At 51.0% G+C, this 117,956-nt stretch overlaps 1 protein-coding gene across 1 annotated transcript; it reads right to left on the bottom strand.

Annotated features, from left to right (window-relative positions):
* Positions 1 to 11,488: 11,488 nt before the first annotated feature.
* On the bottom strand, positions 11,489 to 72,305 carry LOC137318088 (cap-specific mRNA (nucleoside-2'-O-)-methyltransferase 1-like). The gene is made up of 5 exons (XM_067981057.1): positions 71,977 to 72,305; positions 70,301 to 70,473; positions 69,237 to 69,395; positions 11,702 to 11,794; positions 11,489 to 11,590 (listed from the first exon to the last, which is right to left on the bottom strand). Exons 1-5 carry the CDS (start codon positions 72,113 to 72,115, stop codon positions 11,489 to 11,491), a joined length of 666 nt encoding a protein of 221 aa, XP_067837158.1. The 5' UTR covers positions 72,116 to 72,305.
* Positions 72,306 to 117,956: the final 45,651 nt, after the last annotated feature.

The following is a 117,956-nucleotide window of genomic DNA, read 5'->3' as shown; positions in this document are numbered from 1 at the left end:
TCAGGAGAGAGGCCCGGGAACGGACCGGGAACAGGCCCGGGAACAGACCGGGAACAGGCCCGGGAACGGACCGGGAACAGGCCCGGGAACAGGCCCGGGAACGGGCCCGGGAACTGACCGGGAACGGACCGGGAACAGGCCCGGGAACAGGCCCGGGAACTGACCGGGAACAGGCCCGGGAACGGACCGGGAACAGGCCCGGGAACGGACCGGGAACAGGCCGGGAACGGGCCCGGGAACGACCGGACGGACCGGGAACGGACCGGGAACAGGCCCGGGAACAGGCCCGGGAACAGGCCGGGAACGGACCGGGAACAGGCCCGGGAAAGGACGGGAACAGGCCGGGAACGGGCCCGGGAACGGACCGGGAACGGACCGGGAACGGACGGGAACGGACCGGGAACAGGACCGGGAACGGACCGGGAACGGGACCGGGAACTGACCGGGAACGGGCCCGGGAACGGACCGGGAACAGGCCCTGGAACGGACCGGGAACGACCGGGAACAAGCCCGGGAACGGGCCCGGGAACGGGCCGGGAACAGGCCCGGGAACAGGCCGGGAACAGGCCCGGGAACGGACCGGGAACGGACCGGGAACAGGCCCGGGAACAGGCCCGGGAACAGGCCCGGGAACGGACCGGGAACAGGCCGGGAACAGGCCCGGGAACGGACCGGGAACAGGCCCGGGAACGGACCGGGAAACGGGCCGGGAACTGACCGGGAACGGACCGGGAACAGGCCCGGGAACGGACCGGGAACAGGCCCTGGAACGGACCGGGAACGGACCGGGAACAGGCCCGGGAACGGACCGGGAACGGACCGGGAACAGGCCCGGGAACGGACCGGAACAGGCCCTGGAACGGACCGGGAACGGACCGGGAACTGACGCGGAACTGACCGGGAACTGACCGGGAACGGGCCGGGAACAGACCGGGAACGGACCGGGAACTGACCGGGAACGGACCGGGAACGGCCCGGGAACGGCCCGGGAACAGGCCCGGGAACAGGCCCGGGAACAGGCCCGGGAACAGGCCGGGAACGGACCGGGAACAGGCCCGGGAACGGACCGGGAACGGACCGGGAACAGGCCCGGGAACGGACCGGGAACGGACCGGGAACAGGCCCGGGAACGGACCGGGAACTGACCGGGAACTGATCGGGAACAGACCGGGAACGGGCCGGGAACAGGCCGGGAACAGACCGGGAACAGACCGGGAACAGACCGGGAACAGGCCGGGAACAGGCCGGGAACTGACCGGGAACTGACCCGGGAACGGACCGGGAACGGACCGGGAACGGACCGGGAACACACCAGGATCGCCACACACTCGGCAACGAGCTCCACACCTCCAGACTCAAAATATGAACCCACTCCGTGTACACGATACTAACCTTACATCAGACCCACTCCGTGTACACGATACTAACCTTACATCAGACCACTCCGTGTACACGATACTAACCTTACATCAGACCCACTCAGTGTACACGATACTACACCGTACATCAGACCCACTCCGTGTACACGATACTAACCGTACATCAGACCCACTCCGTGTACACGATACTAACCGTACATCAGACCCACTCCGTGTACACGATACTAACCGTACATCAGACCCACTCCGTGTACACGATACTAACCGTACATCAGACCCACTCCGTGTACACGATACTAAACCGTACATCAGACCCACTCCGTGTACACGATACTAACCTTACATCAGACCCACTCCGTGTACACGATACTAACCGTACATCAGACCCACTCCGTGTACACAATACTAACCTTACATCAGACCCACTCCGTGTACACGATACTAACCGTACATCAGACCCACTCCGTGTACACGATACTAACCTTACATCAGACCCACTCCGTGTACACGATACTAACCTTACATCAGACCCACTCCGTGTACACAATACTAACCTTACATCAGACCCACTCCGTGTACACGATACTAACCGTACATCAGACCCACTCCGTGTACACGATACTAACCTTACATCAGACCCACTCCGTGTACACGATACCAACCGTACATCAGACCCACTCCGTGTACACATACTAACCGTACATCAGACCCACTCCGTGTACACGATACTAACCGTACATCAGACCCACTCCGTGTACACGATACTAACCGTACATCAGACCCACTCCGTGTACACGATACTAACCGTACATCAGACCCACTCCGTGTACACGATACTAACCTTACATCAGACCCACTCCGCGTACACAATACTAACCGTACATCAGACCCACTCCGTGTACACGATACTAACCGTACATCAGACCCACTCCGTGTACACGATACTAACCTGACATCAGACCCACTCCGTGTACACATACTAACCGTACATCAGACCCACTCCGTGTACACGATACTAACCGTACATCACACCCACTCCGTGTACAACGATACTAACCGTACATGAGACCCACTCCGTGTACACGATACTAACCGTACATCAGACCCACTCAGTGGACACGATACTAACCGTACATCAGACCCACTCCGTGTACACGATACTAACCGTACATCAGACCCACTCCGTGTACACAATACTAACCGTACATCAGACCCACTCCGTGTACACGATACTAACCGTACATCAGACCCACTCCGTGTACACGATACTAACCTTACATCAGACCCACTCCGTGTACACGATACTAACCGTACATCAGACCCACTCCGTGTACACGATACTAACCGTACATCAGACCCACTCCGTGTACACGATACTAACCGTACATCAGACCCACTCCGTGTACACGATACTAACCGTACATCAGACCCACTCCGTGTACACGATACTAACCGTACATCAGACCCACTCCGTGTACACGATACTAACCGTACATCAGACCCACTCCGTGTACACGATACTAACCGTACATCAGACCCACTCCGTGTACACGATACTAACCGTACATCAGACCCACTCCGTGTACACGATACTAACCGTACATCAGACCCACTCCGTGTACACGATACTAACCTTACATCAGACCCACTCCGTGTACACGATACTAACCGTACATCAGACCCACTCCGTGCACACGATACTAACCGTACATCAGACCCACTCCGTGTACACGATACTAACCGTACATCAGACCCACTCCGTGTACACGATACTAACCGTACATCAGACCCACTCCGTGTACACGATACTAACCGTACATCAGACCCACTCCGTGTACACGATACTAACCGTACATCAGACCCACTCCGTGTACACGATACTAACCTTACATCAGACCCACTCCGTGTACACGATACTAACCGTACATCAGACCCACTCCGTGTACACGATACTAACTTACATCAGACCCACTCCGTGTACACGATACTAACCGTACATCAGACCCACTCCGTGTACACGATACTAACCTTACATCAGACCCACTCCGTGTACACGATACTAACCGTACATCAGACCCACTCCGTGTACACGATACTAACCGTACATCAGACCCACTCCGTGTACACGATACTAACCGTACATCAGACCCACTCCGTGTACACGATACTAACCGTACATCAGACCCACTCCGTGTACACGATACTAACCGTACATCAGACCCACTCGTGTACACGATACTAACCGTACATCAGACCCACTCCGTGTACACGATACTAACCGTCCATCAGACCACTCCGTGTACACGATACTAACCTTACATCAGACCCACTCCGTGTACACGATACTAACCGTACATCAGACCCACTCCGTGTACACGATACTAACCTTACATCAGACCCACTCCGTGTACACGATACTAACCGTACATCAGACCCACTCCGTGTACACGATACTAACCGTACATCAGACCCACTCCGTGTACACGATACTAACCGTACATCAGACCCACTCCGTGTACACGATACTAACGCTACATCAGACCCACTCCGTGTACACGATACTAACCGTACATCAGACCCACTCCGTGTACACGATACTAACCGTACATCAGACCCACTCCGTGTACACGATACTAACCGTACATCAGACCCACTCCGTGTACACGATACTAACCGTACATCAGACCCACTCCGTGTACACGATACTAACCTTACATCAGACCCACTCCGTGTACACGATACTAACCGTACATCAGACCCACTCCGTGTACACGATACTAACCGTACATCAGACCCACTCCGTGTACACGATACTAACCGTACATCAGACCCACTCCGTGTACACGATACTAACCGTACATCAGACCCACTCCGTGTACACGATACTAACCGTACATCAGACCCACTCCGTGTACACGATACTAACCGTACATCAGACCCACTCCGTGTACACGATACTAACCGTACATCAGACCCACTCCGTGTACAACGTATAACCGTACGATCTAACCGTACATCAGACCACTCCGTGTACACGATACTAACCTTACATCAGACCCACTCCGTGTACACGATACTAACCGTACATCAGACCCACTCCGTGTACACGATACTAACCGTACATCAGACCCACTCCGTGTACACGATACTAACCTTACATCAGACCCACTCCGTGTACACGATACTAACCGTACATCAGACCCACTCCGTGTACACGATACTAACCGTACATCAGACCCACTCCGTGTACACGATACTAACCGTACATCAGACCCACTCCGTGTACACGATACTAACCGTACATCAGACCCACTCCGTGTACACGATACTAACCGTACATCAGACCCACTCCGTGTACACGATACTAACCGTACATCAGACCCACTCCGTGTACACGATACTAACCGTACATCAGACCCACTCCGTGTACACGATACTAACCGTACATCAGACCCACTCCGTGTACACGATACTAACCGTACATCAGACCCACTCCGTGTACACGATACTAACCGTACATCAGACCCACTCCGTGTACACGATACTAACCGTACATCAGACCCACTCCGTGTACACGATACTAACCGTACATCAGACCCACTCCGTGTACACGATACTAACCGTACATCAGACCCACTCCGTGTACACGATACTAACCGTACATCAGACCCACTCCGTGTACACGATACTAACCGTACATCAGACCCACTCCGTGTACACGATACTAACCGTACATCAGACCCACTCCGTGTACACGATACTAACCGTACATCAGACCCACTCCGTGTACACGATACTAACCGTACATCAGACCCACTCCGTGTACACGATACTAACCGTACATCAGACCCACTCCGTGTACACGATACTAACCGTACATCAGACCCACTCCGTGTACACGATACTAACCGTACATCAGACCCACTCCGTGTACACGATACTAACCTTACATCAGACCCACTCCGTGTACACGATACTAACCGTACATCAGACCCACTCCGTGTACACGATACTAACCGTACATCAGACCCACTCCGTGTACACGATACTAACCGTACATCAGACCCACTCCGTGTACACGATACTAACCGTACATCAGACCCACTCCGTGTACACGATACTAACCGTACATCAGACCCACTCCGTGTACACGATACTAACCGTACATCAGACCCACTCCGTGTACACGATACTAACCGTACATCAGACCCACTCCGTGTACACGATACTAACCGTACATCAGACCCACTCCGTGTACACGATACTAACCGTACATCAGACCCACTCCGTGTACACGATACTAACCGTACATCAGACCCACTCCGTGTACACGATACTAACCGTACATCAGACCCACTCCGTGTACACGATACTAACCGTACATCAGACCCACTCCGTGTACACGATACTAACCGTACATCAGACCCACTCCGTGTACACGATACTAACCGTACATCAGACCCACTCCGTGTACACGATACTAACCGTACATCAGACCCACTCCGTGTACACGATACTAACCGTACATCAGACCCACTCCGTGTACACGATACTAACCGTACATCAGACCCACTCCGTGTACACGATACTAACCGTACATCAGACCCACTCCGTGTACACGATACTAACCTTACATCAGACCCACTCCGTGTACACGATACTAACCGTACATCAGACCCACTCCGTGTACACGATACTAACCGTACATCAGACCCACTCCGTGTACACGATACTAACCGTACATCAGACCCACTCCGTGTACACGATACTAACCTTACATCAGACCCACTCCGTGTACACGATACTAACCGTACATCAGACCCACTCCGTGTACACGATACTAACCGTACATCAGACCCACTCCGTGTACACGATACTAACCGTACATCAGACCCACTCCGTGTACACGATACTAACCTTACATCAGACCCACTCCGTGTACACGATACTAACCGTACATCAGACCCACTCCGTGTACACGATACTAACCTTACATCAGACCCACTCCGTGTACACGATACTAACCGTACATCAGACCCACTCCGTGTACACGATACTAACCGTACATCAGACCCACTCCGTGTACACGATACTAACCGTACATCAGACCCACTCCGTGTACACGATACTAACCGTACATCAGACCCACTCCGTGTACACGATACTAACCGTACATCAGACCCACTCCGTGTACACGATACTAACCGTACATCAGACCCACTCCGTGTACACGATACTAACCGTACATCAGACCCACTCCGTGTACACGATACTAACCGTACATCAGACCCACTCCGTGTACACGATACTAACCGTACATCAGACCCACTCCGTGTACACGATACTAACCGTACATCAGACCCACTCCGTGTACACGATACTAACCGTACATCAGACCCACTCCGTGTACACGATACTAACCGTACATCAGACCCACTCCGTGTACACGATACTAACCGTACATCAGACCCACTCCGTGTACACGATACTAACCGTACATCAGACCCACTCCGTGTACACGATACTAACCGTACATCAGACCCACTCCGTGTACACGATACTAACCGTACATCAGACCCACTCCGTGTACACGATACTAACCGTACATCAGACCCACTCCGTGTACACGATACTAACCGTACATCAGACCCACTCCGTGTACACGATACTAACCGTACATCAGACCCACTCCGTGTACACGATACTAACCGTACATCAGACCCACTCCGTGTACACGATACTAACCTTACATCAGACCCACTCCGTGTACACGATACTAACCGTACATCAGACCCACTCCGTGTACACGATACTAACCTTACATCAGACCCACTCCGTGTACACGATACTAACCGTACATCAGACCCACTCCGTGTACACGATACTAACCGTACATCAGACCCACTCCGTGTACACTGATACTAACCGTACATCAGACCCACTCCGTGTACACGATACTAACCGTACATCAGACCCACTCCGTGTACACGATACTAACCGTACATCAGACCCACTCCGTGTACACGATACTAACCGTACATCAGACCCACTCCGTGTACACGATACTAACCGTACATCAGACCCACTCCGTGTACACGATACTAACCGTACATCAGACCCACTCCGTGTACACGATACTAACCGTACATCAGACCCACTCCGTGTACACGATACTAACCTTACATCAGACCCACTCCGTGTACACGATACTAACCGTACATCAGACCCACTCCGTGTACACGATACTAACCGTACATCAGACCCACTCCGTGTACACGATACTAACCGTACATCAGACCCACTCCGTGTACACGATACTAACCTTACATCAGACCCACTCCGTGTACACGATACTAACCGTACATCAGACCCACTCCGTGTACACGATACTAACCGTACATCAGACCCACTCCGTGTACACGATACTAACCGTACATCAGACCCACTCCGTGTACACGATACTAACCGTACATCAGACCCACTCCGTGTACACGATACTAACCGTACATCAGACCCACTCCGTGTACACGATACTAACCGTACATCAGACCCACTCCGTGTACACGATACTAACCTTACATCAGACCCACTCCGTGTACACGATACTAACCGTACATCAGACCCACTCAGTGTACACGATACTAACCGTACATCAGACCCACTCCGTGTACACGATACTAACCGTACATCAGACCCACTCCGTGTACACAGATACTAACCGTACATCAGACCCACTCCGTGTACACGATACTAACCGTACATCAGACCCACTCCGTGTACACGATACTAACCGTACATCAGACCCACTCCGTGTACACGATACTAACCGTACATCAGACCCACTCCGTGTACACGATACTAACCTTACATCAGACCCACTCCGTGTACACGATACTAACCGTACATCAGACCCACTCCGTGTACACGATACTAACCGTACATCAGACCCACTCCGTGTACACGATACTAACCTTACATCAGACCCACTCCGTGTACACGATACTAACCGTACATCAGACCCACTCCGTGTACACGATACTAACCGTACATCAGACCCACTCCGTGTACACGATACTAACCGTACATCAGACCCACTCCGTGTACACGATACTAACCGTACATCAGACCCACTCCGTGTACACGATACTAACCGTACATCAGACCCACTCCGTGTACACGATACTAACCTTACATCAGACCCACTCCGTGTACACAATACTAACCGTACATCAGACCCACTCCGTGTACACGATACTAACCTTACATCAGACCCACTCCGTGTACACGATACTAACCGTACATCAGACCCACTCCGTGTACACGATACTAACCGTACATCAGACCCACTCCGTGTACACGATACTAACCGTACATCAGACCCACTCCGTGTACACAATACTAACCGTACATCAGACCCACTCCGTGTACACGATACTAACCGTACATCAGACCCACTCCGTGTACACGATACTAACCGTACATCAGACCCACTCCGTGTACACGATACTAACCGTCCATCAGACCCACTCCGTGTACACGATACTAACCGTACATCAGACCCACTCCGTGTACACGATACTAACCGTACATCAGACCCACTCCGTGTACACGATACTAACCTTACATCAGACCCACTCCGTGTACACGATACTAACCGTACATCAGACCCACTCCGTGTACACGATACTAACCGTACATCAGACCCACTCCGTGTACACGATACTAACCGTACATCAGACCCACTCCGTGTACACGATACTAACCTTACATCAGACCCACTCCGTGTACACGATACTAACCGTACATCAGACCCACTCAGTGTACACGATACTAACCGTACATCAGACCCACTCCGTGTACACGATACTAACCGTACATCAGACCCACTCCGTGTACACGATACTAACCTTACATCAGACCCACTCCGTGTACACGATACTAACCGTACATCAGACCCACTCCGTGTACACGATACTAACCTTACATCAGACCCACTCCGTGTACACGATACTAACCGTACATCAGACCCACTCCGTGTACACGATACTAACCTTACATCAGACCCACTCCGTGTACACGATACTAACCGTACATCAGACCCACTCAGTGTACACGATACTAACCGTACATCAGACCCACTCCGTGTACACGATACTAACCGTACATCAGACCCACTCCGTGTACACGATACTAACCGTACATCAGACCCACTCCGTGTACACGATACTAACCGTACATCAGACCCACTCCGTGTACACGATACTAACCGTACATCAGACCCACTCCGTGTACACGATACTAACCGTACATCAGACCCACTCCGTGTACACGATACTAACCGTACATCAGACCCACTCCGTGTACACAATACTAACCTTACATCAGACCCACTCCGTGTACACAATACTAACCGTACATCAGACCCACTCCGTGTACACGATACTAACCTTACATCAGACCCACTCCGTGTACACGATACTAACCGTACATCAGACCCACTCCGTGTACACGATACTAACCGTACATCAGACCCACTCCGTGTACACGATACTAACCGTCCATCTGACCCACTCCGTGTACACGATACTAACCGTACATCAGACCCACTCCGTGTACACAATACTAACCGTACATCAGACCCACTCCGTGTACACGATACTAACCTTACATCAGACCCACTCCGTGTACACGATACTAACCGTACATCAGACCCACTCCGTGTACACGATACTAACCGTCCATCAGACCCACTCCGTGTACACGATACTAACCGTACATCAGACCCACTCCGTGTACACGATACTAACCGTACATCAGACCCACTCCGTGTACACGATACTAACCGTACATCAGACCCACTCCGTGTACACGATACTAACCGTACATCAGACCCACTCCGTGTACACGATACTAACCGTACATCAGACCCACTCCGTGTACACGATACTAACCGTACATCAGACCCACTCCGTGTACACGATACTAACCGTACATCAGACCCACTCCGTGTACACGATACTAACCGTACATCAGACCCACTCCGTGTACACGATACTAACCGTACATCAGACCCACTCCGTGTACACGATACTAACCGTACATCAGACCCACTCCGTGTACACTATACTAACCTTAGATCAGACCCACTCCGTGTACACGATACTAACCGTACATCAGACCCACTCCGTGTACACGATACTAACCGTACATCAGACCCACTCCGTGTACACGATACTAACCTTACATCAGACCCACTCCGTGTACACGATACTAACCGTACATCAGACCCACTCCGTGTACACGATACTAACCGTACATCAGACCCACTCCGTGTACACGATACTAACCGTACATCAGACCCACTCCGTGTACACGATACTAACCGTACATCAGACCCACTCCGTGTACACGATACTAACCGTACATCAGACCCACTCCGTGTACACGATACTAACCGTACATCAGACCCACTCCGTGTACACGATACTAACCGTACATCAGACCCACTCCGTGTACACGATACTAACCTTACATCAGACCCACTCCGTGTACACGATACTAACCGTACATCAGACCCACTCCGTGTACACGATACTAACCTTACATCAGACCCACTCCGTGTACACGATACTAACCGTACATCAGACCCACTCCGTGTACACGATACTAACCGTACATCAGACCCACTCCGTGTACACGATACTAACCGTCCATCAGACCCACTCCGTGTACACGATACTAACCGTACATCAGACCCACTCCGTGTACACAATACTAACCGTACATCAGACCCACTCCGTGTACACGATACTAACTGTACATCAGACCCACTCCGTGTACACGATACTAACCGTACATCAGACCCACTCCGTGTACACGATACTAACCGTACATCAGACCCACTCCGTGTACACGATACTAACCGTCCATCAGACCCACTCCGTGTACACGATACTAACCGTACATCAGACCCACTCCGTGTACACGATACTAACCGTACATCAGACCCACTCCGTGTACACGATACTAACCGTACATCAGACCCACTCCATGTACACAATACTAACCGTACATCAGACCCACTCCGTGTACACGATACTAACCGTACATCAGACCCACTCCGTGTACACGATACTAACCTTACATCGCAGCACTTTGCTTAACAGCTTCGCGTCACAGAACTCCGTCTCATCCTCGATCTCCATTTTCCGCTGGTGGTTGGGGGAAAACATCATGGTCAGATCCCCAGAGGGGCTTTTAAACTCCAACTCATCAATCAGTCTGCTCAGCCAGCAGCTGTTAATGTATTTCCATTTCTCTACCTGTCCGATGACCATCCATTCCCGCAGCTCCGCTGCATGTGGTACCTCCAAGGAACATTCCGGAAACCACTCGACTCTTTCATAAGCACCAGGCTGGAGAGAGACAGAAATCTTCATCAAGGGGAGACATCAATGGACCCATCCCATCCCCCAACAAAGTTCACCGCGTCCCCCGACCCCCGTCTCACCCCGACCCCCCGACCCCGCCTCACCCCGACCCCCGCCTCACCCCGACCCCGCCTCACCCCGACCCCCGCCTCACCCCGACCCCCGCCTCACCCCGACCCCGACCCACCCCGACCCCCGCCTCACCCCGACCCCCGACTCACCCCGTCCCCCGTCTCACCCCGTCCCCCGTCTCACCCCGACCCCCCGACCCCGCCTCACCCCGACCCCCGCCTCACCCCGACCCCCGCCTCACCCCGACCCCAACCCACCCGACCCCAACCCACCCCGACCCCCGCCTCACCCCGCCTCACCCCGCCTCACCCCGATCCCCGCCTCACCCCGACCCCCGCCTCACCCCGACACCCGCCTCACCCCGAACCCCGCCTCACCCCGACCCCCGTCCCACCCCGTCCCCCGACCCCCGCCTCACCCCGACACCCGCCTCACCCCGTCCCCCGCCTCACCCCGTCCCCCGCCTCACCCCGTCCCCCGCCTCACCCCGTCCCCCGCCCCCCGCCTCGCCCCGTCCCCCGACCACCACCTCACCCCGACCCCCGACCCCGCCTCACCCCGTCCCCCGACTCACCCCGACCCCTGCCTCACCCCGACCCCCAACCCCCGCCTCACCCCGACCCCCGCCTCACAACGACCCCCGCCTCACCCCGACACCCGCCTCACCCCGTCCCACGACTCACCCCGTCCCCCGTCCCCCGCCTCACCCCGACCCCCGCATCACCCCGACCCCCGCCTCACCCCGACCCCCGCCTCACCCCGACCCCCGCCTCACCCCGACCCCCGCCTCACCCCGACCCCCGCCTCACCCCGTCCCCAGACCCCCGCCTCATCCCGACACCCGCCTCACCCCGACACCCGCCTCACCCCAGACCCCCGCCTCACCCCGACCCCCGCCTCACCCCGACCCCCGCCTCACCCCGTCCCCAGACCCCCGCCTCATCCCGACACCCGCCTCACCCCGACCCCCGCCTCACCCCGACCCCCGCCTCACCCCGTCCCCAGACCCCCGCCTCATCCCGACACCCGCCTCACCCCGACCCCCGCCTCACCCCGACACCCGCCTCACCCCAGACCCCCGCCTCACCCCAGACCCCCGCCTCACCCCGACCCCCGCCTCACCCCGTCCCCAGACCCCCGCCTCACCCCGTCCCCCGCCTCACCCCGACCCCCGCCTCACCCCGTCCCCCGCCTCACCCCGTCCCCCGACCCCGCCTCACCCAGACCCCCGACCCCCGCCTCACCGCGTCCCCCGTCCCCCGTCTCACCCCGACACCCGCCTCACCCCAGACCCCCGCCTCACCCCAGACCCCCGCCTCACCCCGACCCCCGCCTCACCCCGACCCCCGCCTCACCCCGTCCCCCGCCTCACCCCGACCCCCGCCTCACCCCGACCCCCGCCTCACCCCGTCCCCCGACCCCCGCCTCACCGCGTCCCCCGTCTCACCCCGTCCCACCCCGTCCCCCGACTCACCCCGACCCCCGCCTCACCCCGTCCCCCGACACCCGCCTCACCCCGACCCCCGCCTCACCCCGACCCCGCCTCACCCCGACCCCCGTCCCACCCCGTCCCCGACCCCCGCCTCACCCCGACCCCCGCCTCACCCCGACCCCCGCCTCGCCCCGACACCCGCCTCGCCCCGTCCCCCGCCTCGCCCCGTCCCCCGCCTCGCCCCGTCCCCCGACCCCCGCCTCGCCCCGTCCCCCGACCACCACCTCACCCCGACCCCCGACCCCGCCTCACCCCGTCCCCCGACTCACCCCGTCCCCCGACTCACCCCGACCCCTGCCTCACCCCGACCCCCGCCTCACCCCGTCCCCCAACCCCCGCCTCACCCCGACCCTCGCCTCACCCCGACCCCCGCCTCACCCCGACCCCCGCCTCACCCCGACCCCCGCCTCACCCCGACCCCCGCCTCACCCCGACCCCCGCCTCACCCCAGACCCCCGCCTCACCCCAGACCCCCGCCTCACCCCGACCCCCGCCTCACCCCGTCCCCAGACCCCCGCCTCACCCCGTCCCCCGCCTCACCCCGACCCCCGCCTCACCCCGACCCCCGACCCCCGCCTCACCCAGACCCCCGACCCCCGCCTCACCGCGTCCCCCGTCTCACCCCGTCCCACCCCGTCCCCCGACTCACCCCGACACCCGCCTCACCCCGACACCCGCCTCACCCCGACCCCCGCCTCACCCCGACCCCCGCCTCACCCCGACCCCCGACTCACCCCGTCCCCCGCCTCACCCCGTCCCCCGACCCCCGCCTCACCCTGACCCCCGCCTCACCCCGACCCCCGCCTCACCCCGACCCCCGCCTCACCCCGACCCCCGACTCACCCCGTCCCCCGCCTCACCCCGTCCCCCGACCCCCGCCTCACCCCGACACCCGCCTCACCCCGACACCCGCCTCACCCCGACACCCGCCTCACCCCGACACCCGCCTCACCCCGACCCCCGCCTCACCCCGACCCCCGCCTCACCCCGACCCCCGCCTCACCCCGACCCCCGACTCACCCCGTCTCCCGCCTCACCCCGACCCCCGCCTCACCCCGTCCCCCGACCCCTGCCTCAACGCGTCCCCCGTCTCACCCCGTCCCACCCCGACACCCGCCTCACCCCGACCACCGACTCACCCCGTCCCCCGACCCCCGCCTCACCCCGACCCCCGCCTCACCCCGACCCCCGCCTCACCCCGTCCCCCGCCTCACCCCGTCCCCAGACCCCCGCCTCATCCCGACCCCCGCCTCACCCCGACCCCCGCCTCACCCCGTCCCCCGCCTCACCCCGTCCCCCGTCTCACCCCGACCCCCGCCTCACCCCGACCCCCGCCTCACCCCGACCCCCGTCTCACCACGTCCCCCGACCCCCGCCTCACCCCGTCCCCCGACTCACCCCGACCGCCGCCTCACCCCGACCCCCGCCTCACCCCGACCCCCGCCTCACCCCGTCCCCCGACCCCCGCCTCACCCCGACCCCCGCCTCACCCCGACCCCCGCCTCACCCCGTCCCCCGACCCCCGCCTCACCCCGACCCCCGCCTCACCCCGACCCCCGACCCCCGCCTCACCCCGACCCCCGCCTCACCCCGTCCCCCGACCCCCGCCTCACCGCGTCCCCCATCTCACCCCGTCCCACCCCGTCCCCCGACTCACCCCGACCCCCGACACCCGCCTCACCCCGACACCCGCCTCACCCCGACCCCCGCCTCACCCCGTCCCCCGACCCCCGCCTCACCCCGTCCCCCGACCCCCGCCTCACCGCGTCCCCCATCTCACCCCGTCCCACCCCGTCCCCCGACTCACCCCGACCCCCGACACCCGCCTCACCCCGACACCCGCCTCACCCCGACACCCGCCTCACCCCGACCCCCGCCTCACCCCTCCCCCGCCTCACCCCGACCCCCGACTCACCCCGACCCCCGCCTCACCCCGTCTCCCGCCTCACCCCGACCCCCGCCTCACCCCGTCCCCCGCCTCACCCCGTCCCCCGCCTCACCCCGTCCCCCGACCCCCGCCTCACCCTGACACCCGCCTCACCCCGACACCCGCCTCACCCCGACCCCCGCCTCACCCCTCCCCCGCCTCACCCCGACCCCCGACTCACCCCGACCCCCGCCTCACCCCGTCTCCCGCCTCACCCCGACCCCCGCCTCACCCCGACCCCCGACTCACCCCGTCCCCCGCCTCACCCCGTCCCCCGACCCCCGCCTCACCCCGACCCCCGCCTCACCCCGACCCCCGCCTCACCCCGACCCCCGCCTCACCCCGACCCCCGCCTCACCCCGACACCGCCTCACCCCGACCCCCGCCTCACCCCGACCCCCGCCTCACCCCGACCCCCGACCCCCGCCTCACCCCGACCCCCGTCCCACCCCGGCCCCCGACTCACCCCGACACCCGCCTCCGCCTCACCCCGTCCCCGACCCCCGCCTCACCCCGACCCCCGCCTCACCCCGCCTCACCCCGACCCCCGTCCCACCCCGTCCCCGACCCCCGCCTCACCCCGACCCCCGCCTCACCCCGACCCCCGCCTCACCCCGACACCCGCCTCGCCCCGTCCCCCGCCTCGCCCCGTCCCCCGCCTCGCCCCGTCCCCCGACCCCCGCCTCGCCCAGTCCCCCGACCACCACCTCACCCCGACCCCCGACCCCGCCTCACCCCGTCCCCCGACTCACCCCGTCCCCCGACTCACCCCGTCCCCCGACTCACCCCGACCCCTGCCTCACCCCGACCCCCGCCTCACCCCGTCCCCCGCCTCACCCCGACCCCCGCCTCACCCCGACCCCCGCCTCACAACGACCCCCGCCTCACCCCGACACCCGCCTCACCCCGTCCCACGACTCACCCCGTCCCACGACTCACCCCGTCCCCCGTCCCCCGCCTCACCCCGACCCCCGCCTCACCCCGACCCCCGCCTCACCCCGACCCCCGCCTCACCCCGACCCCCGCCTCACCCCAGACCCCCGCCTCACCCCGACCACCGCCTCACCCCGACCCCCGCCTCACCCCGTCCCCAGACCCCCGCCTCATCCCGACCCCCGCCTCACCCCGTCCCCCGCCTCACCCCGACCCCCGCCTCACCCCGACCCCCGCCTCACCCCGTCCCCCGCCTCACCCCGTCCCCCGCCTCACCCCGACCCCCGTCTCACCCCGACCCCCGCCTCACCCCGTCCCCCGACTCACCCCGACCGCCGCCTCACCCCGACCCCCGCCTCACCCCGACCCCCGCCTCACCCCGACCCCCGCCTCACCCCGTCCCCCGACCCCCGCCTCACCCCGACCCCCGCCTCACCCCGACCCCCGACCCCCGCCTCACCCAGACCCCCGACCCCCGCCTCACCCCGACCCCCGCCTCACCCCGTCCCCCGACCCCCGCCTCACCGCGTCCCCCGTCTCACCCCGTCCCACCCCGACCCCCGCCTCACCCCGACCCCCGCCTCACCCCGACCCCCGCCTCACCCCGACCCCCGCCTCACCCCGTCCCCCGACACCCGCCTCACCCCGACACCCGCCTCACCCCGACACCCGCCTCACCCCGACCCCCGCCTCACCCTGACCCCCGACTCACCCCGTCCCCCGCCTCACCCCGTCCCCCGACCCCCGCCTCACCCTGACCCCCGCCTCACCCCGACACCTGCCTCACCCCGACACCCGCCTCACCCCGACACCCGCCTCACCCCGACCCCCGCCTCACCCCGACCCCCGCCTCACCCAGACCCCCGCCTCACCCCGACCCCCGCCTCACCCCGACCCCCGCCTCACCCCGTCTCCCGCCTCACCCCGACCCCCGCCTCACCCCGACCCCCGCCTCACCCCGTCCCCCGACCCCTGCCTCAACGCGTCCCCCGTCTCACCCCGTCCCACCCCGACACCCGCCTCACCCCGACCACCGACTCACCCCGTCCCCCGACCCCCGCCTCACCCCGACCCCCGCCTCACCCCGTCCCCCGCCTCACCCCGTCCCCCGCCTCACCCCGACCCCCGCCTCACCCCGTCCCCCGCCTCACCCCGACGACCGCCTCACCCCGTCCCCCGACCCCCGCCTCACCCCGACCCCCGCCTCACCCCGTCCCCCGCCTCACCCCGACACCCGCCTCACCCCGTCCCCCGTCCCCCGCCTCACCCCGTCCCCCGCCTCACCCCGACACCCGCCTCACCCCGTCCCCCGCCTCACCCCGTCCCCCGCCCCACCCCGTCCCCCGCCTCACCCCGACCCCCGCCTCACCCCGTCCCCCGACCCCCGCCTCACCCCGACCCCCCGCCTCACCCCGTCCCCCCGACTCACCCCGACACCCGCCTCACCCCGACCCCCGCCTCACCCCGTCCCCCGCCTCACCCCGACACCCGCCTCACCCCGACCCCCGCCTCACCCCGACCCCCGCCTCACCCCGACCCCCGCCTCACCCCGTCCCCCGCCTCACCCCGACACCCGCCTCACCCCGACCCCCGCCTCACCCCGTCCCCCGCCTCACCCCGTCCCCCGTCCCCCAGCTCACCCCGTCCCCCGCCTCACCCCGACCCCCGCCTCACCCCGACACCCGCCTCACCCCGACACGCGCCTCACCCCGACCCCCGCCTCACCCCGTCCCCCGCCTCACCCCGTCCCCCGACCCCCGCCTCACCCCGTCCCCCGCCTCACCCCGACCCCCGCCTCACCCCGTCCCCCGCCTCACCCCGACCCCCGCCTCACCCCGTCCCCCACCTCACCCCGACCCCCGCCTCACCCCGTCCCCCGCCTCACCCCGACCCCCGCCTCACCCCGTCCCCCGCCTCACCCCGACCCCCGCCTCACCCCGACCCCCGCCTCACCCCGTCCCCCGACCCCCGCCTCACCCCGTCCCCCGCCTCACCCCGACCCCCGCCTCACCCCGTCCCCCGCCTCACCCCGACCCCCGCCTCACCCCGTCCCCCACCTCACCCCGTCCCCCGACCCCCGCCTCACCCCGTCCCCCGACCCCCGCCTCACCCCGTCCCCCGCCTCACCCCGACCCCCGCCTCACCCCGTCCCCCGCCTCACCCCGACCCCCGCCGTCCCCCGACCCCCGCCTTGCCCCGATCCCCCCATCGCCCCGACCCCCCCATCGCCCCGACCCCCCCATCGCCCCGTCCCCCGCCTCACCCCGATCCCCGCCTCACCCCGTCCCCCCGATCCCCCCATCGCCCCGACCCTCGCTTCACGCGTCCCCTAAACCACCGCCTCATCCCGACCCCCCAGCTCCCGCATCACGCTGTCCCCCAAACGTCTGTACAGTGCACTCACTAATCTCACCGTCTGTACCGACAGTGATAATCACAGTGCACTCACTAATCTCACCGTCTGTACCGACAGTGATAATCACAGTACACTCACTAATCTCACCGTCTGTACCGACAGTGATAATCACAGTACACTCACTAATCTCACCGTCTACACCGACAGTGATAATCACAGTACACTCACTAATCTCACCGTCTGTACCGACAGTGATAATCACAGTACACTCACTAATCTCACCGTCTGTACCGACAGTGATAATCACAGTACACTCACTAATCTCACCGTCTGTACCGACAGTGATAATCACAGCACACTCACTAATCTCACCGTCTGTACCGACAGTGATAATCACAGTACACTCACTAATCTCACCGTCTGTACCGACAGTGATAATCACAGTACACTCACTAATCTCACCGTCTGTACCGACAGTGATAATCACAGTACACTCACTAATCTCACCGTCTGTACCGACAGTGATAATCACAGTACACTCACTAATCTCACCGTCTGTACCAACAGTGATAATCACAGTGCACTCACTAATCTCACCGTCTGTACCAACAGTGATAATCACAGTACACTCACTAATCTCACCGTCTGTACCAACAGTGATAATCACAGTACACTCACTAATCTCACCGTCTGTACCGACAGTGATAATCACAGCACACTCACTAATCTCACCGTCGACACCGACAGTGATAATCACAGTACACTCACTAATCTCACCGTCTGCACCGACAGTGATAATCACAGTACACTCACTAATCTCACCGTCTGTACCGACAGTGATAATCACAGTACACTCACTAATCTCACCGTCTGTACCGACAGTGATAATCACAGTACACTCACTAATCTCACCGTCTGTACCGACAGTGATAATCACAGTACACTCACTAATCTCACCGTCTGTACCGACAGTGATAATCACAGTACACTCACTAATCTCACCGTCTGTACCGACAGTGATAATCACAGTACACTCACTAATCTCACCGTCTGTACCGACAGTGATAATCACAGTACACTCACTAATCTCACCGTCTACACCGACAGTGATAATCACAGTACACTCACTAATCTCACCGTCTGTACCGACAGTGATAATCACAGTACACTCACTAATCTCACCGTCTGCACCGACAGTGATAATCACAGGACACTCACTAATCTCACCGTCTGTACCGACAGTGATAATCACAGTACACTCACTAATCTCACCGTCTGTACCGACAGTGATAATCACAGTACACTCACTAATCTCACCGTCTGTACCGACAGTGATAATCACAGTACACTCACTAATCTCACCGTCTGTACCGACAGTGATAATCACAGTACACTCACTAATCTCACCGTCTACACCGACAGTGATAATCACAGTACACTCACTAATCTCACCGTCTGTACCGACAGTGATAATCACAGTACACTCACTAATCTCACCGTCTGTACCGACAGTGATAATCACAGTACACTCACTAATCTCACCGTCTGTACCGACAGTGATAATCACAGTACACTCACTAATCTCACCGTCTGTACCGACAGTGATAATCACAGTACACTCACTAATCTCACCGTCTACACCGACAGTGATAATCACAGTACACTCACTAATCTCACCGTCTGTACCGACAGTGATAATCACAGCACACTCACTAATCTCACCGTCTGTACCGACAGTGATAATCACAGTACACTCACTAATCTCACCGTCTGTACCGACAGTGATAATCACAGTACACTCACTAATCTCACCGTCTGTACCGACAGTGATAATCACAGTACACTCACTAATCTCACCGTCTGTACCGACAGTGATAATCACAGTACACTCACTAATCTCACCGTCTGTACCGACAGTGATAATCACAGTACACTCACTAATCTCACCGTCTACACCGACAGTGATAATCACAGTACACTCACTAATCTCACCGTCTGTACCGACAGTGATAATCACAGCACACTCACTAATCTCACCGTCTGTACCGACAGTGATAATCACAGTACACTCACTAATCTCACCGTCTGTACCGACAGTGATAATCACAGTACACTCACTAATCTCACCGTCTGTACCGACAGTGATAATCACAGTACACTCACTAATCTCACCGTCTGTACCGACAGTGATAATCACAGGACACTCACTAATCTCACCGTCTGTACCGACAGTGATAATCACAGTACACTCACTAATCTCACCGTCTGTACCGACAGTGATAATCACAGTACACTCACTAATCTCACCGTCTACACCGACAGTGATAATCACAGTACACTCACTAATCTCACCGTCTGTACCGACAGTGATAATCACAGTACACTCACTAATCTCACCGTCTGTACCGACAGTGATAATCACAGTACACTCACTAATCTCACCGTCTACACCGACAGTGATAATCACAGTACACTCACTAATCTCACCGTCTGTACCGACAGTGATAATCACAGTACACTCACTAATCTCACCGTCTACACCGACAGTGATAATCACAGTACACTCACTAATCTCACCGTCTGTACCGACAGTGATAATCACAGTACACTCACTAATCTCACCGTCTGTACCGACAGTGATAATCACAGTACACTCACTAATCTCACCGTCTGTACCGACAGTGATAATCACAGCACACTCACTAATCTCACCGTCTGTACCGACAGTGATAATCACAGTACACTCACTAATCTCACCGTCTGTACCGACAGTGATAATCACAGTACACTCACTAATCTCACCGTCTGTACCGACAGTGATAATCACAGTACACTCACTAATCTCACCGTCTGTACCGACAGTGATAATCACAGTACACTCACTAATCTCACCGTCTGTACCAACAGTGATAATCACAGTGCACTCACTAATCTCACCGTCTGTACCAACAGTGATAATCACAGTACACTCACTAATCTCACCGTCTGTACCAACAGTGATAATCACAGTACACTCACTAATCTCACCGTCTGTACCGACAGTGATAATCACAGCACACTCACTAATCTCACCGTCGACACCGACAGTGATAATCACAGTACACTCACTAATCTCACCGTCTGCACCGACAGTGATAATCACAGTACACTCACTAATCTCACCGTCTGTACCGACAGTGATAATCACAGTACACTCACTAATCTCACCGTCTGTACCGACAGTGATAATCACAGTACACTCACTAATCTCACCGTCTGTACCGACAGTGATAATCACAGTACACTCACTAATCTCACCGTCTGTACCGACAGTGATAATCACAGTACACTCACTAATCTCACCGTCTGTACCGACAGTGATAATCACAGTACACTCACTAATCTCACCGTCTGTACCGACAGTGATAATCACAGTACACTCACTAATCTCACCGTCTACACCGACAGTGATAATCACAGTACACTCACTAATCTCACCGTCTGTACCGACAGTGATAATCACAGTACACTCACTAATCTCACCGTCTGCACCGACAGTGATAATCACAGGACACTCACTAATCTCACCGTCTGTACCGACAGTGATAATCACAGTACACTCACTAATCTCACCGTCTGTACCGACAGTGATAATCACAGTACACTCACTAATCTCACCGTCTGTACCGACAGTGATAATCACAGTACACTCACTAATCTCACCGTCTGTACCGACAGTGATAATCACAGTACACTCACTAATCTCACCGTCTACACCGACAGTGATAATCACAGTACACTCACTAATCTCACCGTCTGTACCGACAGTGATAATCACAGTACACTCACTAATCTCACCGTCTGTACCGACAGTGATAATCACAGTACACTCACTAATCTCACCGTCTGTACCGACAGTGATAATCACAGTACACTCACTAATCTCACCGTCTGTACCGACAGTGATAATCACAGTACACTCACTAATCTCACCGTCTACACCGACAGTGATAATCACAGTACACTCACTAATCTCACCGTCTGTACCGACAGTGATAATCACAGCACACTCACTAATCTCACCGTCTGTACCGACAGTGATAATCACAGTACACTCACTAATCTCACCGTCTGTACCGACAGTGATAATCACAGTACACTCACTAATCTCACCGTCTGTACCGACAGTGATAATCACAGTACACTCACTAATCTCACCGTCTGTACCGACAGTGATAATCACAGTACACTCACTAATCTCACCGTCTGTACCGACAGTGATAATCACAGTACACTCACTAATCTCACCGTCTACACCGACAGTGATAATCACAGTACACTCACTAATCTCACCGTCTGTACCGACAGTGATAATCACAGCACACTCACTAATCTCACCGTCTGTACCGACAGTGATAATCACAGTACACTCACTAATCTCACCGTCTGTACCGACAGTGATAATCACAGTACACTCACTAATCTCACCGTCTGTACCGACAGTGATAATCACAGTACACTCACTAATCTCACCGTCTGTACCGACAGTGATAATCACAGGACACTCACTAATCTCACCGTCTGTACCGACAGTGATAATCACAGTACACTCACTAATCTCACCGTCTGTACCGACAGTGATAATCACAGTACACTCACTAATCTCACCGTCTACACCGACAGTGATAATCACAGTACACTCACTAATCTCACCGTCTGTACCGACAGTGATAATCACAGTACACTCACTAATCTCACCGTCTGTACCGACAGTGATAATCACAGTACACTCACTAATCTCACCGTCTACACCGACAGTGATAATCACAGTACACTCACTAATCTCACCGTCTGTACCGACAGTGATAATCACAGTACACTCACTAATCTCACCGTCTGTACCGACAGTGATAATCACAGTACACTCACTAATCTCACCGTCTGCACCGACAGTGATAATCACAGTACACTCACTAATCTCACCGTCTACACCGACAGTGATAATCACAGTACACTCACTAATCTCACCGTCTGTACCGACAGTGATAATCACAGTACACTCACTAATCTCACCGTCTGTACCGACAGTGATAATCACAGTACACTCACTAATCTCACCGTCTACACCGACAGTGATAATCACAGTGCACTCACTAATCTCACCGTCTACACCGACAGTGATAATCATAGTACACTCACTAATCTCACCGTCTGTACCGACAGTGATAATCACAGTACACTCACTAATCTCACCGTCTACACCGACAGTGATAATCACAGTACACTCACTAATCTCACCGTCTGTACCGACAGTGATAATCACAGTACACTCACTAATCTCACCGTCTGTACCGACAGTGATAATCACAGTACACTCACTAATCTCACCGTCTGTACCGACAGTGATAATCACAGTACACTCACTAATCTCACCGTCTACACCGACAGTGATAATCACAGTACACTCACTAATCTCACCGTCTACACCGACAGTGATAATCACAGTACACTCACTAATCTCACCGTCTACACCGACAGTGATAATCACAGTACACTCACTAATCTCACCGTCTACACCGACAGTGATAATCACAGTACACTCACTAATCTCACCGTCTGTACCGACAGTGATAATCACAGTACACTCACTAATCTCACCGTCTGTACCGACAGTGATAATCACAGTACACTCACTAATCTCACCGTCTGTACCGACAGTGATAATCACAGTACACTCACTAATCTCACCGTCTGTACCGACAGTGATAATCACAGTACACTCACTAATCTCACCGTCTGCACCGACAGTGATAATCACAGTACACTCACTAATCTCACCGTCTACACCGACAGTGATAATCACAGTACACTCACTAATCTCACCGTCTGTACCGACAGTGATAATCACAGTACACTCACTAATCTCACCGTCTGTACCGACAGTGATAATCACAGTACACTCACTAATCTCACCGTCTACACCGACAGTGATAATCACAGTACACTCACTAATCTCACCGTCTACACCGACAGTGATAATCACAGTACACTCACTAATCTCACCGTCTGTACCGACAGTGATAATCACAGTACACTCACTAATCTCACCGTCTACACCGACAGTGATAATCACAGTACACTCACTAATCTCACCGTCTGTACCGACAGTGATAATCACAGTACACTCACTAATCTCACCGTCTGTACCGACAGTGATAATCACAGTACACTCACTAATCTCACCGTCTGTACCGACAGTGATAATCACAGTACACTCACTAATCTCACCGTCTACACCGACAGTGATAATCACAGTACACTCACTAATCTCACCGTCTACACCGACAGTGATAATCACAGTACACTCACTAATCTCACCGTCTACACCGACAGTGATAATCACAGTACACTCACTAATCTCACCGTCTACACCGACAGTGATAATCACAGTACACTCACTAATCTCACCGTCTGTACCGACAGTGATAATCACAGTACACTCACTAATCTCACCGTCTGTACCGACAGTGATAATCACAGTACACTCACTAATCTCACCGTCTGTACCGACAGTGATAATCACAGTACACTCACTAATCTCACCGTCTGCACCGACAGTGATAATCACAGTACACTCACTAATCTCACCGTCTACACCGACAGTGATAATCACAGTACACTCACTAATCTCACCGTCTACACCGACAGTGATAATCACAGTACACTCACTAATCTCACCGTCTACACCGACAGTGATAATCACAGTACACTCACTAATCTCACCGTCTACACCGACAGTGATAATCACAGTACACTCACTAATCTCACCGTCTGTACCGACAGTGATAATCACAGTACACTCACTAATCTCACGGTCTGTACCGACAGTGATAATCACAGTACACTCACTAATCTCACCGTCTGTACCGACAGTGATAATCACAGTACACTCACTAATCTCACCGTCTGCACCGACAGTGATAATCACAGTACACTCACTAATCTCACCGTCTGCACCGACAGTGATAATCACAGTACACTCACTAATCTCACCGTCTACACCGACAGTGATAATCACAGTACACTCACTAATCTCACCGTCTACACCGACAGTGATAATCACAGTACACTCACTAATCTCACCGTCTGTACCGACAGTGATAATCACAGTACACTCACTAATCTCACCGTCTGTACCGACAGTGATAATCACAGTACACTCACGGATCTCACTGTCTACACCGACAATGATAATCACAGTACACTCACTAATCTCACCGTCTGTACCGACAGTGATAATCACAGTACACTCACTAATCTCACCGTCTGTACCGACAGTGATAATCACAGTACACTCACTAATCTCACCGTCTACACCGACAATGATAATCACAGTACACTCACGAATCTCACCGTCTGTACCGACAGTGATAATCACAGTACACTCACTAATCTCACCGTCTGTACCGACAGTGATAATCACAGTACACTCACTAATCTCACCGTCTGTCCCGACAGTGATAATCACAGTACACTCACTAATCTCACCGTCTGTACCGACAGTGATAATCACAGTACACTCACTAATCTCACCGTCTGCACCGACAGTGATAATCACAGTACACTCACTAATCTCACCGTCTGTACCGACAGTGATAATCACAGTACACTCACGAATCTCACCGTCTGTACCGACAGTGATAATCACAGCACACTCACTAATCTCACCGTCTGTACCGACAGTGATAATCACAGCACACTCACTAATTTCACCGTCGACACCGACAGTGATAATCACAGTACACTCACTAATCTCACCGTCTGTACCGACAGTGATAATCACAGTACACTCACTAATCTCACCGTCTGTACCGACAGTGATAATCACAGCACACTCACTAATCTCACCGTCTACACCGACAGTGATAATCACAGTACACTCACTAATCTCACCGTCTGTACCGACAGTGATAATCACAGTACACTCACTAATCTCACCGTCTGTACCGACAGTGATAATCACAGTACACTCACTAATCTCACCGTCTGTACCGACAGTGATAATCACAGTACACTCACTAATCTCACCGTCTGTACCGACAGTGATAATCACAGTACACTCACTAATCTCACCGTCTGTACCGACAGTGATAATCACAGTACACTCACTAATCTCACCGTCTGTACCGACAGTGATAATCACAGTACACTCACTAATCTCACCGTCTGTACCGACAGTGATAATCACAGTACACTCACTAATCTCACCGTCTGTACCGACAGTGATAATCACAGTACACTCACTAATCTCACCGTCTACACCGACAGTGATAATCACAGTACACTCACTAATCTCACCGTCTGTACCGACAGTGATAATCACAGTACACTCACTAATCTCACCGTCTGTACCGACAGTGATAATCACAGTACACTCACTAATCTCACCGTCTGTACCGACAGTGATAATCACAGCACTCTCACTAATCTCACCGTCTGTACCGACAGTGATAATCACAGTACACTCACTAATCTCACCGTCTGTACCGACAGTGATAATCACAGTACACTCACTAATCTCACCGTCTGTACCGACAGTGATAATCACAGTACACTCACTAATCTCACCGTCTACACCGACAGTGATAATCACAGTACACTCACTAATCTCACCGTCTGTACCGACAGTGATAATCACAGTACACTCACTAATCTCACCGTCTGTACCGACAGTGATAATCACAGTACACTTACTAATCTCACCGTCTGTACCGACAGTGATAATCACAGTACACTCACTAATCTCACCGTCTGTACCGACAGTGATAATCACAGTACACTCACTAATCTCACCGTCTGTACCGACAGTGATAATCACAGTACACTCACTAATCTCACCGTCTACACCGACAGTGATAATCACAGTACACTCACTAATCTCACCGTCTGTACCGACAGTGATAATCACAGCACACTCACTAATCTCACCGTCGACACCGACAGTGATAATCACAGGACACTCACTAATCTCACCGTCTGTACCGACAGTGATAATCACAGCACACTCACTAATCTCACCGTCTGCACCGACAGTGATAATCACAGTCCACTCACTAATCTCACCGTCTGTACCGACAGTGATAATCACAGTACACTCACTAATCTCACCGTCTGTACCGACAGTGATAATCACAGTACACTCACGAATCTCACCGTCTGTACCGACAGTGATAATCACAGTACACTCACTAATCTCACCGTCTGAACCGACAGTGATAATCACAGGACACTCACGAATCTCACCGTCTGTACCGACAGTGATAATCACAGCACACTCACTAATTTCACCGTCGACACCGACAGTGATAATCACAGTACACTCACTAATCTCACCGTCTGTACCGACAGTGATAATCACAGGACACTCACGAATCTCACCGTCTGTACCGACAGTGATAATCACAGCACACTCACTAATTTCACCATCGACACCGACAGTGATAATCACAGTACACTCACTAATCTCACCGTCTGTACCGACAGTGATAATCACAGTACACTCACTAATCTCACCGTCTACACCGACAGTGATAATCACATGACACTCACTAATCTCACCGTCTCCACCGACAGTGATAATCACAGTACGCTCACTAATCTCACCGTCTGTACCGACAGTGATAATCACAGTACGCTCACTAATCTCACCGTTTGTACCGACAGTGATAATCACAGTACACTCACTAATCTCACCGTCTGTACCGACAGTGATAATCACAGTACACTCACTAATCTCACCGTCTGTACCGACAGTGATAATCACAGTACACTCACTAATCTCACCGTCTGCACCGACAGTGATAATCACAGTACACTCACTAATCTCACCGTCTGTACCGACAGTGATAATCACAGTACACTCACTAATCTCACCGTCTGTACCGACAGTGATAATCACAGTACACTCACTAATCTCACCGTCTGTACCGACAGTGATAATCACAGTACACTCACTAATCTCACCGTCTGTACCGACAGTGATAATCACAGTACACTCACTAATCTCACCGTCTGTACCGACAGTGATAATCACAGTACACTCACGAATCTCACCGTCTGTACCGACAGTGATAATCACAGTACACTCACTAATCTCACCGTCTGTACCGACAGTGATAATCACAGTACACTCACTAATCTCACCGTCTACACCGACAGTGATAATCACAGTACACTCACTAATCTCACCGTCTGTACCGACAGTGATAATCACAGCACACTCACTAATCTCACCGTCGACACCGACAGTGATAATCACAGGACACTCACTAATCTCACCGTCTGCACCGACAGTGATAATCACAGCACACTCACTAATCTCACCGTCTGCACCGACAGTGATAATCACAGTCCACTCACTAATCTCACCGTCTGTACCGACAGTGATAATCACAGTACACTCACTAATCTCACCGTCTGTACCGACAGTGATAATCACAGTACACTCACGAATCTCACCGTCTGTACCGACAGTGATAATCACAGTACACTCACTAATCTCACCGTCTGAACCGACAGTGATAATCACAGGACACTCACGAATCTCACCGTCTGTACCGACAGTGATAATCACAGCACACTCACTAATTTCACCGTCGACACCGACAGTGATAATCACAGTACACTCACTAATCTCACCGTCTGTACCGACAGTGATAATCACAGGACACTCACGAATCTCACCGTCTGTACCGACAGTGATAATCACAGCACACTCACTAATTTCACCATCGACACCGACAGTGATAATCACAGTACACTCACTAATCTCACCGTCTGTACCGACAGTGATAATCACAGTACACTCACTAATCTCACCGTCTACACCGACAGTGATAATCACATGACACTCACTAATCTCACCGTCTCCACCGACAGTGATAATCACAGTACGCTCACTAATCTCACCGTCTGTACCGACAGTGATAATCACAGTACGCTCACTAATCTCACCGTTTGTACCGACAGTGATAATCACAGTACACTCACTAATCTCACCGTCTGTACCGACAGTGATAATCACAGTACACTCACTAATCTCACCGTCTGTACCGACAGTGATAATCACAGTACACTCACTAATCTCACCGTCTGCACCGACAGTGATAATCACAGTACACTCACTAATCTCACCGTCTGTACCGACAGTGATAATCACAGTACACTCACTAATCTCACCGTCTGTACCGACAGTGATAATCACAGTACACTCACTAATCTCACCGTCTGTACCGACAGTGATAATCACAGTACACTCACTAATCTCACCGTCTGTACCGACAGTGATAATCACAGTACACTCACTAATCTCACCGTCTGTACCGACAGTGATAATCACAGTACACTCACTAATCTCACCGTCTGTACCGACAGTGATAATCACAGTACACTCACGAATCTCACCGTCTGTACCGACAGTGATAATCACAGTACACTCACTAATCTCACCGTCTGTACCGACAGTGATAATCACAGTACACTCACTAATCTCACCGTCTACACCGACAGTGATAATCACAGTACACTCACTAATCTCACCGTCTGTACCGACAGTGATAATCACAGCACACTCACTAATCTCACCGTCGACACCGACAGTGATAATCACAGGACACTCACTAATCTCACCGTCTGTACCGACAGTGATAATCACAGCACACTCACTAATCTCACCGTCTGCACCGACAGTGATAATCACAGTCCACTCACTAATCTCACCGTCTGTACCGACAGTGATAATCACAGTACACTCACTAATCTCACCGTCTGTACCGACAGTGATAATCACAGTACACTCACGAATCTCACCGTCTGTACCGACAGTGATAATCACAGTACACTCACTAATCTCACCGTCTGAACCGACAGTGATAATCACAGGACACTCACGAATCTCACCGTCTGTACCGACAGTGATAATCACAGCACACTCACTAATTTCACCGTCGACACCGACAGTGATAATCACAGTACACTCACTAATCTCACCGTCTGTACCGACAGTGATAATCACAGGACACTCACGAATCTCACCGTCTGTACCGACAGTGATAATCACAGCACACTCACTAATTTCACCATCGACACCGACAGTGATAATCACAGTACACTCACTAATCTCACCGTCTGTACCGACAGTGATAATCACAGTACACTCACTAATCTCACCGTCTACACCGACAGTGATAATCACATGACACTCACTAATCTCACCGTCTCCACCGACAGTGATAATCACAGTACGCTCACTAATCTCACCGTCTGTACCGACAGTGATAATCACAGTACGCTCACTAATCTCACCGTTTGTACCGACAGTGATAATCACAGTACACTCACTAATCTCACCGTCTGTACCGACAGTGATAATCACAGTACACTCACTAATCTCACCGTCTGTACCGACAGTGATAATCACAGCACACTCACTAATCTCACCGTCTGTACCGACAGTGATAATCACAGTACACTCACTAATCTCACCGTCTGTACCGACAGTGATAATCACAGTACACTCACTAATCTCACCGTCTGTACCGACAGTGATAATCACAGTACACTCACTAATCTCACCGTCTGTACCGACAGTGATAATCACAGTACACTCACTAATCTCACCGTCTGTACCGACAGTGATAATCACAGTACACTCACTAATCTCACCGTCTGTACCGACAGTGATAATCACAGTACACTCACTAATCTCACCGTCTGTACCGACAGTGATAATCACAGTACACTCACTAATCTCACCGTCTGTACCGACAGTGATAATCACAGCACACTCACTAATCTCACCGTCTACACCGACAGTGATAATCACAGCACACTCACTAATCTCACCGTCTGTACCGACAGTGATAATCACAGTACACTCACTAATCTCACCGTCTGTACCGACAGTGATAATCACAGTACACTCACTAATCTCACCGTCTGTACCGACAGTGATAATCACAGTACACTCACTAAACTCACCGTCTGTACCGACAGTGATAATCACAGTACACTCACTAATCTCACCGTCTGTACCGACAGTGATAATCACAGTACACTCACTAATCTCACCGTTTGTACCGACAGTGATAATCACAGTACACTCACTCATCTCACCGTCGACACCGACAGTGATAATCACAGTACACTCACTAATCTCACCGTCTGTACCGACAGTGATAATCACAGTACACTCACTAATCTCACCGTCTGTACCGACAGTGATAATCACAGTACACTCACGAATCTCACCGTCTGTACCGACAGTGATAATCACAGTACACTCACTAATCTCACCGTCTGCACCGACAGTGATAATCACAGTACACTCACGAATCTCACCGTCTGTACCGACAGTGATAATCACAGTACACTCACTAATCTCACCGTCTGTACCGACAGTGATAATCACAGTACACTCACTAATCTCACCGTCTGCACCGACAGTGATAATCACAGTACACTCACGAATCTCACCGTCTGCACCGACAGTGATAATCACAGTACACTCACTAATCTCACCGTCTGTACCGACAGTGATAATCACAGTACACTCACTAATCTCACCGTCTGTACCGACAGTGATAATCACAGTACACTCACTAATCTCACCGTCTGTACCGACAGTGATAATCACAGTACACTCACTAATCTCACCGTCTGTACCGACAGTGATAATCACAGTACACTCACTAATCTCACCGTCTGTACCGACAGTGATAATCACAGTACACTCACTAATCTCACCGTCTGTACCGACAGTGACAATCACAGTACACTCACTAATCTCACCGTCTGCACCGACAGTGACAATCACAGTACACTCACTAATCTCACCGTCTGTACCGACAGTGATAATCACAGTACACTCACTAATCTCACCGTCGACACCGACAGTGATAATCACAGTACACTCACTAATCTCACCGTCTGTACCGACAGTGATAATCACAGTACACTCACTAATCTCACCGTCTGTACCGACAGTGATAATCACAGTACACTCACTAATCTCACCATCTGTACCGACAGTGATAATCACAGTACACTCACTAATCTCACCGTCTGTACCGACAGTGATAATCACAGCACACTCACTAATCTCACCGTCTGTACCGACAGTGATAATCACAGCGCACTCACTAATCTCACCGTCTGTACCGACAGTGATAATCACAGCGCACTCACTAATCTCACCGTCTGTACCGACAGTGATAATCACAGTACACTCACTAATCTCACCGTCTGTACCGACAGTGATAATCACAGTACACTCACTAATCTCACCGTCTGTACCGACAGTGATAATCACAGCACACTCACTAATCTCACCGTCTGTACCGACAGTGATAATCACAGCACACTCACTAATCTCACCGTCTGTACCGACAGTGACAATCACAGTACACTCACTAATCTCACCGTCTGCACCGACAGTGACAATCACAGTACACTCACTAATCTCACCGTTTGTACCGACAGTGATAATCACAGTACACTCACTAATCTCACCGTCTGTACCGACAGTGATAATCACAGCACACTCAATAATCTCACCGTCGACACCGACAGTGATAATCACAGTACACTCACTAATCTCACCGTCTGTACCGACAGTGATAATCACAGTCCACTCACTAATCTCACCGTCTACACCGACAGTGATAATCACATGACACTCACTAATCTCACCGTCTGTACCGACAGTGATAATCACAGTACACTCACTAATCTCACCGTCTGTACCGACAGTGATAATCACAGTACACTCACTAATCTCACCGTCTGTACCGACAGTGATAATCACAGTACACTCACTAATCTCACCGTCTGTACCGACAGTGATAATCACAGTGCACTCACTAATCTCACCGTCTGTACCGACAGTGATAATCACAGTACACTCACTAATCTCACCGTCTGTACCGACAGTGATAATCACAGTACACTCACTAATCTCACCGTCTGTACCGACAGTGATAATCACAGTACACTCACTAATCTCACCGTCTGTACCGACAGTGATAATCACAGTACACTCACTAATCTCACCGTCTGTACCGACAGTGATAATCACAGTACACTCACTAATCTCACCGTCTGTACCGACAGTGATAATCACAGTACACTCACTAATCTCACCGTCTGTACCGACAGTGATAATCACAGTACACTCACTAATCTCACCGTCTGTACCGACAGTGATAATCACAGTACACTCACTAATCTCACCGTCTGTACCGACAGTGATAATCACAGTACACTCACTAATCTCACCGTCTGTACCGACAGTGATAATCACAGTACACTCACTAATCTCACCGTCTGTACCGACAGTGATAATCACAGCACACTCACTAATCTCACCGTCTACACCGACAGTGATAATCACAGTACACTCACTAATCTCACCGTCTGTACCGACAGTGATAATCACAGTACACTCACTAATCTCACCGTCTACACCGACAGTGATAATCACAGTACACTCACTAATCTCACCGTCTGTACCGACAGTGATAATCACAGTACACTCACTAATCTCACCGTCTGTACCGACAGTGATAATCACAGTACACTCACTAATCTCACCGTCTGCACCGACAGTGATAATCACAGTACACTCACTAATCTCACCGTCTGTACCGACAGTGATAATCACAGTACACTCACTAATCTCACCGTCTGTACCGACAGTGATAATCACAGTACACTCACTAATCTCACCGTCTGTACCGACAGTGATAATCACAGTACACTCACTAATCTCACCGTCTGTACCGACAGTGATAATCACAGTACACTCACGAATCTCACCGTCTGTACCGACAGTGATAATCACAGTACACTCACTAATCTCACCGTCTGCACCGACAGTGATAATCACAGTACACTCACTAATCTCACCGTCTGTACCGACAGTGACAATCACAGTACACTCACTAATCTCACCGTCTGCACCGACAGTGATAATCACAGTACACTCACTAATCTCACCGTCTGTACCGACAGTGATAATCACAGTACACTCACTAATCTCACCGTCTGTACCGACAGTGATAATCACAGTACACTCACTAATCTCACCGTCTGTACCGACAGTGATAATCACAGTACACTCACTAATCTCACCGTAGACACCGACAGTGATAATCACAGTACACTCACGAATCTCACCGTCTGTACCGACAGTGATAATCACAGTACACTCACTAATCTCACCGTCTGTACCGACAGTGATAATCACAGTACACTCACTAATATCACCGTCTGTACCGACAGTGATAATCACAGTACACTCACTAATATCACCGTCTGTACCGACAGTGATAATCACAGTACACTCACTAATCTCACCGTCTACACCGACAGTGATAATCACAGTACACTCACTAATCTCACCGTCTACACCGACAGTGATAATCACAGTACACTCACTAATCTCACCGTCTGTACCGACAGTGATAATCACAGTACACTCACTAATCTCACCGTCTGTACCGACAGTGATAATCACAGTACACTCACGAATCTCACTGTCTACACCGACAATGATAATCACAGTACACTCACTAATCTCACCGTCTGTACCGACAGTGATAATCACAGTACACTCACTAATCTCACCGTCTGTACCGACAGTGATAATCACAGTACACTCACTAATCTCACCGTCTACACCGACAATGATAATCACAGTACACTCACGAATCTCACCGTCTGTACCGACAGTGATAATCACAGTACACTCACTAATCTCACCGTCTGTACCGACAGTGATAATCACAGTACACTCACTAATCTCACCGTCTGTCCCGACAGTGATAATCACAGTACACTCACTAATCTCACCGTCTGTACCGACAGTGATAATCACAGTACACTCACTAATCTCACCGTCTGCACCGACAGTGATAATCACAGTACACTCACTAATCTCACCGTCTGTACCGACAGTGATAATCACAGTACACTCACGAATCTCACCGTCTGTACCGACAGTGATAATCACAGTACACTCACTAATCTCACCGTCTGAACCGACAGTGATAATCACAGTACACTCACGAATCTCACCGTCTGTACCGACAGTGATAATCACAGCACACTCACTAATCTCACCGTCTGTACCGACAGTGATAATCACAGCACACTCACTAATTTCACCGTCGACACCGACAGTGATAATCACAGTACACTCACTAATCTCACCGTCTGTACCGACAGTGATAATCACAGTACACTCACTAATCTCACCGTCTGTACCGACAGTGATAATCACAGCACACTCACTAATCTCACCGTCTACACCGACAGTGATAATCACAGTACACTCACTAATCTCACCGTCTGTACCGACAGTGATAATCACAGTACACTCACTAATCTCACCGTCTGTACCGACAGTGATAATCACAGTACACTCACTAATCTCACCGTCTGTACCGACAGTGATAATCACAGTACACTCACTAATCTCACCGTCTGTACCGACAGTGATAATCACAGTACACTCACTAATCTCACCGTCTGTACCGACAGTGATAATCACAGTACACTCACTAATCTCACCGTCTGTACCGACAGTGATAATCACAGTACACTCACTAATCTCACCGTCTGTACCGACAGTGATAATCACAGTACACTCACTAATCTCACCGTCTGTACCGACAGTGATAATCACAGTACACTCACTAATCTCACCGTCTGTACCGACAGTGATAATCACAGTACACTCACTAATCTCACCGTCTGTACCGACAGTGATAATCACAGTACACTCACTAATCTCACCGTCTGTACCGACAGTGATAATCACAGCACACTCACTAATCTCACCGTCTACACCGACAGTGATAATCACAGTACACTCACTAATCTCACCGTCTACACCGACAGTGATAATCACAGTACACTCACTAATCTCACCGTCTGTACCGACAGTGATAATCACAGTACACTCACTAATCTCACCGTCTGTACCGACAGTGATAATCACAGTACACTCACTAATCTCACCGTCTGTACCGACAGTGATAATCACAGTACACTCACTAATCTCACCGTCTGTACCGACAGTGATAATCACAGCACTCACTAATCTCACCGTCTGTACCGACAGTGATAATCACAGCGCACTCACTAATCTCACCGTCTGTACCGACAGTGATAATCACAGCGCACTCACTAATCTCACCGTCTGTACCGACAGTGATAATCACAGTACACTCACTAATCTCACCGTCTGTACCGACAGTGATAATCACAGTACACTCACTAATCTCACCGTCTGTACCGACAGTGATAATCACAGCACACTCACTAATCTCACCGTCTGTACCGACAGTGATAATCACAGCACACTCACTAATCTCACCGTCTGTACCGACAGTGACAATCACAGTACACTCACTAATCTCACCGTCTGCACCGACAGTGACAATCACAGTACACTCACTAATCTCACCGTTTGTACCGACAGTGATAATCACAGTACACTCACTAATCTCACCGTCTGTACCGACAGTGATAATCACAGCACACTCAATAATCTCACCGTCGACACCGACAGTGATAATCACAGTACACTCACTAATCTCACCGTCTGTACCGACAGTGATAATCACAGTCCACTCACTAATCTCACCGTCTACACCGACAGTGATAATCACATGACACTCACTAATCTCACCGTCTGTACCGACAGTGATAATCACAGTACACTCACTAATCTCACCGTCTGTACCGACAGTGATAATCACAGTACACTCACTAATCTCACCGTCTGTACCGACAGTGATAATCACAGTACACTCACTAATCTCACCGTCTGTACCGACAGTGATAATCACAGTACACTCACTAATCTCACCGTCTGTACCGACAGTGATAATCACAGCGCACTCACTAATCTCACCGTCTGTACCGACAGTGATAATCACAGCACACTCACTAATCTCACCGTCTACACCGACAGTGATAATCACAGTACACTCACTAATCTCACCGTCTGTACCGACAGTGATAATCACAGTACACTCACTAATCTCACCGTCTGTACCGACAGTGATAATCACAGTACACTCACTAATCTCACCGTCTGTACCGACAGTGATAATCACAGTACACTCACTAATCTCACCGTCTGTACCGACAGTGATAATCACAGTACACTCACTAATCTCACCGTCTGTACCGACAGTGATAATCACAGTACACTCACTAATCTCACCGTCTGTACCGACAGTGATAATCACAGTACACTCACTAATCTCACCGTCTGTACCGACAGTGATAATCACAGTACACTCACTAATCTCACCGTCTGTACCGACAGTGATAATCACAGTACACTCACTAATCTCACCGTCTGTACCGACAGTGATAATCACAGTACACTCACTAATCTCACCGTCTGTACCGACAGTGATAATCACAGTACACTCACTAATCTCACCGTCTGTACCGACAGTGATAATCACAGCACACTCACTAATCTCACCGTCTACACCGACAGTGATAATCACAGTACACTCACTAATCTCACCGTCTGTACCGACAGTGATAATCACAGTACACTCACTAATCTCACCGTCTACACCGACAGTGATAATCACAGTACACTCACTAATCTCACCGTCTGTACCGACAGTGATAATCACAGTACACTCACTAATCTCACCGTCTGTACCGACAGTGATAATCACAGTACACTCACTAATCTCACCGTCTGCACCGACAGTGATAATCACAGTACACTCACTAATCTCACCGTCTGTACCGACAGTGATAATCACAGTACACTCACTAATCTCACCGTCTGTACCGACAGTGATAATCACAGTACACTCACTAATCTCACCGTCTGTACCGACAGTGATAATCACAGTACACTCACTAATCTCACCGTCTGTACCGACAGTGATAATCACAGTACACTCACGAATCTCACCGTCTGTACCGACAGTGATAATCACAGTACACTCACTAATCTCACCGTCTGTACCGACAGTGATAATCACAGTACACTCACTAATCTCACCGTCTGCACCAACAGTGATAATCACAGCACACTCACTAATCTCACCGTCTGTACCGACAGTGATAATCACAGTACACTCACTAATCTCACCGTCTGTACCGACAGTGATAATCACAGTACACTCACTAATCTCACCGTCTACACCGACAGTGATAATCACAGTACACTCACTAATCTCACCGTCTGCACCGACAGTGATAATCACAGTACACTCACTAATCTCACCGTCTGTACCGACAGTGACAATCACAGTACACTCACTAATCTCACCGTCTGCACCGACAGTGATAATCACAGTACACTCACTAATCTCACCGTCTGTACCGACAGTGATAATCACAGTACACTCACTAATCTCACCGTCTGTACCGACAGTGATAATCACAGTACACTCACTAATCTCACCGTCTGTACCGACAGTGATAATCACAGTACACTCACTAATCTCACCGTAGACACCGACAGTGATAATCACAGTACACTCACTAATCTCACCGTCTGTACCGACAGTGATAATCACAGTACACTCACTAATCTCACCGTCTGTACCGACAGTGATAATCACAGCACACTCACTAATCTCACCGTCGACACCGACAGTGATAATCACAGTACACTCACTAATCTCACCGTCTGTACCGACAGTGATAATCACAGTACACTCACTAATCTCACTGTCTACACCGACAATGATAATCACAGTACACTCACGAATCTCACCGTCTGTACCGACAGTGATAATCACAGTACACTCACTAATCTCACCGTCTGTACCGACAGTGATAATCACAGTACACTCACTAATATCACCGTCTGTACCGACAGTGATAATCACAGTACACTCACTAATATCACCGTCTGTACCGACAGTGATAATCACAGTACACTCACTAATCTCACCGTCTACACCGACAGTGATAATCACAGTACACTCACTAATCTCACCGTCTACACCGACAGTGATAATCACAGTACACTCACTAATCTCACCGTCTGTACCGACAGTGATAATCACAGTACACTCACTAATCTCACCGTCTGTACCGACAGTGATAATCACAGTACACTCACGAATCTCACTGTCTACACCGACAATGATAATCACAGTACACTCACTAATCTCACCGTCTGTACCGACAGTGATAATCACAGTACACTCACTAATCTCACCGTCTGTACCGACAGTGATAATCACAGTACACTCACTAATCTCACCGTCTACACCGACAATGATAATCACAGTACACTCACGAATCTCACCGTCTGTACCGACAGTGATAATCACAGTACACTCACTAATCTCACCGTCTGTACCGACAGTGATAATCACAGTACACTCACTAATCTCACCGTCTGTCCCGACAGTGATAATCACAGTACACTCACTAATCTCACCGTCTGTACCGACAGTGATAATCACAGTACACTCACTAATCTCACCGTCTGCACCGACAGTGATAATCACAGTACACTCACTAATCTCACCGTCTGTACCGACAGTGATAATCACAGTACACTCACGAATCTCACCGTCTGTACCGACAGTGATAATCACAGTACACTCACTAATCTCACCGTCTGAACCGACAGTGATAATCACAGTACACTCACGAATCTCACCGTCTGTACCGACAGTGATAATCACAGCACACTCACTAATCTCACCGTCTGTACCGACAGTGATAATCACAGCACACTCACTAATTTCACCGTCGACACCGACAGTGATAATCACAGTACACTCACTAATCTCACCGTCTGTACCGACAGTGATAATCACAGTACACTCACTAATCTCACCGTCTGTACCGACAGTGATAATCACAGCACACTCACTAATCTCACCGTCTGTACCGACAGTGATAATCACAGTACACTCACTAATCTCACCGTCTGTACCGACAGTGATAATCACAGTACACTCACTAATCTCACCGTCTGTACCGACAGTGATAATCACAGTACACTCACTAATCTCACCGTCTGTACCGACAGTGATAATCACAGTACACTCACTAATCTCACCGTCTGTACCGACAGTGATAATCACAGTACACTCACTAATCTCACCGTCTGTACCGACAGTGATAATCACAGTACACTCACTAATCTCACCGTCTGTACCGACAGTGATAATCACAGCACACTCACTAATCTCACCGTCTACACCGACAGTGATAATCACAGTACACTCACTAATCTCACCGTCTGTACCGACAGTGATAATCACAGTACACTCACTGATCTCACCGTCTGTACCGACAGTGATAATCACAGTACACTCACTAATCTCACCGTCTGTACCGACAGTGATAATCACAGTACACTCACTAATCTCACCGTAGACACCGACAGTGATAATCACAGTACACTCACTAATCTCACCGTCTGTACCGACAGTGATAATCACAGTACACTCACTAATCTCACCGTCTGTACCGACAGTGATAATCACAGGACACTCACTAATCTTACCGTCTGTACCGACAATGATAATCACAGTACACTCACTAATCTCACCGTCTGTACCGACAGTGATAATCACAGCACACTCACTAATCTCACCGTCTGTACCGACAGTGATAATCACAGCACACTCACTCATCTCACCGTCTGTACCGACAGTGATAATCACAGTACACTCACTAATCTCACCGTCTGTACCGACAGTGATAATCACAGTACACTCACTAATCTCACTGTCTGAACCGACAATGATAATCACATTACACTCACGAATCTCACCGTCTGTACCGACAGTGATAATCACAGTACACTCACCAATCTCACCGTCTGTACCAACAGTGATAATCACAGTACACTCACTAATCTCACCGTCTGTACCGACAGTGATAATCACAGTACACTCACTAATCTCACCGTCTGTACCGACAGTGATAATCACAGTGCACTCACTAATCTCACCGTCTGTACCGACAGTGATAATCACAGTACACTCACTAATCTCACCGTCTGTACCGACAGTGATAATCACAGTACACTCACTAATCTCACCGTCTGTACCGACAGTGATAATCACAGTACACTCACTAATCTCACCGTCTGTACCGACAGTGATAATCACAGTACACTCACTAATCTCACCGTCTGCACCGACAGTGATAATCACAGTACACTCACTTATCTCACCGTCTGTACCGACAGTGATAATCACAGTACACTCACTAATCTCACCGTCTGTACCGACAGTGATAATCACAGCACACTCACTAATCTCACCGTCCACACCGACAGTGATAATCACAGCACACTCACTAATCTCACCGTCTGTACCGACAGTGATAATCACAGCACACTCACTAATCTCACCGTCTGGACCGAAAGTGATAATCACAGTGCACTCACTCATCTCACCGTCTGTACCTGCAGTGATAATCACAGTACACTCACTAATCTCACCGTCTGCACCGACAGTGATAATCACAGTACACTCACTAATCTCACCGTCTGTACCGACAGTGATAATCACAGTACACTCACTAATCTCACCGTCTGCACCGACAGTGATAATCACAGTACACTCACTAATCTCACCGTCGGTACGGACAATGATAATCACAGTACACTCACTAATCTCACCGTCTGTACCGACAGTGATAATCACAGTACACTCACTAATCTCACCGTCTGTACCGACAGTGATAATCACAGTACACTCACTAATCTCACCGTCTGTACCGACAGTGATAATCACAGCACACTCACTCATCTCACCGTCTGTACCGACAGTAATAATCACAGCACACTCACGAATCTCACCGTCTGTACCGACAGTGATAATCACAGCGCACTCACTAATCTCACCGTCTACACCGACAGTGATAATCACAGTGCACTCACAAATCTCACCGTCTGTTCCGACAGTGATAATCACAGTACACTCACTCATCTCACCGTCTGTACCGACAGTGATAATCACAGTACACTCACTCATCTCACCGTCTGTACCGACAGTGATAATCACAGTACACTCACTCATCTCACCGTCTGTACCGACAGTGATAATCACAGTACACTCACTAATCTCACCGTCTGTACCGACAGTGATAATCACAGCACACTCACTAATCTCACCGTCTGTACCGACAGTGATAATCACAGTACACTCACTAATCTCACCGTCTGTACCGACAGTGATAATCACAGTACACTCACTAATCTCACCGTCTGCACCGACAGTGATAATCACAGTACACTCACTAATCTCACCGTCTGTACCGACAGTGATAATCACAGCACACTCACTAATCTCACCGTCTGTACCGACAGTGATAATCACAGCACACTCACTAATCTCACCGTCTGTAACGACAGTGATAATCACAGTACACTCACTAATCTCACCGTCGACACCGACAGTGATAATCACAGTACACTCACTAATCTCACCGTCTGCACCGACAGTGATAATCACAGTACACTCACTAATCTCACCGTCTGTACCGACAGTGATAATCACAGTGCACTCACTAATCTCACCGTCTGAACCGACAGTGATAATCACAGTACACTCACTAATCTCACCGTCTGTACCGACAGTGATAATCACAGTACACTCACTAATCTCACCGTCTGTACCGACAGTGATAATCACAGCACACTCACTAATCTCACCGTCGACACCGACAGTGATAATCACAGTACACTCACTAATCTCACCGTCTGTACCGACAGTGATAATCACAGTACACTCACTAATCTCACCGTCTGTACCGACAGTGATAATCACAGTACACTCACTAATCTCACCGTCTGTACCGACAGTGATAATCACAGCGCACTCACTAATCTCACCGTCTGTACCGACAGTGATAATCACAGTACACTCACTAATCTCACCGTCTACACCGACAGTGATAATCACAGTACACTCACTAATCTCACCGTCTGTACCGACAGTGATAATCACAGTACACTCACTAATCTCACCGTCTGTACCGACAGTGATAATCACAGTACACTCACTAATCTCACCGTCTGGACCGACAGTGATAATCACAGTACACTCACTAATCTCACCGTAGACACCGACAGTGATAATCACAGTACACTCACTAATCTCACCGTCTGTACCGACAGTGATAATCACAGTACACTCACTAATCTCACCGTCTGTACCGACAGTGATAATCACAGTACACTCACTAATCTCAACGTCTGTACCGACAGTGATAATCACAGTACACTCACTAATCTCACCGTCTGTACCGACAGTGATAATCACAGTACACTCACTAATCTCACCGTCTGTACCGACAGTGATAATCACAGTACACTCACTAATCTCACCGTCTGTACCGACAGTGATAATCACAGTACACTCACTAATCTCACCGTCTGTACCGACAGTGATAATCACAGCACACTCACTAATCTCACCGTCTACACCGACAGTGATAATCACAGTACACTCACTGATCTCACCGTCTGTACCGACAGTGATAATCACAGTACACTCACTAATCTCACCGTCTGTACCGACAGTGATAATCACAGTACACTCACTAATCTCACCGTCTACACCGACAGTGATAATCACAGTACACTCACTAATCTCACCGTCTGGACCGACAGCGATAATCACAGTACACTCACTAATCTCACCGTCTGTACCGACAGTGGTAATCACAGTACACTCACTAATCTCACCGTCTGTACCGACAGTGATAATCACAGTACACTCACTAATCTCACCGTCTACACCGACAGTGATAATCACAGTACACTCACTAATCTCACCGTCTGTACCGACAGTGATAATCACAGTACACTCACTAATCTCACCGTCTGTACCGACAGTGATAATCACAGTACACTCACTAATCTCACCGTCTGTACCGACAGTGATAATCACAGTACACTCACTAATCTCACCGTCTGTACAGACAGTGATAATCACAGTACACTCACTAATCTCACCGTCTGTACCGACAGTGATAATCACAGTACACTCACTAATCTCACCGTCTGTACCGACAGTGATAATCACAGTACACTCACTAATCTCACCGTCTGCACCGACAGTGATAATCACAGTACACTCACTAATCTCACCGTCTGCACCGACAGTGATAATCACAGCACATTCACTAATCTCACCGTCTGTACCGACAGTGATAATCACAGCGCACTCACTAATCTCACCGTCTGTACCGACAGTGATAATCACAGCGCACTCACTAATCTCACCGTCTGTACCGACAGTGATAATCACAGGACACTCACTAATCTCACCGTCTGTACCGACAGTGATAATCACAGTACACTCACTAATCTCACCGTCTGTACCGACAGTGATAATCACAGTACACTCACTAATCTCACCGTCTGTACCGACAGTGATAATCACAGTACACTCACTAATCTCACCGTCTGGACCGAAAGTGATAATCACAGTGCACTCACTCATCTCACCGTCTGTACCTGCAGTGATAATCACAGTACACTCACTAATCTCACCGTCTGCACCGACAGTGATAATCACAGTACACTCACTAATCTCACCGTCTGTACCGACAGTGATAATCACAGTACACTCACTAATCTCACCGTCTGCACCGACAGTGATAATCACAGTACACTCACTAATCTCACCGTCGGTACGGACAATGATAATCACAGTACACTCACTAATCTCACCGTCTGTACCGACAGTGATAATCACAGTACACTCACTAATCTCACCGTCTGTACCGACAGTGATAATCACAGTACACTCACTAATCTCACCGTCTGTACCGACAGTGATAATCACAGCACACTCACTCATCTCACCGTCTGTACCGACAGTAATAATCACAGCACACTCACGAATCTCACCGTCTGTACCGACAGTGATAATCACAGCACAATCACTAATCTCACCGTCTGTACCGACAGTGATAATCACAGCACACTCACTAATCTCACCGTCTGTACCGACAGTGATAATCACAGCACACTCACGAATCTCACCGTCTGTACCGACAGTGATAATCACAGCGCACTCACTAATCTCACCGTCTACACCGACAGTGATAATCACAGTGCACTCACAAATCTCACCGTCTGTTCCGACAGTGATAATCACAGTACACTCACTCATCTCACCGTCTGTACCGACAGTGATAATCACAGTACACTCACTCATCTCACCGTCTGTACCGACAGTGATAATCACAGTACACTCACTCATCTCACCGTCTGTACCGACAGTGATAATCACAGTACACTCACTAATCTCACCGTCTGTACCGACAGTGATAATCACAGCACACTCACTAATCTCACCGTCTGTACCGACAGTGATAATCACAGTACACTCACTAATCTCACCGTCTGTACCGACAGTGATAATCACAGTACACTCACTAATCTCACCGTCTGCACCGACAGTGATAATCACAGTACACTCACTAATCTCACCGTCTGTACCGACAGTGATAATCACAGCACACTCACTAATCTCACCGTCTGTACCGACAGTGATAATCACAGCACACTCACTAATCTCACCGTCTGTAACGACAGTGATAATCACAGTACACTCACTAATCTCACCGTCGACACCGACAGTGATAATCACAGTACACTCACTAATCTCACCGTCTGCACCGACAGTGATAATCACAGTACACTCACTAATCTCACCGTCTGTACCGACAGTGATAATCACAGTGCACTCACTAATCTCACCGTCTGAACCGACAGTGATAATCACAGTACACTCACTAATCTCACCGTCTGTACCGACAGTGATAATCACAGTACACTCACTAATCTCACCGTCTGTACCGACAGTGATAATCACAGCACACTCACTAATCTCACCGTCGACACCGACAGTGATAATCACAGTACACTCACTAATCTCACCGTCTGTACCGACAGTGATAATCACAGTACACTCACTAATCTCACCGTCTACACCGACAGTGATAATCACATGACACTCACTAATCTCACCGTCTGTACCGACAGTGATAATCACAGTACACTCACTAATCTCACCGTCTGTACCGACAGTGATAATCACAGTACACTCACTAATCTCACCGTCTGTACCGACAGTGATAATCACAGTACACTCACTAATCTCACCGTCTGTACCGACAGTGATAATCACAGTACACTCACTAATCTCACCGTCTGTACCGACAGTGATAATCACAGCGCACTCACTAATCTCACCGTCTGTACCGACAGTGATAATCACAGTACACTCACTAATCTCACAGTCTACACCGACAGTGATAATCACAGTACACTCACTAATCTCACCGTCTGTACCGACAGTGATAATCACAGTACACTCACTAATCTCACCGTCTGTACCGACAGTGATAATCACAGTACACTCACTAATCTCACCGTCTGTACCGACAGTGATAATCACAGTACACTCACTAATCTCACCGTCTGTACCGACAGTGATAATCACAGTACACTCACTAATCTCACCGTCTGTACCGACAGTGATAATCACAGTACACTCACTAATCTCACCGTCTGTACCGACAGTGATAATCACAGTACACTCACTAATCTCACCGTCTGTACCGACAGTGATAATCACAGTACACTCACTAATCTCACCGTCTGTACCGACAGTGATAATCACAGTACACTCACTAATCTCACCGTCTGTACCGACAGTGATAATCACAGTACACTCACTAATCTCACCGTCTGTACCGACAGTGATAATCACAGTACACTCACTAATCTCACCGTCTGTACCGACAGTGATAATCACAGCACACTCACTAATCTCACCGTCTACACCGACAGTGATAATCACAGTACACTCACTGATCTCACCGTCTGTACCGACAGTGATAATCACAGTACACTCACTAATCTCACCGTCTGTACCGACAGTGATAATCACAGTACACTCACTAATCTCACCGTCTACACCGACAGTGATAATCACAGTACACTCACTAATCTCACCGTCTGGACCGACAGCGATAATCACAGTACGCTCACTAATCTCACCGTCTGTACCGACAGTGGTAATCACAGTACACTCACTAATCTCACCGTCTGTACCGACAGTGATAATCACAGTACACTCACTAATCTCACCGTCTACACCGACAGTGATAATCACAGTACACTCACTAATCTCACCGTCTGTACCGACAGTGATAATCACAGTACACTCACTAATCTCACCGTCTGTACCGACAGTGATAATCACAGTACACTCACTAATCTCACCGTCTGTACCGACAGTGATAATCACAGTACACTCACTAATCTCACCGTCTGTACCGACAGTGATAATCACAGTACACTCACTAATCTCACCGTCTACACCGACAGTGATAATCACAGTACACTCACTAATCTCACCGTCTGTACCGACAGTGATAATCACAGTACACTCACTAATCTCACCGTCTGTACCGACAGTGATAATCACAGTACACTCACTAATCTCACCGTCTGTACCGACAGTGATAATCACAGTACACTCACTAATCTCACCGTCTGTACCGACAGTGATAATCACAGTACACTCACTAATCTCACCGTCTGTACCGACAGTGATAATCACAGTACACTCACTAATCTCACCGTCTGTACCGACAGTGATAATCACAGTACACTCACTAATCTCACCGTCTGCACCGACAGTGATAATCACAGTACACTCACTAATCTCACCGTCTGCACCGACAGTGATAATCACAGTACACTCACTAATCTCACCGTCTACACCGACAGTGATAATCACAGTACACTCACTAATCTCACCGTCTGTACCGACAGTGATAATCACAGTACACTCACTAATCTCACCGTCTGTACCGACAGTGATAATCACAGTACACTCACTAATCTCACTGTAGACACCGACAGTGATAATCACAGTACACTCACTAATCTCACCGTCTGTACCGACAGTGATAATCACAGTACACTCACTAATCTCACCGTCTGTACCGACAGTGATAATCACAGGACACTCACTAATCTTACCGTCTGTCCCGACAGTGATAATCACAGTACACTCACTAATCTCACCGTCTGTACCGACAGTGATAATCACAGTACACTCACTAATCTCACCGTCTGTACCGACAGTGATAATCACAGTACACTCACTAATCTCACCGTCTGTACCGACAGTGATAATCACAGTACACTCACTAATCTCACCGTCTGTACCGACAGTGATAAACACAGTACACTCACTAATCTCACCGTCTGCACCTACAGTGATAATCACAGTACACTCACTAATCTCACCGTCTGTACCGACAGTGATAATCACAGGACACTCACTAATCTTACCGTCTGTACCGACAATGATAATCACAGTACACTCACTAATCTCACCGTCTGTACCGACAGTGATAATCACAGTACACTCACTAATCTCACCGTCTGTACCGACAGTGATAATCACAGTACACTCACTAATCTCACCGTCTGTACCGACAGTGATAATCACAGCACACTCACTAATCTCACCGTCGACACCGACAGTGATAATCACAGTACACTCACTAATCTCACTGTCTACACCGACAATGATAATCACATTACACTCACGAATCTCACCGTCTGTACCGACAGTGATAATCACAGTACACTCACTAATCTCACCGTCTGTACCAACAGTGATAATCACAGTACACTCACTAATCTCACCGTCTGTACCGACAGTGATAATCACAGTACACTCACTAATCTCACCGTCTGTACCGACAGTGATAATCACAGTACACTCACTAATCTCACCGTCTGTACCGACAGTGATAATCACAGTACACTCACTAATCTCACCGTCTGTACCTACAGTGATAATCACAGTGCACTCACTAATCTCACCGTCTGTACCGACAGTGATAATCACAGTACACTCACTCATCTCACCGTCTGCACCGACAGTGATAATCACAGTACACTCACTAATCTCACCGTCTGTACCGACAGTGATAATCACAGTACACTCACTAATCTCACCGTCTACACCGACAGTGATAATCACAGTACACTCACTAATCTCACCGTCTGCACCGACAGTGATAATCACAGTACACTCACTAATCTCACCGTCTGTACCGACAGTGATAATCACAGTACACTCACTAATCTCACCGTCTGCACCGACAGTGATAATCACAGGACACTCACTAATCTCACCGTCTGTACCGACAGTGATAATCACAGTACACTCACTAATCTCACCGTCTGTACCGACAGTGATAATCACAGTACACTCACTAATCTCACCGTCTACACCGACAGTGATAATCACAGTACACTCACTAATCTCACCGTCTGTGCCGACAGTGATAATCACAGTACACTCACTAATCTCACCGTCTGTACCGACAGTGATAATCACAGTACACTCACTAATCTCACCGTCTGTACCGACAGTGATAATCACAGCACACTCACTAATCTCACCGTCGACACCGACAGTGATAATCACAGTACACTCACTAATCTCACCGTCTGTACCGACAGTGATAATCACAGTACACTCACTAATCTCACCGTCTACACCGACAGTGATAATCACAGTACACTCACTAATCTCACCGTCTGTACCGACAGTGATAATCACAGTACACTCACTAATCTCACCGTCTGTACCGACAGTGATAATCACAGTACACTCACTAATCTCACCGTCTGTACCGACAGTGATAATCACAGTACACTCACTAATCTCACCGTCTGTACCGACAGTGATAATCACAGTACACTCACTAATCTCACCGTCTACACCGACAGTGATAATCACAGTACACTCACTAATCTCACCGTCTGTACCGACAGTGATAATCACAGTACACTCACTAATCTCACCGTCTGTACCGACAGTGATAATCACAGTACACTCACTAATCTCACCGTCTGTACCGACAGTGATAATCACAGTACACTCACTAATCTCACCGTCTGTACCGACAGTGATAATCACAGTACACTCACTAATCTCACCGTCTGTACCGACAGTGATAATCACAGTACACTCACTAATCTCACCGTCTGTACCGACAGTGATAATCACAGTACACTCACTAATCTCACCGTCTGCACCGACAGTGATAATCACAGTACACTCACTAATCTCACCGTCTGCACCGACAGTGATAATCACAGTACACTCACTAATCTCACCGTCTACACCGACAGTGATAATCACAGTACACTCACTAATCTCACCGTCTGTACCGACAGTGATAATCACAGTACACTCACTAATCTCACCGTCTGTACCGACAGTGATAATCACAGTACACTCACTAATCTCACTGTAGACACCGACAGTGATAATCACAGTACACTCACTAATCTCACCGTCTGTACCGACAGTGATAATCACAGTACACTCACTAATCTCACCGTCTGTACCGACAGTGATAATCACAGGACACTCACTAATCTTACCGTCTGTCCCGACAGTGATAATCACAGTACACTCACTAATCTCACCGTCTGTACCGACAGTGATAATCACAGTACACTCACTAATCTCACCGTCTGTACCGACAGTGATAATCACAGTACACTCACTAATCTCACCGTCTGTACCGACAGTGATAATCACAGTACACTCACTAATCTCACCGTCTGTACCGACAGTGATAAACACAGTACACTCACTAATCTCACCGTCTGCACCTACAGTGATAATCACAGTACACTCACTAATCTCACCGTCTGTACCGACAGTGATAATCACAGGACACTCACTAATCTTACCGTCTGTACCGACAATGATAATCACAGTACACTCACTAATCTCACCGTCTGTACCGACAGTGATAATCACAGTACACTCACTAATCTCACCGTCTGTACCGACAGTGATAATCACAGTACACTCACTAATCTCACCGTCTGTACCGACAGTGATAATCACAGCACACTCACTAATCTCACCGTCGACACCGACAGTGATAATCACAGTACACTCACTAATCTCACTGTCTACACCGACAATGATAATCACATTACACTCACGAATCTCACCGTCTGTACCGACAGTGATAATCACAGTACACTCACTAATCTCACCGTCTGTACCAACAGTGATAATCACAGTACACTCACTAATCTCACCGTCTGTACCGACAGTGATAATCACAGTACACTCACTAATCTCACCGTCTGTACCGACAGTGATAATCACAGTACACTCACTAATCTCACCGTCTGTACCGACAGTGATAATCACAGTACACTCACTAATCTCACCGTCTGTACCTACAGTGATAATCACAGTGCACTCACTAATCTCACCGTCTGTACCGACAGTGATAATCACAGTACACTCACTCATCTCACCGTCTGCACCGACAGTGATAATCACAGTACACTCACTAATCTCACCGTCTGTACCGACAGTGATAATCACAGTACACTCACTAATCTCACCGTCTACACCGACAGTGATAATCACAGTACACTCACTAATCTCACCGTCTGCACCGACAGTGATAATCACAGTACACTCACTAATCTCACCGTCTGTACCGACAGTGATAATCACAGTACACTCACTAATCTCACCGTCTGCACCGACAGTGATAATCACAGGACACTCACTAATCTCACCGTCTGTACCGACAGTGATAATCACAGTACACTCACTAATCTCACCGTCTGTACCGACAGTGATAATCACAGTACACTCACTAATCTCACCGTCTACACCGACAGTGATAATCACAGTACACTCACTAATCTCACCGTCTGTGCCGACAGTGATAATCACAGTACACTCACTAATCTCACCGTCTACACCGACAGTGATAATCACAGTACACTCACTAATCTCACCGTCTACACCGACAGTGATAATCACAGTGCACTCACTAATCTCACCGTCTGTACCGACAGTGATAATCACAGTACACTCACTAATCTCACCGTCTGTACCGACAGTGATAATCACAGTACACTCACTAATCTCACCGTCTGTACCGACAGTGATAATCACAGCACACTCACTAATCTCACCGTCGACACCGACAGTGATAATCACAGTACACTCACTAATCTCACCGTCTGTACCGACAGTGATAATCACAGTACACTCACTAATCTCACCGTCTACACCGACAGTGATAATCACATGACACTCACTAATCTCACCGTCTGTACCGACAGTGATAATCACAGTACACTCACTAATCTCACCGTCTGTACCGACAGTGATAATCACAGTACACTCACTAATCTCACCGTCTGTACCGACAGTGATAATCACAGTACACTCACTAATCTCACCGTCTGTACCGACAGTGATAATCACAGTACACTCACTAATCTCACCGTCTGTACCGACAGTGATAATCATAGCGCACTCACTAATCTCACCGTCTGTACCGACAGTGATAATCACAGTACACTCACCAATCTCACCGTCGACACCGACAGTGATAATCACAGTACACTCACTAATCTCACCGTCTGTACCGACAGTGATAATCACAGTACACTCACTAATCTCACCGTCTGTACCGACAGTGATAATCACAGTACACTCACTAATCTCACCGTCTGTACCGACAGTGATAATCACAGTACACTCACTAATCTCACCGTCTGTACCGACAGTGATAATCACAGTACACTCACTAATCTCACCGTCTGTACCGACAGTGATAATCACAGTACACTCACTAATCTCACCGTCTGTACCGACAGTGATAATCACAGCACACTCACTAATCTCACCGTCTACACCGACAGTGATAATCACAGTACACTCACTGATCTCACCGTCTGTACCGACAGTGATAATCACAGTACACTCACTAATCTCACCGTCTGTACCGACAGTGATAATCACAGTACACTCACTAATCTCACCGTCTACACCGACAGTGATAATCACAGTACACTCACTAATCTCACCGTCTGGACCGACAGCGATAATCACAGTACACTCACTAATCTCACCGTCTGTGCCGACAGTGGTAATCACAGGACACTCACTAATCTCACCGTCTGTACCGACAGTGATAATCACAGTACACTCACTAATCTCACCGTCTACACCGACAGTGATAATCACAGTACACTCACTAATCTCACCGTCTGGACCGACAGTGATAATCACAGTACACTCACTAATCTCACCGTCTGTACCGACAGTGATAATCACAGTACACTCACTAATCTCACCGTCTGTACCGACAGTGATAATCACAGTACACTCACTAATCTCACCGTCTGTACCGACAGCGATAATCACAGTACACTCACTAATCTCACCGTCTGTACTGACAGTGGTAATCACAGTACACTCACTAATCTCACCGTCGACACCGACAGTGATAATCACAGTACACTCACTAATCTCACCGTCTGTACCGACAGTGATAATCACAGTACACTCACTAATCTCACCGTCTGTACCGACAGTGATAATCACAGTACACTCACTAATCTCACCGTCTGTACCGACAGTGATAATCACAGTACACTCACTAATCTCACCGTCTGTACCGACAGTGATAATCACAGTACACTCACTAATCTCACCGTCTGCACCGACAGTGATAATCACAGTACACTCACTAATCTCACCGTCTGCACCGACAGTGATAATCACAGTACACTCACTAATCTCACCGTCTGCACCGACAGTGATAATTACAGTACACTCACTAATCTCACCGTCTACACCGACAGTGATAATCACAGTACACTCACTAATCTCACCGTCTGTACCGACAGTGATAATCACAGTACACTCACGAATCTCACCGTCTGTACCGACAGTGATAATCACAGTACACTCACTAATCTCACCGTAGACACCGACAGTGATAATCACAGTACACTCACTAATCTCACCGTCTGTACCGACAGTGATAATCACAGTACACTCACTAATCTCACCGTCTGTACCGACAGTGATAATCACAGGACACTCACTAATCTTACCGTCTGTCCCGACAGTGATAATCACAGTACACTCACTAATCTCACCGTCTGTACCGACAGTGATAATCACAGTACACTCACTAATCTCACCGTCTGTACCGACAGTGATAATCACAGTACACTCACTAATCTCACCGTCTGTACCGACAGTGATAATCACAGTATACTCACTAATCTCACCGTAGACACCGACAGTGATAAACACAGTACACTCACTAATCTCACCGTCTGTACCGACAGTGATAATCACAGTACACTCACTAATCTCACCGTCTGTACCGACAGTGATAATCACAGGACACTCACTAATCTTACCGTCTGTACCGACAATGATAATCACAGTACACTCACTAATCTCACCGTCTGTACCGACAGTGATAATCACAGTACACTCACTAATCTCACCGTCTGTACCGACAGTGATAATCACAGCACACTCACTAATCTCACCGTCGACACCGACAGTGATAATCACAGTACACTCACTAATCTCACCGTCTGTACCGACAGTGATAATCACAGTACACTCAGTAATCTCACCGTCTGTACCGACAGTGATAATCACAGTACACTCACTAATCTCACCGTCTGTACCGACAGTGATAATCACAGGACACTCACTAATCTTACCGTCTGTCCCGACAGTGATAATCACAGTACACTCACGAATCTCACTGTCTACACCGACAATGATAATCACAGTACACTCACTAATCTCACCGTCTGTACCGACAGTGATAATCACAGTACACTCACTAATCTCACTGTCTAAACCGACAATGATAATCACATTACACTCACGAATCTCACCGTCTGTACCGACAGTGATAATCACAGTACACTCACTAATCTCACCGTCTGTACCAACAGTGATAATCACAGTACACTCACTAATCTCACCGTCTGTACCGACAGTGATAATCACAGTACACTCACTAATCTCACCGTCTGTACCGACAGTGATAATCACAGTACACTCACTAATCTCACCGTCTGTACCGACAGTGATAATCACAGTACACTCACTAATCTCACCGTCTGTACCGACAGTGATAATCACAGTACACTCACTAATCTCACCGTCTGTACCGACAGTGATAATCACAGTGCACTCACTAATCTCACCGTCTGTACCGACAGTGATAATCACAGTACACTCACTCATCTCACCGTCTGTACCGACAGTGATAATCACAGTACACTCACTAATCTCACCGTCTGTACCGACAGTGATAATCACAGTACACTCACTAATCTCACCGTCTGCACCGACAGTGATAATCACAGTACACTCACTAATCTCACCGTCTGCACCGACAGTGATAATCACAGTACACTCACTAATCTCACCGTCTGTACCGACAGTGATAATCACAGTACACTCACTAATCTCACCGTCTGTACCGACAGTGATAATCACAGGACACTCACTAATCTCACCGTCTGTACCGACAGTGATAATCACAGTACACTCACTAATCTCACCGTCTGCACCGACAGTGATAATCACAGTACACTCACTAATCTCACCGTCTGTACCGACAGTGATAATCACAGTACACTCACTAATCTCACCGTCTGTACCGACAGTGATAATCACAGTACACTCACTAATCTCACCGTCTACACCGACAGTGATAATCACAGTACACTCACTAATCTCACCGTCTGTACCAATAGTGATAATCACAGTACACTCACTAATCTCACCGTCTACACCGACAGTGATAATCACAGTACACTCACTAATCTCACCGTCTGTACCGACAGTGATAATCACAGTACACTCACTAATCTCACCGTCTGTACCGACAGTGATAATCACAGTACACTCACTAATCTCACCGTCTGTACCGACAGTGATAATCACAGTACACTCACTAATCTCACCGTCTGTACCGACAGTGATAATCACAGTACACTCACTAATCTCACCGTCTGTACCGACAGTGATAATCACAGTACACTCACTAATCTCACCGTCTGTACCGACAGTGATAATCACAGTACACTCACTAATCTCACCGTCTGTACCGACAGTGATAATCACAGTACACTCACTAATCCCACCGTCTGTACCGACAGTGATAATCACAGTACACTCACTAATCTCACAGTCTGTACCGACAGTGATAATCACAGTACAATAACTAATCACACCGTCGACACCGACAGTGATAATCACAGTACACTCACTAATCTCACCGTCTGTACCGACAGTGATAATCACAGTACACTCACTAATCTCACCGTCTGTACCGACAGTGATAATCACAGTACACTCACTAATCTCACCGTCTGTACCGACAGTGATAATCACAGTACACTCACTAATCTCACCGTCTACACCGACAGTGATAATCACAGTACACTCACTAATCTCACCGTCTGCACCGACAGTGATAATCACAGTACACTCACTAATCTCACCGTCTGTACCGACAGTGATAATCACAGCACACTCACTAATCTCACCGTCTGTACCGACAGTGATAATCACAGTACACTCACTAATCTCACCGTCTGTACCGACAGTGATAATCACAGTACACTCACTAATCTCACCGTCTGTACCGACAGTGATAATCACAGTACACTCACTAATCTCACCGTCTGTACCGACAGTGATAATCACAGTACACTCACTAATCTCACCGTCTGTACCGACAGTGATAATCACAGTACACTCACTAATCTCACCGTCTGTACCGACAGTGATAATCACAGTACACTCACTAATCTCACCGTCTGAACCGACAGTGATAATCACAGCACACTCACTAATCTCACCGTCTGTACCGACAGTGATAATCACAGTACACTCACTAATCTCACCGTCTGCACCGACAGTGATAATCACAGTACACTCACTAATCTTACCGTCTACACCGACAGTGATAATCACAGTACACTCACTAATCTCACCGTCTGGACCGACAGTGATAATCACAGTACACTCACTAATCTCACCGTCTGTACCGACAGTGATAATCACAGTACACTCACTAATCTCACCGTCTGTACCGACAGTGATAATCACAGTACACTCACTAATCTCACCGTCTGTACCGACAGTGATAATCACAGTACACTCACTAATCTCACCGTCTGTACCGACAGTGATAATCATAGTACACTCACTAATCTCACCGTCTGTAACGACAGTGATAATCACAGTACACTCACTAATCTCACCGTCTACACCGACAGTGATAATCACAGTACACTCACTAATCTCACCGTCTGTACCGACAGTGATATTCACAGTACACTCACTAATCTCACCGTCTGTACCGACAGTGATAATCACAGTACACTCACTAATCTCACCGTCTACACCGACAGTGATAATCACAGTACACTCACTAATCTCACCGTCTACACCGACAGTGATAATCACAGTACACTCACTAATCTCACCGTCTGTACCGACAGTGATAATCACAGTACACTCACTAATCTCACCGTCTGTACCGACAGTGATAATCACAGTACACTCACTAATCTCACCGTCTACACCGACAGTGATAATCACAGTGCAGTCACTAATCTCACCGTCTGTACCGACAGTGATAATCACAGTACACTCACTAATCTCACCGTCTGTACCGACAGTGATAATCACAGTGCAGTCACTAATCTCACCGTCTGTACCGACAGTGATAATCACAGTACACTCACTGATCTCACCGTCGACACCGACAGTAATAATCACAGCACACTCACTGATCTCACCGTCTACACCGACAGTGATAATCACAGTACACTCACTAATCTCACCGTCTGTCCCGACAGTGATAATCACAGTACACTCACTGATCTCACCGTCTGTCCCGACAGTGATAATCACAGTACACTCACTAATCTCACCGTCTGTACCGACAGTGATAATCACAGTACACTCACTAATCTCACCGTCTGTACCGACAGTGATAATCACAGTACACTCACTAATCTCACCGTCTGTACCGACAGTGATAATCACAGTACACTCACTAATCTCACCGTCTGTACCGACAGTGATAATCACAGTACACTCACTAATCTCACCGTCTGTACCGACAGTGATAATCACAGTACACTCACTAATCTCATCGTCTACACCGACAGTGATAATCACAGTACACTCACTAATCTCACCGTCTGTACCGACAGTGATAATCACAGTACACTCACTAATCTCACCGTCTGTACCGACAGTGATAATCACAGTACACTCACTAATCTCACCGTCTACACCGACAGTGATAATCACAGTACACTCACTAATCTCACCGTCTGTACCGACAGTGATAATCACAGTACACTCACTAATCTCACCGTCTGTACCGACAGTGATAATCACAGTACACTCACTAATCCCACCGTCTGTACCGACAGTGATAATCACAGTACACTCACTAATCTCACCGTCTGTACCGACAGTGATAATCACAGTACAATAACTAATCTCACCGTCGACACCGACAGTGATAATCACAGTACACTCACTAATCTCACCGTCTGTACCGACAGTGATAATCACAGTACACTCACTAATCTCACCGTCTGTACCGACAGTGATAATCACAGTACACTCACTAATCTCACCGTCTGTACCGACAGTGATAATCACAGTACACTCACTAATCTCACCGTCTGTACCGACAGTGATAATCACAGTACACTCACTAATCTCACCGTCTGTACCGACAGTGATAATCACAGTACACTCACTAATCTCACCGTCTGCACCGACAGTGATAATCACAGTGCAGTCACTAATCTCACCGTCTGTACCGACAGTGATAATCACAGTACAGTCACTAATCTCACCGTCTACACCGACAGTGATAATCACAGTACACTCACTGATCTCACCGTCTACACCGACAGTGATAATCACAGTACACTCACTAATCTCACCGTCTGTACCGACAGTGATAATCACAGTACACTCACTAATCTCACCGTCTGTACCGACAGTGATAATCACAGTACACTCACCAATCTGACCGTCTGTACCGACAGTGATAATCACAGTACACTCACTAATCTCACCGTCTGTACCGACAGTGATAATCACAGTGCACTCACTAATCTCACCATCTGCACCGACAGTGATAATCACAGTACACTCACTAATCTCACCGTCTGTACCGACAGTGATAATCACAGTACACTCACTAATCTCACCGTCTACACCGACAGTGATAATCACAGTACACTCACTAATCTCACCGTCTACACCGACAGTGATAATCACAGTACACTCACTAATCTCACCGTCTGTACCGACAGTGATAATCACAGTACACTCACTCATCTCACCGTCTGTACCGACAGTGATAATCACAGTACACTCACTAATCTCACCGTCTGTACCGACAGTGATAATCACAGCACACTCACTAATCTCACCGTCGACACCGACAGTGATAATCACAGTACACTCACTAATCTCACCGTCTACACCGACAGTGATAATCACAGTACACTCACTAATCTCACCGTCGGCACAGACAGTGATAATCACAGTACACTCACTAATCTCACCGTCTGTCCCGACAGTGATAATCACAGTACACTCACTAATCTCACCGTCTGTACCGACAGTGATAATCACAGTACACTCACTAATCTAACCGTCTGTACCGACAGTGATAATCACAGTACACTCACTAATCTCACCGTCTGTACCGACAGTGATAATCACAGTACACTCACTAATCTCACCGTCTGTACCGACAGTGATAATCACAGTACACTCACTAATCTCACCGTCTGTACCGACAGTGATAATCACAGTACACTCACTAATCTCACCGTCGACACCGACAGTGATAATCACAGTACACTCACTAATCTCACCGTCTGTACCGACAGTGATAATCACAGTACACTCACTAATCTCAACGTCTGCACCGACAGTGATAATCACAGTGCACTCACTAATCTCACCGTCTGTACCGACAGTGATAATCACAGTACACTCACTAATCTCACCGTCTGTACCAACAGTGATAATCACAGTACACTCACTAATCTCACCGTCTGTACCGACAGTGATAATCACAGCACACTCACTAATCTCACCGTCGACACCGACAGTGATAATCACAGTACACTCACTAATCTCACCGTCTGTACCGACAGTGATAATCACAGTACACTCACTAATCTCACCGTCTGTACCGACAGTGATAATCACAGTACACTCACTAATCTCACCGTCTGTACCGACAGTGATAATCACAGTACACTCACTAATCTCACCTTCTGTACCGACAGTGATAATCACAGTACACTCACTAATCTCACCGTCTGTACCGACAGTGATAATCACAGCACACTCACTAATCTCACCGTCGACACCGACAGTGATAATCACAGTACACTCACTAATCTCACCGTCTGTACCGACAGTGATAATCACAGTACACTCACTAATCTCACCGTCTGTACCGACAGTGATAATCACAGTACACTCACTAATCTCACCGTCTGTACCGACAGTGATAATCACAGTACACTCACTAATCTCACCGTCAACACCGACAGTGATAATCACAGTACACTCACTAATCTCACCGTCTACACCGACAGTGATAATCACATTACACTCACTAATCTCACCGTCTGTACCGACAGTGATAATCACAGTACACTCACTAATCTCACCGTCTGTACAGACAGTGATAATCACAGTACACTCACTAATCTCACCGTCTGTACCGACAGTGATAATCACAGTACACTCACTAATCTCACCGTCTGTACCGACAGTGATAATCACAGTACACTCACTAATCTCACCGTCTGTACCGACAGTGATAATCACAGTACACTCACTAATCTCACCGTCTGTACCGACAGTGATAATCACAGTACACTCACTAATCTCACCGTCTGTCCCGACAGTGATAATCACAGTACACTCACTAATCTCACCGTCTGTACCGACAGTGATAATCACAGTACACTCACTAATCTCACCGTCTACACCGACAGTGATAATCACAGTACACTCACTAATCTCACCGTCTGTACAGACAGTGATAATCACAGTACACTCACTAATCTCACCGTCTGTACCGACAGTGATAATCACAGTACACTCACTAATCTCACCGTCTGTACCGACAGTGATAATCACAGTACACTCACTAATCTCACCGTCTGTACCGACAGTGATAATCACAGTACACTCACTAATCTCACCGTCTGTACCGACAGTGATAATCACAGTACACTCACTAATCTCACCGTCTGTACCGACAGTGATAATCACAGTACACTCACTAATCTCACCGTCTGCACCGACAGTGATAATCACAGTACACTCACTAATCTCACCGTCTGTACCGACAGTGATAATCACAGTACACTCACTAATCTCACCGTCTGTACCGACAGTGATAATCACAGTACACTCACTAATCTCACCGTCTGTACCGACAGTGATAATCACAGTACACTCACTAATCTCACCGTCTGTACCGACAGTGATAATCACAGTACACTCACTAATCCCACCGTCTGTACCGACAGTGATAATCACAGTACACTCACTAATCTCACCGTCTGTACCGACAGTGATAATCACAGTACAATAACTAATCTCACCGTCGACACCGACAGTGATTATCACAGTACACTCACTAATCTCACCGTCTGTACCGACAGTGATAATCACAGTACACTCACTAATCTCACCGTCTGTACCGACAGTGATAATCACAGTACACTCACTAATCTCACCGTCTGTACCGACAGTGATAATCACAGTACACTCACTAATCTCACCGTCTACACCGACAGTGATAATCACAGTACACTCACTAATCTCACCGTCTGCACCGACAGTGATAATCACAGTACACTCACTAATCTCACCATCTGTACCGACAGTGATAATCACAGTACACTCACTAATCTCACCGTCTGTACCGACAGTGATAATCACAGTACACTCACTAATCTCACCGTCTGTACCGACAGTGATAATCACAGTACACTCACTAATCTCACCGTCTGTACCGACAGTGATAATCACAGTACACTCACTAATCTCACCGTCTGTACCGACAGTGATAATCATAGTACACTCACTAATCTCACCGTCTGTACCGACAGTGATAATCACAGTACACTCACTAATCTCACCGTCTACAACGACAGTGATAATCACAGCACACTCACTAATCTCACCGTCTGTACCGACAGTGATAATCACAGTACACTCACTAATCTCACCGTCTGTACCGACAGTGATAATCACAGTACACTCACTAATCTCACCGTCTGTACCGACAGTGATAATCACAGTGCACTCACTAATCTCACCGTCTGTACCGACAGTGATAATCACAGTACACTCACTGATCTCACCGTCTACACCGACAGTGATAATCACAGTACACTCACTAATCTCACCGTCTGTCCCGACAGTGATAATCACAGTACACTCACTCATCTCACCGTCTGTACCGACAGTGATAATCACAGTACACTCACTAATCTCACCGTCTGTACCGACAGTGATAATCACAGTACACTCACTAATCTCACCGTCAGTACCGACAGTGATAATCACAGTACACTCACTAATCTCACCGTCTGTACCGACAGTGATAATCACAGTACACTCACTAATCTCACCGTCTACACCGACAGTGATAATCACAGTACACTCACTAATCTCACCGTCTGTACCGACAGTGATAATCACAGTACACTCACTAATCTCGCCGTCTGTACCGACAGTGATAATCACAGCACACTCACTAATCTCACCGTCGACACCGACAGTGATAATCACAGTACACTCACTAATCTCACCGTCTGTACCGACAGTGATAATCACAGTACACTCACTAATCTCACCGTCTACACCGACAGTGATAATCACATTACACTCACTAATCTCACCGTCTGTACCAACAGTGATAATCACAGTACACTCACTAATCTCACCATCTGTACCGACAGTGATAATCACAGTACACTCACTAATCTCACCGTCTGTACCGACAGTGATAATCACAGTACACTCACTAATCTCACCGTCCGTACCGACAGTGATAATCACAGTACACTCACTAATCTCACCGTCTGTACCGACAGTGATAATCACAGTACACTCACTAATCTCACCGTCTGTACCGACAGTGATAATCACAGTACACTCACTAATCTCACCGTCTACACCGACAGTGATAATCACAGTACACTCACTAATCTCACCGTCTACACCGACAGTGATAATCACAGTACACTCACTAATCTCACCGTCTGTACCGACAGTGATAATCACAGTACACTCACTAATCTCACCGTCTGTACCGACAGTGATAATCACAGTGCACTCACTAATCTCACCGTCTGTACCGACAGTGATAATCACAGTACACTCACTAATCTCACCGTCTGTACCGACAGTGATAATCACAGTACACTCACTAATCTCACCGTCTACACCGACAGTGATAATGACAGGACACTCACTAATCTCACCGTCTGTACCGACAGTGATAATCACAGTACACTCACTAATCTCACCGTCTGTACCGACAGTGATAATCACAGTACACTCACTAATCTCACCGTCTGTACCGACAGTGATAATCACAGTACACTCACTAATCTCACCCTAGACACCGACAGTGATAAGCACAGTACACTCACTCATCTCACCGTCTGTACCGACAGTGATAATCACAGTACACTCACTAATCTCACCGTCTGTACCGACAGTGATAATCACAGTACACTCACTAATCTCACCGTCTGTACCGACAGTGATAATCACAGTACACTCACTAATCTCACCGTCTAGACCGACAGTGATAATCACAGTATACTCACTAATCTCACCGTCTGTACCGACAGTGATAATCACAGTACACTCACTAATCTCACCGTCTGTACCGACAGTGATAATCACAGCACACTCACTGATCTCACCGTCTGTACCGACAGTGATAATCACAGTACACTCACTAATCTCACCGTCTGTACCGACAGTGATAATCACAGTACACTCACTAATCTCACCGTCTGTACCGACAGTGATAATCACAGTACACTCACTAATCTCACCGTCTGTACCGACAGTGATAATCACAGTACACTCACTAATCTCACCGTCTACACCGACAGTGATAATCACAGCACACTCACTAATCTCACCGTCTGTGCCGACAGTGATAATCACAGTACACTCACTAATCTCACCGTCTGTACCGACAGTGATAATCACAGTACACTCACTAATCTCACCGTCTACACCGACAGTGATAATCACAGTACACTCACTAATCTCACCGTCTGTACCGACAGTGATAATCACAGCACACTCACTAATCTCACCGTCTGTACCGACAGTGATAATCACAGTACACTCACTCATCTCACCGTCTGTACCGACAGTGATAATCATAGTACACTCACTAATCTCACCGTCTACACCGACAGTGATAATCACAGTACACTCACTAATCTCACCGTCTGTACCGACAGTGATAATCACAGTACACTCACTAATCTCACCGTCTGTACCGACAGTGATAATCACAGTACACTCACTAATCTCACCGTCTGTACCGACAGTGATAATCACAGTACACTCACCAATCTCACCGTCTACACCGACAGTGATAATCACAGTACACTCACTAATCTCACCGTCTGTACCGACAGTGATAATCACAGTAGACTCACTAATCTCACCGTCTGTACCGACAGTGATAATCACAGTGCACTCACTAATCTCACCGTCTGTACCGACAGTGATAATCACAGTACACTCACTAATCTCACCGTCCACACCGACAGTGATAATCACAGTACACTCACTAATCTCACCGTCTGCACCAACAGTGATAATCACAGTACACTCACTAATCTCACCGTCTGTACCGACAGTGATAATCACAGTACACTCACTAATCTCACCGTCTACACCGACAGTGATAATCACAGCACACTCACTAATCTCACCGTCTGTACCGACAGTGATAATCACAGTACACTCACTAATCTCACCGTCTGTCCCGACAGTGATAATCACAGTACACTCACTAATCTCACCGTCTGTACCGACAGTGATAATCACAGTACACTCACTAATCTCACCGTCTGTACCGACAGTGATAATCACAGTACACTCACTAATCTCACCGTCTGTACCGACAGTGATAATCACAGTACACTCACTAATCTCACCGTCTGTACCGACAGTGATAATCACAGCACACTCACTAATCTCACAGTCTACACCGACAGTGATAATCACAGTACACTCACTAATCTCACCGTCTGTACCGACAGTGATAATCACAGTACACTCACTAATCTCACCGTCTACACCGACAGTGATAATCACAGTACACTCACTAATCTCACCGTCTGTACCGACAGTGATAATCACAGTACACTCACTAATCTCACCGTCTGTACCGACAGTGATAATCACAGCACACTCACTAATCTCACCGTCTGTACCGACAGTGATTATCACAGCACACTCATTAATCTCACCGTCTGTACCGACAGTGATAATCACAGTACACTCACTAATCTCACCGTCTGCACCGACAGTGATAATCACAGTACACTCACTAATCTCACCGTCTGTACCGACAGTGATAATCACAGCACACTCACTAATCTCACCGTCTGTACCGACAGTGATAATCACAGTACACTCACTCATCTCACCGTCTGTACCGACAGTGATAATCACAGTACACTCACTAATCTCACCGTCTGCACCGACAGTGATAATCACAGTACACTCACTAATCTCACCGTCTGTACCGACAGTGATAATCACAGTGCACTCACTAATCTCACCGTCTGTACCGACAGTGATAATCACAGTACACTCACTAATCTCACCGTCTACACCGACAGTGATAATCACAGTACACTCACGAATCTCACCGTCTGTACCGACAGTGATAATCACAGTACACTCACTAATCTCACCGTCTGTACCGACAGTGATAATCACAGTACACTCACTAATCTCACCGTCTGTACCGACAGTGATAATCACAGTACACTCACTAATCTCACCGTCTGTACCGACAGTGATACTCACAGTACACTCACGAATCTCACCGTCTGTACCGACAGTGATAATCACAGTACACTCACTAATCTCACCGTCTACACCGACAGTGATAATCACAGTACACTCACTAATCTCACCGTCTGTACCGACAGTGATAATCACAGCACACTCACTAATCTCACCGTCTGTACCGACAGTGATAATCACAGTACACTCACTCATCTCACCGTCTGTACCGACAGTGATAATCACAGTACACTCACTAATCTCACCGTCTGTACCGACAGTGATAATCACAGTACACTCACCAATCTCACCGTCTACATCGACAGTGATAATCACAGTACACTCACTAATCTCACCGTCTGTACCGACAGTGATAATCACAGTACACTCACTAATCTCACCGTCTGTACCGACAGTGATAATCACAGTGCACTCACTAATCTCACCGTCTGTCCCGACAGTGATAATCACAGTACACTCACTAATCTCACCGTCTACACCGACAGTGATAATCACAGTACACTCACGAATCTCACCGTCTGTACCGACAGTGATAATCACAGTACACTCACTAATCTCACCGTCTGTACCGACAGTGATAATCACAGTACACTCACTAATCTCACCGTCTGTCCCGACAGTGATAATCACAGTACACTCACTCATCTCACCCTCTGCACCGACAGTGATAATCACAGTACACTCACTAATCTCACCGTCTGTACCGACAGTGATAATCACAGTACACTCACTAATCTCACCGTCTGTACCGACAGTGATAATCACAGTACACTCACTAATCTCACCGTCTGTACCGACAGTGATAATCACAGCACACTCACTAATCTCACCGTCCACACCGACAGTGATAATCACAGTACACTCACTAATCTCACCGTCTGCACCGACAGTGATAATCACAGTACACTCACTAATCTCACCGTCTGTACCGACAGTGATAATCACAGTACACTCACTAATCTCACCGTCTACACCGACAGTGATAATCACAGCACACTCACTAATCTCACCGTCTGTACCGACAGTGATAATCACAGTACACTCACTAATCTCACCGTCTGTCCCGACAGTGATAATCACAGTTCACTCACTAATCTCACCGTCTGTACCGACAGTGATAATCACAGCACACTCACTAATCTCACCGTCTGTACCGACAGTGATAATCACAGTACACTCACTAATCTCACCGTATGTACCGACAGTGATAATCACAGTACACTCACTAATCTCACCGTCTGTACCGACAGTGATAATCACAGTACACTCACTAATCTCACCGTCTACACCGACAGTGATAATCACAGTACACTCACTAATCTCACCGTCTGTACCGACAGTGATAATCACAGTACACTCACTAATCTCACCGTCTACACCGACAGTGATAATCACAGTACACTCACTAATCTCACCGTCTGTACCGACAGTGATAATCACAGTACACTCACTAATCTCACCGTCTGTACCGACAGTGATAATCACAGTACACTCACTAATCTCACCGTCTGTACCGACAGTGATAATCACAGCACACTCACTAATCTCACCGTCTACACCGACAGCGATAATCACAGTACACTCACTAATCTCACCGTCTGTACCGACAGTGATAATCACAGTGCACTCACTAATCTCACCGTCTGTACCGACAGTGATAATCACAGTACACTCACTAATCTCACCGTCTACACCGACAGTGATAATCACAGTACACTCACTAATCTCACCGTCTGTACCGACAGTGATAATCATAGTACACTCACTAATCTCACCGTCTGTACCGACAGTGATAATCACAGTACACTCACTAATCTCACCGTCTGCACCGACAGTGATAATCACAGTACACTCACTAATCTCACCGTCTGTACCGACAGTGATAATCACAGTACACTCACTAATCTCACCGTCTGTACCGACAGTGATAATCACAGTACACTCACTAATCTCACCGTCTGTACCGACAGTGATAATCACAGTACACTCACTAATCTCACCGTCTGTACCGACAGTGATAATCACAGTACACTCACGAATCTCACCGTCTGTACCGACAGTGATAATCACAGTACACTCACTAATCTCACCGTCTGTACCGACAGTGATAATCACAGTACACTCACTAATCTCACCGTCTGCACCGACAGTGATAATCACAGTACACTCACTAATCTCACCGTCTGTACCGACAGTGATAATCACAGTACACTCACTAATCTCACCGTCTGTACCGACAGTGATAATCACAGTACACTCACTAATCTCACCGTCTGTACCGACAGTGATAATCACAGTACACTCACTAATCTCACCGTCTGGACCGACAGTGATAATCACAGCACACTCACTAATCTCACCGTCTGTACCGACAGTGATAATCACAGTACACTCACTAATCTCACCGTCTGTACCGACAGTGATAATCACAGTACACTCACGAATCTCACCGTCTACACCGACAGTGATAATCACAGTACACTCACTAATCTCACCGTCTGCACCGCCAGTTTCTTGAACGGTTATGGTGGGCCCTTGTTCCCCCTTCTCACCTCACTTTCATCCTGCCAGTCCTCATCCAGGTCTCCATCGAATCCTTTGAGCTTCAGCCCCAAACCTCGTCGGCCACGCTGCAAGGACGTCTCAACGATCTCCTTCCGACCCTGTCCAAACTTCCCCAGACCTTCCCCTTCACGGTAACCCATCTTCGCCTGGAAACAGAGGGCAAAAGGTTAGGCAGTGAGTGCAATCTCACAGAGCAGGGTCTGCAGCAAGACTGGGGCTGGGCAGGAGGTGTCACACACACAGTGTGCAGATACAGTCGAGAGACAAGGATCGCAAACACAGAGGACAAAAGATCACATCCCCCTTCCACCCCCAGTTTGTTCCGAATTCACCAATCCCAGCCAGGACAGCAGTGCAACCCCTCAGGTTCTCACCGTGTGGTGGGTAGAAGTCGGGGCCAGACACACAGGGCTTGAGTCTTTGATTTCAGTTTGAAGAATCTTTTCATAAAAAGCTGGAATCAGTGAAAGTGATTCTGAAGCTCTCGGATTGTCACACAAACTCGACTTGTTCACAGGAATATACAATGATACAACACAGATGGAGGCCATTCAGCCCATCGTGCCTGTGCCGGCTCTTTGAAAGAGCTATCCAATTCGTCCCATTCCCCTGCTCTTTCTCCATAGCCCTGTGAATTTTTTCCCTTTGAATATTTCTCCAATTCCCTTTTGAAAGTTATTATTGAATCTGCTTCCACCGCCCTTTCAGGCAGTGAATTCCAGATCAGAACAACTCGCTGCGTAAAAAAAAAAGTCATCTCCCCTGGGTTCTCTTGTCAATTAGGTTAAACCTGCCGTCCTTACCCGGTCTGGGCCTACATGTGACTCCAGACCCCACACCAACGGGATTGACTCTTAACTGCCCTCTGAAGGGGGCCCAGCAAGTCACTCAGTTATCTCAAACCTGGGCAGCGAGGGACGGGCAATAAATGCCAGCCTTGCCAATGTCGCCCACATCCCCAGAATGATTAAGAAACCACCTGAGTGAGAGAGTGGCCTGCAGCAAACAGAGTGGAGAGAGTCAGTCCATGGCCCTGGACAGGCCAGCTTACCATCAGCTTCTGAGAGACACTGTTGTACATGGAGTACTTGCTGGAGAGAGCGTCTTTCTGCAGCTGGTCCGTGGAATCACCCTGTAGTGATGGTCGCGATAAGCCCAGGACTCCACCGAACACTGGTCTGCTCCCCTCACTGTCAGTGTCTTCATCACCACTACTGGCCATCTCTGGGGAGGGAGGGAAGGGGAGAGGGGGGGGGGGCGGGAAGAGGGAGAGCGGGGGGGGGGGGGGGGGGGGGAAGAGCCAGATGGAGAGAGAGATTGGATATATTATTAATCTGTTCAGCTTGTTTTGCAGATTTAAAATTAAATATCAGTGCTCATCTCTGACTTGGCTCCGAGTGTTTCTGGTCAGATGGGCAGAAAAGTGGGAAATGGAATTCAATCCGGAGAAGTGTGAGGTAATGCATTTGGGGAGAGCAAACAAGGCAAGGGAATACACAATAAATGGGAGGATACTGAGAGGTGTAGAGGAAGTGAGGGACCTTGGAGTGCATGTTCACAGATCCCTGAAGGTCGCAGGACAGGTGGTTAAAAAGGCATATGGAATACTTTCCTTCATTAGCCCCTGTCACTCCCCCTCCCTCGCACCTCTCACACCCCTCCCGCTCTCCCCCCTCCCTCTCTCCCCCCCTCACCCTCTACCCCCTCCCTCCCCCCCTCACCCTCTACCCCCTCCCTCACCCCCTCTGTCTTTTAGACAGGCTGGGTGAGTGGGCGGAGATTTGGCAGATGCAATATAATATTGGAAAATGTGAGGTTATGCACTTTGGCAGGAAAAATCAGAGAGCAAGTTATTTTCTTAATGGCGAGAGACTGGAAAGTACTGCAGTACAAAGGGATCTGGGGGTCCGAGTGCAAGAAAATCAAAAAGTTGGTATGCAGGTGCAGCAGGTGATCAAGAAGGCCAACGGAATGTTGGCTTTTATTGCTAGGGGGATAGAATATAAAAACAGGGAGGTATTGCTGCAGTTATATAAGGTATTGGTGAGACCGCACCTGGAATACTGCATACAGTTTTGGTCCCCATACTTAAGAAAAGACATACTTGCTCTCGAGGCAGTACAAAGAAGGTTCACTCGGTTAATCCCGGGGATGAGGGGGCGGACATATGAGGAGAGGTTGAGCAGATTGGGACTCTACTCATTGGAGTTCAGAAGAATGAGAGGCGATCTTATTGAAACATATAAGATTGTGAAGGGTCTTGATCGGGTGGATGCGGTAAGGATGTTCCCAAGGATGGGTGAAACTAGAACTAGGGGGCATAATCTTAGAATAAGGGGCTGCTCTTTCAAAACTGAGATGAGGAGAAACTTCTTCACTCAGAGGGTGGTAGGTCTGTGGAATTTGCTGCCCCAGGAAGCTGTGGAAGCTACATCATTAAATAAATTTAAAACAGAAATAGACAGTTTCCTAGAAGTAAAGGGAATTAGGGGTTATGGGGAGCGGGCAGGAAATTGGACATGAATTTAGATTTGAGGTTAGGATCAGATCAGCCATGATCTTATTGAATGGCGGAGCAGGCTCGAGGGGCCGATTGGCCTACTCCTGCTCCAATTTCTTATGTTCTCCTCCCTCCTCCCCCTCACTCCCCCTCCCCCTCACACCCTCCCCTCACCCTCACTCCCTCACCGCCTCCCTCCCTCCTCTCTCTCTCTCTCTCTCCCTCACCCCGACTCCGACTCCGGGCCCGGGCCCCGCCACCCAGCGGCTCCTCGTCCGAGGTGGAGCTGAGATTGAGGCCCAGGTCCTCCATCTTCTGTTGTTTGTTGTCGGGCCGCGGCCCTGAGTCCGGGAGCCGGCGCTTCATGGTGTGAGAGGGAGGGCGGGGGCGGGTCTCTCTCTCTCTCCCCGGGCTCCGGCTCTGGGTCGGGGCTCCGGCCTCTCTCTCTCTCTCTCCCCGGGGGTAGGCCTGCAGCCTCGGGCCTCGATTTCTCTCCCGATCTTCGCGCCGACAAACCGCGCGCGCATGCGTCACAACCTCTGACAGGTCAGCGCGGGGTCCAATCACCGAGCAGGCCGGAGACCCCGCCCCTCAACCCGGAGACCCCGCCCCTCAACCCGGAGACCCCGCCCCTCAACCCGGAGACCCCGCCCCTCTCCACACACTCTCCCCACACTGGACAACCGGCCAATCACAGCCCAGAGACCCGGACCACAGGCCAATCACAGCCCAGAGACCCGGACCACCGGCCAATCACAGCCCAGAGACCCCGACCACCGGCCAATCACAGCCCAGAGACACGGACCACCGGCCAATCACAGCCCAGAGACCCCAGCCACCGGCCAATCACAGCCCAGAGACCCGGGCCACCGGCCAATCACAGCCTAGAGACCCCGACCACCGGCCAATCACAGCCTAGAGACCCCGACCACCGGCCAATCACAGCCCAGAGACCCGGACCACCGGCCAATCACAGCCCAGAGACCCCGACCACCGGCCAATCACAGCCCAGAGACACGGACCACCGGCCAATCACAGCCCAGAGACCCCAGCCACCGGCCAATCACAGCCCAGAGACCCGGGCCACCGGCCAATCACAGCCTAGAGACCCCGACCACCGGCCAATCACAGCCCAGAGACCCCGACCACCGGCCAATCACAGCCCAGAGACCCCAGCCACCGGCCAATCACAGCCCAGAGACCCGGGCCACCGGCCAATCACAGCCCAGAGACCCCGACCACCGGCCAATCACAGCCCAGTGACCCGGCCACCGGCCAATCACAGCCCAGAGATCCCAGCCACCGGCCAATCACAGCCCAGAGACCCGGGCCACCGGCCAATCACAGCCTAGAGACCCGGACCACCGGCCAATCACAGCCCAGAGACCCCTACCACCGGCCAATCACAGCCCAGAGACCCCAGCCACCGGCCAATCACAGCCCAGAGACCCGGACCACCGGCCAATCACAGCCCAGAGACCCCGACCACCGGCCAATCACAGCCCAGAGACCCGGACCACCGGCCAATCACAGCCCAGACACCCCAGCCACCGGCCAATCACAGCCCAGAGACCCGGACCACCGGCCAATCACAGCCCAGAGACCCCGACCACCGGCCAATCACAGCCCAGAGACCCGGACCACCGGCCAATCACAGCCCAGAGACCCGGACCACCGGCCAATCACGGCCCAGAGACCCGGACCACCGGCCAATCACAGCCCAGGGGCCCGGACCACCGGCCAATCACAGCCCAGAGACCGAGACCAACGGCCAATCACAGCCAAGGGACCCGGACCACCGGCCAATCCCAGCCCAGGGGCCCAGACCACCGGCCAATCACAGCCCAGGGGCCCGGACCACCGGCCAATCCCAGCCCAGGGGCCCAGACCACCGGCCAATCACAGCCCAGGGGCCCGGACCACCGGCCAATCACAGCCCAGGGGCCCCGACCACCGGCCAATCCCAGCCCAGGGGCCCGGACCACCGGCCAATCACAGCCCAGGGGCCCGGACCACCGGCCAATCCCAGCCCAGGGGCCCGGACCACCGGCCAATCACAGCCCAGGGGCCCAGACCACCGGCCAATCACAGCCCAGGGGCCCGGACCACCGGCCAATCACAGCCCAGGGGCCCGGACCACCGGCCAATCCCAGCCCAGGGGCCCGGACCACCGGCCAATCCCAGCCCAGGGGCCCGGACCACCGGCCAATCACAGCCCAGGGGCCCGGACCACCGGCCAATCCCAGCCCAGGGGCCCGGACCACCGGCCAATCCCAGCCCAGGGGCCCGGACCACCGGCCAATCACAGCCCAGGGGCCCGGACCACCGGCCAATCCCAGCCCAGGGGCCCGGATCACCGGCCAATCACAGCCCAGAGACACGGACCACCGGCCAATCCCAGCCCAGGGGCCTGGGAGGGCGGAGATCCCGCCTGTCGGAGTGGGAGAGAGTCGATGGAGGAGGAGCGGGGGGAGGGGAGAGGGCCCGGGGCCGGGGGAGAGGCCGGGGGGCCGGGGCCGGAGCCGGAGCCGGAGCCGGGGCCGCGGGATGGGACGCACCGAGCCGCCGTCTGGTATCTGCAGAGAGTCGGCGCGGAGCGGCGCGGAGAGCGGCTGGGCCTGAACCCCGGGACTGAGGTAATGGGAGACCCGGGGGGTGAGGGAGGGAGTGAGGGGCAGAGTGACAGACCTGTACCCCCCAGTACTGTACCCCAGTGTTATACAGTGACAGACCTGTACCCACCAGTACTGTACCCCAGTGTTATACAGTGACAGACCTGTACCCACCAGTACTGTACCCCAGTGTTATACAGAGACAGACCTGTACCCACCAGTACTGTACCCCAGTGTTATACAGTGACAGACCTGTACCCACCAGTACTGTACCCCAGTGTTATACAGTGACAGACCTGTACCCACCAGTACTGTACCCCAGTGTTATACAGGGACAGACCTGTACCCCCCAGTACTGTACCCCAGTGTTATACAGTGACAGACCTGTACCCACCAGTACTGTACCCCAGTGTTATACAGGGACAGACCTGTACCCACCAGTACTGTACCCCGGTGTTATACAGTGACAGACCTGTACCCACCAGTACTGTATCCCAGTGTTATACAGAGACAGACCTGTACCCACCAGTACTGTACCCCAGTGTTATACAGTGACAGACCTGTACCCCCCAGTACTGTACCCCAGTGTTATACAGTGACAGACCTGTACCCCCCAGTACTGTACCCCAGTGTTATACAGGGACAGACCTGTACCCCCCAGTACTGTACCCCAGTGTTATCCAGGGACAGACCTGTACCCATCAGTACTGTACCCCAGTGTTATACACTGACAGACCTGTCCCCACCAGTACTGTACCCCAGTGTTATACAGTGACAGACCTGTACCCACCAGTACTGTACCCCAGTGTTATACAGTGACAGACCTGTACCCCCCAGTACTGTACCCCAGTGTTATACAGTGACAGACCTGTACCCACCAGTCCTGTACCCCAGTGTTATACAGTGACAGACCTGTACCCCCCAGTACTGTACCCCAGTGTTATACAGTGACAGACCTGTACCCCACCAGTACTGTACCCCAGTGTTATACAGTGACAGACCTGTACCCACCAGTACTGTACCCCAGTGTTATACAGTGACAGACCTGTACCCCCCAGTACTGTACCCCAGTGTTATACAGGGACAGACCTGTACCCCCCAGTACTGTACCCCAGTGTTATACAGGGACAGACCTGTACCCACCAGTACTGTACCCCAGTGTTATACAGGGACAGACCTGTCCCCACCAGTACTGTACCCCAGTGTTATACAGTGACAGACCTGTACCCACCAGTACTGTACCCCAGTGTTATACAGGGACAGACCTGTCCCCACCAGTACTGTACCCCAGTGTTATACAGTGACAGACCTGTCCCCACCAGTACTGTACCCCAGTGTTATACACTGACAGACCTGTACCCCCCAGTACTGTACCCCAGTGTTATACAGTGACAGACCTGTACCCCCCAGTACTGTACCCCAGTGTTATACAGTGACAGACCTGTACCCCCCAGTACTGTACCCCAGTGTTATACAGTGACAGACCTGTACCCCCCAGTACTGTACCCCAGTGTTATACACTGACAGACCTGTACCCCCCAGTACTGTACCCCAGTGTTATACAGTGACAGACCTGTACCCCCCAGTACTGTACCCCAGTGTTATACAGTGACAGACCTGTACCCCCCAGTACTGTACCCCAGTGTTATACAGTGACAGACCTGTCCCCACCAGTACTGTACCCCAGTGTTATACAGAGACAGACCTGTCCCCACCAGTACTGTACCCCAGTGTTATACAGAGACAGACCTGTACCCACCAGTACTGTACCCCAGTGTTATACAGTGACAGACCTGTCCCCACCAGTACTGTACCCCAGTGTTATCCAGGGACAGACCTGTACCCCCCAGTACTGTACCCCAGTGTTATACACTGACAGACCTGTCCCCACCAGTACTGTACCCCAGTGTTATACAGTGACAGACCTGTACCCACCAGTACTGTACCCCAGTGTTATACAGTGACAGACCTGTACCCACCAGTACTGTACCCCAGTGTTATACAGTGACAGACCTGTACCCCCCAGTACTGTACCCCAGTGTTATACAGTGACAGACCTGTACCCACCAGTACTGTACCCCAGTGTTATACAGTGACAGACCTGTACCCACCAGTACTGTACCCCGGTGTTATACAGGGACAGACCTGTCCCCACCAGTACTGTACCCCAGTGTTATCCAGGGACAGACCTGTACCCCCCAGTACTGTACCCCAGTGTTATACAGTGACAGACCTGTACCCCCCAGTACTGTACCCCAGTGTTATACAGGGACAGACCTGTACCCACCAGTACTGTACCCCAGTGTTATACAGTGACAGACCTGTCCCCACCAGTACTGTACCCCAGTGTTATACAGTGACAGACCTGTACCCACCAGTACTGTACCCCAGTGTTATACAGTGACAGACCTGTACCCACCAGTACTGTACCCCAGTGTTATACAGTGACAGACCTGTACCCCCCAGTACTGTACCCCAGTGTTATACAGTGACAGACCTGTACCCACCAGTACTGTACCCCAGTGTTATACAGTGACAGACCTGTACCCACCAGTACTGTACCCCGGTGTTATACAGGGACAGACCTGTACCCACCAGTACTGTACCCCAGTGTTATACAGTGACAGACCTGTACCCCCCAGTACTGTACCCCAGTGTTATACAGTGACAGACCTGTACCCACCAGTACTGTACCCCAGTGTTATACAGTGACAGACCTGTACCCACCAGTACTGTACCCCAGTGTTATACAGTGACAGACCTGTACCCACCAGTACTGTACCCCAGTGTTATACAGTGACAGACCTGTCCCCACCAGTACTGTACCCCAGTGTTATACAGGGACAGACCTGTACCCACCAGTACTGTACCCCAGTGTTATACAGTGACAGACCTGTACCCCCCAGTACTGTACCCCAGTGTTATACAGGGACAGACCTGTACCCACCAGTACTGTACCCCAGTGTTATACAGTGACAGACCTGTCCCCACCAGTACTGTACCCCAGTGTTATACAGTGACAGACCTGTACCCACCAGTACTGTACCCCAGTGTTATACAGGGACAGACCTGTCCCCACCAGTACTGTACCCCAGTGTTATACAGTGACAGACCTGTACCCCCCAGTACTGTACCCCAGTGTTATACAGTGACAGACCTGTACCCCCCAGTACTGTACCCCAGTGTTATACAGGGACAGACCTGTCCCCACCAGTACTGTACCCCAGTGTTATACAGTGACAGACCTGTACCCACCAGTACTGTACCCCAGTGTTATACAGCGACAGACCTGTACCCACCAGTACTGTACCCCAGTGTTATACAGTGACAGACCTGTACCCCCCAGTACTGTACCCCAGTGTTATACAGTGACAGACCTGTACCCACCAGTACTGTACCCCAGTGTTATACAGTGACAGACCTGTACCCACCAGTACTGTACCCCAGTGTTATACAGTGACAGACCTGTACCCACCAGTACTGTACCCCAGTGTTATACAGTGACAGACCTGTACCCACCAGTACTGTACCCCAGTGTTATACAGTGACAGACCTGTACCCACCAGTACTGTACCCCAGTGTTATACACTGACAGACCTGTACCCCCCAGTACTGTACCCCAGTGTTATACAGTGACAGACCTGTACCCACCAGTACTGTACCCCAGTGTTATACAGGGACAGACCTGTACCCACCAGTACTGTACCCCAGTGTTATACAGGGACAGACCTGTCCCCACCAGTACTGTACCCCAGTGTTATACAGTGACAGACCTGTACCCCCCAGTACTGTACCCCAGTGTTATACAGTGACAGACCTGTACCCCCCAGTACTGTACCCCAGTGTTATACAGGGACAGACCTGTCCCCACCAGTACTGTACCCCAGTGTTATACAGTGACAGACCTGTACCCACCAGTACTGTACCCCAGTGTTATACAGCGACAGACCTGTACCCACCAGTACTGTACCCCAGTGTTATACAGTGACAGACCTGTACCCCCCAGTACTGTACCCCAGTGTTATACAGTGACAGACCTGTACCCACCAGTACTGTACCCCAGTGTTATACAGTGACAGACCTGTACCCACCAGTACTGTACCCCAGTGTTATACAGTGACAGACCTGTACCCACCAGTACTGTACCCCAGTGTTATACAGTGACAGACCTGTACCCACCAGTACTGTACCCCAGTGTTATACAGTGACAGACCTGTACCCACCAGTACTGTACCCCAGTGTTATACACTGACAGACCTGTACCCCCCAGTACTGTACCCCAGTGTTATACAGTGACAGACCTGTACCCACCAGTACTGTACCCCAGTGTTATACAGTGACAGACCTGTACCCACCAGTACTGTACCCCAGTGTTATACAGTGACAGACCTGTACCCACCAGTACTGTACCCCAGTGTTATACAGTGACAGACCTGTACCCACCAGTACTGTACCCCAGTGTTATACAGTGACAGACCTGTCCCCACCAGTACTGTACCCCAGTGTTATACAGTGACAGACCTGTACCCCCCAGTACTGTACCCCAGTGTTATACAGTGACAGACCTGTACCCACCAGTACTGTACCCCAGTGTTATACAGTGACAGACCTGTACCCCCCAGTACTGTACCCCAGTGTTATACAGTGACAGACCTGTACCCACCAGTACTGTACCCCAGTGTTATACAGTGACAGACCTGTACCCACCAGTACTGTACCCCAGTGTTATACAGGGACAGACCTGTACCCACCAGTACTGTACCCCAGTGTTATACAGTGACAGACCTGTACCCCCCAGTACTGTACCCCAGTGTTATACAGTGACAGACCTGTACCCCCCAGTACTGTACCCCAGTGTTATACAGAGACAGACCTGTCCCCCCAGTACTGTACCCCAGTGTTATACAGTGACAGACCTGTACCCCCCAGTACTGTACCCCAGTGTTATACAGTGACAGACCTGTACCCCCCAGTACTGTACCCCAGTGTTATACAGGGACAGACCTGTACCCACCAGTACTGTACCCCAGTGTTATACAGTGACAGACCTGTCCCCACCAGTACTGTACCCCAGTGTTATACAGTGACAGACCTGTACCCCCCAGTACTGTACCACAGTGTTATACAGTGACAGACCTGTACCCACCAGTACTGTACCCCAGTGTTATACAGTGACAGACCTGTACCCCCCAGTACTGTACCCCAGTGTTATACAGTGACAGACCTGTACCCCCCAGTACTGTACCCCAGTGTTATACAGGGACAGACCTGTACCCACCAGTACTGTACCCCAGTGTTATACAGGGACAGACCTGTACCCCCCAGTACTGTACCCCAGTGTTATACAGTGACAGACCTGTACCCACCAGTACTGTACCCCAGTGTTATACAGGGACAGACCTGTACCCACCAGTACTGTACCCCAGTGTTATACAGGGACAGACCTGTACCCCCCAGTACTGTACCCCAGTGTTATACAGTGACAGACCTGTACCCACCAGTACTGTACCCCAGTGTTATACAGGGACAGACCTGTACCCACCAGTACTGTACCCCAGTGTTATACAGTGACAGACCTGTACCCACCAGTACTGTACCCCAGTGTTATACAGTGACAGACCTGTACCCCCCAGTACTGTACCCCAGTGTTATACAGGGACAGACCTGTACCCACCAGTACTGTACCCCAGTGTTATACAGTGACAGACCTGTACCCACCAGTACTGTACCCCAGTGTTATACAGTGACAGACCTGTACCCACCAGTACTGTACCCCAGTGTTATACAGTGACAGACCTGTACCCACCAGTACTGTACCCCAGTGTTATACAGTGACAGACCTGTCCCCCCAGTACTGTACCCCAGTGTTATACAGTGACAGACCTGTACCCCCCAGTACTGTACCCCAGTGTTATACAGTGACAGACCTGTACCCACCAGTACTGTACCCCAGTGTTATACAGGGACAGACCTGTACCCACCAGTACTGTACCCCAGTGTTATACAGGGACAGACCTGTACCCCCCAGTACTGTACCCCAGTGTTATACAGTGACAGACCTGTACCCACCAGTACTGTACCCCAGTGTTATACAGGGACAGACCTGTACCCACCAGTACTGTACCCCAGTGTTATACAGTGACAGACCTGTACCCACCAGTACTGTACCCCAGTGTTATACAGTGACAGACCTGTACCCCCCAGTACTGTACCCCAGTGTTATACAGGGACAGACCTGTACCCACCAGTACTGTACCCCAGTGTTATACAGTGACAGACCTGTACCCCCCAGTACTGTACCCCAGTGTTATACAGTGACAGACCTGTACCCACCAGTACTGTACCCCAGTGTTATACAGTGACAGACCTGTACCCACCAGTACTGTACCCCAGTGTTATACAGGGACAGACCTGTACCCCCCAGTACTGTACCCCAGTGTTATACAGTGACAGACCTGTACCCACCAGTACTGTATCCCAGTGTTATACAGTGACAGACCTGTACCCACCAGTACTGTACCCCAGTGTTATACAGGGTCAGACCTGTACCCACCAGTACTGTACCCCAGTGTTATACAGTGACAGACCTGTACCCCCCAGTACTGTACCCCAGTGTTATACAGTGACAGACCTGTCCCCCCCAGTACTGTACCCCAGTGTTATACAGTGACAGACCTGTACCCACCAGTACTGTACCCCAGTGTTATACAGGGACAGACCTGTACCCCCCAGTACTGTACCCCAGTGTTATACAGGGACAGACCTGTCCCCACCAGTACTGTACCCCAGTGTTATACAGGGACAGACCTGTACCCACCAGTACTGTACCCCAGTGTTATACAGGGACAGACCTGTCCCCACCAGTACTGTACCCCAGTGTTATACAGGGACAGACCTGTACCCACCAGTACTGTACCCCAGTGTTATACAGGGACAGACCTGTCCCCACCAGTACTGTACCCCAGTGTTATACAGGGACAGACCTGTACCCACCAGTACTGTACCCCAGTGTTATACACTGACAGACCTGTCCCCCCCCAGTACTGTACCCCAGTGTTATACAGGGACAGACCTGTCCCCCCCAGTACTGTACCCCAGTGTTATACAGTGACAGACCTGTCCCCCCCAGTACTGTACCCCAGTGTTATACAGTGACAGACCTGTCCCCCCCAGTACTGTACCCCAGTGTTATACAGTGACAGACCTGTACCCCCCAGTACTGTACCCCAGTGTTATACAGTGACAGACCTGTACCCACCAGTACTGTACCCCAGTGTTATACAGTGACAGACCTGTACCCACCAGTACTGTACCCCAGTGTTATACAGTGACAGACCTGTCCCCCCAGTACTGTACCCCAGTGTTATACAGTGACAGACCTGTACCCCCCAGTACTGTACCCCAGTGTTATACAGTGACAGACCTGTACCCACCAGTACTGTACCCCAGTGTTATACAGTGACAGACCTGTACCCACCAGTACTGTACCCCAGTGTTATACAGTGACAGACCTGTACCCACCAGTACTGTACCCCAGTGTTATACAGGGACAGACCTGTACCCCCCAGTACTGTACCCCAGTGTTATACAGTGACAGACCTGTACCCACCAGTACTGTATCCCAGTGTTATACAGTGACAGACCTGTACCCACCAGTACTGTACCCCAGTGTTATACAGGGTCAGACCTGTACCCACCAGTACTGTACCCCAGTGTTATACAGTGACAGACCTGTACCCCCCAGTACTGTACCCCAGTGTTATACAGTGACAGACCTGTCCCCCCCAGTACTGTACCCCAGTGTTATACAGTGACAGACCTGTACCCACCAGTACTGTACCCCAGTGTTATACAGGGACAGACCTGTACCCCCCAGTACTGTACCCCAGTGTTATACAGGGACAGACCTGTCCCCACCAGTACTGTACCCCAGTGTTATACAGGGACAGACCTGTACCCACCAGTACTGTACCCCAGTGTTATACAGGGACAGACCTGTCCCCACCAGTACTGTACCCCAGTGTTATACAGGGACAGACCTGTACCCACCAGTACTGTACCCCAGTGTTATACAGGGACAGACCTGTCCCCACCAGTACTGTACCCCAGTGTTATACAGGGACAGACCTGTACCCACCAGTACTGTACCCCAGTGTTATACACTGACAGACCTGTCCCCCCCAGTACTGTACCCCAGTGTTATACAGGGACAGACCTGTCCCCCCCAGTACTGTACCCCAGTGTTATACAGTGACAGACCTGTCCCCCCCAGTACTGTACCCCAGTGTTATACAGGGACAGACCTGTACCCCCCAGTACTGTACCCCAGTGTTATACAGTGACAGACCTGTACCCCCCAGTACTGTACCCCAGTGTTATACAGTGACAGACCTGTACCCACCAGTACTGTACCCCATTGTTATACAGTGACAGACCTGTCCCCACCAGTACTGTACCCCAGTGTTATACAGTGACAGACCTGTACCCACCAGTACTGTACCCCAGTGTTATACAGGGACAGACCTGTACCCACCAGTACTGTACCCCAGTGTTATACAGGGACAGACCTGTACCCACCGGTACTGTACCCCAGTGTTATACAGTGACAGACCTGTACCCCCCAGTACTGTACCCCATTGTTATACAGTGACAGACCTGTCCCCACCAGTACTGTACCCCAGTGTTATACAGTGACAGACCTGTACCCACCAGTACTGTACCCCAGTGTTATACAGGGACAGACCTGTACCCACCAGTACTGTACCCCAGTGTTATACAGGGACAGACCTGTACCCACCAGTACTGTACCCCAGTGTTATACAGTGACAGACCTGTACCCCCCAGTACTGTACCCCAGTGTTATACAGTGACAGACCTGTACCCACCAGTACTGTACCCCAGTGTTATACAGAGACAGACCTGTGCCCACCAGTACTGTACCCCAGTGTTATACAGGGACAGACCTGTACCCACCAGTACTGTACCCCAGTGTTATACAGTGACAGACCTGTACCCCCCAGTACTGTACCCCAGTGTTATACAGAGACAGACCTGTCCCCACCAGTACTGTACCCCAGTGTTATACAGTGACAGACCTGTCCCCACCAGTACTGTACCCCAGTGTTATACAGTGACAGACCTGTACCCACCAGTACTGTACCCCAGTGTTATACAGTGACAGACCTGTCCCCACCAGTACTGTACCCCAGTGTTATACAGGGACAGACCTGTCCCCACCAGTACTGTACCCCAGTGTTATACAGTGACAGACCTGTACCCACCAGTACTGTACCCCAGTGTTATACAGGGGCAGACCTGTACCCACCAGTACTGTACCCCAGTGTTATACAGTGACAGACCTGTACCCCCCAGTACTGTACCCCAGTGTTATACAGTGACAGACCTGTACCCACCAGTACTGTACCCCCAGTGTTATACAGTGACAGACCTGTCCCCACCAGTACTGTACCCCAGTGTTATACAGTGACAGACTGTACCCCCCAGTACTGTACCCCAGTGTTATACAGTGACAGACCTGTACCCACCAGTACTGTACCCCAGTGTTATACAGTGACAGACCTGTACCCCCCAGTACTGTACCCCAGTGTTATACAGTGACAGACCTGTACCCACCAGTACTGTACCCCAGTGTTATACAGTGACAGACCTGTCCCCACCAGTACTGTACCCCAGTGTTATACAGTGACAGACCTGTACCCACCAGTACTGTACCCCAGTGTTATACACTGACAGACCTGTACCCACCAGTACTGTACCCCAGTGTTATACAGTGACAGACCTGTACCCACCAGTACTGTACCCCAGTGTTATACAGTGACAGACCTGTACCCCCCAGTACTGTACCCCAGTGTTATACAGTGACAGACCTGTCCCCACCAGTACTGTACCCCAGTGTTATACAGGGACAGACCTGTACCCCCCAGTACTGTACCCCAGTGTTATACAGTGACAGACCTGTACCCACCAGTACTGTACCCCAGTGTTATACAGTGACAGACCTGTACCCCCCAGTACTGTACCCCAGTGTTATACAGGGACAGACCTGTCCCCACCAGTACTGTACCCCAGTGTTATACAGAGACAGACCTGTACCCACCAGTACTGTACCCCAGTGTTATACAGGGACAGACCTGTCCCCACCAGTACTGTACCCCAGTGTTATACAGTGACAGACCTGTACCCACCAGTACTGTACCCCAGTGTTATACAGTGACAGACCTGTACCCACCAGTACTGTACCCCAGTGTTATACAGGGACAGACCTGTACCCCCCAGTACTGTACCCCAGTGTTATACAGTGACAGACCTGTACCCCCCAGTACTGTACCCCAGTGTTATACAGTGACAGACCTGTACCCCCCAGTACTGTACCCCAGTGTTATACAGTGACAGACCTGTACCCACCAGTACTGTACCCCAGTGTTATACAGTGACAGACCTGTACCCCCCAGTACTGTACCCCAGTGTTATACAGGGACAGACCTGTACCCCCCAGTACTGTACCCCGGTGTTATACAGTGACAGACCTGTACCCCCCAGTACTGTACCCCAGTGTTATACAGTGACAGACCTGTACCCCCCAGTACTGTACCCCGGTGTTATACAGTGACAGACCTGTACCCCCCAGTACTGTACCCCAGTGTTATACAGGGACAGACCTGTACCCCCCAGTACTGTACCCCGGTGTTATACAGTGACAGACCTGTACCCACCAGTACTGTACCCCTTTGTTATACAGGGACAGACCTGTCCCCACCAGTACTGTACCCCAGTGTTATACAGTGACAGACCTGTACCCACCAGTACTGTACCCCCGGTGTTATACAGTGACAGACCTGTACCCCCCAGTACTGTACCCCAGTGTTATACAGGGACAGACCTGTACCCCCCAGTACTGTACCCCGGTGTTATACAGTGACAGACCTGTACCCACCAGTACTGTACCCCTTTGTTATACAGGGACAGACCTGTCCCCACCAGTACTGTACCCCAGTGTTATACAGTGACAGACCTGTACCCACCAGTACTGTACCCCAGTGTTATACAGTGACAGACCTGTCCCCACCAGTACTGTACCCCAGTGTTATACAGTGACAGACCTGTACCCCCCAGTACTGTACCCAGTGTTATACAGGGACAGACCTGTACCCCCCAGTACTGTACCCCAGTGTTATACAGTGACAGACCTGTACCCCCCAGTACTGTACCCCAGTGTTATACAGTGACAGACCTGTACCCCCCAGTACTGTACCCCAGTGTTATACAGTGACAGACCTGTACCCCCCAGTACTGTACCCCAGTGTTATACAGTGACAGACCTGTACCCACCAGTACTGTACCCCAGTGTTATACAGTGACAGACCTGTACCCCCCAGTACTGTACCCCAGTGTTATACAGGGACAGACCTGTACCCCCCAGTACTGTACCCCGGTGTTATACAGTGACAGACCTGTCCCCACCAGTACTGTACCCCAGTGTTATACAGTGACAGACCTGTACCCACCAGTACTGTACCCCAGTGTTATACAGTGACAGACCTGTCCCCACCAGTACTGTACCCCAGTGTTATACAGTGACAGACCTGTACCCCCCAGTACTGTACCCCAGTGTTATACAGGGACAGACCTGTACCCCCCAGTACTGTACCCCAGTGTTATACAGTGACAGACCTGTACCCCCCAGTACTGTACCCCAGTGTTATACAGTGACAGACCTGTACCCCCCCAGTACTGTACCCCAGTGTTATACAGTGACAGACCTGTACCCCCCAGTACTGTACCCCAGTGTTATACAGTGACAGACCTGTACCCCCAGTACTGTACCCCAGTGTTATACAGGGACAGACCTGTACCCCCAGTACTGTACCCCAGTGTTATACAGGGACAGACCTGTACCCCCAGTACTGTACCCCAGTGTTATACAGTGACAGACCTGTACCCACCAGTACTGTACCCCAGTGTTATACAGGGACAGACCTGTACCCACCAGTACTGTACCCCAGTGTTATACAGGGACAGACCTGTCCCCCCCAGTACTGTACCCCAGTGTTATACAGTGACAGACCTGTACCCCCCAGTACTGTACCCCAGTGTTATACAGGGACAGACCTGTCCCCCCCAGTACTGTACCCCAGTGTTATACAGTGACAGACCTGTACCCCCCAGTACTGTACCCCAGTGTTATACAGTGACAGACCTGTCCCCCCCAGTACTGTACCCCAGTGTTATACAGTGACAGACCTGTACCCACCAGTACTGTACCCCAGTGTTATACAGTGACAGACCTGTACCCACCAGTACTGTACCCCAGTGTTATACAGGGACAGACCTGTACCCACCAGTACTGTACCCCAGTGTTATACAGGGACAGACCTGTACCCACCAGTACTGTACCCCAGTGTTATACAGGGACAGACCTGTACCCACCAGTACTGTACCCCAGTGTTATACAGTGACAGACCTGTACCCACCAGTACTGTACCCCAGTGTTATACAGGGACAGACCTGTACTCCCCAGTACTGTACCCCAGTGTTATACAGTGACAGACCTGTCCCCACCAGTACTGTACCCCAGTGTTATACAGGGACAGACCTGTACCCACCAGTACTGTACCCCAGTGTTATACAGGGACAGACCTGTCCCCCCCAGTACTGTACCCCAGTGTTATACAGGGACAGACCTGTCCCCCCCAGTACTGTACCCCAGTGTTATACAGTGACAGACCTGTACCCCCCAGTACTGTACCCCAGTGTTATACAGTGACAGACCTGTCCCCCCCAGTACTGTACCCCAGTGTTATACAGTGACAGACCTGTACCCACCAGTACTGTACCCCAGTGTTATACAGTGACAGACCTGTACCCACCAGTACTGTACCCCAGTGTTACACAGTGACAGACCTGTACCCACCAGTACTGTACCCCAGTGTTATACAGGGACAGACCTGTCCCCCCCAGTACTGTACCCCAGTGTTATACAGTGACAGACCTGTCCCCCCCAGTACTGTACCCCAGTGTTATACAGGGACAGACCTGTACCCACCAGTACTGTACCCCAGTGTTATACAGGGACAGACCTGTACCCACCAGTACTGTACCCCAGTGTTATACAGTGACAGACCTGTACCCACCAGTACTGTACCCCAGTGTTATACAGTGACAGACCTGTACCCCCCAGTACTGTACCCCAGTGTTATACAGTGACAGACCTGTACCCACCAGTACTGTACCCCAGTGTTATACAGTGACAGACCTGTACCCACCAGTACTGTACCCCAGTGTTATACAGGGACAGACCTGTACCCCCCAGTACTGTACCCCAGTGTTATACACTGACAGACCTGTACCCCCCAGTACTGTACCCCAGTGTTATACACTGACAGACCTGTACCCCCCAGTACTGTACCCCAGTGTTATACAGTGACAGACCTGTACCCACCAGTACTGTACCCCAGTGTTATACAGGGACAGACCTGTACCCCCCAGTACTGTACCCCAGTGTTATACAGGGACAGACCTGTACCCCCCAGTACTGTACCCCAGTGTTATACAGTGACAGACCTGTACCCCCCAGTACTGTACCCCAGTGTTATACAGTGACAGACCTGTACCCCCCAGTACTGTACCCCAGTGTTATACAGGGACAGACCTGTACCCACCAGTACTGTACCCCAGTGTTATACAGTGACAGACCTGTACCCACCAGTACTGTACCCCAGTGTTATACAGTGACAGACCTGTACCCACCAGTACTGTACCCCAGTGTTATACAGGGACAGACCTGTACCCACCAGTACTGTACCCCAGTGTTATACAGTGACAGACCTGTACCCACCAGTACTGTACCCCAGTGTTATACAGTGACAGACCTGTACCCCCCAGTACTGTACCCCAGTGTTATACAGTGACAGACCTGTACCCACCAGTACTGTATCCCAGTGTTATACAGTGACAGACCTGTACCCACCAGTACTGTACCCCAGTGTTATACAGGGACAGACCTGTACCCACCAGTACTGTACCCCAGTGTTATACAGTGACAGGTCTGTACCCCCCAGTACTGTACCCCAGTGTTATACTGTGACAGACCTGTACCCACCAGTACTGTACCCCAGTGTTATACAGTGACAGACCTGTACCCACCAGTACTGTACCCCAGTGTTATACAGGGACAGACCTGTCCCCACCAGTACTGTACCCCACTGTTATACAGTGACAGACCTGTACCCACCAGTACTGTACCCCAGTGTTATACAGGGACAGACCTGTCCCCACCAGTACTGTACCCCAGTGTTATACAGGGACAGACCTGTACCCCCCAGTACTGTACCCCAGTGTTATACAGTGACAGACCTGTACCCACCAGTACTGTACCCCAGTGTTATACAGGGACAGACCTGTACCCCCCAGTACTGTACCCCAGTGTTATACAGTGACAGACCTGTACCCACCAGTACTGTACCCCAGTGTTATACAGTGACAGACCTGTACCCCCCTGTACTGTACCCCAGTGTTATACAGTGACAGACCTGTACCCCCCAGTACTGTACCCCAGTGTTATACAGGGACAGACCTGTACCCACCAGTACTGTACCCCAGTGTTATTCAGTGACAGACCTGTACCCACCAGTACTGTACCACAGTGTTATACAGTGACAGACCTGTACCCCCAGTACTGTACCCCAGTGTTATACAGTGACAGACCTGTACCCACCAGTACTGTACCCCAGTGTTATACAGGGACAGACCTGTCCCCCCCAGTACTGTACCCCAGTGTTATACAGTGACAGACCTGTACCCCCCAGTACTGTACCCCAGTGTTATACTGTGACAGACCTGTCCCCACCAGTACTGTACCCCAGTGTTATACAGGGACAGACCTGTCCCCCCCAGTACTGTACCCCAGTGTTATACAGTGACAGACCTGTACCCCCCCAGTACTGTACCCCAGTGTTATACAGTGACAGACCTGTACCCCCCAGCACTGTACCCCAGTGTTATACAGTGACAGACCTGTACCCCCCAGTACTGTACCCCAGTGTTATACAGGGACAGACCTGTACCCACCAGTACTGTACCCCAGTGTTATACAGTGACAGACCTGTCCCCACCAGTACTGTACCCCAGTGTTATACAGGGACAGACCTGTACCCACCAGTACTGTACCCCAGTGTTATACAGTGACAGACCTGTACCCCCCAGTACTGTACCCCAGTGTTATACAGGGACAGACCTGTACCCCCCAGTACTGTACCCCAGTGTTATACAGGGACAGACCTGTCCCCACCAGTACTGTACCCCAGTGTTATACAGTGACAGACCTGTACCCACCAGTACTGTACCCCAGTGTTATACAGTGACAGACCTGTACCCACCAGTACTGTACCCCAGTGTTATACAGGGACAGACCTGTACCCACCAGTACTGTACCCCAGTGTTATACAGTGACAGACCTGTACCCACCAGTACTGTACCCCAGTGTTATACAGGGACAGACCTGTACCCACCAGTACTGTACCCCAGTGTTATACAGTGACAGACCTGTACCCACCAGTACTGTACCCCAGTGTTATACAGTGACAGACCTGTACCCCCCAGTACTGTACCCCAGTGTTATACAGTGACAGACCTGTACCCCTCAGTACTGTACCCCAGTGTTATACACTGACAGACCTGTACCCCTCAGTACTGTACCCCAGTGTTATACAGGGACAGACCTGTACCCCCCAGTACTGTACCCCAGTGTTATACAGGGACAGACCTGTACCCCCAGTACTGTACCCCAGTGTTATACAGTGACAGACCTGTACCCACCAGTACTGTACCCCAGTGTGACACAGTGACAGACCTGTACCCCCAGCACTGTACCCCAGTGTTATACAGGGACAGACCTGTACCCCCCAGTACTGTACCCCAGTGTTATACAGTGACAGACCTGTACCCCCCAGTACTGTACCCCAGTGTTATACAGTGACAGGTCTGTACCCCCCCAGTACTGTACCCCAGTGTTATACAGTGACAGACCTGTACCCACCAGTACTGTACCCCAGTGTTATACACTGACAGACCTGTACCCCCCAGTACTGTACCCCAGTGTTATACAGGGACAGACCTGTACCCACCAGTACTGTACCCCAGTGTTATACAGTGACAGACCTGTACCCCCCAGTACTGTACCCCAGTGTTATACAGGGACAGACCTGTACCCACCAGTACTGTACCCCAGTGTTATACAGTGACAGACCTGTACCCCCCAGTACTGTACCCCAGTGTTATACAGTGACAGACCTGTACCCACCAGTACTGTACCTCAGTGTTGTACAGGGACAGACCTGTCCCCCCCAGTACTGTACCCCAGTGTTATACAGGGACAGACCTGTACCCACCAGTACTGTACCCCAGTGTTATACAGTGACAGACCTGTACCCACCAGTACTGTACCCCAGTGTTATACAGTGACAGACCTGTACCCACCAGTACTGTACCCCAGTGTTATACAGGGACAGACCTGTACCCACCAGTACTGTACCCCAGTGTTATACAGTGACAGACCTGTACCCACCAGTACTGTACCCCAGTGTTATACAGTGATAGACCTGTACCCCCCAGTACTGTACCCCAGTGTTATACAGTGACAGACCTGTACCCACCAGTACTGTACCCCAGTGTTATACAGGGACAGACCTGTACCCCCCAGTACTGTACCCCAGTGTTATACAGTGACAGACCTGTACCCCTCAGTACTGTACCCCAGTGTTATACAGTGACAGACCTGTACCCACCAGTACTGTACCCCAGTGTTATACAGTGATAGACCTGTACCCCCCAGTACTGTACCCCAGTGTTATACAGAGACAGACCTGTACCCACCAGTACTGTACCCCAGTGTTATACACTGACAGACCTGTACCCACCAGTACTGTACCCCAGTGTTATACAGGGACAGACCTGTCCCCACCAGTACTGTACCCCAGTGTTATACAGTGACAGACCTGTACCCCCCAGTACTGTACCCCAGTGTTATACAGTGACAGACCTGTACCCCCCAGTACTGTACCCCAGTGTTATACACTGACAGACCTGTACCCACCAGTACTGTACCCCAGTGTTATACACTGACAGACCTGTACCCACCAGTACTGTACCCCAGTGTTATACAGGGACAGACCTGTCCCCACCAGTACTGTACCCCAGTGTTATACACTGACAGACCTGTACCCACCAGTACTGTACCCCAGTGTTATACAGGGACAGACCTGTCCCCACCAGTACTGTACCCCAGTGTTATACACTGACAGACCTGTACCCACCAGTACTGTACCCCAGTGTTATACACTGACAGACCTGTACCCACCAGTACTGTACCCCAGTGTTATACAGGGACAGACCTGTCCCCACCAGTACTGTACCCCAGTGTTATACACTGACAGACCTGTACCCCCCAGTACTGTACCCCAGTGTTATACAGTGACAGACCTGTCCCCACCAGTACTGTACCCCAGTGTTATACAGGGACAGACCTGTACCCCCCAGTACTGTACCCCAGTGTTATACAGTGACAGACCTGTACCCCCCAGTACTGTACCCCAGTGTTATACAGGGACAGACCTGTACCCACCAGTACTGTACCCCAGTGTTATACAGGGACAGACCTGTCCCCACCAGTACTGTACCCCAGTGTTATACAGTGACAGACCTGTACCCACCAGTACTGTACCCCAGTGTTATACAGTGACAGACCTGTCCCCACCAGTACTGTACCCCAGTGTTATACAGGGACAGACCTGTACCCACCAGTACTGTACCCCAGTGTTATACAGAGACAGACCTGTACCCACCAGTACTGTACCCCAGTGTTATACAGTGACAGACCTGTACCCACCAATACTGTACCCCAGTGTTATACAGGGACAGACCTGTACCCCCCGGTACTGTACCCCAGTGTTATACAGTGACAGACCTGTACCCACCAGTACTGTACCCCAGTGTTATACACTGACAGACCTGTACCCACCAGTACTGTACCCCAGTGTTATACAGTGACAGACCTGTACCCACCAGTACTGTACCCCAGTGTTATACACTGACAGACCTGTACCCACCAGTACTGTACCCCAGTGTTATACAGGGACAGACCTGTCCCCACCAGTACTGTACCCCAGTGTTATACAGTGACAGACCTGTACCCACCAGTACTGTACCCCAGTGTTATACAGTGACAGACCTGTCCCCACCAGTACTGTACCCCAGTGTTATACAGGGACAGACCTGTACCCACCAGTACTGTACCCCAGTGTTATACAGTGACAGACCTGTACCCCCCAGTACTGTACCCCAGTGTTATACAGAGACAGACCTGTACCCACCAGTACTGTACCCCAGTGTTATACAGTGACAGACCTGTACCCACCAGTACTGTACCCCAGTGTTATACAGAGACAGACCTGTACCCACCAGTACTGTACCCCAGTGTTATACAGTGACAGACCTGTACCCCCCAGTACTGTACCCCAGTGTTATACAGAGACAGACCTGTACCCACCAGTACTGTACCCCAGTGTTATACAGTGACAGACCTGTACCCACCAGTACTGTACCCCAGTGTTATACAGTGACAGACCTGTCCCCACCAGTACTGTACCCCAGTGTTATACAGGGACAGACCTGTACCCACCAGTACTGTACCCCAGTGTTATACAGTGACAGACCTGTACCCCCCAGTACTGTACCCCAGTGTTATACAGAGACAGACCTGTACCCACCAGTACTGTACCCCAGTGTTATACAGTGACAGACCTGTACCCACCAGTACTGTACCCCAGTGTTATACAGTGACAGACCTGTACCCACCAGTACTGTACCCCAGTGTTATACAGTGACAGACCTGTACCCACCAGTACTGTACCCCAGTGTTATACAGTGACAGACCTGTACCCACCAGTACTGTACCCCAGTGTTATACAGTGACAGACCTGTACCCACCAGTACTGTACCCCAGTGTTATACAGTGACAGACCTGTACCCCCCAGTACTGTACCCCAGTGTTATACAGTGACAGACCTGTACCCACCAGTACTGTACCCCAGTGTTATACAGGGACAGACCTGTACCCACCAGTACTGTACCCCAGTGTTATACAGTGACAGACCTGTACCCACCAGTACTGTACCCCAGTGTTATACAGGGACAGACCTGTACCCCCCAGTACTGTACCCCAGTGTTATACAGTGACAGACCTGTACCCACCAGTACTGTACCCCAGTGTTATACAGTGACAGACCTGTACCCACCAGTACTGTACCCCAGTGTTATACAGTGACAGACCTGTACCCCCCAGTACTGTACCCCAGTGTTATACAGTGACAGACCTGTCCCCACCAGTACTGTACCCCAGTGTTATACAGGGACAGACCTGTACCCACCAGTACTGTACCCCAGTGTTATACAGGGACAGACCTGTACCCACCAGTACTGTACCCCAGTGTTATACAGTGACAGACCTGTACCCACCAGTACTGTACCCCAGTGTTATACAGTGACAGACCTGTCCCCACCAGTACTGTACCCCAGTGTTATACAGGGACAGACCTGTACCCACCAGTACTGTACCCCAGTGTTATACAGTGACAGACCTGTACCCACCAGTACTGTACCCCAGTGTTATACAGTGACAGACCTGTCCCCACCAGTACTGTACCCCAGTGTTATACAGGGACAGACCTGTCCCCACCAGTACTGTACCCCAGTGTTATACAGTGACAGACCTGTCCCCACCAGTACTGTACCCCAGTGTTATACAGTGACAGACCTGTCCCCACCAGTACTGTACCCCAGTGTTATACAGTGACAGACCTGTACCCCCAGTACTGTACCCCAGTGTTATACAGTGACAGACCTGTACCCACCAGTACTGTACCCCAGTGTTATACAGGGACAGACCTGTACCCACCAGTACTGTACCCCAGTGTTATACAGTGACAGACCTGTACCCACCAGTACTGTACCCCAGTGTTATACAGTGACAGACCTGTACCCCCCAGTACTGTACCCCAGTGTTATACACTGACAGACCTGTACCCCCCAGTACTGTACCCCAGTGTTATACAGTGACAGACCTGTACCCCCCAGTACTGTACCCCAGTGTTATACAGTGACAGACCTGTACCCACCAGTACTGTACCCCAGTGTTATACAGTGACAGACCTGTACCCACCAGTACTGTACCCCAGTGTTTTCAGGGACAGACCTGTACCCACCAGTACTGTACCCCAGTGTTATACAGGGACAGACCTGTACCCCCCAGTACTGTACCCCAGTGTTATACAGTGACAGACCTGTACCCCCCAGTACTGTACCCCAGTGTTATACAGGGACAGACCTGTACCCACCAGTACTGTACCCCAGTGTTATACAGTGACAGACCTGTACCCACAGTACTGTACCCCAGTGTTATACAGTGACAGACCTGTACCCCCCAGTACTGTACCCCAGTGTTATACAGTGACAGACCTGTCCCCACCAGTACTGTGCCCCAGTGTTATACAGTGACAGACCTGTACCCCCCAGTACTGTACCCCAGTGTTATACAGTGACAGACCTGTCCCCACCAGTACTGTACCCCAGTGTTATACAGTGACAGACCTGTACCCCCCAGTACTGTACCCCAGTGTTATACAGTGACAGACCTGTACCCACCAGTACTGTACCCCAGTGTTATACAGTGACAGACCTGTCCCCACCAGTACTGTACCCCAGTGTTATACAGTGACAGACCTGTACCCACCAGTACTGTACCCCAGTGTTATACAGTGACAGACCTGTCCCCACCAGTACTGTACCCCAGTGTTATACAGGGACAGACCTGTACCCCCCAGTACTGTACCCCAGTGTTATACAGGGACAGACCTGTCCCCCCCAGTACTGTACCCCAGTGTTATACAGTGACAGACCTGTACCCACCAGTACTGTACCCCAGTGTTATACAGTGACAGACCTGTACCCACCAGTACTGTACCCCAGTGTTATACAGTGACAGACCTGTACCCCCCAGTACTGTACCCCAGTGTTATACAGTGACAGACCTGTACCCACCAGTACTGTACCCCAGTGTTATACAGGGACAGACCTGTACCCACCAGTACTGTACCCCAGTGTTATACAGTGACAGACCTGTACCCCCCAGTACTGTACCCCAGTGTTATACAGGGACAGACCTGTACCCACCAGTACTGTACCCCAGTGTTATACAGTGACAGACCTGTACCCCCCAGTACTGTACCCCAGTGTTATACAGGGACAGACCTGTACCCACCAGTACTGTACCCCAGTGTTATACAGTGACAGACCTGTCCCCACCAGTACTGTACCCCAGTGTTATACAGGGACAGACCTGTACCCCCCAGTACTGTACCCCAGTGTTATACAGGGACAGACCTGTCCCCACCAGTACTGTACCCCAGTGTTATACAGGGACAGACCTGTACCCACCAGTACTGTACCCCAGTGTTATACAGGGACAGACCTGTCCCCACCAGTACTGTACCCCAGTGTTATACAGGGACAGACCTGTACCCACCAGTACTGTACCCCAGTGTTATACAGTGACAGACCTGTACCCACCAGTACTGTACCCCAGTGTTATACAGTGACAGACCTGTACCCCCCCAGTACTGTACCCCAGTGTTATACAGGGACAGACCTGTCCCCACCAGTACTGTACCCCGGTGTTATACAGTGACAGACCTGTACCCCCCAGTACTGTACCCCAGTGTTATACAGTGTCAGACCTGTACCCACCAGTACTGTACCCCAGTGTTATACAGGGACAGACCTGTACCCCCCCAGTACTGTACCCCAGTGTTATACAGGGACAGACCTGTACCCCCCAGTACTGTACCCCAGTGTTATACAGGGACAGACCTGTACCCCCCAGTACTGTACCCCAGTATTATACAGTGATAGACCTGTCCCCCCAGTACTGTACCCCAGTGTTATACAGGGACAGACCTGTACCCCCCAGTACTGTACCCCAGTGTTATAGTGACAGACCTGTACCCCCAGTACTGTACCCCAGTGTTATACAGTGACAGACCTGTACCCACCAGTACTGTACCCCAGTGTTATACAGTGACAGACCTGTCCCCACCAGTACTGTACCCCAGTGTTATACAGTGACAGACCTGTACCCACCAGTACTGTACCCCAGTGTTATACAGTGACAGACCTGTACCCCCCAGTACTGTACCCCAGTGTTATACAGGGACAGACCTGTACCCACCAGTACTGTACCCCAGTGTTATACAGTGACAGACCTGTACCCACCAGTACTGTACCCCAGTGTTATACAGGGACAGACCTGTACCCACCAGTACTGTACCCCAGTGTTATACAGCGACAGACCTGTACCCCCCAGTACTGTACCCCAGTGTTATACAGGGACAGACCTGTACCCCCCAGTACTGTACCCCAGTGTTATACAGTGACAGACCTGTACCCACCAGTACTGTACCCCAGTGTTATACAGTGACAGACCTGTACCCACCAGTACTGTACCCCAGTGTTATACAGTGACAGACCTGTACCCACCAGTACTGTACCCCAGTGTTATACAGTGACAGACCTGTACCCCCCAGTACTGTACCCCAGTGTTATACAGTGACAGACCTGTACCCACCAGTACTGTACCCCAGTGTTATACAGTGACAGACCTGTACCCACCAGTACTGTACCCCAGTGTTATACAGTGACAGACCTGTACCCACCAGTACTGTACCCCAGTGTTATACAGTGACAGACCTGTACCCACCAGTACTGTACCCCAGTGTTATACAGGGACAGACCTGTACCCCCCAGTACTGTACCCCAGTGTTATACAGGGACAGACCTGTACCCACCAGTACTGTACCCCAGTGTTATACAGCGACAGACCTGTACCCCCCAGTACTGTACCCCAGTGTTATACAGGGACAGACCTGTACCCACCAGTACTGTACCCCAGTGTTACACAGGGACAGACCTGTACCCACCAGTACTATACCCCAGTGTTATACAGGGACAGACCTGTACCCCCCAGTACTGTACCCCAGTGTTATACAGGGACAGACCTGTACCCCCCAGTACTGTACCCCAGTGTTATACAGGGACAGACCTGTACCCACCAGTACTGTACCCCAGTGTTATACAGGGACAGACCTGTACCCACCAGTACTGTACCCCAGTGTTATACAGTGACAGACCTGTACCCACCAGTACTGTACCCCAGTGTTATACAGTGACAGACCTGTACCCCCCAGTACTGTACCCCAGTGTTATACAGGGACAGACCTGTACCCACCAGTACTGTACCCCAGTGTTATACAGTGACAGACCTGTACCCACCAGTACTGTACCCCAGTGTTATACAGTGACAGACCTGTACCCACCAGTACTGTACCCCAGTGTTACACAGTGACAGACCTGTACCCACCAGTACTGTACCCCAGTGTTATACAGTGACAGACCTGTCCCCACCAGTACTGTACCCCAGTGTTATACAGGGACAGACCTGTACCCACCAGTACTGTACCCCAGTGTTATACAGGGACAGACCTGTACCCACCAGTACTGTACCCCAGTGTTATACAGGGACAGACCTGTACCCCTCAGTACTGTACCCCAGTGTTATACAGTGACAGACCTGTACCCCCCAGTACTGTACCCCAGTGTTATACAGGGACAGACCTGTACCCCCCAGTACTGTACCCCAGTGTTATACAGTGACAGACCTGTACCCACCAGTACTGTACCCCAGTGTTATACAGGGACAGACCTGTCCCCACCAGTACTGTACCCCAGTGTTATACAGTGACAGACCTGTACCCCCCAGTACTGTACCCGTGTTATACAGTGACAGACCCGGACCCACCAGTACTGTACCCCAGTGTTATACAGTGACAGACCTGTACCCCCCCAGTACTGTACCCCAGTGTTATACAGTGACAGACCTGTACCCACCAGTACTGTACCCCAGTGTTATACAGGGACAGACCTGTACCCCCCAGTACTGTACCCCAGTGTTATACTGGGACAGACCTGTACCCACCAGTACTGTACCCCGGTGTTATACAGTGACAGACCTGTACCCACCAGTACTGTACCCCGGTGTTATACAGTGACAGACCTGTACCCACCAGTACTGTACCCCAGTGTTATACAGGGACAGACCTGTACCCCCCAGTACTGTACCCCAGTGTTATACAGTGACAGACCTGTACCCACCAGTACTGTACCCCAGTGTTATACAGGGACAGACCTGTACCCACCAGTACTGTACCCCAGTGTTATACAGTGACAGACCTGTACCCACCAGTACTGTACCCCGGTGTTATACAGGGACAGACCTGTACCCACCAGTACTGTACCCCAGTGTTATACAGTGACAGACCTGTACCCCCCAGTACTGTACCCCAGTGTTATACAGTGACAGACCTGTACCCACCAGTACTGTACCCCAGTGTTATACAGGGACAGACCTGTACCCACCAGTACTGTACCCCAGTGTTATACAGAGACAGACCTGTCCCCACCAGTACTGTACCCCAGTGTTATACAGTGACAGACCTGGACCCCCCAGTACTGTACCCCAGTGTTATACAGAGACAGACCTGGACCCCCCAGTACTGTACCCCAGTGTAAGACAGGGACAGACCTGTACCCCCCAGTACTGTACCCCAGTGTTATACAGAGACAGACCTGTCCCCACCAGTACTGTACCCCAGTGTTATACAGAGACAGACCTGGACCCCCCAGTACTGTACCCCAGTGTAAGACAGGGACAGACCTGTACCCACCAGTACTGTACCCCAGTGTTATACAGTGACAGACCTGTCCCCACCAGTACTGTACCCCAGTGTTATACAGTGACAGACCTGTACCCACCAGTACTGTACCCCGGTGTTATACAGTGACAGACCTGTACCCACCAGTACTGTACCCCAGTGTTATACAGGGACAGACCTGTACCCCCCAGTACTGTACCCCAGTGTTATACAGGGACAGACCTGTACCCCCCCCAGTACTGTACCCCGGTGTTATACAGTGACAGACCTGTCCCCACCAGTGCTGTACCCCAGTGTTATACAGTGACAGACCTGTACCCACCAGTACTGTACCCCAGTGTTATACAGTGACAGACCTGTACCCACCAGTACTGTACCCCAGTGTTATACAGTGACAGACCTGTACCCCCCAGTACTGTACCCCAGTGTTATACAGGGACAGACCTGTACCCCCTGTACTATACCCCAGTGTTATACAGTGACAGACCTGTACCCACCAGTACTGTACCCCAGTGTTATACAGGGACAGACCTGTACCCCCCAGTACTGTACCCCAGTGTTATACAGGGACAGACCTGTACCCACCAGTACTGTACCCCAGTGTTATACAGGGACAGACCTGTACCCACCAGTACTGTACCCCAGTGTTATACAGGGACAGACCTGTCCCCCCCAGTACTGTACCCCAGTGTTATACAGGGACAGACCTGTACCCCCCAGTACTGTACCCCAGTGTTATACAGTGACAGACCTGTACCCACCAGTACTGTACCCCAGTGTTATACAGTGACAGACCTGTACCCACCAGTACTGTACCCCAGTGTTATACACTGACAGACCTGTACCCACCAGTACTGTACCCCAGTGTTATACAGGGACAGACCTGTACCCACCAGTACTGTACCCCGGTGTTATACAGGGACAGACCTGTACCCACCAGTACTGTACCCCAGTGTTATACAGTGACAGACCTGTACCCACCAGTACTGTACCCCAGTGTTATACAGGGACAGACCTGTACCCACCAGTACTGTACCCCGGTGTTATACAGGGACAGACCTGTACCCACCAGTACTGTACCCCGGTGTTATACAGGGACAGACCTGTACCCACCAGTACTGTACCCCAGTGTTATACAGTGACAGACCTGTACCCACCAGTACTGTACCCCAGTGTTATACAGTGACAGACCTGTACCCACCAGTACTGCACCCCAGTGTTATACAGTGACAGACCTGTACCCCCCAGTACTGTACCCCAGTGTTATACAGTGACAGACCTGTACCCACCAGTACTGTACCCCGGTGTTATACAGAGACAGACCTGTACCCCCCAGTACTGTACCCCAGTGTTATACACTGACAGACCTGTCCCCACCAGTACTGTACCCCAGTGTTATACAGTGACAGACCTGTACCCCCCAGTACTGTACCCCAGTGTTATACAGTGACAGACCTGTACCCACCAGTACTGTACCCCAGTGTTATACAGTGACAGACCTGTCCCCACCAGTACTGTACCCCAGTGTTATACAGTGACAGACCTGTCCCCACCAGTACTGTACCCCGGTGTTATACAGTGACAGACCTGTCCCCACCAGTACTGTACCCCAGTGTTATACAGGGACAGACCTGTACCCACCAGTACTGTACCCCAGTGTTATACAGTGACAGACCTGTACCCACCAGTACTGTTCCCCAGTGTTATACAGTGACAGACCTGTCCCCACCAGTACTGTACCCCAGTGTTATACAGTGACAGACCTGTACCCACCAGTACTGTACCCCAGTGTTATACAGTGACAGACCTGTACCCACCAGTACTGTTCCCCAGTGTTATACAGTGACAGACCTGTCCCCACCAGTACTGTACCTCAGTGTTATACAGTGACAGACCTGTACCCCCCAGTACTGTACCCCAGTGTTATACAGTGACAGACCTGTACCCACCAGTACTGTACCCCAGTGTTATACAGTGACAGACCTGTACCCCCCAGTACTGTACCCCAGTGTTATACAGTGACAGACCTGTACCCCCCAGTACTGTACCCCAGTGTTATACAGAGACAGACCTGTACCCACCAGTACTGTACCCCAGTGTTATACAGTGACAGACCTGTACCCACCAGTACTGTACCCCAGTGTTATACAGTGACAGACCTGTACCCCCCCAGTACTGTACCCCAGTGTTATACAGTGACAGACCTGTACCCCCCAGTACTGTACCCCAGTGTTATACAGGGACAGACCTGTCCCCACCAGTACTGTACCCCAGTGTTATACAGTGACAGACCTGTACCCCCCAGTACTGTACCCCAGTGTTATACAGTGACAGACCTGTACCCACCAGTACTGTACCCCAGTGTTATACAGTGACAGACCTGTACCCACCAGTACTGTACCCCAGTGTTATACAGTGACAGACCTGTACCCCCCAGTACTGTACCCCAGTGTTATACAGTGACAGACCTGTCCCCACCAGTACTGTACCCCAGTGTTACACAGGGACAGACCTGTACCCCACCAGTACTGTACCCCAGTGTTATACAGTGACAGACCTGTACCCCCCAGTACTGTACCCCAGTGTTATACAGTGACAGACCTGTACCCACCAGTACTGTACCCCAGTGTTATACAGTGACAGACCTGTACCCACCAGTACTGTACCCCAGTGTTATACAGGGACAGACCTGTACCCACCAGTACTGTACCCCAGTGTTATACAGGGACAGACCTGTACCCACCAGTACTGTACCCCAGTGTTATACAGGGACAGACCTGTACCCACCAGTACTGTACCCCAGTGTTATACAGTGACAGACCTGTACCCACCAGTACTGTACCCCAGTGTTATACAGTGACAGACCTGTACCCCCCAGTACTGTACCCCAGTGTTATACAGGGACAGACCTGTACCCCCCAGTACTGTACCCCAGTGTTATACAGGGACAGACCTGTACCCCCCAGTACTGTACCCCAGTGTTATACAGTGACAGACCTGTACCCACCAGTACTGTACCCCAGTGTTATACAGGGACAGACCTGTACCCACCAGTACTGTACCCCAGTGTTATACAGGGACAGACCTGTACCCACCAGTACTGTACCCCAGTGTTATACAGGGACAGACCTGTACCCACCAGTACTGTACCCCAGTGTTATACAGTGACAGACCTGTACCCACCAGTACTGTACCCCAGTGTTATACAGTGACAGACCTGTACCCCCCAGTACTGTACCCCAGTGTTATACAGTGACAGACCTGTACCCACCAGTACTGTACCCCAGTGTTATACAGTGACAGACCTGTCCCCCCAGTACTGTACCCCAGTGTTATACAGTGACAGACCTGTACCCACCAGTACTGTACCCCAGTGTTATACAGGGACAGACCTGTACCCCCCAGTACTGTACCCCAGTGTTATACAGGGACAGACCTGTACCCACCAGTACTGTACCCCAGTGTTATACAGTGACAGACCTGTACCCACCAGTACTGTACCCCAGTGTTATACAGGGACAGACCTGTACCCCCCAGTACTGTACCCCAGTGTTATACAGGGACAGACCTGTCCCCACCAGTACTGTACCCCAGTGTTATACAGTGACAGACCTGTACCCACCAGTACTGTACCCCAGTGTTATACAGGGACAGACCTGTACCCCCCAGTACTGTACCCCAGTGTTATACAGTGACAGACCTGTACCCACCAGTACTGTACCCCAGTGTTATACAGGGACAGACCTGTACCCCCCAGTACTGTACCCCAGTGTTATACAGGGACAGACCTGTACCCACCAGTACTGTACCCCAGTGTTATACAGGGACAGACCTGTACCCACCAGTACTGTACCCCAGTGTTATACAGTGACAGACCTGTACCCACCAGTACTGTACCCCAGTGTTATACAGGGACAGACCTGTACCCCCCAGTACTGTACCCCAGTGTTATACAGTGACAGACCTGTACCCACCAGTACTGTACCCCAGTGTTATACAGGGACAGACCTGTACCCCCCAGTACTGTACCCCAGTGTTATACAGGGACAGACCTGTACCCACCAGTACTGTACCCCAGTGTTATACAGTGACAGACCTGTACCCACCAGTACTGTACCCCAGTGTTATACAGTGACAGACCTGTACCCACCAGTACTGTACCCCAGTGTTATACAGTGACAGACCTGTACCCACCAGTACTGTACCCCAGTGTTATACAGTGACAGACCTGTACCCACCAGTACTGTACCCCAGTGTTATACAGTGACAGACCTGTACCCACCAGTACTGTACCCCAGTGTTATACAGTGACAGACCTGTACCCACCAGTACTGTACCCCAGTGTTATACAGTGACAGACCTGTACCCCCCAGTACTGTACCCCAGTGTTATACAGTGACAGACCTGTACCCCCCAGTACTGTACCCCAGTGTTATACAGAGACAGACCTGTACCCCCCAGTACTGTACCCCAGTGTTATACAGGGACAGACCTGTACCCACCAGTACTGTACCCCAGTGTTATACAGTGACAGACCTGTACCCACCAGTACTGTACCCCAGTGTTATACAGGGACAGACCTGTACCCACCAGTACTGTACCCCAGTGTTATACAGAGACAGACCTGTACCCCCCAGTACTGTACCCCAGTGTTATACAGGGACAGACCTGTACCCACCAGTACTGTACCCCAGTGTTATACAGTGACAGACCTGTACCCACCAGTACTGTACCCCAGTGTTATACAGTGACAGACCTGTACCCACCAGTACTGTACCCCAGTGTTATACAGTGACAGACCTGTACCCACCAGTACTGTACCCCAGTGTTATACAGTGACAGACCTGTCCCCACCAGTACTGTACCCCAGTGTTATACAGGGACAGACCTGTACCCCCCAGTGCTGTACCCCAGTGTTATACAGTGACAGACCTGTCCCCACCAGTACTGTACCCCAGTGTTATACAGAGACAGACCTGTACCCCCCAGTACTGTACCCCAGTGTTATACAGTGACAGACCTGTAACCACCAGTACTGTACCCCAGTGTTATACAGTGACAGACCTGTACCCCCCAGTACTGTACCCCAGTGTTATACAGTGACAGACCTGTACCCCCCAGTACTGTACCCCAGTGTTATACAGTGACAGACCTGTACCCCCCAGTACTGTACCCCAGTGTTATACAGTGACAGACCTGTACCCACCAGTACTGTACCCCAGTGTTATACAGTGACAGACCTGTACCCCCCAGTACTGTACCCCAGTGTTATACAGTGACAGACCTGTACCCACCAGTACTGTACCCCAGTGTTATACAGTGACAGACCTGTACCCCCCAGTACTGTACCCCAGTGTTATACAGAGACAGACCTGTACCCACCAGTACTGTACCCCAGTGTTATACAGTGACAGACCTGTACCCACCAGTACTGTACCCCAGTGTTATACAGTGACAGACCTGTACCCACCAGTACTGTACCCCAGTGTTATACTGTGACAGACCTGTACCCACCAGTACTGTACCCCGGTGTTATACACTGACAGACCTGTACCCCCCAGTACTGTACCCCAGTGTTATACAGTGACAGACCTGTACCCCCCAGTACTGTACCCCAGTGTTATACAGTGACAGACCTGTACCCACCAGTACTGTACCCCAGTGTTATACAGGGACAGACCTGTACCCACCAGTACTGTACCCCAGTGTTATACAGTGACAGACCTGTACCCACCAGTACTGTACCCCAGTGTTATACAGTGACAGACCTGTACCCACCAGTACTGTACCCCAGTGTTATACAGGGACAGACCTGTCCCCACCAGTACTGTACCCCAGTGTTATACAGTGACAGACCTGTACCCACCAGTACTGTACCCCAGTGTTATACAGTGACAGACCTGTACCCCCCAGTACTGTACCCCAGTGTTATACAGTGACAGACCTGTACCCCCCAGTACTGTACCCCAGTGTTATACAGTGACAGACCTGTACCCACCAGTACTGTACCCCAGTGTTATACAGGGACAGACCTGTACCCACCAGTACTGTACCCCAGTGTTATACAGGGACAGACCTGTACCCACCAGTACTGTACCCCAGTGTTATACAGTGACAGACCTGTACCCACCAGTACTGTACCCCAGTGTTATACAGTGACAGACCTGTACCCCCCAGTACTGTACCCCAGTGTTATACAGTGACAGACCTGTCCCCACCAGTACTGTACCCCAGTGTTATACAGGGACAGACCTGTACCCACCAGTACTGTACCCCAGTGTTATACACTGACAGACCTGTACCCACCAGTACTGTACCCCAGTGTTATACAGAGACAGACCTGTACCCACCAGTACTGTACCCCAGTGTTATACAGGGACAGACCTGTACCCACCAGTACTGTACCCCAGTGTTATACAGTGACAGACCTGTACCCACCAGTACTGTACCCCAGTGTTATACAGTGACAGACCTGTACCCACCAGTACTGTACCCCAGTGTTATACAGGGACAGACCTGTACCCACCAGTACTGTACCCCAGTGTTATACAGTGACAGACCTGTACCCACCAGTACTGTACCCCATTGTTATACAGTGACAGACCTGTACCCCTCAGTACTGTACCCCAGTGTTATACAGGGACAGACCTGTACCCACCAGTACTGTACCCCAGTGTTATACAGTGACAGACCTGTACCCCCCAGTACTGTACCCCAGTGTTATACAGGGACAGACCTGTACCCCCCAGTACTGTACCCCAGTGTTATACAGTGACAGACCTGTACCCACCAGTACTGTACCCCAGTGTTATACAGGGACAGACCTGTACCCCCCAGTACTGTACCCCAGTGTTATACAGTGACAGACCTGTACCCACCAGTACTGTACCCCAGTGTTATACAGGGACAGACCTGTACCCCCCAGTACTGTACCCCAGTGTTATACAGTGACAGACCTGTACCCACCAGTACTGTACCCCAGTGTTATACAGTGACAGACCTGTACCCCCCAGTACTGTACCCCAGTGTTATACAGTGACAGACCTGTACCCACCAGTACTGTACCTCAGTGTTATACAGGGACAGACCTGTACCCACCAGTACTGTACCCCAGTGTTATACAGTGACAGACCTGTACCCCCCAGTACTGTACCCCAGTGTTATACAGTGACAGACCTGTACCCCCCAGTACTGTACCCCAGTGTTATACAGTGACAGACCTGTACCCACCAGTACTGTACCCCAGTGTTATACAGAGACAGACCTGTACCCACCAGTACTGTACCCCAGTGTTGTACAGTGACAGACCTGTCCCCACCAGTACTGTACCCCAGTGTTATACAGTGACAGACCTGTACCCACCAGTACTGTACCCCAGTGTTATACAGTGACAGACCTGTACCCCCCAGTACTGTACCCCAGTGTTATACAGGGACAGACCTGTACCCACCAGTACTGTACCCCAGTGTTATACAGGGACAGACCTGTCCCCACCAGTACTGTACCCCAGTGTGATACAGTGACAGACCTGTACCCCCCAGTACTGTACCCCAGTGTTATACAGAGACAGACCTGTACCCCCCAGTACTGTACCCCAGTGTTATACAGTGACAGACCTGTACCCCCCAGTACTGTACCCCAGTGTTATACAGTGACAGACCTGTCCCCACCAGTACTGTACCCCAGTGTTATACAGGGACAGACCTGTACCCCCCAGTACTGTACCCCAGTGTTATACAGTGACAGACCTGTACCCCCCAGTACTGTACCCCAGTGTTATACAGTGAGACCTGTACCCACCAGTACTGTACCCCAGTGTTATACAGGGACAGACCTGTACCCCCCAGTACTGTACCCCAGTGTTATACAGTGACAGACCTGTACCCACCAGTACTGTACCCCAGTGTTATACAGTGACAGACCTGTACCCACCAGTACTGTACCCCAGTGTTATACAGGGACAGACCTGTACCCCCCAGTACTGTACCCCAGTGTTATACAGGGACAGACCTGTACCCACCAGTACTGTACCCCAGTGTTATACAGCGACAGACCTGTACCCCCCAGTACTGTACCCCAGTGTTATACAGGGACAGACCTGTACCCACCAGTACTGTACCCCAGTGTTATACAGGGACAGACCTGTACCCACCAGTACTATACCCCAGTGTTATACAGGGACAGACCTGTACCCCCCAGTACTGTACCCCAGTGTTATACAGGGACAGACCTGTACCCCCCAGTACTGTACCCCAGTGTTATACAGGGACAGACCTGTACCCACCAGTACTGTACCCCAGTGTTATACAGGGACAGACCTGTACCCACCAGTACTGTACCCCAGTGTTATACAGTGACAGACCTGTACCCACCAGTACTGTACCCCAGTGTTATACAGTGACAGACCTGTACCCCCCAGTACTGTACCCCAGTGTTATACAGGGACAGACCTGTACCCACCAGTACTGTACCCCAGTGTTATACAGTGACAGACCTGTACCCACCAGTACTGTACCCCAGTGTTATACAGTGACAGACCTGTACCCACCAGTACTGTACCCCAGTGTTACACAGTGACAGACCTGTACCCACCAGTACTGTACCCCAGTGTTATACAGTGACAGACCTGTCCCCACCAGTACTGTACCCCAGTGTTATACAGGGACAGACCTGTACCCACCAGTACTGTACCCCAGTGTTATACAGGGACAGACCTGTACCCACCAGTACTGTACCCCAGTGTTATACAGGGACAGACCTGTACCCCTCAGTACTGTACCCCAGTGTTATACAGTGACAGACCTGTACCCCCCAGTACTGTACCCCAGTGTTATACAGGGACAGACCTGTACCCCCCAGTACTGTACCCCAGTGTTATACAGTGACAGACCTGTACCCACCAGTACTGTACCCCAGTGTTATACAGGGACAGACCTGTCCCCACCAGTACTGTACCCCAGTGTTATACAGTGACAGACCTGTACCCCCCAGTACTGTACCCGTGTTATACAGTGACAGACCCGGACCCACCAGTACTGTACCCCAGTGTTATACAGTGACAGACCTGTACCCCCCCAGTACTGTACCCCAGTGTTATACAGTGACAGACCTGTCCCCACCAGTACTGTACCCCAGTGTTATACAGTGACAGACCTGTACCCCCCAGTACTGTACCCCAGTGTTATACAGTGACAGACCTGTACCCACCAGTACTGTACCCCAGTGTTATACAGGGACAGACCTGTACCCCCCAGTACTGTACCCCAGTGTTATACAGGGACAGACCTGTACCCACCAGTACTGTACCCCGGTGTTATACAGTGACAGACCTGTACCCACCAGTACTGTACCCCGGTGTTATACAGTGACAGACCTGTACCCACCAGTACTGTACCCCAGTGTTATACAGGGACAGACCTGTACCCCCCAGTACTGTACCCCAGTGTTATACAGTGACAGACCTGTACCCACCAGTACTGTACCCCAGTGTTATACAGGGACAGACCTGTACCCACCAGTACTGTACCCCAGTGTTATACAGTGACAGACCTGTACCCACCAGTACTGTACCCCGGTGTTATACAGGGACAGACCTGTACCCACCAGTACTGTACCCCAGTGTTATACAGTGACAGACCTGTACCCCCCAGTACTGTACCCCAGTGTTATACAGTGACAGACCTGTACCCACCAGTACTGTACCCCAGTGTTATACAGGGACAGACCTGTCCCCACCAGTACTGTACCCCAGTGTTATACAGGGACAGACCTGTACCCACCAGTACTGTACCCCAGTGTTATACAGAGACAGACCTGTCCCCACCAGTACTGTACCCCAGTGTTATACAGTGACAGACCTGGACCCCCCAGTACTGTACCCCAGTGTTATACAGAGACAGACCTGGACCCCCCAGTACTGTACCCCAGTGTAAGACAGGGACAGACCTGTACCCCCCAGTACTGTACCCCAGTGTTATACAGAGACAGACCTGTCCCCACCAGTACTGTACCCCAGTGTTATACAGAGACAGACCTGGACCCCCCAGTACTGTACCCCAGTGTAAGACAGGGACAGACCTGTACCCACCAGTACTGTACCCCAGTGTTATACAGTGACAGACCTGTCCCCACCAGTACTGTACCCCAGTGTTATACAGTGACAGACCTGTACCCACCAGTACTGTACCCCGGTGTTATACAGTGACAGACCTGTACCCACCAGTACTGTACCCCAGTGTTATACAGGGACAGACCTGTACCCCCCAGTACTGTACCCCAGTGTTATACAGGGACAGACCTGTACCCCCCCAGTACTGTACCCCGGTGTTATACAGTGACAGACCTGTCCCCACCAGTGCTGTACCCCAGTGTTATACAGTGACAGACCTGTACCCACCAGTACTGTACCCCAGTGTTATACAGTGACAGACCTGTACCCACCAGTACTGTACCCCAGTGTTATACAGTGACAGACCTGTACCCCCCAGTACTGTACCCCAGTGTTATACAGGGACAGACCTGTACCCCCTGTACTGTACCCCAGTGTTATACAGTGACAGACCTGTACCCACCAGTACTGTACCCCAGTGTTATACAGGGACAGACCTGTACCCCCCAGTACTGTACCCCAGTGTTATACAGGGACAGACCTGTACCCACCAGTACTGTACCCCAGTGTTATACAGGGACAGACCTGTACCCACCAGTACTGTACCCCAGTGTTATACAGGGACAGACCTGTCCCCCCCAGTACTGTACCCCAGTGTTATACAGGGACAGACCTGTACCCCCCAGTACTGTACCCCAGTGTTATACAGTGACAGACCTGTACCCACCAGTACTGTACCCCAGTGTTATACAGTGACAGACCTGTACCCACCAGTACTGTACCCCAGTGTTATACACTGACAGACCTGTACCCACCAGTACTGTACCCCAGTGTTATACAGGGACAGACCTGTACCCACCAGTACTGTACCCCGGTGTTATACAGGGACAGACCTGTACCCACCAGTACTGTACCCCAGTGTTATACAGTGACAGACCTGTACCCACCAGTACTGTACCCCAGTGTTATACAGGGACAGACCTGTACCCACCAGTACTGTACCCCGGTGTTATACAGGGACAGACCTGTACCCACCAGTACTGTACCCCGGTGTTATACAGGGACAGACCTGTACCCACCAGTACTGTACCCCAGTGTTATACAGTGACAGACCTGTACCCACCAGTACTGTACCCCAGTGTTATACAGTGACAGACCTGTACCCACCAGTACTGTACCCCAGTGTTATACAGTGACAGACCTGTACCCCCCAGTACTGTACCCCAGTGTTATACAGTGACAGACCTGTACCCACCAGTACTGTACCCCGGTGTTATACAGAGACAGACCTGTACCCCCCAGTACTGTACCCCAGTGTTATACACTGACAGACCTGTCCCCACCAGTACTGTACCCCAGTGTTATACAGTGACAGACCTGTACCCCCCAGTACTGTACCCCAGTGTTATACAGTGACAGACCTGTACCCACCAGTACTGTACCCCAGTGTTATACAGTGACAGACCTGTCCCCACCAGTACTGTACCCCAGTGTTATACAGTGACAGACCTGTCCCCACCAGTACTGTACCCCGGTGTTATACAGTGACAGACCTGTCCCCACCAGTACTGTACCCCAGTGTTATACAGGGACAGACCTGTACCCACCAGTACTGTACCCCAGTGTTATACAGTGACAGACCTGTACCCACCAGTACTGTTCCCCAGTGTTATACAGTGACAGACCTGTCCCCACCAGTACTGTACCCCAGTGTTATACAGTGACAGACCTGTACCCACCAGTACTGTACCCCAGTGTTATACAGTGACAGACCTGTACCCACCAGTACTGTTCCCCAGTGTTATACAGTGACAGACCTGTCCCCACCAGTACTGTACCTCAGTGTTATACAGTGACAGACCTGTACCCCCCAGTACTGTACCCCAGTGTTATACAGTGACAGACCTGTACCCACCAGTACTGTACCCCAGTGTTATACAGTGACAGACCTGTACCCCCCAGTACTGTACCCCAGTGTTATACAGTGACAGACCTGTACCCCCCAGTACTGTACCCCAGTGTTATACAGAGACAGACCTGTACCCACCAGTACTGTACCCCAGTGTTATACAGTGACAGACCTGTACCCACCAGTACTGTACCCCAGTGTTATACAGTGACAGACCTGTACCCCCCAGTACTGTACCCCAGTGTTATACAGTGACAGACCTGTACCCCCCAGTACTGTACCCCAGTGTTATACAGGGACAGACCTGTCCCCACCAGTACTGTACCCCAGTGTTATACAGTGACAGACCTGTACCCCCCAGTACTGTACCCCAGTGTTATACAGTGACAGACCTGTACCCACCAGTACTGTACCCCAGTGTTATACAGTGACAGACCTGTACCCACCAGTACTGTACCCCAGTGTTATACAGTGACAGACCTGTACCCCCCAGTACTGTACCCCAGTGTTATACAGTGACAGACCTGTCCCCACCAGTACTGTACCCCAGTGTTACACAGGGACAGACCTGTACCCCACCAGTACTGTACCCCAGTGTTATACAGTGACAGACCTGTACCCCACCAGTACTGTACCCCAGTGTTATACAGTGACAGACCTGTACCCACCAGTACTGTACCCCAGTGTTATACAGTGACAGACCTGTACCCACCAGTACTGTACCCCAGTGTTATACAGGGACAGACCTGTACCCACCAGTACTGTACCCCAGTGTTATACAGGGACAGACCTGTACCCACCAGTACTGTACCCCAGTGTTATACAGGACAGACCTGTACCCACCAGTACTGTACCCCAGTGTTATACAGTGACAGACCTGTACCCACCAGTACTGTACCCCAGTGTTATACAGTGACAGACCTGTACCCCCCAGTACTGTACCCCAGTGTTATACAGGGACAGACCTGTACCCCCCAGTACTGTACCCCAGTGTTATACAGGGACAGACCTGTACCCCCCAGTACTGTACCCCAGTGTTATACAGTGACAGACCTGTACCCACCAGTACTGTACCCCAGTGTTATACAGGGACAGACCTGTACCCACCAGTACTGTACCCCAGTGTTATACAGGGACAGACCTGTACCCACCAGTACTGTACCCCAGTGTTATACAGGGACAGACCTGTACCCACCAGTACTGTACCCCAGTGTTATACAGTGACAGACCTGTACCCACCAGTACTGTACCCCAGTGTTATACAGTGACAGACCTGTACCCCCAGTACTGTACCCCAGTGTTATACAGTGACAGACCTGTACCCACCAGTACTGTACCCCAGTGTTATACAGTGACAGACCTGTCCCCCCAGTACTGTACCCCAGTGTTATACAGTGACAGACCTGTACCCACCAGTACTGTACCCCAGTGTTATACAGGGACAGACCTGTACCCCCCAGTACTGTACCCCAGTGTTATACAGGGACAGACCTGTACCCACCAGTACTGTACCCCAGTGTTATACAGTGACAGACCTGTACCCACCAGTACTGTACCCCAGTGTTATACAGGGACAGACCTGTACCCCCCAGTACTGTACCCCAGTGTTATACAGGGACAGACCTGTCCCCACCAGTACTGTACCCCAGTGTTATACAGTGACAGACCTGTACCCACCAGTACTGTACCCCAGTGTTATACAGGGACAGACCTGTACCCCCCAGTACTGTACCCCAGTGTTATACAGTGACAGACCTGTACCCACCAGTACTGTACCCAGTGTTATACAGGGACAGACCTGTACCCCCCAGTACTGTACCCCAGTGTTATACAGGGACAGACCTGTACCCACCAGTACTGTACCCCAGTGTTATACAGGGACAGACCTGTACCCACCAGTACTGTACCCCAGTGTTATACAGTGACAGACCTGTACCCACCAGTACTGTACCCCAGTGTTATACAGGGACAGACCTGTACCCCCCAGTACTGTACCCCAGTGTTATACAGTGACAGACCTGTACCCACCAGTACTGTACCCAGTGTTATACAGGGACAGACCTGTACCCCCCAGTACTGTACCCCAGTGTTATACAGGGACAGACCTGTACCCACCACTACTGTACCCCAGTGTTATACAGTGACAGACCTGTACCCACCAGTACTGTACCCCAGTGTTATACAGTGACAGACCTGTACCCACCAGTACTGTACCCCAGTGTTATACAGTGACAGACCTGTACCCACCAGTACTGTACCCCAGTGTTATACAGTGACAGACCTGTACCCACCAGTACTGTACCCCAGTGTTATACAGTGACAGACCTGTACCCACCAGTACTGTACCCCAGTGTTATACAGTGACAGACCTGTACCCACCAGTACTGTACCCCAGTGTTATACAGTGACAGACCTGTACCCCCCAGTACTGTACCCCAGTGTTATACAGTGACAGACCTGTACCCCCAGTACTGTACCCCAGTGTTATACAGAGACAGACTGTACCCCCAGTACTGTACCCCAGTGTTATACAGGGACAGACCTGTACCCACCAGTACTGTACCCCAGTGTTATACAGTGACAGACCTGTACCCCCCAGTACTGTACCCCAGTGTTATACAGGACAGACCTGTACCCACCAGTACTGTACCCCAGTGTTATACAGAGACAGACCTGTACCCCCCAGTACTGTACCCCAGTGTTATACAGGGACAGACCTGTACCCACCAGTACTGTACCCCAGTGTTATACAGTGACAGACCTGTACCCACCAGTACTGTACCCCAGTGTTATACAGTGACAGACCTGTACCCACCAGTACTGTACCCAGTGTTATACAGTGACAGACCTGTACCCACCAGTACTGTACCCCAGTGTTATACAGTGACAGACCTGTCCCCACCAGTACTGTACCCCAGTGTTATACAGGGACAGACCTGTACCCCCAGTGCTGTACCCCAGTGTTATACAGTGACAGACCTGTCCCCACCAGTACTGTACCCCAGTGTTATACAGAGACAGACCTGTACCCCCCAGTACTGTACCCCAGTGTTATACAGTGACAGACCTGTAACCACCAGTACTGTACCCCAGTGTTATACAGTGACAGACCTGTACCCCCCAGTACTGTACCCCAGTGTTATACAGTGACAGACCTGTACCCCCCAGTACTGTACCCCAGTGTTATACAGTGACAGACCTGTACCCCCCAGTACTGTACCCCAGTGTTATACAGTGACAGACCTGTACCCACCAGTACTGTACCCCAGTGTTATACAGTGACAGACCTGTACCCCCCAGTACTGTACCCCAGTGTGAAACAGTGACAGACCTGTCCCCACCAGTACTGTACCCGTGTTATACAGTGACAGACCTGTACCCCCAGTACTGTACCCGGTGTTATACACTGACAGACCTGTACCCCCCAGTACTGTACCCCAGTGTTATACAGTGACAGACCTGTACCCCCCAGTACTGTACCCCAGTGTTATACAGTGACAGACCTGTACCCACCAGTACTGTACCCCAGTGTTATACAGGGACAGACCTGTACCCACCAGTACTGTACCCCAGTGTTATACAGTGACAGACCTGTACCCACCAGTACTGTACCCCAGTGTTATACAGTGACAGACCTGTACCCACCAGTACTGTACCCCCAGTGTTATACAGGGACAGACCTGTCCCCACCAGTACTGTACCCCAGTGTTATACAGTGACAGACCTGTACCCACCAGTACTGTACCCCAGTGTTATACAGTGACAGACCTGTACCCCCCAGTACTGTACCCCAGTGTTATACAGTGACAGACCTGTACCCACCAGTACTGTACCCCAGTGTTATACAGGGACAGACCTGTACCCACCAGTACTGTACCCCAGTGTTATACAGAGACAGACCTGTCCCCACCAGTACTGTACCCCAGTGTTATACAGTGACAGACCTGTACCCCCCCAGTACTGTACCCCAGTGTTATACAGTGACAGACCTGTACCCCCCAGTACTGTACCCCAGTGTTATACAGTGACAGACCTGTAACCACCAGTACTGTACCCCAGTGTTATACAGTGACAGACCTGTACCCCCCAGTACTGTACCCCACTGTTATACAGTGACAGACCTGTACCCCCCAGTACTGTACCCCAGTGTTATACAGTGACAGACCTGTACCCACCAGTACTGTACCCCAGTGTTATACAGTGACAGACCTGTACCCACCAGTACTGTACCCCAGTGTTATACAGTGACAGACCTGTACCCACCAGTACTGTACCCCAGTGTTATACAGTGACAGACCTGTCCCCACCAGTACTGTACCCCAGTGTTATACAGTGACAGACTGTACCCACCAGTACTGTACCCCAGTGTTATACAGGGACAGACCTGTACCCCCCAGTACTGTACCCCAGTGTTATACAGTGACAGACCTGTACCCCCCAGTACTGTACCCCAGTGTTATACAGTGACAGACCTGTACCCACCAGTACTGTACCCCAGTGTTATACAGTGACAGACCTGTACCCACCAGTACTGTACCCCAGTGTTATACAGTGACAGACCTGTCCCCACCAGTACTGTACCCCAGTGTTATACAGTGACAGACCTGTACCCACCAGTACTGTACCCCAGTGTTATACAGGGACAGACCTGTACCCCCCAGTACTGTACCCCAGTGTTATACAGTGACAGACCTGTACCCCCCAGTACTGTACCCCAGTGTTATACAGTGACAGACCTGTACCCCACCAGTACTGTACCCCAGTGTTATACACTGACAGACCTGTACCCACCAGTACTGTACCCCAGTGTTATACAGAGACAGACCTGTACCCACCAGTACTGTACCCCAGTGTTATACAGGGACAGACCTGTACCCACCAGTACTGTACCCCAGTGTTATACAGTGACAGACCTGTACCCACCAGTACTGTACCCCAGTGTTATACAGTGACAGACCTGTACCCACCAGTACTGTACCCCCAGTGTTATACAGGGACAGACCTGTACCCACCAGTACTGTACCCCAGTGTTATACAGTGACAGACCTGTACCCACCAGTACTGTACCCCATTGTTATACAGTGACAGACCTGTACCCCTCAGTACTGTACCCCAGTGTTATACAGGGACAGACCTGTACCCACCAGTACTGTACCCCAGTGTTATACAGTGACAGACCTGTACCCCCCAGTACTGTACCCCAGTGTTATACAGGGACAGACCTGTACCCCCCAGTACTGTACCCCAGTGTTATACAGTGACAGACCTGTACCCACCAGTACTGTACCCCAGTGTTATACAGGGACAGACCTGTACCCCCCAGTACTGTACCCCAGTGTTATACAGTGACAGACCTGTACCCACCAGTACTGTACCCCAGTGTTATACAGGGACAGACCTGTACCCCCCAGTACTGTACCCCAGTGTTATACAGTGACAGACCTGTACCCACCAGTACTGTACCCCAGTGTTATACAGTGACAGACCTGTACCCCCCAGTACTGTACCCCAGTGTTATACAGTGACAGACCTGTACCCACCAGTACTGTACCTCAGTGTTATACAGGGACAGACCTGTACCCACCAGTACTGTACCCCAGTGTTATACAGTGACAGACCTGTACCCCCCAGTACTGTACCCCAGTGTTATACAGTGACAGACCTGTACCCCCCAGTACTGTACCCCAGTGTTATACAGTGACAGACCTGTACCCACCAGTACTGTACCCCAGTGTTATACAGAGACAGACCTGTACCCACCAGTACTGTACCCCAGTGTTGTACAGTGACAGACCTGTCCCCACCAGTACTGTACCCCAGTGTTATACAGTGACAGACCTGTACCCACCAGTACTGTACCCCAGTGTTATACAGTGACAGACCTGTACCCCCAGTACTGTACCCCAGTGTTATACAGGGACAGACCTGTACCCACCAGTACTGTACCCCAGTGTTATACAGGGACAGACCTGTCCCACCAGTACTGTACCCCAGTGTGATACAGTGACAGACCTGTACCCCCCAGTACTGTACCCCAGTGTTATACAGAGACAGACCTGTACCCCCCAGTACTGTACCCCAGTGTTATACAGTGACAGACCTGTACCCCCCAGTACTGTACCCCAGTGTTATACAGTGACAGACCTGTCCCCACCAGTACTGTACCCCAGTGTTATACAGGGACAGACCTGTACCCCCAGTACTGTACCCCAGTGTTATACAGTGACAGACCTGTACCCCCCAGTACTGTACCCCAGTGTTATACAGTGAGACCTGTACCCACCAGTACTGTACCCCAGTGTTATACAGGGACAGACCTGTACCCCCCAGTACTGTACCCCAGTGTTATACAGAGACAGACCTGTACCCCCAGTACTGTACCCCAGTGTTATACAGAGACAGACCTGTACCCCCCAGTACTGTACCCCAGTGTTATACAGGGACAGACCTGTACCCACCAGTACTGTACCCCAGTGTTATACAGAGACAGACCTGTCCCCACCAGTACTGTACCCCAGTGTTATACAGGGACAGACCTGTACCCCCAGTACTGTACCCCAGTGTTATACAGTGACAGACCTGTACCCACCAGTACTGTACCCCAGTGTTATACAGTGACAGACCTGTACCCCCCAGTACTGTACCCCAGTGTTATACAGTGACAGACCTGTACCCACCAGTACTGTACCCCAGTGTTATACAGTGACAGACCTGTACCCCCCAGTACTGTACCCCAGTGTTA

Source organism: Heptranchias perlo, unplaced genomic scaffold, assembly GCF_035084215.1.
Source record: "Heptranchias perlo isolate sHepPer1 unplaced genomic scaffold, sHepPer1.hap1 HAP1_SCAFFOLD_647, whole genome shotgun sequence".
NCBI lineage: Eukaryota > Metazoa > Chordata > Chondrichthyes > Hexanchiformes > Hexanchidae > Heptranchias > Heptranchias perlo.
The sequence above is the reverse complement of the archived record's forward strand: the minus strand, read 5'-3'. Positions and strand labels throughout refer to the sequence as shown.

Excerpts from the sequence above, each read along its gene's own strand:
- LOC137318088 (XM_067981057.1), bottom strand. The coding sequence starts at position 72,115 with ATGAAGCGCCGGCTCCCGGACTCAGGGCCGCGGCCCGACAACAAACAA. Across the intron at positions 69,396-70,300 it reads GTGTCTCTCAGAAGCTGATG|GCGAAGATGGGTTACCGTGA; the intron begins GTAAGCTGGCCT and ends CTCTGTTTCCAG. Across the intron at positions 11,795-69,236 it reads ACTGGCAGGATGAAAGTGAG|CCTGGTGCTTATGAAAGAGT; the intron begins GTGAGAAGGGGG and ends GTCTCTCTCCAG.